Source organism: Gallinula chloropus (assembly GCF_964237585.1).
Source record: "Gallinula chloropus genome assembly, chromosome: 3".
NCBI classification, from domain to species: Eukaryota; Metazoa; Chordata; class Aves; order Gruiformes; family Rallidae; genus Gallinula; species Gallinula chloropus.
In genome coordinates, this window is record NC_140087.1 from 116938975 (window position 1) to 117083153 (window position 144179).

General features: G+C 41.5%; 1 protein-coding gene across 2 annotated transcripts; it reads left to right on the forward strand.

The window, feature by feature from the left end:
* Positions 1-5730: 5730 nt before the first annotated feature.
* On the forward strand, positions 5731-80776 carry CLIC5 (chloride intracellular channel 5; the record flags this gene model as incomplete). Of its 2 annotated transcripts, none has more annotated exons than XM_084262248.1 (6): positions 5731-6195; positions 54093-54202; positions 54531-54656; positions 55993-56099; positions 74901-75082; positions 77376-80776. In XM_084262248.1, 6 exons carry the CDS (start codon positions 5731-5733, stop codon positions 77541-77543), a joined length of 1158 nt encoding a protein of 385 aa, XP_084118374.1. In that variant the 3' UTR covers positions 77544-80776. The 2 variants fall into 2 exon arrangements, with proteins under 2 accessions (XP_084118374.1, XP_084118375.1); XM_084262249.1 differs by lacking the exon at positions 5731-6195 and adding an exon at positions 28291-28641.
* Positions 80777-144179: the final 63403 nt, after the last annotated feature.

Below are 144179 nucleotides of genomic sequence, written 5' to 3' on the forward strand. Positions count from 1 at the left end.
TCCACCTGCTCCTGCATGGGGTCCTCCATGGGCTGTAAGATGAATTTCTACTCCACCATCAGCCTCCATGAGTTGCAGGAGGACAGCCTGCCTCTCACCTGGTCTTCTCCAGGGGCTGCAGGGTAAGCTCTGTTCTGGTGCCTGGAGCACCTCCTTGCTTCCTTCTTCCTGACCTGGGTGTCTGCAGAGTTGTTCCTCTCACATTTAAGTCTCTCTCTGTGGCTCCAAATTGTACCTCTTGGTTTCTCTCCCACTCCCCTGAAATAGGTTATCCCAGAGTCACTACCACTGTTGCTGACTGGCTTGGCCTTGGCCAGCAGCGGGCCCGTGTTGGATCTGGCTGGTGCTGACTCCGTTGGACATGGGAAAAGCTTCTATCAGCTCCTTACAGAAGCCACCCTGTAGCCCCCCTGCTACCAAAACCTTACCACACAAGGCAAAAACAAGGTAGTCTTTTAAACCATCATTTCCTGTGGTTTTGGTGGATTTTTATATTGTTGAGGTAGACATTTCATAAACCCCTGAAAGGGCTGGTGTCTAACAGCTGCTGAACAGTGTGAGATATTAGGCTTTTGGTGCCCGTTTAACTGGAAGAATAGGTTGTATATGGAGACTATAAACAACTCTGGCCTCTTAACTGTGCTGTTTCTCAAGCTTTCTGTGGAATGGTAACCCCAAGGCTGTGTTGCAGGGTGACACCACAGGTGTGGTGTCTCCTCCTTCTCTGTTTCAGTGGTCAGAGCCTCCACTGGACACGAGTTTGAAGCTGGGATGCTGGGCTTTAAAGAAAGGGCTATGAAGGTGATGAGGGGACTAGAACATTTCTCCTACAAAGAGAGGCTGAGGGACTTGCGACTTTTTAGCCTGGAGAAGACTGAAGTGGGATCTTATCAGTGCTGATAAATACTTGAGGGGTGGGTGTCAGGGGGATGGATGCCCAGTGATAGGACAAGGGGCAATGGGCATAAACTTGAATATAGGAAGTTCCACCTAACCATAAGGAGGAACTTCTTCACTGTGAGGGTGACAGAGCACTGAGACAGGCTGCCCAGAGAGATTGCAGAGCCTCCATCTCTGTTGAGATTCAAAACCATCTGGATGTGCTCCTGTGCAGCCTGCTCTGGGTGATCCTGCTCTAGCAGGGGGTTGGACTGGATGATCCCCAGAGGTCTCTTCCAACGCTGACCGTTCTGGGATTCTGCTCTATAATGGTACTATGTTTCAGAGGTAAATGAGGATGTTGAAATGCCAGATTTTAAGGGCAAACAAAAAAGTTTTCCTTGGAGCAGTTGGGCAGCTAAAGAGTCAGTGGTTTTTAAGCTCTCTGGTATTCTAATGGAGTTTCCAACCATGCAGCTGGAGAGCAAACCGAATGAAGTTTTATAAAAGGAACCAGAAGACCACAAATAAAGGGCTTTGAAACATCCTTGCAGCCGGTAAAGCAGGTTTTCAAATGTCTGTTGATAGTGCCAAGTCCTGGTATTTTTAATAACTGAAAGCTGTTGATAATGTGAGAGTTGTGTGAAAGATAACTTTCTATTGCTTGTCTAGTTCCCAGTGGAGAAATGTCATCTAGTCCAAACCCCCTGCAGTGAGCAGGGACATCTTCACTAGATTGGGTCGCTCAGAGCCCCATCAAGCCTGACCTTGAAACAGCTGAAGCATATGTTCTATATGCAGGCATACAACATAGATAAAATTAGCATTCCTATGCAGCTTCTTGTCTTTCATTAGGTAGCACTTCATAGCAGCGTGTTTCCTGTTATCTGCTTGGGTGTCCAAAGGTGATGATCCAAAGGCTGGCGCAGAACAGGGCTGTACCGAACAGTCTTGTTCCTCCTTCTCACCAGATCATTCCCATTTTGAAAAACTGTGTGGAGCTGCAGGTGCTCAGACCTCTATAGAGCTCTGCTGGTTTTTACAGTCTGTTCCTGTATGCAGGTCTTTCCTTAACAGCTGTGGGAATAACCAGGTAGAGGTACACGAATCTCTCACTTTTGTAGAGATCATGGAGCTAAATAAAAAGTGACCTATATAGAGACTTCCTAAAAATCTGAATGTAGGATAAAGGTCTTTTTCTCATGTTGTTTAGTGGGGGATTGGTAGTGAATAAAGCATTGCTGTTTGTGAACAGGGAAGAGGTAAGGCTCTGCTAACCACATAAGTAAAAGCTGAGGCTGGAAATGATGCAAGAAATTTTGTTTGGTGTTGATTTCACCCAGGTATTTAGTGTAGTCAGGAGTGAAAACAAAGTGATGTGATTTTATTGCAACTCCTTGTAATGTGTCTACGAAACATAAACAGTCTTTTACCCAGGTCTCACAGCGTACTTTTGATAATCACAGAATCACAGAATGCTAGGAGTTGGAAGGGACCTTGAAAGATCATCTAGTCCACCCCGCTGCCAGAGCAGGATCACCCAGACTAAATCACACAGGAACACATCCAGGCAGGTTTGAATGTCTCCAGAGAAGAAGACTCCACCACCTCTCTGGGCAGCCTGTTCCAGGGCTCTGTCACCCTCACAGTGAAAAAGTTCCTCCTTTTATTCACATGGAACTTCCTCTGCTCCAGCTTGCACCCATAGCCCCTTGTCCTATATATAATTGGACATCATTGAGACAAGCCTGGCTCCATCCTCATGACTCTCACCCTTCACAGATTTATAAACATTAATGAGGTCACCCCTGTCTCCTCTTGTCCAAGCTAAAGAGGCCCAGCTCCCTCAGCCTGTCCTCATAAGGAAGATGTTCAACTCCATCATCCTGGTGGCCCTGTGCTGGACTCTTTCAAGGAGTTCTATGTCCTTCTTAAACTGAGGGACCCATAATGTACTTGAATGGCATGTTGCAAAACTCTGGCAATGTTTGAGCTTTAGAAAGAAAAAAAGGTGGATTTTTTTTTTTTTTTTTTGTAAAATCAGCATCCTGAATTGCCAGGAAAATTGTTTATTTTTTGCAGTGAGCGCTCTCAGGTGCAAAGGGCCTGACCCTGTGGGGTGCTCGGATCCCTTGCATCAAACCCCACTCTTTACCATAATTTGGTTTCAGGTTCAGTATTTTGTTTTAACTGTTCAGGTTTCTTGCTTCTCCATTTGTGTTTCTGCAAAGCAAGTAACCAGGGTTGTTAGGTGGCTCACAGGGGTAGGGATGATACAAGCAATGGTGAGTGACACAACTTGAATTACGGAACTAACAGGGGAAAGTGCAGCTACAACTAACTACCACAGTAATTCAATACCTCTGGATTTTGGAGCAGAGGAATTCAGGGGATGGATGAAATGGATTTTCTCCTGGCTTTTTTGTGATCTTCCATTCGTGTGGCTATGGGCTGGGACTGATACTCAAGGGGCTTCATTTTTCCAGTGGAAAATGGGGTACAGAGTAATGCCAAGACCTTTTCCTGCTCTCCTGCCTCATATAGCCTTTTTCTTCTCACTTCTCCACAGAACAAAAGTCCCATTTCTTGGGACACACGTGTGCAGAGCTTCTCTGCCCTGATCCTCTGCTGGAGCAGAGCATTTTTGGCTGGGGAAGAGGGAGGGAGCAGCACAGGATGCAGAACATCCCAGGACACTACTGCCCTGGTCACAGCATGGGCACCTCAGTTTTGATCTCGTTTGTTATCACAAAACTTTTTAATTATGGCACTAAATTTCTTTTTCTCTTCTCTGAAGGTGAAACACAAGGGTTGTAAACCAGCGGTGGGTTCGTATGATGTGATTTTAAATGCACCTGATTTCCACCTGGATAAATTCTTTAAGTGTGGTCAGGTTTACTCTGGGGCCCTATCACTGGGTTGCAAGAATGAAATCTGGATCTTGGGTCCGAATGGTCCTTTTCTTTGCTCTTGGAGGAGGAAGAGGAAAGGAGCACTTAGGTCATTCTCGTTTCTGACTGATGAAATCCACATCAATGGTATTTATTTATTTTGAAATAATACTCACACGTTATGCTCTCATTCCTTATTTTACCTGTGATATTTTATACCCTCCAGCAGGTGCTGCTGCATCCTGCTAATGTCTTCTTCGTGGATGAAAAAAAGATCAGTCATTTGATTTAATACTATGTGACCGGACTTTGCTCTTTGTTTTGTGTCATGAATATGTCCGTGTTCTCTTCCCTTCCTTGAGCTATTTGCCAGCAGAGTGACTACAGAGGGAATTTTTGTGATCCCAGAATATTTCATCCTGCTAGCACTCTTTGTATGGAGTTGAAGAGCATTGGGACTTGCTTGTCCAGACCATGCTCGGGGCAAGCTGAACAGACACAGGTAGAAGTACAAATGTATTTCTGCCAAATGTGAAGACATTCAAGTGTTTTCCTAAAAGAAAAAATATTCATTAAAAAAAGTTATGAATGTTTTTAGTTGGCTCATTGGCTTTCTCTTTAACCTCTCTTCTGTGTTTCCCGTAGAAATTCAACCTGGCTGTGGCAGTTACCTCTCAGGAAGTTACAAGGTTGAGGTCAGGAGAACACCTTTATTTTTCCTTTTTGGCTCTAACCCATAAGGTTAAATAGAAATAGATTCCAGTAATTCTTGTAATAATCTACTTATGCAGTAAAAGTACAGATAAAAAAGCCATTTAGTCAATAAAGTCTGAAGTTCTCATGACTTTAAGAAATTCAGGCTTGGACCTGTAATGGTTTTTAGCTTCATTGATTACAGATGCTCTGGAATGTGTGTTTGTCTTTTAGAGGGCTAAAGCTGGAACTATTCATCTGCTTTGGATTCTGTGAGTTCTGTGTCCCTCTGTTCTTTGGGAGAAAAAGAACTGTCCAGACAAGGTGGCTGTCGAGATTGGTAAAAGCAAGTGGCATTAACCCAGGTTTGGAAACTTGGGTCTGTGTCTTACGACCTGAAGTTATATAACCTAAATGTGGTTATAAGTAATTGATATATTAATTACTTGATATTTTAAGTATATGCAGTAATAGGTAACTCTTACTCAGTGCTTCCTATTCCTAGATTTCAAGGCAGTTCATGAGACTTTCTATGGTTTTGGCCCTTGTTTGTAGATGAGAGGATGCTGTTGCTAAATGTGAAATGAGTGGTTTGATGCCCTAAAGTGAACCTGTGGTGTAAGTAAAAAGAGTTTAATGTTGATGCCTTTTTCTTGTGGATATGCCACTTTATTTTTGTTATTCCTACTTTTTTTAAAAAAAATAAATAATCATTGTTTGTTTATTATGTTGTGGCCACTGGGGATTGCTTGTATTGTTGAGGCAGTTTTGCCTTGCTTTTCCTTGAGCTAGGCTTTGTGTGTGGAAAATATGAGTAAATGGATGAAGTCTGTATTTCTTCCTCTTTACACAAAATGTATGTAAGATTTCCAGGAAAATTATTTTTGGCTTCCTGTGAAAGAATACATGTTTTTTCACTGTAGCTTTCTAGTACTGATTGGTGCTTTAGCTGTTTCTTGCTGTATATGGCCAGGCTGTATTCAGAAGAACAAGAAGTGATTGCAGCTCCTAAGATACAGTTACCAGCATCAGGTCAACAAAGGGGTTAACAGTGAGACAGCCCTATCTTTTATTTCAGTGGAAGTGTAGTTGTTGATTTAAAGCTCTCAGTAAATGATTGTTGGAGATCTGCCATGGGTAGCAGAGCATTCAGAAAGCATACCACAGACTCTGCTTCCTCCTAAAGAGCACTTGCCTGTCAACATCTCGCTTTAATTGTAGTCTTTTAAGGTACCAGAAGGTGGACAGAACTCCCCAGCCAGCAGCCATGGAAGATCAGGTCTTTATCAATGTTTATCAAAATAATAACACCACCAATTTTGATGAGATGCCCGGCTCTGAGGAAGAAAAAGGGGATAATCTTTATGATCATGATCATGAAGATCCAGAATCTCCTTCCATCTCTGCTATCCCAGAGAGCTTGGATAGTATTCAAGAGAGCTCAGAAGACAGCTGTAGTAATTCTGTGGCCTCTCAGCATGAGGATGATGGGGACGATAGTTCTTCTTCATCTGATCATGATGCTGAAGAAGACCAAGAGATGGATCTGATGAGCCCAGCTCCGGAGGATAAACACATGGAGGGCACGATGTTTGAGAACATGCATTCCCAGTTGCGTCGGAGCCACAGCACTTCTTCCAACACTTCCACTTCCCTCAGGTTCCCCCTTAACAATAACTTAAGAGAAACCGACAACTTTCAGGAAGATTATACCATTTTCTTGTTTGTAAAGGTAAGAGCTTGGGTGTTCCCAAGAATATGCTAGATTAAACCTTAAATCAATCCGTGTGTCCTCCAAATCAGTAAAATACAGTGACCTGGTGTAATGCTTTGTTCCCAACTCTGCTGACTGGGTGCTGCAGCGGCCAAGCCATTCACTTGCCTCTCACATCTCTAGGCATGCAAAGGGAACATTTGTGTTGTGTGGAGACGCCCAGCGTTTCTTCACTTCAAGTAGAACTATGAGTATGGTGAAATTACTCTAATTGTTGCTGCAGTTAATTTATTCTGCGAAATCTCCGTGCTGTTACAGCCAGACTGTTACTACTTGAATTGGTTTAGTTAAGCTAGTTCAGTTATCCCTACGTTTCACTATCTAGTAGTTAGTGGCTCAAAAGTCATAGTTATTAATGCTACAAAGAAAACAAAATATGTATTTTAAATAATGGCAGTAAAATTTCCACAGATTCTCATCCCTGAAAGAGGTCTTTCTCTTCTTTCTTTCAATATTCAGATTACTGTATTTCTGTGGCAATTTTAACATGTAGTTTTCCAAAATTCCTGAGGGGACTTTCACATTTTCTCTAATCTTGTTTAATGTTACTTGACTTTTGGAACCATAAACACCTGTGTTCTTAAATAACTGCTGAACTTCCCTTCATAACACAATTCCCTGGTATTCAAGCATTCTCAGTATTTCTTCTCTGTAACACCGACCTGACAGTTGCTCCTTCTTTAAGTGTGTGAGAGAAATTCTCAAGTTCTTGTTTCCCTTTAATAGCACCATACACCATAAATGTAATACTACGTTATTTCATCAGAAGCCTTGTGAACTTTGTCACTTTTCAACATAAAAAAGATTATCAGAATCTGTTCCTAAGTTCCACAGGTGCTTTGTAAGCAGGATAACAGGTTTTGTTGCCACACGTTGTAAGAAGTGTTTTCAGTAATGCCCATATTTGGTTAATTTAGTTTGTTAAGCAAGAACACACTATAACCTTTGCATTGGTGTGAGATGCTGATGACCTTGTCTGAGCTAGGGGAGATCAAATGGCTTGATTATAAATCTTGGATTTCCTGGAAAATGGAGTTAGGTAAAAAGTTATTCTACATTTACTTGCAGGATAAAGGAGATTGCTTCCATAAAGTGTCAACACAATCTTGAGATTCTTTTGAATGCATTAAGAAAGTCATTATTTCAATATACTTCCTTTGTGTCATGAATTCCTGCAGAAGAAAAGTAAATGTTATTCCCCCTTCATTTCTACTTTCTCTATGTGACAGTCCTTTTTGATGTTGTTTTAATTTTTGCATAAACAATATAATTTTTGCATAGACAAACTGACCAGAAATGGCTGTCAGGTTGCTTAGTGGTATTCAGCCATTTCTCTTGAATTTCAGTATAACTGCAGCTACTGTTTGTAAAACAGCCTGTGTCCTTCAAGAGAGGGAGTACAGGGTTGGGTGATGAATCATTCTGGGTTCACAAGTACTGCCACAAGGGGGTTTTGCTACTGATTTCTGTAGAAGTGGTCTACAAGAGCCACTTGTGGGGACACTTGGCCTTTTCCTTGTCTTGATGGTACTTTCACAGTATGACTCTGAAGTGGCAGCTGCCCTGTTTCTGTGACTGGGTCATGGTTGGTGCTAATAATATGGTAAAATTATATGAACAAAGGAAGATCTATGGTGTTTTTTTCTGGTTTGTATCTCTCCTTGTTATGTTCATGCATGGTTTAAAAGTTGCAACAATTAAGTATATTTTGGCTTTTAGCAGCTTCATGGTGTTAGCAATGTTAAGTGTTGTAGTTTGGGTTTAAAATAATCTATATTCCTTATCCTTTTCCTTACATTTGTTGTGCAGAGTAGCTGAGTTTTCCCAAAAAGGGGCTTATCAGCTAGTCTAGAGAGAAACATAAAAAGGGATTCAATTTACTTGCCAAAACCTAAGTGCCTTTGAGATGTCCTGGAGCCCCAAGACATCCCTACCTGGCTGGAAGATGAGACATGAGGCTTTTGGGTGATCCATGCTGTGATACTCCTCTAGCAGGAGCTGGAGGTCTGATGGACAGGGCACTGGATGCTTCTGCATGGGTGGTTGAACTGAACTCCTATTGCAGTGTTTTAGTCCTTGAGAAAATTGATGACATTTCATTTTTGGACTTTTGCTTTTCGTTCTGTCTGATATCAAGGTAATAAAGCACTAACTCCACAGACTGCAAACCCGGCTTCCCTATCTTTAATTATCTAGGCAGCAAAAGTCACCCTGTAAAATGGAAAGTAATGGAGTAATATGTAACAAGAACTGTAAGATACCTGAGTCCTATCACTTCTTGCACACAGGAACCCTGTCTCTCAGTTGTGTCAAGGGCTGTTACTTGTAGACAGTGATCTCCAGTCCACCTGAGGCCAGTCTTGCTCAGAAATTGGGTTCATCTTCTTGGATTTGCTCTTTTCTGCAGAACTTAACAGTGACAGCAAGACTTTTTGCTATGGGACAGTAATGGTAATGACAATCCTGCCACTATTTATTCCTTCCTTTGAAGCATTAAAAAGGTCTCTGGGAGTGGCTGGGAACGTGTCAGGCAGAGGTCGCTGCTGACTGAAAATGAGAGAAAGTGGGAAGATGAAATGGTGTCTAACTTACAGTCCGGTTGGCTTAGTTTCAGTCCACTGTCTAGAACAGAAATTTAACTTCATTGGAACATTGTAAGTGCTGTTGCATTAGGACCACAGTTTCAGGCTGACTGGATAATGTGTTATGTAGTCTGTTCTGTCTTAGCAGCCATCATGAAGAATCTTTACACCACTTTAACTCATCTTTCACTGATTATCAGCACTTGGTGACTATGTAATTCAGTGGATTATTTCAGGATGTGCCATAAGGTTAAAAATAAATACAAAAATGGGTTTCATCAAGGAATTCCCCATACTTTTAATAGAAGAATCCAGCATGTACCGACATGGAGACGGTGAATCCAGCATGTCCAGGCTTGTCACAGCCACTTTAATGCCTTTTCAATAACATTGCCTTTTCTTCAAACAAAAGCCTTTGAAATTTGAAGACAAATATGACCGACACAGAGGCTGTGTTACTGGTTGCATAGGACAGCTTGACCCAACTCTAGCTGTTGCTCAGAGGTCCAACCTTTTCACTTGTCTGCTGCATTTCCCTGTTTAGCACTGTGTTTGTTCTGAAAGCTGAGTTTCTTTCAAAATCTTAACTTTTTGTTTTCCTGAAGCTTGAGGGGTTATTTAAAGAATAGTCCCTCTATTTTCTTTTTGGAAGAGAATTATTACCCATCTGGATTATCGATGACCTGAGACTGGCTACTCTCAGGCCCCCTGTTCACATTTGTGCCATAGGAGTGCAGTTCCTAAAGAGGGAGGGCAATTCTTTACCCTGAGCAATAAACACCTTGTGTTATGCACACAATAATACACATTTAATACAGTGGTTTAGCATTGTGAACATGCCTGTTGGTTCGCTGCGCTGAGTTACGGATGCTGGAAGGGGAGCTTCTTAGTCTTAAGAAAAGAAGGCTAGGGGGAGACCTTATCACTCGCTACAACTACCTGTAAGGAGGGTGTAGAGAGATGGGTGTCGGTCTCTTCTCTCTGGTGACAAGCGATAGGATGAGAAGAAATGGTTTCAAATTGCACCAGGGGACATTTTGGTTAGATACCAGGAAGAATTTCTTTACTGAAAGGGTTGTCAAGTATTGGAACAGGCTGCCCAGGGAGGTGGTGGAGTCACTAACCCTGGAGGTATTTAAAAGGCTTGTAGATGAAGTCCTTAAGGACATGGTCTAGAAGTGGGCTAGTCAGGGTTAGGCTGTGGTTGGACTTGACTTGATGATCTTAAAGGTCTCTTCCAACCAAAATGATTCTATGGTTCTATGATTCTAAGGCACCTCTGGAGATCATCTAGCCCAACCCCTTACTCAGGATCACCTAGAGCAGACATAGATGAACATTTTGTAGGTTTTGGTAGGAACATCATGCCTGGTCAGGTTTTGAATATTTCCATCAATGAAGAATTCATAACTTCTCTGTGCAACTCTGTCACTGGCCTAGCCTCATGGTAAAAATGTGTGTTCCTGTATCCAAATGGAATTTAATGTATACCAATTTGTGCTTGTTGCCTCCTGTCCTTTCCCTGGATACCAGTGCTCACAATTAAGAATGCTGCTTTTAATAAAGGTACTGCTTTTAACTTCTCAGAACATAAATTTTTAGTGGTTTCCATTTGGCTTATTGCATCCTTTAGTAACATTCCTTTAAGTCAGTAGCTGGCAAATAAAGGATATTTCTGTTCTTTCCTGAAGGATGCTTCCCACTCCCTTGTTTCCAAGTCAGGAAGGTCTGAGGGCTCTAACTTGATGGCACGACCCTGTGCTAGTTCCTTACTGACTCATGAAGTTGAACTGAACTCTTATGAATGACAGACCATGTTCTTGACATGGACAGTAAGATTAATTTGTCCGCTCCAGGACATGGTTTAGTCAACATGGTGGTATTGGACAGGCAGCTGGACTTAATGATCCTAGTGGTCTTTCCCAAAGTAAAAGATTCTGTGATTCTGATTCCAATCACTTGTATCACTGCAAAAATCATAGTCCTTGGAGTTGGCTTTTCTGTTGTTTTATGGAGCTTATTGGTATCTGTTGGGAAAGTTTTAACAGTGTTAAATGTGTTTTAATGCTTTAGAACACGAAGTTACAGGACATGGCAAATTTTCAGCATGTGTTATTTGAAAAGAGCAGAATGAAATTGTAATGTAACCATGTGGATGCCCAGTCAGTTAGTATTTAGTCTGGTGCTTTGCCAAGCAGAGTGTTTTGTAGAAGCAGATGAAAAATAAGAGTACCCACCAGAGATGAACAGTTGCAGCTTTCAGTAGGAAGTCCTGTGGGGCTTTCACATAAAGGAATGGATATCGACATTAATAGGAATATATTTTTCAGATTTTTAACTATGGAAATTTCTTAATACACTCATAGTCTACACAGTCCAACAACTGTACTTGCAATGCTGGGGTGGTAGATATTTGCAAGTCTAATTGGGTATGCAAATATCTTTAAGCAGTGGAGGCTGGTGGTCATTTCATGGACTCCAGTACAGCATATAAGGCTGGTGTTAAACCACATCTTCTCCAACAAAATTTGCAGGTAGTAGGAAGAGTCCTAACTGGAGTGAATTGGAAGGTGTAACTCTCTATATGTACACAAAATTATAGTAATTTGGCTTTTTATGACATTTTTTCTTTAAAAATATTTTATAATAAATGTAATGGAAGTAAATAAACATTACTTTGTCCTATGAATAAGCGTAGAAAAAGGTTAAGTTATTCATAATCCACCTTTTCAACAGTGTTAACTGAGGAACCTGAGCAAGGAAAAGATCCCAGATCTATTTTTAGAATTCTCTGGTTATGGCAGATTTACAGACCAAGATGCAACATGCCAAAGCTAACCAGTGCGCAGCAAGAAATGACAAATGGGGAGCCGATATCCTAAAGTGATACCTTTAAAAATCATTTGTGTGAAACAAATAGATGTTTTTCACTGCAAATAGCCTTACTTAAGATAGCTTACAAGTACAATTAAGAATAGAAATGCAAGTCTGCAATATCAAGCAATAAGACGTGACCTCATGCTCTCAGTCTTACCTAGACCATCCCTAACAGCTCATTTTTGAAAACCTTCAGTGATGCAGATTCAGCACACACACCGATGAGTCTCTGTCAGTGCTTCATTATTTTCCAGAGACAAGTATTTTCCTTTATTAAAATTATTTTGCTCTGGATTAGCTATTTTCTTATTAATAGATAGGGTTTTTTAATGTATGAGAGGACAGATACCAAATTTCCTTCAGTTTTTGCTTTCTAGAAGAGAGAAATTCAATTCCTTCAGCCTGCCTTCAATTGTGTTATCATTTCTAAACTTTTGAGTGGTTTGGTGTGTTGTGGAGGGTTTGTTTTTTTTTTTTTTTTAGGAGTGGGTTTTTTAACCTTTTCCTGATATTCTATAAATTTCTTAAGCCACAGGTTTCAGGCACAGGGAGTCTTTTTAACAGTGAGAATAAAAATTACTACAGCAAGTGCCTGTTTAATTGAGCATTGATCGAACTCTCTAGTTGGGGCACTTTATCTGCTGTATTTTAGCATATTTGTGTATCCTTTAACATTTTGTTTAATTCATCTTCTAGCCCTGGTGTTTTCCCAATAAATGCTTCTGTAATGCCCTGAGCATTTATTATTTATCCACTTGCAAGCAGCTGTGATGCAATGCTATTGCACAGTTTGTGCTTGCCATTTGACATCAACAGCATCACATTTCTTTAGTGATGTAATCAGTCTGCTCACCCATCACTGAAAACACTACGCTTTTGAAGGCAGAGAGTTGCTCTGATATAAATCCAGTGTGAAGGATACTATCACCAATGCTTTTGCACTACTAACTCAGAAAATAGGTACACCTGTCCACAACGTGACTTTGCAGAATCACAAAATCATCAAGGTTGGAAAGACTTCCAAGATCATTTAGTCTGACCGCCCGTCTACCACCTGTATCACATACAAGACCACGTCCCTAAGTACATCATCCAGCCTTTCCTTGAACACCCCTACGTGATGGTGACTGCACCACCTCCCTGAGCAACCCATTCCAATGCCTAACCATGCCTTCTGAGAAGAAATTTCTCTTAATGTCTAACCTGAGCCTTCCCTGGTGCAACTTGCAGCCATTCCCTCTTGTCCTATCACTACTTATCTGCAAGAAGAGGCTGACCCCCAGCTCACCACAACTTTCTTTCAGGTAGCTGTAGAGAGTGATAAGGTCTCCCCTGATCCTCTTCTTCTCCAGACTAAACAGCACCAGTTACCTTAGCTGCCTCTCATCAAATTTGTGCTCCAGATCCTTCACCAGCTTTGTTGCCCTTCTCTGGACACACTCCAGGTCCTTGATGTCTTTCTTGCAGTGAGGGACTCGAAAATGAACACAGTATTCAAGGTGCAGCCAAACCAGAGCTGAGTACGGCGGGATGATCACCTCCCTGGTCCTGCTGGGTAGGCTACCCCTTACACCCGATCATGGAGACTGTTAGTCTCTTCAGTCTTAGCATGTACACCTAAGAGCTGTGTAACCCTTATTTCTGGGTTTCCCTGTAGCTTGATATATGTTTATCTGAATTACTGCATGTGCCTGTGTGAAAGGATTAGTGAGTGGCAGTTCTGTTACAGGTAACATCCGACTCCCCGCCTATCAGTCACGAACAGAACACGTGCTTTAGCAGCAGGGCATAGCAATTTGCTTAATCCTTTGAATACAAAGGGTAAAAGGTCTTGCTTCTGACCTGTGCCGAGCCTGTGCCTTGCCCGTGTACCTTTCCTGCCTCCAGAAAGGTCCATAAATCAATTTTCAGCTGACACTCCTGTGCCACCTTCAGCCTCTGGCTCCAGCAGCGACAGTGGCTGGGTATAGCACAGTAACATAGCAACAGCTTCAAAATACGGACCTGTATTGTCCAGGAAATCATTACTGTGCCATGATTGCAGCAACAGCAAATACAATGTAAATATATAGGTCATACCGAGGGAAAATTAAGATGGGGTTTATTTACCCATTTCTTTTTCTTATCGTTTTCTTTCTGTGACTCCCTCTTCGATGTTCTGAAAATAAGACTTTTATCCCAGGCTGGTTTGTTGTTTTCTTTTGTAACATCTCTGTTCCTTTTGTTGCATTTTAGGAGAGGAAAAGGTTTGAATTTGTGAATCGATTACTTTTTTGCTGTCCCTGACAACTTCTCTATGCAGCAGGACTTAAATGGCTTCTGTCCAACAGAAGGGATTTGTATTATTTTTATTGTTTATTGGAGAAGTACCTAGAGAGCAGCTCTGCTGAGGTTGATGTTTTACAAACACAAATAGATAGTCCTTGCAGAGAAGCTGTATACATAGATTATTTTGGAATCTGGAAGAGGAAAGCTGCTTTTCTGTTCAGCTCTGTTTTCTTTGTGTATCAACGGTTGGATTTGTCTCACCTGATTTAAGGTGTGTCTGTCAGCTATTAACTGCATCTCTGCAGGATGGCTACGCTCCTTTTGCTGCAAAAAACAGCCATCTGAATTAGTGCAGTGGGATGTTAATTCGTGTGGCCAAGCATAGGCATCAGCTGTAGGGTGAGGTTAGTTGCTCTGCAGACTCCATACATTGACTCTATTAGGACCTGAATCAGATTTCCAACCACAGGCATCCAGTGCTGCTTTAGGTGCCCTGAGGCTTCCTTTCCTCCTGGCCTCCAGCCACCTCTGCAGATGGTCCTGGGTCTCCCATAGATCCTTTCTCATCCATGTTTACAGGCTTCCTCAGCTATCCAAGGGTGTCTCAAATGCTGCTGGATATCTAGGTTTAGGCAACTGAATCAAGCAATAAACTTTCACTGAATACAAATGTCAGCTGAAGTTAAATAAACTGAATGCTACCAGTGACAGTTTAAATAAAGTCTGGATTACTAGATTGCACTATAAGCTCATTCTGATAATGGGTATCTGGAAACAAACTCCAGACTGATTTTATTATTTTTTTTTTAGGCTATTTAATTTTCCTTTTTCTTTCAGCGTCCACACTCAGCAACAATGAACAACCATTGCAATGTTGGACAGTTCAGCTGTTCACTGGTAATTTTAGCATCTCTCAGAGAATAAGAACCACCTCGCTCTTTAACTTCAGTCAACCTTTGTCCTTTTCTTAACAGCAACCCCCCTATATTTTTCTTTCAACTACTGTTTTGTAGTTACTTTTTGTTTTAGACATCATAGTAGAAGAGCAAAGTGAACTGAATTCAGTCATAAAACCATACAACACCAGGTTGGAAGGGACCTTAAGGATCATTTGGTTCAGTTTTCCTTTAGCAAAAACATGGTCTAGACAAGATGGCCCAGCACCCCAAACAGTCAAACCTTAAGAGCATCCAGTGTTGGGGAATCCCCCACTTCCCTGGGGAGACTGTTCCAATGTCTGATTGTTCTGGTTGTGAAAAATATTCCTCATGTCCAATTGGAATCTCCCCAGGAGTAACTCATACCTGTTATGCCTTGTCTTCTCCCTGTGACTCCTGGTAAAAAGGGAGTCTCCATATTCTTTGTATCCAACCTTTCAGTACTGGAACGTGGTGATGAGGTCTCTCCAAAGCCTTCTTTTTCAAGGCTGAAGAAACCCAGTTCTCAGCCTTTCCTCATAGAGCAGGCTTCCTGATCCCTTCACCATCTTTCTGACCTTTCTCTGGACCTTCAGGGTGGGTCTCCCTTCCAAAGTGTCTACTTCACAGAATCACAAGGTTGGAAAAGATCTTTAAGATCATGAGGTCCAACCATTCCCGTCCTAAGGTAAACCATATCCCTAAGTATCTCATCTACCCTTTTTTTAAACACACCCAGGGAAGGTGACTCAACCACTCCTCTACTTCTCCACATAGTTTAGTATCATCAGCAAATGTCATCAAAATGCACCTGCTCCCATCATCCAGATTGCTTATGAAGATATTAAACAGCATTGAACCCAGTATCAATCCCTGGGAGACCCCAATTTGAAAAGCAGCCCATCTCCCTCTGCATGTGTCCTGTCAGCCAGTTGCCCACCCACTGCATGGACCACTTGTCTAGACCATAACACACCAGCTTCTCTAGGAAGAGGCTGTAGAGGGTTTTACTGAAAGCCTTGGAAAAATCCAGGTAGACGATGTCCAGGGTTCACCCCACATCACCAGAGCAGGTTATTGTGTGTAGAAGACTGTTCCTCTGTTCTGCAACTGTATTTACTTGTCCATTGGAAGTATTTTGGGTGTTCTGTCATACACTGGGATTGTGGCTGTAAAGGAACACAGTATCATATTACTGGGATTTTTTAAAAATACTTACAACCACTTAATGGTAAATGTTGCAAACTTGCATGAAATGACTTTCTGTGGGGAAAAATGCAGGAGGCAGCATGGGATTCTAAAATAAGTCATCAATTTGTTATCTGCAGGTGTGAACTTTATATTTAGACCTCTAGCTGATCCTTTTCACGTTAATTAGTGATAAAATTATGGTTGACTTTTTACTGTCAGTAAATTTCTGATTAGGTTGTAAGATGTCAGTGACCTTCATGAAGTTATAATGATACAATTAGGGACAGATGAGAAGTGGATTGGTTAGTGCACAGGTCTGGTTTCAGTACAGGCAGACGGTGTCTGAAACCAGGATTTTGACTTGTGATTGAACTGATTTTCTGTTGTGCCCCCCACACAGTCCCCTCAGAGTGGTCTACAACTGCTAATGAAGTAAAACTTGAGAACATATCTTCCCAGAGAAGAGCATTATTTTACATTTACATATTTATAAAATATGAGGCACAGAAAGGTACAAATTCTTGCACACTTGCCAAGGTGATTTTTTATTTTATTCCTGGTAGTCTGAAAAAAAACCCAACCCACAAGATTGGAGGTGACCTTTTGGCAAGTGAAATAGAGTCATTTTCTGTCACAGCCAGCCTCATCATATAATACATAATTCATAAACTGATCAAGGTTGACCTAAAAACTAAGTGGCCATTATTATTAATCTTGGAAATCTGTTTCAAAACGTCACTGCTCTGATGGTTTGACTCCTTCCTCTAATTTCCAAATGACATTTACCCGTGTGCAGCTAACGCATCCTTGTTCTTGTGCCATGGCTCATTAGCATTCCTCTTTTCACTCAGTGCTTTTTAAAAGCAGTTTAGGCTTAGACATCCTCAGATGTTTTTGGGCTACACCAGTGCATCCTTTCTTCCTCCATTTCTTCCAAGTCATCACCGTCTCCATCTCTGGAGATATTCAAGACCTGTCTGGATGTCTATCTGTGTGATATGTCCTAGGGACCCTGCTTTGGCAGGGGGGTTGGACCTGATGATCTCTCAAGGTCCCTTCCAGCCCCTAAAATTCTGTGATTCTGTGAATTCCCTTCTGCACATATCTTCTTTCCACAAAGATGCTTTTTTTTCCCCACAGCTGCATCCTGTCTCAGGTTGTTTCTACTTTTATAGCTAGACTAAACAAGCAGCAAAAACGATTCTTTTATATAACCTCCTGGTTTAAGATACCCATGGTTGTTTAAACAGACACATCTATTTGAGATTAAATGATTAAATGACCTGACATAAACACATCAGAAACAGTCAGAAAAAGCTTCATTAATTTTGTGGTGTCTTACACAGCTTTTCACTTGTCCTGATGCCTGTTTTCCTTTCAGCAACAACTATGTAAGGTTCCCTAGTCTGGTTGCAGATCACCAACAGGGCATAATTCCCTCTCTCCAGTTGGCATTCAGAGTGCTCACAGGTTCCTGAGTCTTAAATTCAGCATCTTCGAAGGGCTTCTCTCTGGATCCTTATCTGATATTTAGATGGGGTTGTTCACTTGTCTGAATTAATGCTCTCTGGGAGATCTCAGCATTTGGAGCTGAACACTTATCCCCATAGCTTGAGAAGTAAATGGAAGGAAACTTTGCACCTGAATCTATATGTATTTAATGTCTCTTCTGAGCTCTGCTCACATATATTCATGCCATTTTTTGATTAAAAATCTGGCCAGTGGATGTGTCTTATACTTGTCCCCATAAATATGTGCATTGTTATCTGTAAGGCTGATATAAAATACTAAGAGTCAGGTGTGGAAGATATCCTTTCTTATATATCTTATGGGTTTTTTACAGGCCATCAAGAAGGCCCATTAAGAATGAAGACTGTACTCATATCCCAGTTGTTTAAAAAAATATCTAAGAGCAAAAAAAGTTGTTTAAACAAAATTATCCTGCAGCAAGCTGACCTGATACTTATCCATTAAAGTATAAACCTCATACCAAATGTTCTAGCATACAATAACTTTAATTCACATTTTTCTGAGTAATTTTAAATCAGTAAAATTAGGTTTCTACTTAAATACTTCAGTGCTGTGGGAAAAGGAAGAATAGAAAGCAGGACTTTTATTTTAAAAGCTGATGAGCCTTTAGAGAAAAATTACGGTGTTTAAGTAAGAGGAAGAAGAGGAAGTTCAGCAGGCAACACAGAAATACTGTCCTTTCCTTTATGACTATAGAGAGCTTAACTAATTAAAAATGTTATCTATGTTATAGAGAAATCATGAATAAATTTAGAAGGTATGAAACTAAGGAATTAATTGTGATATTTTAATTTCACTGTCTAAAGTTTTGATCTCTCTATATCCTATTGGGGACTAAAGAAAATTAAACTTGTCCCTTCAGAGGAGTATTCTAAAGGGCTATAGGGCAAGTATTTTTAAAGAAGTGTTTCTCTGTGGATCACAGTTAATGTGCTGTCTGCTCAGAGGGTCTCTCTGAGATTTCAGGGACATTCTAAACAGCAGCGTGCTCAGGCTGTAAATGTAAGCTGTGCTGAGAATGTTTTGCACTGACCCAGTACAGTCTGGCTAACTGCCTGTCAAAGATACTTTGATGCATACTCTCTACCTGCAGTTTAAAGATTGTTTGGATTTGGGGATTCATCTGTATAAAATTTTTGGGTCTGTTTTAATGATTGTCTGCCAGACAGAAATTTTCTCTTTTGTTTCACATTGGAATAGATGTGGAGGAGGAGTAACTCTTACTTTGACTAGAAATGGCCATTCACAAACCTCAGAGACAATCTACTTGAATTAACCCCCCTGGATGCAACATAGGAATTCATCCAGTCTAAATTTCTAGGAGGTCAGACATTAACTAGCAGATCAACTAGCAGGGAACTCAGATAACCTGATAAATCTGACCAGGTGCCGTCTGAGAAAGAGCAGTTTTCCAAGCTGGGGAAGTGATTCAAATGCTTTTACATGTCCCTTTGAAAAGCAGCAGCTGGAGGCTGGGCAGGATACTCCAGGGCATCTAACACAGTCTTGAAGGTCACTGTCTGAGAAGGCTGACCCCATCATTGATTTCTCAAAGCCTAAAGTAATAACTTTAGGAATTACAGGGTTACTAAAGAAATACACTTGAAAAAGATCCTGGTTAAAAACATTGCTATGCACCATGTGACGTGTTCTGAGGAGGCTCCAGTCTTTCTTCCCTTTGGTGAGTACAGGGATTTGTAAATAATCAGCAATAAGTAGTTACTGGTTATGTAGTGCATAGTTACGAGGGGACATAAAAAGAGAACTCCTTTGTAACACGCAGATTGTTTATGTATATGTATGTCCAGCATCCTGCATAGTTCACTGGACTTGGAGGCACTGTGAATTCACTTACTTTCACCAAACATAGGCAGGGTGCTTATCTGCTCAACCAGTCATTTCATCCTGGGCCCAACTGTTGGTGTACTTTGGCGTGCTGACGCCTTGCTGCGTGTTAATGAGCCTGTACAAACCAAGAGCTGGAGTTTAGCGCAGCAAATTCACAGTCATTTGGCTCCTCCCTGTGAGATTGCAGAGAATGAAGTTTGGACGGGAGCAGAGTTTCTTACAGTCGTCGGGTGATGATTGGCCCTGCCCACCGCGGCTGATAACAGCTAAAAATAGCCCCGGTATAAAAGCCCAGAGACCAGTACAGCTGCCCTGGCATTCCCTCCTGCCTGCCAGCGAGGGAGGAGACGGCGTTCTCCAAGTCCCTGCAGCAAATATGCGACCAGAGAACATTCTGCTGCTGAACTCCACTTAACAATTAACTTGTCAAGTAAAAAGACACTCGCTGGACTGTGTGACTCATGGAGAAGTAACCATGTCCTAAGTTCTGTTTTATAAAAACACATGAACTGGAGGCCAGATTTTCCAAGCAGGTTTCCCAAGCGGAACGTGACCAGTGGGCTGGTGCAAGTGCCTGCAGAGTATCTGTATTTTTGTCTACATAATGCTGTACCTGTGTATAATGACCTGTATAGGGACCATAGCCTGTGACAGTGTAATTATGAACACTTGGAAAAACAAATCTGGTTTTATTGGACAATGGTTTGACTAAGCTGGCACTGAGGAGGGCAGGAGTCTATTTGGAAACGGCCACTCCCTTGTGTTTCTGTTCCCTCTCATGCTCTGCCTGCCTTCTGCTTTAAACTATAGACTCTAGGGGAACAGTGACTTTGGTGGTTGATGGATTGCTGTGGAAAATAAACCTTTGAATGTTTGAAGAGCTTTGGATGAATAAAGGTGGCAGACCCCATGTTGAAGATGCCCCCTTTTAAAGCCTGGAAAAAGTGATATTGAAATAAAAATAGGGTTTAATCAGGGAAAGCATTAGGAAGTCTTAAAAATAGGTGGCAGTATCAGCCCTATCAATAGTAAACTACTCTTGTCTATTAATTCCAGTTGCTCTAAGTCCTCCTCTTTGATTTTATGAAGCATTTCACTATGGAATTTGTGTGGATGGATTTCCTTTCAGTTTATTTATAGCATTTTTGTTTCATGGTTTATAATAATACACTGCGAGATTTATGACATCCTGACAGATTGACAGATGACCTGGCTAACTTGCCTCCAGTTTTGATTTGATATTCTTAATTTTCTCAAAAGGTCACTTATAACTGCTTAGCCATTTTCCCTTTCATCTGAACATTCAATTACCTTTTAATTTATTTTTCAACTGAGACATTTCTCATGGCAAATGAGATAGCTGCAGAGAATAGTTTTGGTTTGGGTAGTTCTGTAGACTAAAGTCATCTTTTCTTCTGGCCAGAAGACCCAGCATGAGCAATCATGGTAGAAACTCAAACACAATGGCTTCCACCTAGTCGAGGTACAGTGCTGAGAGGAGTCATTCTTACAGCAAACCTAACTCCACCCTTCAGAACTCTTTGCCTTTCCTCTCTGAAAGTCAATTTGCTGTGTTAATGTGTAGCTGACAGAGAACCTGAGACTCCCTCATTGGTGCCATCCTTCACAGGGGGATTAAGGTTTCTCTCAACATCATGAGATACCTTTATATATATTTATGAATTAGTCTGGTATCAACTCTTACTTGCTGCTTGGCTAGGAATGGGTAGAAATTGCTAATAATGTGTAAAGGGCTCCGCATCTCATTAACATTTTCTAACTGATGAAGATTTCCCAGGAGAACTTAGTCCATTTCCCAGAGCTGCATCATAGTTGTCACCAAGGTCAGAGCAGTGAGACTGCTAAGAGGACTCTGGGCTTCGACATTCTGGTGATCTATGAGGTTGCTTCCAGGTATTGCTGTGTATGACCAAGGGTCCACATGTTCCTCAGAGCTACAAGCTCTGTGAAAATGTTGTGATTTTGGGAAAGGATGAAATATTTTGGAAAATATTCCATTTAAGAGGAAAACAATCTTACATCTTTCTAGTTAGACTACCCAGTACTTCCAGTTCTAAGAGACTTATACAAGACCCCGTTGCTATTCAGACTCTGCTCAGACCTGAATCTCACACTAAGATTTACTCTCTGTCTTAAGGTAAACTCTTCTTTAAAAATTACCACTATCTTTTACATAAGGGTGTAGGATGTGGGCTCTGAAGTCCTAACACCCTGTGCATGGTGGTCACCAGTGAAAGTCTGCTAACTTGACAGTGTATTTGCAGCAGAGGGGTTCATATCTGTGCTTCACTAACCACTGAAGAAAGAAGAGAAGAAAAACCCAAACAACCCACCATTCATCTGACAGCTTGAGGTGATGCACTAAGGAAAGTGAGCTTGCTCACTGGCAAACTTTGTGGAAACTTTATCACAGATGTACCAAAAGGTGAAATGAAAAATGAATGAGGGCAATTTTCTAAGGAGAACGAAGAATTCTACAGTTCACTGTCAGGCCCAAGGTCAGGCAGCTGCATTAATCCAGGTGTACAGTGCCATTGATGAGGTGGACCGTGCACGCAGAGGTTAAACTTCACTGTCATAAAGAGAGGTGTAAAGATGTCGATCCCTGCTATTTCATACTGAAAAAGGAGGGGTTTCTCAGGGAGCCAAAAGCACTTTTCTTAAGCCAAATAGTACTTAACACCAGAGAGGGACCTGTAATCGGCTGTGCAGATACTTTATGGCTTCATCTGCACAGCTAAATGGCTCTGATGCCACCATATGAACCCCCAGGAACTAGTCTGAGTCACGAGTTGTTTCAAACGGAGCTGCTGAAGGCTTCATCTTCTCTAAATACTGTGCACCAGAACGTAGAAAGTAAGTTCTGCTTTCAGCCAAACTGTGTGCTAAACAGCAGAGTACAACACAAATCTATCCAACAAAAGCAGCAGCAGTTGTGCATTGTCTGGGCCTTATTAACTTGGGGGGGGGGGGGAACCTAGTCTGAGATCGCTGTGAGTTGTACATGCCATTTTAAACACCTTCTGTAAATAATCATAAATTGAGATTGGAATGATGTGTTGGTCTTTTGCTTGGGGGCATTTAATCCAATTTGCATGCACATGCTTCAAATCCTGTTTAATTTAGGCTTATTTCATGACAAGAAGCATACCAAGCAATGAACAGAAATAACCTAAACAGGGGCTTGTGCTAAGAACACTTCCAAATTCAGGCAGGGATAAGCACTGCTTCTCTGTTGCAGACTTGTAAGTAAAATCATGTCATTTCAGTTCTATGACAGTACTACATCAACAATAACAGGTACATCACTCTTACCTCGGGGTGCTTTTCCTCATCGTGTGTAACAGTATGGAGGATTTATTTTTAAAAGCAAGGGCTGAGGATGTCTGCATTCCTCCTTTCATCAGCTACATTATCCATAAAGCCCACAGTTCAGGACAGGCTGTAATACTCCCCATTGTATCCGCTACAATACCACTTTCCAGAGCGGTCTCAGCCCTGTTTGGAAGTGTCTTTTGTTTTTAATTGAAATGACAGTTTTGGAATGATAGTAAAATAAAGAAATAAAGGAATAAATCACTGCCCTCTAGAAGCCTCTCTACTGAACACAGCATCAGGATATGATTTGGTACCTTTTAAGCACCACTTCCCTGTGAATGGTTAGCTGTGACTGCCTCAACGCGACTGCTGAGATAATAACCCATAATGAAACCCCTCTTCTCACTGAACAGCAGTGGGTTTTTCTCTTGAATTCGGTAATGCTTATTAATGTTACAGCAAAGCTTGGTTCTGGATCCATGTGAAAACGTAATTATATATAAAAATAATGCCATGCTTTTGGGCTACAACTTACTTAGCAGAACTCCTGCCTGAGCTGGTTCCAGTGATCTACCATTCTGTTAAACAGATGAGTTTCATCCAGAAGCCTTTAAAGCTAAAAGTAAGGTAAAGGAATGCTGTATGGCTCTTGGCTATGGCACATTCATAACATCTGGGGGATGGGTCTAGAGCAAGCTATCAAAAATCTGCCAGTTAAAGGGAGTGCAGCATTTTCTGGCATAGCTTTTTGCCATCCCCTCCTGGGTTTTGGGACATTCAGGCTGTATGCCTGTTGTATCACTTGATGTCTTTTGTTCCATGCTCTTAAGTGTGGGACAAGAAGGAACAGAATCACAGTTCCTCCTCACAGGTTTTGAGGCACTGTACATCTGTGGAATTGAGAGAAAGCATCTACTCACCCAGTCTTGACACGAGGCTAATGGGAAGAGCTTTGTACATCTTGGGAGGGGAATATGCAGTCTGACCCCAAATATCTGAGACAAATCCCTTCTGTTTTTTCTGAAGGTCATTTAAGATCATAGGCTGCCCAGGGAGGTGGTGGAGTCTCCTTCTCTGGAGATATTCAAGACCCATCTGGATGCCGACCTGTGCAATATGTGCTAGGGAGCTGCTTTGGCAGGGGGATTGGACCCAATGATCTCTCCAGGTCCCTTCCAACCCCTACAATTCTGTGATTCTGTGATTCTGTAAGAACTTGATAGTGATGCATTGTAACTCAAAATTATGGGATTGATACCTTGCATTTGTTAACTTGCTGAATAAGTAGCATGCCAAAGGTATTAGGATGCAATCAATCCAGTTGCAAATTACCAGTCATTCAGGACCATCCCCAGAAGATATATTTTCATAACCTGTTCAAACATGCTGGTTTAGTACTTGGTTGCTGCTTAGATGTTGGGTTTTTTTTTTCCAGCCAACTAAGCAGTTAAGTAACTCCCAGGTAAAAACTATAGCCCTAAATACCATTCACTGCAGCTGTGCCAAGATTTCACTTCTTTTCTTCATCCATAAGGGAAATTAATTCACAATATGAAGAATGTTACCTGTGTCCTATAAAACCTGTAATACCCCTCTCTGAGAATGAGCTGGGTGGCAGCACCAAGCGAGCGCTGGGGGATTTGATGCGCTATGTGCCCTGATCCTTCTTGGTAACTTAGCGGTCTGCTGGAGAACTCCAGGATAAAATTACATTCTGGATGCTTGGCCTCTGATTCACCCCCTCGGGACAAATCTTTGCTGGAAGTGAAGCTTGGATCAGGCTTGTGAAAGCTGATAGTGCGTCAGAGTTCACCTACAATAGAGGTCTTGTGTGGAGGAGATGTGGCGGTTCCTTTTCTGAAGCTGTCCTCTTCTTTTATTAATGGGATGACGTGCTCGTGTTCATTTATATATCTCATAAAACTCAAACTATAATGGCTTGGCTTATGAAGAGTTCATAATTCAGTGTCTAATGTTCTTGTACGTAACTCAAAGCCTCTGATACTTCTGACTTGTAAGAAAATGATAGGCCAAACTAAGCAACTCATTCTTTGCAGTAAAATGAGAGTGTACTAATTATTTATCAGTATCTTACCCTTAATTTGGCTGAAGAAGGAGCTGATTTCATAACACAAAGCAGAACTGTGGAGGCAATAATAACCATTATAGTCAAAAAGGTTCCACCCAGATGTAAGTGATAAGTCAGTTTTATATGACAGCAAAGCAGTAAATGCATGAATAGATTCCTGAAATAGTGCATATATATATTTCCTCATATATATATATATATATATACTTCTTTTTTTACCCCCTCCTACTCACTGCCTCCTGCAATGTTTATCCTAAATCCAGCTTTCAGTATCGATTTTAAAAAAACACAGCATTTATATGAACAAGGACTCTGTTTTGCTTCATCTCTTCTAGGGGTACCACGGGGAGATTTTGAAAAATAAAAGGGTTGTTTTTTTTTTTTTTTATTTGGGGTGGGCTGGGCTGTTCTCTCTGTGGATACCTAAAAGCACATCTGGAATACCAGATGTGTGGTATTTGCACTACGGCTTCTGTAGCCTCTGAGCAACCCTTATCCAAGTCCTGGGGCAGGGGATCAGTGCAAGGTCGTAACTCAGGGGCGAAGGGACTTTCCAAGGGCATCACTGCCCAGAAGCATCTTGAACCAGATGGGCTCTGGTCCATTCCTGTGGTAGTTTCTATCTGGGTCAGGATGGAGATAGCTTCAGGATATCTTAGCTCCCTCCTTCTGTACCGCACAGCTTCCCTTCTGCTTTGCTGAGCCTCAGCACAACAATCTTTGTCTTGCAAACTGATTATAAAACACCAGTAAAGCCAGGAAGTAATTGGGACAGAAGGATTTAAATGTTTTGACATGATGAATCTCCACCAAAACTGCTACATCTAGAGTTTAACTTTTGGAAGCATGAGGCATGCACAACTTTGGAGATGGGAGATGCCTTGTGCGGAGAAATCGGGCACTAAAGCCACAGATTTCTTTTACTTAATAATTACAGCAGGATTTGTCTGACCATTGTAATGCTTTTATCTGAGCTTGTTTCCCTGGGCTGCTTTTATTACCAGTGGAAAAAAGTAGGCACTTCTGGGGCCCATCTTTTCATTCTAAAATAGACATCTAAATAGGTCGCATGCATCACGTCTTTTAAGTGCTGGTATCTTGGATGCTGATTTTATTGAAACAGTTTGGTTTAGACGTTAGTGGTATTACCTTCTCACTGTGCTCATAGCTGGAAGTATCTTCTCTTCCAGAGCTGTTATATACACTTTTGTGATATAAGTTGTTCAAAGCACTTGTCTATATCAAAACAGTATTTTCAATGAGGCTGAAGTGACAGGTAACCTCAGTCAAGATGACCCATTTCCCATTGTTTCCAGGAGCCCTCATTAAAGGGAAATTACGTTGTCACATGAGGTGCTCAAGCAAAACAGTTTTTCACCAGAACCAAAACCAGCTTATAATCATATAGCTGATAATGTGTTTTTTAGGGATGCATTTTAGTGATATGGTGACTATACTTAGGTTTTTGGCAGACTTTTATAACTGTAATGTGTAATTACAAAGCAATGATTCTTTCTGCTACATGTAAGTACACTTAGCCTATGTCCTTGGAAGTTTGCCTGTGGGCCTAAGAATAATTATACTGTAAATGTTTGGTAATTAATGTACCTAGTCCAAAAATTACATGTAAAAATTTGAAATCAAAGGAGTAATAACACTTAATTCTCTTATAGTTAACCTTCCAGTTACTTGAATGAGTACTAATTAGATCTAAAAACCATAAGCACACTTTTACACTAATTATAATGTTGATTATGTTGTAATTACAGCTGCAACAGCATAATGAGATTTACTTGTTAACCATTTCATCACTTTGTGGAGTGCACGTGAAACAGCTGTTGTGGGGAATTCCTGTAGAGCTTAACTCAGGGAGACAGGGAGGTGTTGGCTGCTACTGTTCTGGACCCCTGACAAATGCTTATAGGTCACGGGGCGGGAATTAAAGATGAAAGCATACAGCAGAGAGAACTGTTGGGAAAGGCAAGTGTTTGTTCATGTCAAAGCCAAAGTCATAGAATCCCAGACTGGTGTGAGTTGAAGGGACCTAAAAGCCCATCTAGTTCCAACCCCCTGCCACAGGCAGGGACATTCTTCACTAGCCCAGGGTGCCCAAAGCCCCATCCAACCTGGCCTTAAACCAGGCCAAAGATCCAGGGGAAGCCACAGTTTCTCTGGGCACCCTGTGCCAGGGCCTCACCACCCTCAGGGTGAACAATCTCTTCCTAATACCTCATCTAAATCTGCCTTCTTTCAGCCATTCCCCCTTGTCCTGTCACTGCACTCCCTGATCACCACCATTTTTCCCGTAGCCCCTTTAGGTGCTGGAAGGCCTGTCTGTGTCAGAAGGGGAAGGTAAAACTCCCACAGACTGGGATCCAGCACTGTGGCAGTCCTGAAGCAGGAGCTGAGGGCGGGGTGGGCAGAGGTGAAGGAAAGGACTTTTCAAGGGCAGGAGGGCATGATGGTATCTGGTTCCTCCAGACAGCTGTGGCAATGAGGAGGAGGCCCCACGCAATCCCTTTGCCTTTGCCTGCTCTCCCCTCCCATCTCATCATGCCCTTCCATCCCCTCCCATGCCTCCACGCCTTTTACCAGTATAAGGCCTTCCTGCCCTGTGCCACCTCTTGCTCAGGGCTGCTGTGTGGGGATGTCTGAGTCACGCAAGGAATGCAGGGCACAGGGAGCACAGGTGACGTATGTCAACAGCAGGCTGAGGCCCTCGAGTTCTCTTCCATGCTCCACCCCAGCAAATCATCACTCTCCTCTGTCCCCCCTCTACAACCAGCACCCTGGGGCCATACTGAGAAACACGGCACCCGTGTATTTTATTTTCCAGGGCCCTGAAGCAATTTGTTCTCCTGCATAAGCCCATTTCTGTTCCTCTGCTCCTGAGCTCCATTGGGAGTGGTGGCACCACGGGTGCTTTTCTCACTGAAGAACACTCAGTTTTGGCTCCTGTGCTGCACTGCAGCACGCAGGGCTTTTTGCCGAGGCAAAGCTCTGCCTTTCTGCACATCCCTTGCCCCAGCCAACACAGGGGGGAAGAATTCAGGCTCTTTTGTTTAACCTCATCATTGTTACCAAGACCAATATTAGAACAGGTAGAAGCAGGGCAAACACCCTCCAGGAAAGAAGGAAAACAACATCACTGTTGCTTAAAGCAACGAAACCAGCATGCTGCACACCTTCCCCCTTCCCTGCTACCGGTACTCCCAGCCCTAAGAGTACGTGAGGGACCGATAGAAACACAGGCAACAGGGAAGAGCAGAACTATTTGCTCAGAGCCCGATCCTGCCGTAGGTACCAGGAGCTTGTCTCCTCCCCTGTGAGTTAACCCCACCCTCTTTTTTTTATGCTCTGGGCTATTTTGGGCAGGCAGCGAGAACTGCGGCTCTGACAGATGAGGATACTGTACCAGAGCACAGCAGCACTTGTTGCTCTGAAGAACTACACAACGTAACAGAGACTGCTTGCTGCCTGCCTCATTTTTTTTTCTTTTCTTTCATTATTTTTTTTGTTTAAATATTATTTATTTATTAAGCTGCCAACTTCTCCACCGGTTTCCAGCGTTATCATTACAAATGATGTTTTGAGAGCTTTGTGAGAGCTGTTCGGAGAGGAAACCAACTCGCTGTGCAGTTGAAACCCCCCTTTTGCCACTTAATAGCAGGAGATCAGCTGGTAGCCTTGGGGTTGAAAAATGACAGACTCTGTTCCTGCTAACGGGGAAGGAAAGGACCCTGAAATCGAGCTCTTCGTGAAGGTAAGCTGCACTGTGAACTGGACACTGGTGCGGTGCTCGGATCAGCTCAGCTTCTATAATCAAACTTTAATTTTCTGGCTCTGAGCAGAAGAGGTGCTTTGACAGCCTGTTATCTCGTGCACACACGTTCACACTGCTTTCTTCTTTGTGACATTAGAATTAGGTAATGTTGCAGAGGGAGACTCAGAGTTCCTGTATGTTGTTGTTATTGCTCTCCTCGTGAGTTTGCCCTAGTATTCTTAGCCTGCTGCCTGCAGTGTGCTGTATCCTAACTTTAGACTGCCAGGTTTTTCACTAAGAATCCCAACTTCGTTCTCTATTTTTGGGAGGAGAGTATGAAGAGCATAGGAGTACCATATTCGCTACCTCAGCAGAGGCTGTCAGGTCTGAAACACTAACAGCTCATAAAACAAAAAGGATTGAGTTAAGCTGGTGGTCTTCTGATTATTTCCTGCAAGACTTTTTTTGTTTTAAAAAGAATAAAAAAAAAAAAAAAGAAAGAAAACTAAATCAGTTTTTGCCCTCTTGTTTCCTCAGCCCCAATCCTGTTCTGATTTTATACCAAGGGTAACTGAGAACAGAAAGTGATTTAATGAAAATATAGAAAAATAAATATACCTGTTATATGTAGGCTTTCAGGATGTTTCAAATAGACTGTGAAAATCTTGCCATTAAAATTCGTGGCACAGCTCAAACCCATTACACTGACAACCATATTCATAGCAAACTTCATGCAAACTCTGTCCCAGTGAAGACCTCAGATTTTTTTGATCTTCAGAGCATGTTTCAAAGCCTCTATGCTCGTTGAGGCCGAAATCCACTATGCCCACATAAAATACAGGTGTTGAGTCTCTCTGATCCTATACCATCACTGTAAATCAGCAAGATTGTTATTATTAATATGTGGGAGTTGTGTCAGGCCCTTTGCAAACAGAGTACTGAATGATTGGGAAAGCAAATTCCAGTCCCTCCCTTACGTCAAGTTGAGGGTATATAATTGCTTTGTACTCCCTGATGGATATTTTGGGCTGTAAGCTGAAATGTCAGCCACATCCATGATGTGTATACATGGCCTCTTCACGCCTCTTCTAAAACCAGTCAGTTCAGGGGCAGCCTTTCTGACTGAGCCAGTGCCAAGTTCTTTTTCTGATTTTACAAGAATTCCTGGTTCATAACTGCCCAACAGAGTTTAATGTATTAAAAGGGACCTGCATGGGTCCTTTCCCCTACAAGTTGTTTATAACAAAGTGAGTTTAATGAATAGAGGTATTTGTTGGCTAAAAAAATAGGTTAGTGGGATTTTTTGTGTGTGCTCTACTATCAGAAATTGCAAATACAGGACAGTAGGTTGGGAGCAGCCCTGCAGAGAAGGACTTGGGCGTGTTGGGGGATGAGAAACTCAGCATGAGCTGGCAGTGTGCGCTTGCAGCCTAGAAGGCCAATAGTGTCCTAGGCTGCATCAAAATCAGTGTGACCAGCAGGTCTGAGAGGGGATTCTGCCCCTCTGCTCTGTGAGACTGCACCTATAGTATGGTGTCCAGACCCGGGGTTCCCGATACAAGAAGGATACTGAGCTGTTGGAGCAATGAAGAAGTTCAGGGGGCTGGAGTGCCTCTCCTGTGAAGATAGGCTGACAGAGTAGGGCTTGTTCAGCCTGGAGAAGAGAAAGCTCCGGGGAGACCTTACAGCACCTGAAGGAGCTACAGGAAAGGTGGAGAAAGGCTGGTTACAAGGGCAGGGAGTGACAGGACAAGGGAGTATGGTCTTGAACTGGTGGTGTAGGTTTAGATGAGCTATTAGGAAGAAATTCTTCCCTGTGAGGGTGGGGAGACCCTGAGACAGGGTGCCCAGAGAAGCTGTGGCTGCCCCTGGAACCCTGGTAGTATTCAAGGCCAGGCTCGATGGGGCTTTGGGCACCCTGGGCTAGTGGAGGGTGTCCCTGCCCATGGCAGGGGTTGGAACTAGAGGGGCTTTGAGGTCCCTTCCAACCAAACCAGCCTGTGGTTCAATGAAATGTATATTGGAATGCAAACCCTTAAGTACTGACACATTTTAGTGCCCACACTATTTTATTGAGGCTGATACGGATGCTTGTGATATACAGTGCTTTGACTGTATCAACTGTTAAAGCGAAGGTCATTGCCCAGATTCAGTGTGTGAAGTTCAGATACATAAGTTACTGGAAAAAATGGCATTGCATTAATTTCAGCCATGACATCACCTGAAGATTTATAACTCCAGAAAGAACATTTTTAGTAATGTGACTTCCTGCATAATGCATATTACAGAATTGCATAGAGACTCTCACGTAAAACTCATAATTTGCTTAGCTGGAGTAAAAGAATTAATTGGTATCTTCCTAAAGACTTTCCATTTAGGTTGAAAAATTGCAATTCGTGATGTTTTGGAGAGATGCCATCAATTTAATTAAAAGCCTAAAAAGTTGTACAGTAAAGCATGTAACCAGAGTATTTAGTTATACAGCTGAGAAGTCAAAAATAAAAAAAGGGAAGAACATCCAAACACAACACAAGCTAAAAGATGAAAACCAGGAACCTATAAGGGAAATACAAACAGGTGAAAACTTGTATGGAAATGTAAAAGAATGGGATATTAGTAAGGGGAAATACACAGGAAGACTGATACAGGAGAGAATCCGTGAAGGAGAAGGCAGATTTTGTCTGGTTTAAGGCTAGAAAGAACAGAAGGGTGGCAACTCCCAGATGAGTCAGATGCTGGGACAAGTGGCGAATGTAAATATACTGGACTGCACTTGAGGAAAGTTCGAATAACTTGGGGGTCAATGAGCATTTCAGCATTTGACTGCTGTGGCACGAATGTTTCGCTTGAGGTAAAGCATTCGGCTCTGCATCCTTGAATGAACACACAGCCAGAAATTGCAGAGATCGGGGAGACAAATGTAGGGCAGTAGATGTGGCCTGGAGAAAACGGTGTCTTCCCTGAGCACAAATAAACCAGAAAGGGCTGTTTTTCACCAGACATAGAGTCTCTAATAAAAGCAGTTTCTGTCTCAGGTTAAAAAAAGAAAGGTGTTACACAATTGCTCTATTTCCCTTGTCTTTTTAACAAGCAGGGGAGCAGGAGCCTTAGAAAGGCAAGCAGAGAGATGATTGTAAACAAAAGAGCCGTGCTGTAACCTAATGCAGGTTAGCGATCTCCTGAGTTATGCAGATAGACTGGGCACCACCAGGACACAGCCAGCTAACCGCTACGGCACAGGTTAAGCGGTTATCGCGCCTATTTGTTATCATCCCCATTGATTGTACTCTTCCCTTAACGGTGCCCTAGCCTGGATCTGTGAGGTATTTTTCTTGTTCTCAAAAGATGCTTGAGATTAGCACCACGCTCCCCCTCCCACCGCAGACCAAATCTGGGGCAGGACACAAGCAGGCTGATGGTGAGAACGGGCAGAGCTGCGGTGATGTCTGCCAGGGAGATGGTGCCGCCTTCATCAGATCTGCAGTTTGTGTAAGCAGGTCCTTGGCAAACACTGAAACTCTCCAGCAGCAAATTCCCCCTCTAAACTTGTCTGACAAGGAATCAGAAGAGGCTGCCAGAGAAGAAGGCTTGATACGTGGTGGCGCGAGACGCTGGCAGCAGCATCAGGAGGCAGCGCTTGCTCTGTGCTTAACCCAGCTTGTTGTAACTCAGGTTAATTTTAATTCTTTGTGTGCTGGAGAAGCAAAGTGCTTCTGTATAAACGACACCCTGATGGAAGGTATATTTAGCTTGCACCTGTATGCTGGAACATAATGACTAAACTGAAACGGTGCTTTTTTATGTACAGACTATTAAAATCCATATGGGAGGATCACAGAACTTTTATGGCTTCTTTCTGCTTGCAACAGAGACAGGTGTTTGGATGTACATTCCTTGCATTTCAAAATTAGAGCAGTGCCTAGTATCTAGAAACTGCATTTGAAGGGAGATGCGTTGTATACATGGAGAAGGAAGCACGATGCCAACAGGACGTGAGCCTGCAACTGCCTGTTTGCGTTGCTCAGAACGAGCAAGCAATCAAACCACACAAGTGATCCAAAGTGCATTTAATTTAAAAAGAAATAAATAATTTCCTGCTCTAGAAATACTCTGTAGCAAGATGTGTAATAACCTATGTTTGTGACAACCAAAGGACAGTAGTATCATTGTGGTAGTAGGAGAACAAGTAGAGCTGGCAGTTTCTGCAGGGAGTCACTGTGGTATCTGGAGATGTTCATCAGATTTTGCTTAAAAGGTGTAATGCTCCGCTCCAGAAAGTGTTCACAGTCACACCGAGCATCCATCTGGAGAAGACACAAAGGTGCTTGCAACTGTACAAAGCAAGAGAGACCTCTCCAAGACCTCGATCTTTCATACTTGCTGACTCTTACACTGAACTTACTGTGTTGTGTGTGACCAGGCCCAGTGATGGTATATCTGACATGTCTCAGGGATGAGCTGAGGTAAGGTTCAGGGACTAACAACACTGTAGTATTTGTAGGGCCCCTTGCAGTCATTTCTTCCTATTATCCCAAAGAGAAGAGATTAGTCTTGCTGTGCTCCCAGTCTCCTGGAGCAGCGAACAGCCATGCAAGAAACCTGTGAGCCCTGTGTCATCTCCAGCAGTTTCATCTCAGAGAGTTTTGCGTGTCTGTTAGGAGTGTGTTTAAAATCAATGGGACGGTTTGGCACCAAAAGAACTATCCCTGAAGGAGTGGGAACATCAGGGAGCCTGGCTGTCCAGGACAAAGCAGTCATCCTGCCGATTTTGTGTGCACCCTCAGAAGCCCAGGAGTCCTTTTTCCTTTCCTTTGGCCAGAGTTACCCTGGAAATTATCCCAGGGAAGTACAAGATTTTTATGCACTCTGGGACTTATTTTTGTGCATTTCTTTTTTATATTTTTTTAATTTATCTCAGCTGCAGGGTGATTTCAAACTAATCCTGGTCTGCATTTTAGTGAACTGCTGCAACGTAACCTTAAAGGAAGATGTAAATAAAAGTATTACTCCTGGTACAAACAATCATTCCTTGCTTTTCAGGGTTTTGCATTTTTAATGTAAAAGAGTTAGTCTGGTAAGAAAACTGATTTCAGTTGCAGAATTTCTGGGCTATCAAAACCTATAGTGGCTTTATAAACTGGGAGAGAGAACTTGACAGGAACCTTGTAATCCATTAAAACAATACAGGTTTTGTAATTTATCTGATTCATAGACTGCCCTTGAGAAGTATTTTGATGATGAGTAGATAGCACAATCAGATCTGGAAGGTACAAAGTCCGTATCTGTTTCTAGAGAAGTGCAGCTTCTGGCTTCCATACAAAATCACTGCTATGGTCAATGAAACTTTCTAGGTAAAGAGGAAGTAATAGAGAAAAGCATGAGGAAGAATAATGATACTGAAACATCTGGTTTAACCTGTCTAGTGGTCCAAGACTCACATTAACATTTTCTTGGTTCCTTGTTCATGAGGTTGGTCAAGCCTTTCACATTTCAAGAGAGACTTAGCCACCCTACAAAGCAGACATATACAGTGCATGCAGTCTCTGACACTTCCCAGCTGTCACCCTGGATCTTGCCTTTTTCATCCATTCAGAGCTTCAGAGCAGATGGTGGGCATTATGCTTCATGTCCCTTGTAGGCTCATTTTGGTGAGACAGCATAAGTCTCCTCTTAGTGGTGTACGGCTCTTGTACATCAGTATCTGTCACCAAGCTTAGAAAGTTTACTGGTAGTCTGAATAGCAGCATATATACTGGGGAGAAAATAGTTTTAAAAGGTCTATTTAAACATCTATAAACATGTTTCATAAGCTCTATGCAGGGGAACTCAGGTGTTTCACTGTAATTCTGGCTCGGTTCCTATCTTGCTTTATTCTTTTAAAATCAGGAGCAACTCTGTTGGAGCCTGTAGAGTTTATATGTATTTAAATGGGCACAAGAACAGAGCCAGGCCTCTTAGTTGGAATCACACTGTTTAAACAAGAAACTTAATAGTAACCCACTGCAGACTCAGTTAAATCAGGGAAATGCAACCTGGACTGACAGTTATTTCTCTGGTCTTGTAAAGCATTTTCAGTGAACTATGAAAAAGAATAGTTGAGGGACAAGCATCCACCTTGTCAGCTTCCATTTTTTAGTTTAATCTTGTTAAATAAAAATAATTCAATAAATTAACAAACAGCTGTCCAGCAAGTGTTTTAAAATTACAAGTTGCTTGATTTTCCTTGTGATGAAGAAAACCAATGCTTTACAGAAGCTTTAGCCTGAGTTACAAAACCCAGAGTCTGTACGTCTGTGAATCTGTTTTCTCTCCAAGGATCTGCAGAGTTTGTTTTGCATCAGGACAAGTGCCTCATTGGTGGGAATATTAAAGATGGGCAGTGAATGGTGTAGGCAGGCCAAATTTATAAAAGGACTTGGCAGGGATATAATCACTGTCCCTGCCATCCTGAACCTAGCTTGGAATGTTTTTAGGATTGGTTGGGAAACTGGATCTCAGGTTAAGGAGGGATTCTCTCCTATGTCTCCTTCTGCTCAAGTTCGTGATCTAATCACTACTTCATGGCTAAAGGTGAATTACACCTTGTCTGCCATGGTTTGGATTTTTTTTCTCATATAGATGGCTATGACTACTTGCTTTTTATTGAACTTGTTAACTAGATGTTAACTGTGTCCAAAACAGAATCACAGAATCATTAAGGCTGGAAACACCTCCAAGATCATCCAGTCCAACAATCCGAAACAAATGGTTAAAATTAAACATATTCAAATGCTTTGTTGAATATGCCTAGACTTTATTTCTTAAAATGGCTTTATAAATCTGAGCCATAACTTGAATGGGTAAGACTTCGAAACATTCAGGATGTGCTCCTGTGACTGTAAAACCTGGGGAGGTTTGTGTTGCTGAGTTCAGTGGCAGCAGAATTGAGCCAACTTAAGTGAGTATGAGATCTTGTTTAAATCCCACCTATTAACTCCTTTTGTTGCTCCTGCTTTTCTGAGCCGCAGAGTCAAATCAGGGAAATAAGGTGTTTTAATTGAACCATGAAGAACTGGTGGTATTCATAATTATTATCGCTCGTACTTGGAAACAGCCACCACTGTGGTTTGGGTGCTCTATGTTTAGCTGCAGAGAACTCTTTTTCCATCTCTGGCAGCACACGACTCATCAGGCTCACAGGTTGTTGTGTCATGGTTCAGCGATGACAGTGAAGCTCCAGTAAGTGTCCCCAGGAAACTTTTATCGGCAATACATGGCTCCGCTGCGGCTATTCCAGAACAGCAAATGTCACAGAGATCATTTGACATAACATCCCAAAAATATACAGGGATCCTTTCCAAAAGAGACAGTAGTAGGAAGTACATTTGCCTCTCCCCTGGAGTTTAATGCTGGGATCAGTTCCTCTGTGACAAATACATTTTGGTGAAAGGCTGTGTAAGGGTTGTGTAGGATAACATATGGATCATTACAGCAACCGTATCACTTAGTTCTTGCATCCACAGATAACTCTCTGAAATCCAGCAGATCTCAGCAAAGTAAGCCCTGCAGTACTGCAAAGAGAGAAACATAAACACTAATGTTTCCATCTTACAGCTAAGAGCTCTGGTAGGAGATTGTTCAAATCACCCCTTTTTAACTGAGATGGATGTTAAAGGGCTATTAGTTTTATACACGAATAAAAGAAAGTTTCAATGATACTTTTTTTTCTTTCCCCCCCAGCAAAGGCTGAGTCAAAGTCATAGGGAGAATCAGTCAGCATAAGGAAAGGTTTGGCTTTGTGCTCGCTTCATACTGTATTCAAATCTACAAATCTTATTTGCACTAGGAAATCAGAGCAGGCACCCTAAGTAGGTACTTTGAAAATAGCTTCCTGTGACTCGCTTGACACAGTGAAGTTTAATACTGACAAAGTCCAAACCAGATCCTTATTCCCTATCCTTCCTTGTCCCTGGCTCTCCCTATTTGTTTGCACTGCTGTATTGCTGACGTGCAGTAAAACTCATCTAGTGATAACAGCGACAGATATGTACATCTGGAGCTACAAGTTGAAAAATCTTTGATTTTTATAGGTCTGGTGTGTTCAATCAGCGTCATGTATTCCTTGCATGATTTTTGTATGAAACTTAAGAATTGGAAATTACTACAGTGCAACAAAAAGAATTCAAAAGGTATTCAGTTGTGTTTTCAAAGTGCAAAGCCAGCAATTTTATTTAATAATAGCTAAGGGTGAAGCTTTCTCTTACTGATTGTATTTACGGCACGTCATTGCTGTTTGCTATGCAACTTGATTGCAAAGTTCACACATACACATAGAACTGGTCCGTAGGATGTTTCTTCTGACTCTGTTAAATTAAATGATCCCTTGTAAGTGAGTATTATTCTTTCCCTCTCAATTATCATTCCATAACTTATCTTTTGATTTTACCCTTCTGTACGTATCCTTTTTTAATGGTGGTGGTCAGTGAAGGAAGTAGATCACCCATGATATAACACAGGTTCCTGATTCAGCGACCTTGCTGCACTACAGACATTGTGTGGCTGGGTGTCATGAGAGAAGGTGTGCTGGAAAAGAGACTGGGACACGAAGCACCTGAGATACAGTTTGGAAACATGCCACAGTAAAGTTTTGACATGTTGCAGTAGCCCCAAGTGTCAATATCTGAGCGGACACATTTTTTTGCTTTCCATTCAGTGAACCATCAGGTAGAAGCTCTGATTGTTTTTCTGTCCATCTCTAATCAAAATATGACAAGGTCCCGCCCTGAAAATTCTGACACATGTTAAGCCCAGTAATATTCCTGAGTTACCACCCAAATGCTTGGGAGGCTTTATATACTTTTTTTTTTTTTTTGCTTTTCTGCCTCCTTCAGCAACCTTAGGCAAGTTATTCAGGCTCATGTTACCTTGATAAATTGCTGATACTGGTCATTCTTCACCAGATGTAGACTCATTGTGGAAGCAAGGAACATTCTCCACCCTTATCCCCAGCATGGTGTCCTTAACAGTGCTTAAAATAGAAGAGAAATATATGATGGGAGCGTGTCTCTCTCATATAGAACTGTCTCCTGACAAAGTACATTTAAAAATCTCAATTGCCTGGACATAAAAAAAACCCACAATCAAACCAGAGGAAATTGGACATTTGCCTGTTCTCAGGTACAGGCTGTTGGGTGCTTTATGACGTGCCTGGGCATGAGCCAGCCCTGGCGCAGTTTGTGCTGCTTGCAGCCATGTTAGCACTGTGCCCAGCTGGGTAGTGGTGTGGTTGTGGCTTTGAGTTGCTGTCTTCTTCAAATCCTCTGGGTTTCTTTTCCTGCCTGTTCTCACAGGCATCCAGACTTCTGAGTTTATACCAGTGTCCTAATCCCTGTGATTTCTATGTTGGTCCCCAGGGTACCCTGGTTCAACTTCTGCCTAAGAAGTATTGTGTATCAGGAGCTCAGGTGCTTCTCCAATTTTTTTTTCCTTGTACGTGATTGCCAAAAGAAGTCAAAGTTGAAATAGCTCTTTTATATGTATTTCTGGCAACTCTGCATAAACTCAGATAATGCACTGATGGAAATTTATTTCAAGAGTCCTGCTAACTCATTTATGTACCTGTAGAACAGTAGGAGTCGAACTATTCCTGATATAGCTACTTTGGCATAGGTGACATTATCTTAAGGATGACGTGGCCAAGATAGTGAAAGTTTGCTCTTCTAAATCTTCATTCTTGATAGCCATGACTGTGTACAGAGCAGATGACAGAAGCCTGTGGCATTTACATGTATGTTCTTGATGCAAAATATCATAACAATGTTCAAAGCGAAAGCTATTTCCATTTAATTTAAATTCTATAGAACTTGAATTTAATTTAATTAAAAAAATTTCAAATATTATATATAGGAATAATATTTTTCCCCTTTTTTATCTAAGGCAGACTGTAAAAAAAGCCATTTCTTTACTATTTTTGTTGCTTTTTTTACCTTTGTTGGTTTCCTCTGGACTAAGAAAAAAAATCCAGTTCTCTGTTCACTAATTATTCAGGTGTTAATAACTGTTCATGATACTGGAAATGAATTTTGCATACAAAAGAAGTTGGTTTGATTTAGGTATGACTTTAGTTTCCCATTCTGTTCACCTTGAAGATGCCAAAAAAGATATAAATCTTTCTAACTTCTGCTGCTAATAAAGAAGCATCATGCTCTACTCTTTGGAAAAGGACTGATCACCTCCAAAAAGTGTGTGCTGCTGCAGGCTAGCAGTAGAGTTCAAAGTATGATGTCCTAGTCCATAGAGATGTATGCCCCATCTCAAAAAGCATTGGACAGCTAAGCTTAACAACTCTGCAATTCAGAAAAGGTAGGTTAGAAGAGGTTTTAAATGCTCAGCAGTTTTGAAAAAAAAAAAAACCAACCTGAAACAACTCATTGCTAATAAAACATGGCATGATAATAGAAAATCTAGAACATTCCTGGGTGCTGATACCTATTAAGCATGTTTAGACCCCAGTTCTGCAAAGGAGGCTGGGGCAGACTGCCCCAAGCCTTGGCAGCCACCTATGAACATGATTCTCTTTGCAAAACCCAGTCTCTGAGATAAAAAGTCAGATAAAAAATCTTAGAGATAAAAAGTTTTAGAGCAATTGCAAAACACTTTACAGTTGTGTTCAGCATCTTGCAGGTGCAGAAGTTGGGAAGTAGTGGCCTTGTGCAAGGAGGTCCAGCAATAACATGGCTCTGCTCCTCTGTTCCATCCTTTGGGTGTAGCTCTTGTGGTTTTTTTGGGTTTTGTACAGCACTTGGCACCAGTGATTCCATGTTCATGTGCCACACCTGCTTAGTAGTTCACATTCCAATAATAAACACAAATGAATACTAGTCACAACTATGCTTTTTTATTTTTTTTCCCCTTTGCTATTACTAGGGAGGGGTCAAGGCTTACAATATCTTTTGGCTGGCTCTTTTAAATGCACATGGAGCTGATACATGTTAGGGTGTTGGAAAAGACGTAGAGAAAAATAACTTTAAGGCTTAAAAAATACTTGACTGCTATCCTCAAGGCACTCTTTCTCATTCAAGTAAAAGACCAAATGTCCCTTGACTGCAATATTAAATGTATCTGTAGGGGGCCTTTTAATATGCTGGTAACAAGTGTAACAAGAAATATCAGCAGTTAGTTAAGGTCAGATATAGTCAAGTTAGAAAGAAGCTTAATAGTAACTGTAAAGGTGATTAAGCATTGAAAGGAACCACCAAAGAAGTCATGGCCTTTCTTCTGGTTCAGATCAAGATTAGATATCATTTATATAATGAACCACCTATAGTTAAGAGTCAATAAAGGAATAAACAAGCCATAAAATGTACAGACCAGGAAGGCATTGCAATGGAGGATATCTTGGCAAACCAGGGCCTGGTTCAAGCACAGAGGAAATCTTTGATTTCTGTGTTTCTAAAAGATAGCACAAATTTGGTCAAAGTTGGTCTGATACACATGATGTTCAGGGATTTGCTTGCATGTCTTAAAATGTCTCTTGGTGCCCTGGGTGGGATTAGTTCAGTTAGGAAATGTAATTGCTTATCTCTAGATATGCAAGGTCCAGACTTTGGAATGTCTTCCAAAGGTGCTGGCTTGTTCAGGCTCTGAATGCTGTGTCAGTATGGTCAGACCTTGTGGCTGAGGTGTAGGAAGAGATAAACTGGGAGGTGAATTCCCTTTCTGTCTGTCATGGAGCCAAGTCATGCCACATCCCTGAGCTTTGACTTCATTTCCTATGAAGCATTTACACCAACATCATTTTCATCTCTGTGCAGCCAGTATCTTGCCCAGCTAAAATTGCATTCCTTCTTTCTTCTTCACATGGACGAATGAATGTAAAAGGTACTCAAACACTGTGGTTTAACTACTCACAACATAAGGAGATATTTCTCAGGTTGGGCAGGTACTTCTCTATACGAGTGACCAAGCTTATCCTCCCCAAAACATTTCAACACCCAAATAAACATCCTGAACATTGCCACCCACTGCATACAGCTATTGTTGTTTTGGGTGCTGGTGCCTGTCTGTACCTGTGTATTGTCTGAAATGAGTGGAAATCAGACAAACCAGCCCCGATGGAACATCACTATTGTTGCCAGTGTTTTTCTAGATTCTGATTCAATTTGTGTGGGTCAACAAGCGTGTTGTGTTACTGCTTCCCTTTTGCTTTTAGCTGCTGAATGGGCAGCTTCAAACAGATACAAATGCATATCATGAGAGGAAATGATTTTCTCTCACTGCCCTGCATTTTGTGATGAGCCATCGCTGCTGATTCAGTGGGCAACTGCAGACCTGTTTTGTTTGTTTACTTTATTTATGGTATTTATTAAAAAGCTGTTCCTGGATGAAGAAAGGTTGAATCATGGAATATTCTTGCAGGCTATATGATCCCTCAGAATGGCCGGTTCTTTTAAATGTTCAGGATATGCCAAAAGGATTGAGTACTCCAAACCCCTTTGATATTAAGTTTTGGAGGGGTTTTTTCCCCCACAGAATCCCAGTAGCATTTGAATACTTATAATTTTATTTTCTTCTCTGACTGTTGACTTGCACATGCAGTTTGGCATCGAGTGGTTGCCCTTTCTTGTACCAAAGTGCTCTGACTGTGGTTTTTTAAAATTTTCTTTCTAACATCAGTAAACCTGACTCCAGTTAAACTTCAGATCCTGTTTTAGAGCTGGGTCTTGTTTGAGGTTCAAAAATGATCTGTTGCTTCCACTGCATTAAGCAGAGTGTATGAATCTAATCTTTTGGGGCATAGTTCATCTCCATGTGCATATTTCTCTTACTTCAGTCTGTAATAAAGGCAGTTGAACATGCATGCAGGAGGACTCGTTTCAGATTGTTAAGTATCTACATGCCCATCCTGATATGGTGAAACCAGCAACCCTATGGTTCGTATCTGTGGGGATACCTGATCCTCTTACTGGGTTGAACAGGACCTCTGCCTGATGGCCTGATGGTCCAATGTTATCTCAAAAGAGATGATTCTGTAATAAAAATAATAATGATAATAACAACAATAATATTGGTGAAGCCAACGAACAGAGTATGTGGCTGAAAGGTGAAGGGTGTGAAATGGAAAAAAATCACGTAGGTGATTTTCTGTAGGGGTAAGAGAGTGAGCAAAAGAGGTTTGGGGAGAGGGAGGTTACCGATTGCTTCTGAGACATATATGATAGGAAAGGATGGGCTGGAGAAGGGTTTTGCTGCATGACCATGTTAGGGTCACTGCTGGTATTCTTGGATAGTAGTCCACTTGGAGCTTGAGGGGCTTGGGTGGGAGAGAGGCTCAGGAGTGATAAGAATAATAAAAACTAGATTATATTGGGAATAAATAGCATGTCCAGAGATCCCAGAAGCAAGAGGACAGTAAGAGGTGCTAGGGAAATCGCAATAGCATAGTTAAATAATATTTTATATAAAAAAAAAAAAAAAATAATATTTTATATAAAGGGAAGAAAAGTAAGAATGATTTTGATAAATAGCATTGAATGAATTACTTTTCTCAATGTGGGATAACAGGATAAAATTAAATTAGAGGAAATTCAGACTGAACATCAAGTCAAATATGTTTGAGAAAATCATTGAAACTGTTTCCTATGGGAAGTTTGTGAAGCACTGGAGCATATAAAACTGATCCAAACAATATAGATACAGAGATTGCATAGATACAGAGATTGTATAGATACAGAGATTTAGGAAATCGTCCTGCACTGAGATGGCAAGTAGACAAAATCTCAACTCCACTAACAGATCCAACGTTTTTTTTTTCTACTTACAACATTTATCATACATTAGTTTCAAAAATCTATGTTGTAAAATACTTGTAAATTGCACTTCTACTAGTATACAATCTTACTCAATATTTCTCAGTAGCTTTTGGAAAGCATCATTTTTTTTTTCTTTCTTTCAGTATTTGATATTGAAAACAAATTGTTTTGCTTTTAGATGAGTCACAAGGACTGTTTGCTTACTGTTCTTGTGTGGGTCTTAGACTCCTGCTTTCATTGCAGGTATTTACATTTACAAGCTCAGAACTTGCTCTCTGTTTCTTGTTTAATGAAATAGAGTTGCATTCCATTTTTTGTAGGTGGCTATCAGAAAAGACTACCTTTTAACACCCCCTTTAGTGGCTAAATTTAACTGTATGAGTGTGTAAATGATCAGATGAACAAAGGCAGCAGCTTCGGCAAGTAATGGTGAAAAAACATCCCCTGAACACTAAAGTTTGTAATGAGTTCTCTGTGAGTAACTGGGAACCAGAACATTGGTTGATGTTGCATTTGTGTTCTCATGGCAGTAAGGCTTGGTCTGAATGCTGGTAATGTATTGATAAATAGTTTACTGAAGGTTGCATTGGGAAGTCATACCAAGATGCAAACATCAAACCAAAGACTAGTTTGAGCCTGGAATGTGCTGCTCCTTTGCAATGCAACTAGATCTGCTTTCAGTGAGTCACATCTTGGGATGCAGTTTCTCATCTTCCCTCTGCAGTACCCTTGACTTGGGAGATGCAAAAGGAGGTAGAAAGACTGAGTCCTGCCCACTGCAGGGTACCTCCTGAGAGCTGCTGATTACTCCATCTCCTTAAATCAGTAGAAATCATCAATGGACAGTATTTCCATGATGTTAAATAAGATACAAAAAGAGGCCATGGAGGGCAGATTATGGCCTGCGCTGGGGTCAGATGATGCAGTAGAAAAGGCCCTTAGCAGTGATACCTCCCCCATGCAGACCTTTATTTGCAGTGCCTGCAAGTGACTCCCCCTTCTAATAGAGCAAATAAAGTCCTGGAATTTCAATAAATAATTCAGCCACAGATCTGATTTCAGGTTCAGCATTAACTTTCAGCACCTGGCTGCTGTTATTATTTGTTAGCCTGATATGCTGCTCAGAGGCATGGAAATTTGGCTGCAATTCATCAGCATTTGCAGAATATACTACACGACCAGATTACTGTCCCTGGCCCAGAGATTTTTACAGACATTCAAACTCCAGATGTGCACAGATTTAAGTCTTACAACAAAAGCTGCACGCGTGCGGGCTGCTGGTCCTGCAGTGGGAACTGGAGCTTGCTTTGGAGAAACGACTCCTTTATTTGCACCTGATCTCTGCTAGAAACAGGAATAATTTGACTGTAATTTGCATTGCCTGTGACACTTTTTGACAATGATCTGTCTCATTTTATTTTCTGCAGCTTTCCCGGGGGAATGAATTTTTTACATATCTAATCAGGTTTCAGGATATAGAATCATCAATATTTGAAATTACTGTAATTGGTACTTTGTGAATAGCTAAACCAGATTAATTCCCAGATTCTTTCTCCAGAGCCCATAAACCCACTTGTGGTTTTAACCACTTATTAGAAAAAAAACCTAGTGAATCCAAAATATGGTTGTGCTCTCACTGAAGGCTGTGGAATTAATATTTGTCATTAGTGGGAACCTTTACTATGAATATTGACTCGTATGGAAGAAGAACTAGTTTAAGTGTATTGGAGTATAATCCATTAATATCTGTGACACCAAAGGGCCAGAACCAGGATAAGACTCTATAGGCATAAGCTGGTGAGTACATACATTTTGTAAAAAATACATGGCATGTACAGAGCACAAACAGCCATCCAGTATGAATATGTTGCAGGACAAGTTTATTTGCCCTAAAAAAGGATTTGTGGATTTCTTGTTCAGAGTCATTACCTTTTCCCAAGAGATACAATGATGTATCTGAGGTGACCAACCGGCAGCGGATGCTTGAGCATCAACACTGACTTCAACTAAAGATGTGGTGATTTTCTGAGAACTGTTGTGGCCAGACTCCCCAGGTGCTGTGACTAATGTTGTCTCCAGCACTTAAAAGCATATACATGCAACTGATAGATCAGGAAAAAAAGCCAACAACCCAAAACATATATAAGTGATAGGGTAAAATCCTGTAAGTGGGATGTTTGTGGTCGACTTCCAAGAGAGCAAGAACTTCACCCTGCAATGCAAACCTATGCCACTAGAGGGGATTTTACTACCACTCTATGCCTAGCATACGTCTATCCTGAAAACATATGTTCTAGCTCAGCCACAAGATGTTGGCTACAAGCTGAATGAAATCTATGGTTTGCATTATGCAAAAGGTCAGGAAAGATTATTATAATTGTCCCTTCTGGCCATTAAACCTGTGAGTGAAATTCTGGTCCTGTCAAAGTCATGGATGAAATTTCCATTGACTTTACCAGGGCCAGACTTCATCCTGTGCAGGTCAGAGCAAAGCAAAACTCAGTGCCACCAAGCATCTAGCACTGAGAGCAAGAACATCTTTGTTGTCAGTCATTCATATATATATATATATATATGATTGGAATATATATATATATATGGTTGGAAAAGATTTATAAAAATTGTATGCACCCTCTGTGCTTCACAGCAGGCTGAAATAAATCAAGACCAGTTTTACCAACTTTTTTTTCCTTCTGATTTCTTCAAAGTCTCCACTAATGCAGATTGCAAAATCTCCTTAGAAAGCTGCCTTTGTGTTTCATTATTCCTATAAATACACTGGATTCCCGATCCCCACCCCCCCAAAGCTTATTGTTGCAAATTAAGCAAAATACTTAATCCTATCCTCTGTGGGCGGGGACAACAATGGATCATCATCCTCTTTGTAAAACAGTCTTCTACATGCTTGAGAACTGTTATTTAGTGGTAGAACATCGTGTGCACATCGCATGATCTTTTTGCTGTTGCTTGTAGACGCGTTTGCTGATGATTCATGCTGTTTGTGATTTACGTAAAACCTCCTTCACTTCATCCTCACAGCTTCCCCAGCTATTCCCCATCCTGCATTTGTACATTAGATTTTGTTCTTGCGTCTTACACCTCGAGGTTTACTTCTCTAAATTCCATTTAAGTGATTTCAGACACTTTGTTCCAACCTCTTAGCGTCACTTTGGAGTCTGTTCCTCTCCTGGGAAATACTGTGCTTGCAACAACGTCTCCATGCTCGTTGCCATCAAGAAATTTTGTAGGGTTCTGTCTATTACTTCTTCCATTTTGTTAACAGCAGCATTAAATATGACTCATCTTGTCGTAGATCTTTACGGTACCTCTATGTGTTATGTGTTTCTAGACTAACAGCAAACTTGATTATTTCTACTCCATAAGTATTTTTTCAACCACTCATAGGGGCACTTTGCAGAGGTTTCATACAGATCTTACTTCCCTACTTTGTTTATGAAAATACAATCTGGAGCTTATGCCAGAAACTTTACAGAAGTTGGACACCTGCTGCTTCCTTCCTCCCTGCTGTGCTGAGTGTTAGAGAACAAAATTTGCTTGGTTAATGGCATTTGTTCCTGATAAGTCTATATTGTCTTTCCTTATCAACTTTACATGTGCTTGTGAGCTTACTGTTTAAATGTTTGTATCTTTGTATACATTTGTATACATTATTTATCTGTAATTTGTTGAGTTATTTTTGTTCCCATGATGTCTCACTCACAACAAATTATTGATGGATTCCCCAAAAAGCAGTGTTTTGAAAAGCTGTTCTCTGTGATTACATACAGTAGCTAATGTGGGCACTTGGTGTCCTATGGCACATGTTACATAATGGGAGCACCTTGTCTTTATTAGGTTGGGAAAGGTTTAGGAGGAAGTGTGAGGGATGTCTATGAAGACAAGAAAGAAGCGTATATATGTCCAATCCACAATGTCCAGAAGCACTCAAACTTTGGGTGTAATCTGTAGGTGAGAGCTATAGATGAGAATGGCAGTTTTGGGTTTTGAAGAATTTAAAGATTTTGCTCTAAGTTGCTCCAAGTCCCAAACACACATTTTAAAACATTCACAGTGCTGTTGAACCCACAGAAACTGTGGGTTTTCTGTGAGGAGGGAAATTGAAACAGTCTCAGTAATTTTGAAAGGAAATTTTGGCTGGTGGTGGGCTGCCAGGCAGCACAGAGCCCTGGGAGTCCTGGCCATGCTGCACTTTGGGACCATGGGCTCTTACTTTGCATGGTCCCAGCACACTGCCCATCCTCTGGCTGGACTGAGGGGGGTAGCACTGACTCCAGGCATCTTTTTTTTTCAACATTCTCATATTAATTTTTTGCACAATAGCTCAAGAGGTCCACAGTCAGGAATACTCCCAGAGCAGATCTAGAAAAGTCTTACTGAGACTTTTAAAACCAGGTATTTCTTCTGGGTGGCTCATGGTTTGATTTTCCAGGTGCGGAGAGTTGATGTTTGTGGGAAATCAGCTGCCTTCAAATTGTCTCACAAGATCTGTGAGACCCACCTGGACGCCTCCCTGGGTGACCTTTCCTAGGGAACCTGCTCTGGCAGGGGGGGGTTGGACCTGATGATGTCTGGAGGTCCCTCCCAACCCCTACGATTCTGTGATTCTGAGATCTCAAACTGCTAGCCACTTTGAAAATGTCAGGCTGCATTTACCTCCCACCCTTTAGCTGGTACTTTGCTGACATTAAAAGAATCCTGATAGAAGAAAGATGTGGTTTGTCTCTGTGATACTGATGATGCTGCCTAATGACTCTCACTCCTCTGGGAGCTTTTTCCTTATACATCACCATGTGAAAGTCAGCTTTGGTAGACAGAAACTCCTCACAGCAAACCATGATGGAACATTGTCTGATTTAAAAAAAAAGAATTTAGTTCCATCCTTAATTCAGGAACTGCTGGTGTAGAAAGTTTCATTGTAGCTCTTACTTCCTTTGATTATTTACTGACATCTTCTCATTAAATTGAGCATGTATAATGATAATTAGGGGATCTTATGTATAAATATAAACAAAGTAGTTTCTTGGTCCAATGTGTCAAACCAGCCTGTGCTTTCCTGCTCTGTTGATGTTCATAGTCATGGGCCTTCAGCTCTTTAGCTCTCATCTTTATGATGACGGAATAGCACGAATCATTTTCACACACTGGGTCTATCTACCTATGACTAGTCTGTAATTGCCTAAATCCAAACTCTGCATGACTGATGGGAGTTCTCAGGCATCACAAAGTTTATTTCAGAAGAAAACTCCTTTCATGCAGAACATAGGCAGTGGACAGTGGCTCTAACAAAGCCCTTGAGGACATAGTCCCACAGGCTGGCCACTGTGCCAGGACCTCAGCTGATGTGTCAGATGTATCTACCAGGGGCATGGACCATCTTGAGTCAACTGATCTTTAACTGTAATCATCCCAAGCCATCATGAGAAGATCCCTAGGGAGAAGCAGACCTCTGTGACTGATCCCTTCCTGCCCATGCTGCCATTCATGTGGATATAAAAGTTGGAAACACTGATTTACCAAACCGAAAGAAAATATTTTGTCATGTATTAACTACTGATGCCCACAGGGTCTCCAACCTGCATTTCCACCTCCGGAAAATACTGAATGTTTCAAGAGCCCAAATGCACCCCTCTCAAAACTGAGAGGGTCTGAGAAGTGCCATGGCAGCTTCTTAGAGATCCTCAACTCTACGGACATGCTTCTCAGCTGGTTTGAACCGAGTGTATTGAGCCAGCTCCCTTCAAATTGGCCGGCAGTGCAGACCAAGTTTAGCCTATGTGCATCTGTAATATATACCTGTACGTACGCCAAGCTTGGACAACGTTTTGGCTAGCTTTTGGGGAGCTGGCTAAAGAATTTCACCACTTCCTTTTTGTTTTGTTACTAGCCTGACAGTCTTTCTAGCAAACGCTCTGTTTTTATTTGACGTATATGAGCATCCGTGTGTGTGTGTGTGTTAGGAATATATTCCTGCTCTATCTTGCCCTCCCTGGGAAGGCTGCTGCTCAGAGTTTCTCCTAGCAAAATGAAATCTCAGAAAAAAATCCAATGAAGTTAAAATGCTGTACAGCAAATTTATTATTGTTGTGATAGGCCCCCATTCGGAAAAGTACTTAAGTAAGTGCTTAAGTCCCACTGAAATCGTGAGGACTTAAGAACATGCTTAAAGTCAAGCATATACTTCCTCTGAATTGGGATGTATTTCAGCACATGCTTAAATGCTTTCCTGAACCAGAGCCACAGTCAACAAGAGTGTCCTGTGATGCACAGGACTTGTGCTACAAGATTTACTTCTTACTCGAGACCTACCAGCGCTGCTCTATGAATACACGCTTCTTAGCTTGCCTCTCCGTTGGTGGCACTCCAAATAGCTTACTGGCTTTTACATTTGGATGAGAAGTTGTGAAAGAAAAGAGAGGGGAGAAACTGGAAAAAAAAAAAAAAAGAAAGATCCTTACTAAAGCAATACCTTGGCATGCCTGATGGCGTGTTGCAGCCAATGATTTTTCCCTACAATGGAGATTTGTGCTATTGTGTGTGTGGTATAATTACTGAGACAGACTTTTTTTTTTTTTAATGGCACAATAAATAGGATATTTCCTGGCCTGCTCTGCATTTCCAATAGGATTTTCACTTCCCCTTTGGGTTCTGAGAGTAAGGAGAGTAAGTGTCAAAAGGCAGGCGCTTTCCCAATTTTAAAACAGAGAGGGTGTAACCATGTGTAATGCGACTCTAGGTTTTGATTGTGGGGATGATGAAATCAAATCCCCCCTTAATTGTTACTGGGAAACATTGAGGTGAATTAGCCTGCTTGCTTTTGCTAACTCTTTAAAATCCTTTTGAAAAAGAAACGTGTTTTAGTGTCATCAAAAATATCTCCCTACTTTACCCTGGAGCCGAAGAGAACACTGGGCTATTGTGCAGAGCGGCCTCAATGCAATAAAATAAGGAAGAAGGAGAACAGATAAAACCAAATATATGATTTTCCTGGAAAAAAACCCACAGCGTTTTTGGATAGGCAACTCTTTCCAGCACTGCCATTTTTAAGCTAGATGCTTAGTCATTATTCATGATGGTATATTTCTTTAAAGCTGCTGTATTTGGGGAATAACTGGAAATGAGACTTGCTTCTTCCCCCCCCCCCCCCCCCCCCCCCTTTAAGTTTGGTTAAAATAATATGCAGTTGTCTGTGTGCATTGCAGGCACTGTGGAGTTGGAGTATTTTTGGAACAAGTAAGGAAGTTTATTCTAGCTATTTCATTTATAGCAAAGTAGTAGCTTGAACTTGAGAAGAGCTCCCTGTTCACGTTGTTCAGCTGTGCTGTGCTGTATTGGAGGCTCTGGATGCTACCACTGCTTTACAAATATATTTAGCACAACCTCATAAAATCACTTTTCTCCCTCCCCCGAACCTCTTTAATTTTGTTCCTTGGTTATGTGTCAGTACTTCCTCCACTTCTACACACAAATATCTTTACGTTTTAATTAATTTGCTAAAAATAGTGGAAGTATTTAAGGAGGAGTGCCTTAGAAATAATGAAGGAGAACATCTTGTTCATTCTTGCTGTTGCTCAGATAAAGGCAAGCAGCTGTTACTACAGTAGGGTTTTCCTGATGTGATTGTACAAGTTCCAGGGCAGGACCTTGCATCAGTTGGTGTGAAATGTCTAAACAGCTGGAGATTAAGTAGAAAAGCATCATCATCTTTATTTTTTTTAAGTAGCTAAACTAGCAAGAGTATGTTTGTGTGAAGGATTGGGAGCAGAAAGCGGTATTTCCAAGATAAGGCAAAATAATTCTCTAGAAATTAGGCCTCCACAGATTCCAGGCTTTTCTATTGCTGGGGTCCAGATTCACACCACCTAAATTCAGACAGATGTCAAATTCAGTCAAAGTGAACAGTGGCCAGATTTATCTTTTGGATGTGTGTCCTGGCCTTGCCTACACAGGAACAAGCCCTTAGGCTTCGCAATTAAACCTCACTGGGACGAGCAGCAGCTGAAGAGTTTCACCCAGAAAGTCTTTGAATCCATTTTGCTCTTTCACGGTCACTCCATGTATTTGCCTTTTCAGGTGAGGTCCTTCTCCATAGGAAAGAAGGGGGACTGCTCATCTACAAGGAGAAGGTGGCTCTGAAACCCTTCCACAGCTTTGGGAGTTACAGTGCACTTTAAAAACTCTGTTTCCCTGATCCTAGTGCCCATTAAGCCTCGAGTCTAACCCCATTAAATCAGGAATATTTGGCACTGCTCCCAGGGAGAGCACATATAGCACCAACTTGCTCCTTTTTGTAAGTGGTTGATCAGTTTTGCCGTGCTTCAGGGAAGCTAAGAAAAGCTTTTGTGCTCATTTGTGAATAACAGCAGGAATAAATGGTGTTTCTCCAGCTTGTCAATTATTTGTTCTTTTCTTCCCATCCACTGTTTGAGTCTTGATCTTGAAGGTATTATTTAATTCCTGCATTTCTGAGCCCTTAACCTTGGACAGACACATAATAGGCTGGTATTTAGGCACAAATGGGGTGCTTTAAGCAAGCTGTTTTTCTTTGAAGCTAAGAGTGACTAAGCCTGGGAAGTTCTCTGTTCTTCCTCATCACTTCCTGGTAGTTATGAGACTTCACAAGGGATCTTGAGACAATCTGATAAGCCTTTGAAGTTATTACCTACGCAGGTTTTGCTCTTTCTGAATGCTGTACATCGAATTACTGACTGCTGTTAGAAGCAATGGGAAAGGATTCACAAAGCTGACAGAGCCTTGCCTATAATTTCTGCAGAAAAAAAAGCTGAATTTAATGGATAAATTATGTTGCTGGGGAGATTTTGATTCTGTTCCCTCCTCTGTCACCAGTTTGCCTTGTGATTTGTGGTAGCGTTTTCAGTTATGCCAGTCACATGAGATCAAAACCCATGAATCAGACTCCACCCAAATCATGAGCCTGGCTTCCAGATTCAGGAGCTTTGAACAGGGATCATACCGTACTTTTTCTTTAGTTTATCTTTCATTTCTGGAATTTCCTCTGTTTATTCCCAATATGTCTCTAGCAATTAATGTTTCCCACTCTTCTGGAAGTGTCAGGGAATTATTTGGGCCATTTGGGTCTGTTGGAGGCCCCGATTGACCTCCACAATTAATTTTATTATTGATGTCGAAGTAAATACTATTTCTTCCAGACTCTACATCTTTTTGCTGTCCCCATTGCCTTCTGCATCCCTTAACCTCACACGACCCATAATTTCTGTGTCTTCACTGGCATTCATCTGCTTTGTTCCACCAGTAGTCCTTTCTGATCTTGAAGATTGCCTTGTAGGATGGAGAATGTGTAAAGAGATGCAGATCTAACTAATGCTTAGCATTCACGTGTGAATATATAATTAGAGAGAGCAAGGAAATGGTCTCTCTGAGTCTCCTTCCTGAAAAAAGGTGAAATCATTACTTGCAGCACAAGAAGTGGGTGATGAGGACAGGCAGGAGATTGCCTCCATGCAGGATGGAGACCTGCAGGAGGGCTGGAACTTTACATGTTAGTGTAAGACAAAACCCCTTTGCTGCAAAGTATTTACAGGACTTGGCAAACCAAGGCTTTACACTCACTTTGGAAGGGAGTCAGGTGAAGAGTTGAATCAGACTCAATGAAGCTATAAGCCAAAGTAAATCCAGAGAAGGCAAGATGAGAATCAGCCCTTCTATCTGCACTTTTTTGCCCTTGTGTTTAGTCATTGGTCTGTTTTTCTTCAAATTTTACATTTGTGTATATTGTTTGTAGGCTCAGTTAGCCAACTCCATTATGAAGGACATGCTTATGATTGAGATGGTGAAAAAGCCAAAGGGAAACTGGGTGTCATATCGCTGTTTTCCCTTGCAGCATTTGCCTCTTTTCAGGAAGGGTAAGAAGTTAAAAGTTCTTGGCAATGTTTTAAGAAGCTCAAGCCAAAACAATAAATGTGATTTTGCAGTAATTATTGCATGCTATGTGGTGGTTCTTGGTATTCCCATAGTAACATTGTCATTGGTTTGCCATGCAACTTGCAGAACAGAGCTAAATATTTAGTTACAATAAGTTTATAAAACTAGGCTACTCACACAGCAGTCAGATGGGAAAGTGCATCTTCTCTTTCTCATCCTCATGCCACACAACCCTTTCACCCACTTTATTTGCTCGTTCTTGCATACGCCATGTGCCAGGCATATTGTAGATACATAATTTCAGGTAGAAGAACAGCCAAACTGTACCCCCATATCCAAATGTATCCAGAATCTCAGTGTTTGAGAATGAATCTTGGAAAAACTCTTTACATAGCACTAACTTTTATGACAGGTTATTTCTGAGCCTTGAATCCACACTTTCTCCATATTTCACTGGATGGGAAATCTGGAATTTGTTTTTAAACCCATAATCATCAAAAGCTTTGTTCAAGTCATGGGAAGGATTCGTGGTACCTACCAGAAAACATTTCACATGCAAGGCCTGAATGTATAGCAACTGGAAACATCTCAAAATGTTTCTATTTCTGCTGTGAGTTTCAGAGAGCTGCAATAATTAGATGAGATTCCTTCTTCAAGACAGAGAAACGCAACCTCACAGCTTGAATATTAAAAAGATAAATTTTATGAGAACAAACAGAGCAGTATAATATTTTCACCAAAGGAAAAGGGCATGTATTTGCTTAGCTCTTTCATCAGCTGTTTTTGGACACACACTGTGTGCATAAAATAGTTATGCAACCCATGTGGGTCAACAACGGAAGGTTGGTTGCTTCACCAGGATTATAAGAATCTTTTAAACACAATGGTACCACAAATTAAAATTGAAATCTATCAAAACCATTATCGTCCTGAAAGCTTTGGCCACAAGCATAATTATTGTAGAAGGATGTTGTCCTTGGATGCAGCTTTGGCTTAGTTCAGCTAGTGTTATTTGTATCCCTCCATGGCTCAAAGTCAGAATTTGCATGACCATAAATTTTTAGAGGGAAAAACAGGCTGTTTCCTTAATGCTAACACTAGCAGGTTTTTATCATTTTGTAGTGGTTTTTAGGCAACTCATTAGGTACTAGTGATAGGAACAGACTGAGAGTGGTGGCTGAAATCTGCCTTGAACATTGGAAGGATTCAGATGGAGGTTTCTGTCTGGATCTCATTCTTTATGTGTGAGGCTGTTGCTTGTGAACAAGAATGAGTGAATGTCTGGAGAGTTTGGGTTTAAATCTAGATCTGAAAATCCACATTTTTGATGCTAAACAATGCAGCAGATCTTGAGCTGATACAACCTGCAGTCTGTAGACTTAAAGAGAGCAGCAAACCTGTCCTGAGTGTTACAGCATATCTGTGAAGTAGACAGTTCTGTGGGGATGGAAGTAATCGATATATTATACAGTCTGGCAGATGTTGCTTACCATCAACAAGGGACAGAGCTTCTTTACCCAGAGATGCCTTCAGGAGAGGCACCAGGTTGCTTTCTCGAGCTCCTGATGCAGGTTGAATCCTGGAGTAGCTTTATTCTTGCATTGATGATAAACTATATTAAATAACTTGCACTGTTGCTTATTTTCAAAACGGTTAATTTTTATTTCAACCTCCACTTTTCCATCTTGAGGGCAATCAGTGACTATTGTGTCTAAACTCTTAATTTTTCCTCTCTTTCAGGCTGGTATAGATGGAGAAAGCATTGGGAACTGCCCATTCTCCCAGCGTCTCTTCATGATCCTGTGGCTCAAAGGAGTTGTGTTCAACGTCACCACTGTTGACCTGAAAAGGTAAGAGTTGTTCAGTGTAATTGAAAAGAGTTGTACGATCCACTGTTTGCATTATAGAAAGGCCCCACTAAGTTCAATCAGATTTGAATCTGGCCTAGAGAGTTTGTGGTGCACACCAAAATAGTTGGGATTCAGGATTGGGTTGGGGTTTTTTTTCCACTTGTGGAATGTTTTTATATTAAACAGAGTGCTTGGGGTAGTTTCAAAGTCTTCTAACCACAAACTGCAGGAAAAAAAAAGGTCAACTGATTTTGTAGGAACTATAAATATCTGTGCAACTACCTGACCATAACGATTAGTGATTTCATGACTTTTTCTCTCTCTGCAGAAAGCCAGCTGACCTACACAATCTGGCTCCTGGGACCCACCCACCTTTCTTGACTTTTAATGGAGAAGTCAAGACAGATGTTAACAAGATTGAGGAATTCTTGGAAGAGACTCTTGCACCTCCAAAGTAAGAATTTGGAATTTTTTTCAGTCAATAATCCATTTCCTAGGAATGAAAGATGTCCTGAGAGGAGTTCCTAAAAAGCACTCCCTCCTACAATCTTTACTTTCAGGAGTAATATTTATTTATGAAACTTGCTGGCTTCAGTGAGATGACTTCCATGTGTGAAGGTTACTTGCATGACTAATAACTGCAGAATGTTTTCTCTGTACACATTTCAGGATGCTCTTGTATGCAGAATTAAGGAGACCAATAGTAGAAAAATTTTGTAGGGGTCTGGTGTCCACAATTTGCAAAGCTAAAAATAACTTGGAATAGATGCTGAGAGTTGCCACACCAAATATCTGTGCCAGAAAAAGCATTTTACAGCGAATAACTGGAGGTTTCTGAACCGTATGGTGTATTAGAAAGGTTGGAAGGGGAACTGATTACAGAGTACAAGAGGCCCTGGAGGCAGAAAAGTGCTCATTATTCTAGTCAAGAAATGACAAAAGCCCATGACTGGAAGTTATAACCAAACTAATTCAGATTAGAAACAAGGCACAGATTTTTTTTTCAGTATGGGTGATTAACCATTGGAACAAGCTACCAAGGAAAGCTTCAGATTCACCAGATATCCTTTTGTTAGTCAAACATTTTGGACTAAATACAAGGATAATGTGGGGGGGACTGGGGAATCATTGGCTTGTGTTTTGGACCTTAAAATCTATGAATCAATGAAAATTGGCTTGCTTCCCTGTGAAGTGTTTTACCTCCAACTGAATCAGCAGCTCTGGGCCAGCCCTGAGGCAACAGATCAGATATTTAAATTTTCTATACTGTGGTCCAAGACAACTGAAATCAGTAGGAATCATTAGTTTCTGTTGGTCTTCCAAAACAATCCTTCGGACCAGATGTCTATAAAAAACAATTCAGACTGAAAACTTTATGTTCTTTCACCTGGGTAATACTAACATGCCTTGCTATTACATCCTGGAGTCCATTTTCAGCATAGGGAATAAGACACGACTGCCATTCATAATAGAGAGAGATGGCTGCCAAACTCCCCTGCACCCTTCTGGAAATTTATGCTTCCTTCTTATTTAAAGCCACTGTATCTTGGATCATGGTCACATAAAGCACTGGTGCAATTACCTTTGTCACGAAGCCATCCTTGTGTAACTCTCCAAATGCCTGCCCTGACAGACACAGATATTATTAAGAGGGACTTGCCAAGCTGTTGTTTTGAGATAAATGACATTGTTAATTGCAGTTCCTTGTACAGGGCTGGTTTTTGTGGTTTTTTTTCCTGTTGTAAAGTGTATTTGTAATAATCACTGTGCCACTGCTTCTCCCTTTTCAGGTACCCCAAGCTGGCTGCTAAGCACAGGGAATCAAACACTGCTGGAATCGATATCTTCTCCAAATTTTCCGCATACATCAAAAATACCAAGCAGCAGGATAACGCTGGTGAGTAAGACCATTAGCAAATGTCTCAGGGAGTTTGTGTGCTTAGAAAGGGAATAATTTTGCCATTCTCCTGTTATTTTATTCTGAACTCTGTTCATATGATATCAGGTGCCATCACTAATCCATTTGAGATGGTAAGTTCAGTGGACTCAGTTCACATGTCCAAGGCTGAATTAACTGCAGCTATATTATGTACAGAATATATTTTATATTATTATTATAAAACAGGTCACAGAATGCTCAGGACCCCTTTATCAACTGCTGTCACATAGTGCCCTATCCATACAGGCCAACTCCCTCACCAGAACAACATCCCATACTGCTTACTGGAAGTGGCTGGTGGCCCATGCTGTGTCTTCTTCTCTGCCCAGGCACTGCTTAGAGGAGCAGTGCATGTTTACTGGACATAAGACTGTGCTAATACTAAAAATTTAGCAGTGAATGGCTGTGTGAGAGCAGCCCATGCCATGACCCTTCATAATGTGCTAGGTGTGGCCATCAGACTCTTGACACACGATTATGTCACGCTGTATCAGCTAATTTACTCATATAAACTGAGTTTTATCAAGACATTAAACATAAAGTAAATAAATGAAAGGGGCTTTAAGAGAGAAAATTGTACACTGCAAGCTCCAGACTTTCCCTCACATGTTTGTGTGTCAAAAGAACTCCCCACCCCGAAGCTGGATGCCATACATATTTACATGTACCCTGCACTGTCTTTGTAATGAAATTGATTTTCTTCTCCACATTCCTTTCCCCTCAGAGAGGCAAGGCTTCAGCCAGTCTGAGCTCCTGTTGCTCAATGAAAGTTAGTGGATTTACACTGCTTGATCATCCCTTGAGATGATCAAGACAATCAAGGAGGTACTGACGCACCTCCTTATATAACCTACCTTATTCCACCAGTTTCACAGACAAGAGATCTAAGGCGTGTTAAACACCATGCTCTCATATTGTATCACTCAGAAAAGACTAGATTTTTTAGGTTCCAGCTCAGATTTCATCTGTGTGATTATATTTCATTGCCTGGGGCTGACCCACGAGATGAAAATGGGTAAATGATGATTTATGTCAGATAACAATCTGCTCCATAATATTTTTGTGTAGTTAACAGAAGGAAATAATTATAGAGCTTCACTTCTCAGAGATGCTAAGAAGTTATTTTTTTTTCGTTTCATGCTAAAGGGATGCTCAGCTAACCTCTGTAGGAAGTTGTAAATGGAAGATAAATTAAGAGTTAGACTAAATAGATGTTACAGTGAGAATAAAATATCTTGGCCATTTACAAGGGATTTTTATGGTCTGCTTCGCAACTGTAAATCGTAAATTCAGCTGTGCTCCCCCTTGCATCCTGAAACAGCCATGGGATCTGTCCTCATGCATAATCCCAACACAGTCCCTTCACAGTGACTCTGCAATATGCAAATCCCTGGACTCCTAAGGGCTGGCAGCTCTAGCCGGTAATAAATGGCTGTCCTAGATGTGTTTGCATCTGCCAGTAACCAGAGCTGGAATTCAAGGTCGGTTATCTGCTACTGTGAGATAACAAAGCTAACCCCACAACGTGCCCACGATTGTGCCTCCACATTTTTACTAGCCACAGTGTGATTAATGGGACCTTTCCTCAGTTCTGCCCAACAAACTCTCGCTTTAGCTACTCTTGAAAATAAAAGGAAAAATCCTTCTCAATGGCAACTGACCCCACCAAGGTTATAGAGAGAGGAGATGTTAAGCTGCAGCAGAGCAAAAAGCTTGTTCCATGCAAAAGTCCTCACTCTGTTTTGTTTGCCGGTTCGTGCTCTTGTGATACACAAACACGTTGGAATCTCTGAACATACTGATACTCGACTTTTCTCTTTGAAGCAGAGAAAAGCTTTTAGTTTGATTTCTTACAGCTGAAGTGCTGCAGTGCCAGGAGAACAAAGCAGAGATGTGCAGAGTGTAAGTCGTACCTCCATGTTCCTTCCATCAACAAAGTACCTGAGGACCTTGGAGTCCTTGGGACTGTCAATGCAGACTTACAGGCAACAGACCTCAATTTCTGCAGTGTAATTAACTTTCAGTTTTCAAGGGCTGAGCAAGAACAGCTTTTCCCTTATCCCAGGGATGTTTTACCCATTTTCCTATCCAGTTAATCTGAAACTACAGCAGTTATTCCAAAGGCTGATTTAGATGGTAGATAATGAGTTAATTAAAAGGTAGATGTGTTAGATCCCTTCAGCAGTGAAAAACCTATGTGCAAAGGGGAACGGACAGCACACCACTGTGTACATATTTCCTAATAAACTTATTGAATTTTGATCTTTATTTTTTTGAAAATCGCAACTCAAATCAGAAAGGGATCTGGTGCTCTAGCCTGACCTGATGTTTACCTGACACTTTGCAGCAGGTTTTGATGCCTTTGCCTCGCTATACACCAGCAGAAGCAGTTGCATATAGTTCTGTAGTAACAGAAAGCATTTCATAAATGAAAATATAATTACTTCAGTGAATACGCCTTTTCCTGTTCTATGTGAGTCAGAAAGATCCAGAAAGATCAGAGATTGCTGCTTGTGGTTATTTTAAGCCATTTCTATATGCCCCAGCTGTCAGATAAAGGTGTCTCAGTCATCATCTATGTTGGCTCTTAGTTCCAACTGATTCAAATGCTTGGGTTAATCTGGGAAGCCACACCAGTGACCAGCATATCAGATGCACATGATCAAAATACACAAATAGAAAAAAAAAAAAAAGACTTGTTAATAAATCCAAAACTAAACACAGAATCCAGAGCAGTGCATAAAAAATAATTTTTATTTCTTTTGATTGGGAATAGGAGATTTGCTGAGTACCAAATAAGCTAAAGCACCAGATATCAGGTTGTTTAAATCATGTTCTCCTGACTTGGGAGTCAGGGAGGTGCACTCATTAATGCGTGGGGTATCAGGCTGGGAATTTGTAGCATCAGCCTATCTGTATCTGGGAGAAGTGTGGGTTAGGTGTAATTATATATGATCATTCTTCTGTGCAGCATAGTGGTTTAGCAGAGATCATGCGGTCGACGTAACATGAGCTCTCACTACAGCCTGTGGCTATTACATTGTTGCGGAAAAGTGACGTGAAGTGGTTGGGATAATTAATGAGATTTATGTGGTATGAGGATACTGGATGTGAGAATTAATGAGTAACTAATGCACACCGAAGATAAGCCCAAACTGGAGTTTACAGCCAGCATCCTGCAACAATTTCAGACTTCAAGTGATGCCATCACTTGGCTGTATCTTTGCAGTATTTCCTACCCTGAGAGAGGTGGTGGGAAGGCACTGATAACTGAGTCTGAGCCTTTAGTAGATAAATGATTATTTTTTGTTCAGATAGTGAAAAATTTACTGAAGAAAAGACTTGTAATCTCCTGGTTTATGGTGTGCCTGAATTCTTGCGTGTAGATGAATAGACGGAGATACACGTCTGTTTCTAAGAGTGTGATACCCTCTGCTGGCAAATATGTGAATATATAAAGCAAGCAGCTTTACAATCAGGGCTGAAACATCCCCTTAACAAAACAGGTTTCCTTCTATCGAGGCAGTTTTCTCTTACAAATACAACATTGTCAAAAGAGAAGCCTTTCATAGGAACCTATCGATTTGGACAAAATTTTCATGGAAAAAATAATGTTTTTTCTGGATGAGTTAAAATTACTTTGAAGTAAAATGCTTTAACAGTGCAGAGAAAAATAGTGCTTTTTTTCTGGATTATTTCAGTACTTCATTAGCCACACACCGTTATGTTTTATGCCTGGCACAGAAGCAGGTGATAACCTTCTTCTCTAAGTCTGTATGGCAATATGTTATTGATCATGATTCGTTTACTTACCAAAGGCATTTGGCAGCAAGGCTGCCCTGATTTAATAGTTCCCTGAATTTCTGATTCTTTTTTTCCATCTTTGTTTTCCTAACTTTTCTGTCTTATAATATAAAAATGTTGAAAGCTTTGGAACGGGCTGGCAAGGGCTGTAAGCCCAGAAGCAAACATGCTTATGCCATATCAAAGTCCCACCACTTTTAAGCTTCTTGAAAGGGGAGGAATTGATTCCAGATCCTCAGGATGTGGCAAGCTGTGTTTAAAGAAAGTGTGTGCATTTATTATTTCAAGTCAGTTCAATTACAACGGGCTTGATTCCTTCCACCCCCCGTGTCACTCGATAATTTTATAACAGGCCTCTCTGAAGGAGTCGTGTCCTCATCGCGGCATCAGATCCGCGCCTCACTTTGATAGCACAACTGGGTTATTCAGTCCTCCAGCCATTGCCACTGGGCTCCACCGCTCGTACTTGCAACGACAAGCACCCATTCACACAAGAACAGGAGTCCTTGGGAGAGTTTAGTGGCAGTAGTCTTAAAAATTATTTCCTGGATGCTCTTGCTTAAGTTTTTATGGTCAGTTTGAGTGTTTTTGGATGCTTAGTGATTGTTTAATACCCAGTAGGGGGTCTTGTCTGAGCACAGCAAAGTAAACCAGGATCTTGTGAGTTTACTTTGGTTCCTTTGGTTGATGCTGAGCAAGTCACTCAAACTCTGTACGGTAACCAGGGTAGCAACAATTTACGTATTCATTGAAGGAGGGTGAAATTTAATTGATTGGAATGCTCTGTGCATACTTGGTACCCTGCTTATTATTTTTTCTTGTGAGACTGTATATTGCAAACCAAGGGAACAACCTATAGTAACCACCCATTAACCGTCCTGCCTAAAATTGTAAGTTCGTTGGCTCATAGAATGAGCCCTTTGATTTCATTTATGAGTTTAAAAAGTTGTTCTTGAATTGAGTTCTTAGGGGGCACAAGCTCCAGTGTGGGTGGGCGCATTCATTAGTGGTACGGAAGGATATTTCACTGTACGGCTCTTCAGAAGGCGCTGAGCCGGGAGACCACCAACATGATTTCATGCAGAGGAATTTCCAGCCGTCTGACCAGAGGACTCCACTTGTCTGGTTTGGATTTACATCAAGAGGCCAAAAATAAAAGCACATTTAAATTATTAACTTACATGTGACTAAATGCCATTCACCTCTTTCAGTAGCTACATCACACGTTGCGGTTAAGTGCGTGAGGTGGGAAACGTCTCTCTTCGTGTGCTGTGTACGTATGTGTACAGCAGGCATGCACACATGCATATCAGGGCTGGAATTAAAACTGGCCTACATCAGTTTTACACTGTGGAGTTACTCTTGCTGAGAAGAGAATCAGACCCACAGTGTAGGTACGTGCAGAGGCTGGACAGCGTGCTCTGATCTTTTCTAGAAGCCATCGAGTATCTCCTTAAATAAGCAGTAAATCAGTTCCCTTCAAACCCCTACATGGAATATGTACAGCAATAACAGCTCTGTGGTGTAAACCCTTCATGAGCTGATGCACGGGGCCAGGGTAGGAGCTTCCTGATGCTGTGGGGCAGCTCCTCTGGACTTTAATGGAGCAAGCTTAAAGAATGCCCTTGTATTGATGGGGAGAGTCCTGTGACAAGGATCTTGGGTCCAACATTAATGCTTTCTGCTTTCTGCACAGATTTCCAAGGTGCCATATAAATATGTAGGGTGTGTGTACTTATGTATGTGTGTGTGTGTGCTTATGTGTGTCTGCATATCAATTTGCCATTAATTTTTTCTGTTCTTTCTCTTTAGTTGCAGAATTTCCCTTTTCCATTCCAAACCCCCACACCTGTCCAAGGCCCAGCATGAGGAACAATTTGTGATGATACCAACTTTTCTCTGTCATGCAACGAGGCAGGACTAGAAATAGCTTTTACCCTTGCTTTAGAGAAAAGGACTTGCTTTGTGCCGGAACATACTAGAATGACAGTCCTTTAACTTTTACATTTTGAAGCACAAAAATGCTATTTGAGAACATTTTAAACAAGTTTTTATGGCTCCCTCTGAGCTGAGCACTGTTGGGCTCGTGGTAGCTGAAGGGCCTGGCAGCTTTACAAAACCAGCCCTAATATAAAAAATAACCAGTCTTTAAAACATATGTAAAATAGCTTTTCTGCAACATTTGTGGCACATAAAGTACCAAATACATGTTGGTGAGTGTGATATAAAGCTTTTATTGCCATTCATTTGGGATGACCCATATAACTCACTCATGATATGTTAATAAAACTGTTCCCCACTCTGTCTCTTTATAAAAACACACATATAAAGACCACTAAACCAGTGGCGATAGCTGTGTGCTAACTTGTTAAACAGTGCTGCAAGTTGCATTTATCATCTGTCTTAAATTTCGTTATCTGCTTTCTCCCCAGTAATCAAAGACTGGTTCAAAAACGCTCAGAAACAGCAGTTTGAAAAATAAGTTTGCCTGAGAAATAACTTTTTGAAAGTTCTCCTCAAAATCATGCTGGCTGGAGGCCCAGAGCCATCAATATTCTGTCTGGTACCAGTGACAGCTTTAAGGACCAATATCTTTAGACCTGCCAAAACTAAGAACTGGAATTTTATGCCATTGAAAGGAAGAAGTTTTCAGTTCCCTAAAATGATAACAAACCATTACCTTAAGCTGAGAAATATGTATCTCACTGGGGAATGCTTCTGAACTTTCCCATCTTTTTGGGTTTTTCCTTCTCCTAAGATCTTGCTAATTAAGATATGAATACTTCCTGATGGAAATGTGAAAAATACTCTTTGAAAACAATACGAGACTAAAACTCTGTATAAGTCCAGATGTGAGCAGACTGCAAGCCCTTCAAGGCAGGGATTTAGCATGCCTGATTAGCACACTTAGAAGCAGCCATTCTGGGAACAGTAAATATTTACAATTAATGTATGAGCAGACATGTTTTTCTGACACATCTGTGCTGAAATAGCCTTGAAACTATAGCATAACAAAGGGAGGGAGAGGAAAAATGAAAGGCTATATAAATTCAAGGCACAGAATATGCAGAACCCTAAAAAAGAGTTGACAATATGTACTGAAGTCAATGAGGTTAATGATATGCTTAAATCAAAGCATGTTCTCAAGCTTTGCTGAATCAGGGCCTATATGCATAGGCCAGGCCTAGACTAAAACACTTGCAAGGGGAACAGTAGTTGGCAGACACTCTACTTTAAGAGGGAATTATTTCCCCTGTGTGTTTGAATATTCCTCCAAGTGCTGCTGGCTTTACTGGGATGCTTTGTTCTGTTTCCCAGCCGGGCTCCCATGCTTGCACACAGGAGCAGTAGCACAGCTGGAAGTGGATGAGAGCAATCTGGCGGCAGCAGTCCTGGGAGGAATTAAGCGCCTCGCTGCTGGAATGGGAGGCCTAAATTACATTATTATTTAGAATTGAGTTTTAACTTCGTTGCTCTATGGTTTCTCACTGGTGGGTAACTCCCTTCATTGCAATGTACTTGGTGCATCTGAAGTATGTTCCCCGCAGCAAGGACTTAGATGAAGTTACGGCCTTGCTCAGTGAAGTGTCCAAATCTCATATGAGCAAATGTCCAGATTTAAGCACCCAGCTTTTCTTATTGTCCTGAGAAGATTGTTCACAGGCTTGTATTTAGCAACAGTAGAGCAAGCTATCACATGATAGAGAGCCCAGTGACTGGCTCCTGAAAGTCAGTTTGCAAAACTGCTGGTGACTTCAAAGGGAGAAGGATTGGCCCAGAATCTGTTTTTCCCAAAACAGATTTTTTGTTTTATGCATGCAAATGTTCTTCATAAAATAACAGGGAAGAGGAGAATGAGGCCTAACTGAAATTCAGTGTTGCTAATTTTCTCTATTAGATCAGATCTTAAATAGTTGACCTTTACGATCAAAACAGTGCTGGGAATAGGGTGATTAAATGGGAACTGGAGACATAAATCTTTTTAAAATATCCTGAATCTTTTGATTGTAGAAAGAAAAAGAGATTTTCATAAAGTCTGAGGCAAGAAGCAACTTTGGGCTATTTACTGTGATCTCCTGCAAATCACATCCCAGTCAGTTTTGGCTGTTGAGCAAACATCATAGTATTTCTTGTTTTGCAAGTTTAACTTGTTGGAGAAACTGAAGGATCTTTGATGCACAGTGCCCCTCTAAGCAGGAGTGGTGGTGGGGAGTGGGAAGACACCCACCTGATGGCAATAAGCTAGTCTGTATTTCGCACTGCAAAGGCGAATCCCTGATGATTCAGCCACTCAAAGCTGAAAAGAAACTGGCCCTTAACCTGGAATCAGGATGACTCAGAACATGTGAGGAAGGCATCTGCTCAGCAAGACTTTCTGCATCACTCCAAGGCATCGATCCAACCATTCCCATCTCTAGCAGAGAATGACCTTAGGGCCATGAGTAAGCCCCATAACACATGTGATTAACTACAAATTGGGAGAAAATATACCGTGATCTTTGCAGGTCTTGAAGCATGAGATTTAATTATAGCCATTGTCTTAATGTCAAGTAGCAAATTCTCCGTGACACAGAGGGTGGTACAGTGATCCTGCCTTGGTCCTTGTTGCGAGACCTAAAGGATGATATTTGGGGTTTTAAAATGCTGTGACCTGCCCATGTCACTCTCTCCCCCTCCAGCCTAGTTTCTCCTATTTCTGCCAGAACTGAATTAAATCCAACCTTTTCTTAGTCTCATTATAAACACCCCAAGAAATAAGTTCACTTCCCCTCTCTCCTTGTTGGTCCTTAAATATTACTTTGGGAATGTGGAAAGTGAATTCATCCAACTTCCAACTTCCAATGACTAGACCTTTTCACAACTTTGTCAGCTTTGTTCACAGCAAGGCTGAAGAGCTCTCTCACACTTCCCAGATGTTTTGTCCATGAGTGACCATCTGTGCACGTTAGCCTCTCGGTCTTCTCTCCAATAAGCTGAACAAATAGACTCTTCAAACCTGGCATACTGAGGCTTGTTTCCAGTCCTTGAGCACTGTATTACTTCTCTCCCTTGACCTCTTGCTCAAATTTCCAGTGCCTTTTTAAATGGGGGTACCAGAACTGTGAAAAATATTCCTAATACTTGTCACAGCACTACTGTTGCAACAGTACAACAGAATATGACCTCCCAACTATTGCTTGAAAAATTTTCATGCATTCAGACATAATTATAACTTCTTTTTTTGTTCTGCTCCTTTCAGAGAGGTTAAGTTGATGCAGAATCACGTTTTTTCATGGAGCTTGAAAGAAAACAAAAATAATCTCAAGAGCAGAGAAACAATGGAAAAGAATTAAGATATGAGTCATTGTTAAATCTCATTGTCTCATGTTTTATTGTATCTGGGTAACAATTTTTGAACACAAAGAACTGAAAATGCTAGAAACATTAAATAAAACTATTTGACACTGAGATTTGCTAAGTGAACTGAGGGATTTGGGAACTCAGTAAACTTTAAAACATCATCCTCAGGTGCTGCTTGCTAGGCATTGCTGCCTTTCCCTCTCCCATTTCACTTCATTCCACCACTGCTGAAGTGAAATAAGTTAGTTGAAATCAGTGCAGTGTAATTGGGATTATCCTGATGTAAACAAAAGCAGACTTTATTCCCCTATGTGCCTGGGATTGGAATAAATTGATGTTAAGCACCAACAGCCTATGGAGGAACTAACCTCTTTACTTAAATATGAGAACACAAGGGGTCCCCACAGCACTGTCACTAAAGCCCGGTTGCACTCCCTGCCAGGAGCTAACTTTACTCTTATTTTAATACAGAAACATACAGTTAGTTTCTCTTTGTTAGTCTCAGAAACCTCTCATTTGCTTTTTGGTAGTAAAACAAAACTTTACACTCTGAGTAAACATAAAGCATCTTAACAATCAAGATACCAGAGTGATAATCACATACTATAAATATATGGTTTTATAATCTGCAGAGGCTGATTTTTTAAATTAATTATTATTTTTTTTTTTAGGTTTCTGATGCAAATCAGCTGCTGCTTGTCTGCAGTTGGTTTAGGGACACCTGCACAAGACTATCATCACAGAGGTCAGGATTAAGCCCTCAGAGACACACTCTAGAAATGATGCTTGTCCCTTACGAGCTGCTACAGATTTAGGATGATTTGTGAAATGCAAGTTAGGTACTGTTCTTCCCAGGGCACTTGTAGGCCAGTAGTTTTACATTCACTTGCTTCCTGCCCTCAGGGGTCATTTGTCCAAGTGAGAGAGTCCTAAGAGACTTGGAAATGAACCCTTTTTTGGTGTCATTTTAACACCTGTATTTTCTTCTTAAAAATAACAGCATCTGAAGGTGCTCAAATTGCATTCCTGACGATAACAAATGTTACTTTTATTTCTTGCTTCCATTGCAAAACTGAATAAGGAAAGGGAAGGAAGAAACCTGAGTTTTGAGTCCAAAACTAGAAACAAGTCAACGCAAACTTTCTCGATGCGTTTATTTTTATTTTTAAAGACATTTTAGATTCACCTGTTTCACTAGGTCTAATTTGGGAGTAGGACAGATGGTATCACAAAAATAGGAAGATGCCTCTTCTTTTTGTTACATTTACAGTTTATCCCCCTCTAAACTGAAATAGAAGTCCATGGCTGGTGCATTACTGCTTTTACCAATGTAAAGTTTGTGGCTGAAGAGCGATATTGTCCTTCTTTTGTATATAGGAGACTGGAAGGCAGAGAATTTAAATCATTTGTATAATGTCATGTAGAAAAAATGGAGAGGGGAATCAGGTCTCCTGAATCCAGGTAACCTCTTAACCCCTGGGTCATTGTGCTCTAACTTAGGAAAGGGTACCTGGGGAATCAAGCTCTCTCTGAGACTGAGACAGACCTTTGTAGAGTTTTTGAGTCAGGCCTGTCGAAACATCCTGGGCTTCAGCGATGAAGACCTAATCAATCTGTCAACATCACCAAGGGCTTGTAGATTGGGTGGGGAGGGAAGAGGGATAAGGGAAGGACCATCTCACTTATGTCTGTCTAAAGGTTATACATTAGTCATTCAATAATCTTTTGATCAATAGAGAGAAACATAAATCTATTCCTAAAGGGCAGTTTGAATTGTCATAAAATATGGATCTAAAGCTGGGAGAGCTTCCTTTTGAGGTGCCTGTCTTTCATCGCCATCTATAAAGGAGACTTGGACAACTGGGTTGAACCAACTACCGAGCACTTAGATGGATGAAGTTAAGCAAGGTGAACCTTATCCATAAGTAAATCAATGGATTTTTGATGTGTCGGGGTTCCTAAGGTTGCTTTGGATATCTCCCAGCTGTATTTCAGCTCCACGTTCCTCTGAGTCATGGATGAAGGGCTCAGAGGGGTTTAGCACCTCTATTTCTCCCACTGGACATAGACAGAACATATGTGTGAACACATATGGAAAATATGTACCTATTTATGCCTGGTTTAGACCATGTCTGAGAAGCAGTTTATGACCTGACCAAAGTTGTACCTGTGTTTGTGTGACTCCTGGTGTAAACTCAGAATAACATCCAGGATTAAAAATCCCTTTTGAAGTCCCAGCTCTGACTGATCTAGAGGATGAATATGAAAGGCTAAGAGAAACCTCTAACCAGGAAATAGAGATGAGGAATAAGAGACACTAACCTATTTCTCTTCTCTGTGCACAGCTAGGTATTTGTTGATTCATTGAGTAGAAATGGACGGATCACAACTTTTCAACGTGGTTGTACCGGCATTTACCTTTATTGTGGGAACATGCTCAAGTCTCTGTTCCAGTGAATATTGAATTATTTATCTAGAACTGGACATATTTAATGGGAGAAGTGACTCACCCCAGAAACTCCCTTTGGCACCAAGTTAAGCATCGAAATTCCTTGGATGCATGGGAGCATACAACCTCCATACTTCTCTGCATTTCCAGTGGCTCTTTGTGACTGCCCACTCATTCTGCCTCTCAATACAGACGCTGCTCAGAGCTGGGGATTTTACAAGGCAGAAACACGCCCGGAAAGAATGTTACAGTGCTCAAATTGGCAATGTAGTTGCCCTTTGGGGCATAAGCCCTAATATTTAAGTATCTTAGAAAAAAAAAGGAGGTATTATCCTACATCACTTAGGTGAACCGTGAAATTATATTCAAAGGGTAGGATTCGTCTCGTCTAGCTTCACCTCCCTGTTAGGTGTCTAGTCTGAGCTAGTCCTTTAGTCTTTGTAATTCACACAGTGAGAAGGGCATGGATGGTGTGAGTCACACCAAGTTTGAATCAGGTGTCTCGGGCAGTTAGAAGGAATTGCTCTTTGGAGACACTCAGGACCTGTGAGCAGAGAGGGAACCTACATAACCAGCTTAGACAAGACACCTGACTTTTAAATGGCTAAACAGGAAAAAAATCAAGGCAGCACTCAAATCTCCAGGGTTATATTGAACTCATGGGGGGGGAAGATAAACTGTTCAATATGTAATACAGTGGCACGCATATTGCCGTCACAGCTCCTCCATGTGAGAAGGATTAATCTACACAGATTAAAGTTACAGTACTCCGATGATCTTGCCTGAACAAAATGGGCAGGGTGGAGGAAAAAGAGAGTGAAAACGTGAATCCTCAGTCTTTAATCAGACTGTCAGACTAGGAGGAACATATTATTTTCTTACCTTAATTTGCTGTTTCTTTGCTGGTTTCCCTCTCCTACCAGAAAACAGTATTGGGTCTCATATAATACCAAACTCTGTGAATCTGGAAGTGATCAGGAAAGGTGGTTTGTTTTTTTAAAGGAAAAATAAATCTCAGATTGTTTGTGCGAGACTGTGAATATTTATGTACTGTTCCCCCTTTTCCCTCGTTGCATATTTCACCAAGTTCATTTGCGTGTGTTGCAGGATAAATCTTACTGCAGGGCAGTGGAAGAAAGCAGTAAAAAGGAAAAGCATCAATCAGTGATCCAGGGTAGCAGTAGGATTCATTGATCGTGTTTTGTACATCGATCATTGCTTGTTGAATTTACCTGGGCTTGACAATTAAGAAACTTGCAGTTCTGCTGAGGTCAGTCTCAGGTGGTTTCAGTCAATGGCTACAAAAGCCATAACATCCCTGGGATCTGATGACTTTGAAACCTTGATGTCACTGTGCTTTCAGTGGTGAAACCTTGATGTCACGGTGCTTTCCGTGGTATTCATTTCTGAAAAGGGCCGTGTATATTTTACTCCAGCTTGGAGAAAATGTTTTGTGACTAAATGTTTATTTGACAAAAAAATGCCACAGGTGGTGGGAGTAACCTGAGTTATTGGCATATGTGGGTTTAATTGGGTGAATAATGACTTGTTTTGAAAGGTAAAGGTATTTTCTCTTTAAACAAAAGTTTACTCTCTTTTTTATTTGAAAATTGCATGTTAATTTTGAAGATTGCCAACATTTAAAAAGTGATGTAAAAGTGACTGAATGTCAAGGTACAACTTACCTAACCAACCGTTCCAAAACACGGCTTTTTGTTTTCAAGTTTGTTCAGAAATCTCATGTTATTTTGCTTGGAGTTTGTCCTTTTAAAAATGAACTTTTTTTTCTCTCTTTTAATGTAAATCAGATAATTTTTATGTTCAATTTGACCAAAGAATCAATTATTATTACTGCTTTTATTGTGCCCCCTACACTTTATATCTCTTCTCATATCAAGTAAAAGCTTCATTCTGAAGATTATTACACTCAGACACATAAAATAGGAATCAGCTCACCTCATTTTAGCTATTTTAAATTTAAGGTAGCCAGTCTGCCTATTCTCAAGAAAAAGAGAGAAAGAGAGAGGTTCCTCTGGCGGTAATTCAGCTTTTCCTAGGCTACTATTTTAGGATGGAATGATTTGCCTTCCAGTGGCTCCTTCAGGCCACAGAGATTGGCATTTATGTGCTTTGTCTGCTTTGCTATTTCTCCTCATCCCAGTGTTAAACAAGGAAGGAAATATTTGGAGTTCAAGGAAGGGGAAGAAGAGTCCTTGTCTGACCTCTGCAAATGCTGTGGGTGTGGGCAGTCTGAATCAGTTACTTTTTCCAAACGTTTTTCTTTTACTACTTTCTAGTTACTTTCCATTTTGCTTCAGCCTTATTTGACCCACAGAAAATAGAGAATGGAAACGACCAAGACACTGGAAGTTTTATGGCTGCTATTATTTAGGAGGTCAGATTAACTGATTGTAAGTCTCCTTTGGCTTTAAAAGCTGCTGGAGAAATCTTAACACTACCGAAGTCAACAGCAAAACTTCCACAGGCTTTGATATGCCCAAAATTTCACCCAGGGTACCTAGTAATGAATCTTTGTCATCTGGCCTTCCCCTTGACTTGCAGGATTGCTCCGTGCATTACATGTTCCAATGTTTTGCTCAGTTGGGGTATAAGTACTTCAAGACACAAGGTTTTCTCTTTGTCCCCTGAAAATAGTTTCACAGACAAAAGTTTAAGGAAGTTTTTGCTTGAAGAGTTGAGTAACAGAGCCAAAGTCTGTTCTTGGTTGAACTGGAGTAAATATGGAAAAGCTTGTTGACAATGCGGAGTTACTCCTCTGTTATGTCTGTGTAACCAAGAGCACAATTTTGCCAATTATTAACTTTTGTTACATTATTTGTATTTCTGTGCATGTCAGGATTTGTTAATCTCATTGTTCAACATCAAGTAACCTTTTGCTGAAAACAGAGCGTCATTGTGAATTAGGTATCATCAGCTAAATTGAACCTCACCCTGTGCATTTGACAGATGGTAATATATTCATTAAGCATTCTGTGGTTGCTTTGAGGTTGGAAAGTGCTATTTTTCTGGCTTCTAACTCAGGATTCTTAAGTAAAGTTGTATGAAAGCATAGTTTTGAAGGGACGAGGAAAATCACAAAGAGCTTATGATGTTTTCTTGTTAATATTGTTGTTTGCTATTGAGGGGATGACACGGCAGGACTGCAATTGCTGCAAGTTGCCTTTGGCTGCAGGAGTAGCCCAGAGCAGAGTAGTGAAGGGTATGAGAGAGAGTTCCAACATGGATTTTGTATATATGTAGGTTGGACTTCTTGGAATTTGAAGCTATATTAAATACATCACTTTGGAGGCAATACTATGCTGGTGCCTTTGTATTTGGTGATTTTGCTGTCCAGAAAGATGATTTCCAGGAGTTCAGACATTGTAGCTGTTGAAAAGGTAATTGATGACAGGGCTCCTCTTGCAGAGCTGGTCCCATTTGGAATCTCTAAGTTCCCGCTGAAAGTCTGCAGGGTGGGGAAGCAATTTGAGGTAGAAATTTCAAAAGCAGAACACAGACGCATTCTCGGGCATAGTTCCTCTTGGCCTTGTAACATTGAATCCTCCGCCCTGACATTCCCAAGACAATGTAAGGCTGAGATTAGATCATAGAATCACAGAATATCTTGAGTTGGAAGGAACCCATAAGGATCATCAAGCCCAACTCTGGCTCCACACAGGGCCAGCCAAGTCAGAGCATGGGACTGAACACATCGTCCAGACGCTTCTCGAACTCAGCCAAGCTCAGTGCTGTGACCAGTTCCCTGGGGAGCCTGTTCCAGTGCCCGACCACCCTCTCAGTGAAGAACCTCTTCCTAATATCCAATGCTTCAGGAATTCTCCACACAGCTGATTTATGAGTGACCTAAACCAAATATAGAGAAGAAGACTCCACTGGCTACAGGGGAATCTCAGGCTGTTTAATTTAAACCTATTAATTTTATTTACTCATTTCAGGGAAGATTAATTCCACTGATTGACTTGCAGTGGAGCAATATATATACCACTGGTAAAATCCCTGCATTTTCCCCCAAATTTTTGGAAAGAAATTAAAAATTGACCTGACCTGCTTTAGATACCTCTCTCTTAAGTGGGATCAGTGGTAAACTCAAACATAAGGTGGGTGCTCTCACTCAAGCCAGAGTTAGACAGTTGTCTCTCTCTGACATGTGGGGCTTACAAACCTCTTGCTTTGAATCTTTGAGATTCTTCTATGCATGCTCTTACTTTGAATGGTAATGTATTTGAGCACATTCTCAAAGGAACCCAAGATTTCCTATCATATAGATAAATCTGAATGTTATAGGGCACCTAGAGATTAGGATTTGCAACATGGATATTTGCATATAGATTAAAAAAGTACCTCAAAACCCATTAATAGGCTTTAAAAATCTGCCCCCATGAACCTAAACTCTGTTTGAAATTCTGTCACTGTTCATCTGGAAGAAAGACAATTCTCCCTTTTTCGTGAGTCTTTTATTTACATGGCTGAGAGATTTACTACGATTAGAAGAGTTTTGATTAATTAAACAGGGTCATTGCAGTTATAAGTAGTGGTCCAGTTCTTGACTATCTGGCTATGAGATGGTCCTGACCATGTGGTGACTTCACCAGGAGATCTTAGGATCCTGTGGGTTCCAGCAGAGCCTGTGAATTAGGTCACAGATGCGTTGAACCCTGAACATACGCTTATTTCTGGCCTAAAGCTGTTGCATGCAAGCGCCAAGTATGAATTCAGATAGATGTTTTTCCCACTGTCACAAATAGGCTTCACTCCAGGCATTGTTTTTGAGACAGCCATGACGCACTTTGACATATCAATAAGAGCTAAAAAACCCACCCCAACCCTAATAAGTTCCAGAAAAGTTACATAAACACATATCACCTGATGCTCCTGTCTTTGTCCACACACTTAACACACCCCACAGGCTAGCACGAAGCATTTAATGTCGTACTGGCACTGGAAACATTGCAAACATAGCTCAGAGAACCAACAGACCTACTGGGTGAAGGGCGTTAAGCCAGTCGTCTAAAATCTGAATGTGCAAAATTCAGTTAAATCACAGTAATTTGATTCCTTTGTCTCTTAAATGAATTCGTTGTAAGAGCACATGGTCTGAGGTTGACCAAGAGATGAACAACTATCTGTTCAGCAGGTGTTATGGGTCAAACCAAACAGAGATTGCTAAATCTTTTGCGTGCTGCCACGTGGGGTATTTTACTCGCTACGCGGCTGTTACCCGTCAGTGGAAGTTGTGTGGTGAAGCACAGCTGCAGACGATTAAAGTCATCACTGCCAGCATCTGACAGCAGCATGTCAGTGTCAAAATTCAATTTGAATTGATTAAATAAGGGATGGCAACACTTTTGTTTTATGGATGGCAGCACTTCAGTCGCTTTAGATGCTCCGCTCTCAGAAACAAAATTATTTCTCTCCCTGCTATGTTTGTTGGGGTGTTTTCAGTTGGATCACAGTCATTTCTCCAGTCAATCAATTAAGCTGGGATTTGCCACTGTGCCTAGGAGTCAGCCACAAAAGAACTGGTATGGTTCCCTGGTACTTCGCCAAGAGGCTTCAGCGGGAGCAAGACATCAGGCAGCTTAATCTAACTTCCACCACTGGCACAAGGTTTAATGGATGTTAGGGCAGCAGAGAAATCATGTTCTGTGGTGTTCAGCTCCTGCTCTCTCAATGGCCCTGTATGCACTGCCTTTCTCTCCGTGCCAAAAACATGGGGCGGCTGACAGCAGAGCCAGCGGAGCTACCTGTGCCAGCAAGCTGCTCCACGCAGGGCGATCGCTGCAGCCTTTTGAAGCTTGCCTTTTGCTTCATAAATAGACTTATCTCTGCAGGCCTTGTAGAGCTACACCAACTGAACAACTTGACACGTTGAGTAGTCTCCCCTAAGTTAAATGGCCGTAAGTTATTCAGAGATATAAGATTTTACAGGATTAGGCCTTAAATGCTGACTCCGGGCCAGATCTGCAGCAGGTATAAATCACTGCAGGTAATTTTCACCAGCTGAAATTCTGGCCTTAAGCCCATGAGTCATGTTGTTATTTTTTCACATTGTAAATTCTTGCTGTTTCTTATTTATATTGCTTTAGCACTTTGGGGCACTTGTCAGGGGCCAGGATCTCATCGTGCTTGTCACCCTTCAGAGATGCAAAAGACCCTTCTTGCCCCAGAGTGTGTGCAGTTTAAATGACATGCAAACCTGTCTACGGTCATTCAGCTTTCTCTCAGTGCATTATTACAATCAAGTTTCTCAATCATCCTGCTGGTGAAGCATATGAAGACAAATTCTGTGCCTGGGTTGATATTTTTAATTAAAACATTACACTCTGCCTTATGTCGAAGTGGCATTTTAAGCCTGGAATTTGTCGGAGCCAGCAGCGGTGTGGGACATGGTCTTTAGTAATTGAAGTGAGAGGTCCAAAGTCTCCATTATGATACCTGTTTTGAGACATATCAAAAAAGAGAATTTACACCTAAATTGAACCTGATGTAAGAGGAATCTTAACTGTGGCTGAATAACTCATCTCTTTTGTATGGCGTTCTATATAATTATTGTTATATTACTTTGATTTCAGTTGTAGTCTATCTTCCAGCTCCACAGAGCTCTGGTTAACATCTCTGGAATTATTGCTATTGCCTTTAATTACTCTGGAGGGGGTTTAAAAGTAGTAAAACTACAACTTTTTAGAGCTGGAGTAATGCTAGAAAATTCCTCTTCTTTACAGTCCTACCTAGCTCCTAGGAAAAATAATGTAGCGGTGTTGAAGTCTCCAATTTACTGTGTGATGGCCTCAACAGAGCAGAAAAAATATCATAGGGTGAATGTGTTTTATTGGTATATAGTACTGACAAGCTACTCTTTCCTTCCATGATTTCTTTCACTTATTTTTTTGCTAGTCAGGAGAAGACATGGCACAACAGCTTCCTGTGACCCTGTTGCTCTATTGCAGGATAAGCTTTACCCTCAGGTAGACCTTTCTAGGCTACTTCATCACTGGATTTTGTAGGCATGGGAGCACCATTTAACAACAAAGAAATGGTTCTTGGCTGTGTTTTTTTTCTGGATACTACCGTACCAATTGACAATGAGTGTTTCTAAATAATTCTTACTCTGCCCTAATAACTTACTCATTGTTTTATTGGAAAAGCCCTTGAAAAAGGCTTGGTGAAGGCTCTGAAGAAGCTGGATGACTACCTGAGAACCCCTCTGCCAGAGGAGATCGATGCAGACAGCACCGAAGAGGAGAAAGTATCAAAACGCAAGTTTCTGGATGGAGATGACCTGACTCTTGCTGACTGCAACCTTCTGCCCAAACTCCACGTTGTCAAGGTAAAAGATGTCACGTGAATGCCTAAGAGGCCTTATCTGACAGTCAAGTGCCCTGTTCTGACAACCATGAGCTATATCCAACATGTATTTCAGCAAAGGCATCTTAAGTCCTAGAAAAGCAGAGTCTGAAACATACTTTTCCTCCTTGGTACTTCCCGTAGATTAACTTCAGCAATTTTGTATTTACTACATGTGGGATCAGTCTCATCACTGATTAGTAGCAAAGACAATATTAACATCTAGGTTGTCCAATCTCTACTATTACCTTGCTGTGGGTAACGGCATTATTTCATATTAATTATTTCCCATTATTCTTAAGAGACATGTCAAGAATTTAGTCAGTTCCCACCCACTTGTAACTTAAGAGCAGCAGTCCATCTTTTTGGGGAATATTTGTTCCAGCTGGTATTTCACACAGAGAGGTTAACAAATCAAAGTCACCACTGAGGACCAGGATTTAAGATGTACAATGGTTGCTGGTGTAGTGCAAGTGGTGTACATCATCTTGCTTCTAAATGTTGCATTTATTTAATTTATCAGGTTACATGATTCTTTAGAATAAAGCAAGTACCTGGCAGACCTTGGCAAGCAAGGAAGCTAGGAATTAAGGCCAAGTCATGCATCTAATTTGGCTACATGAGCCAGAACATAAACTGAACCTTGAAGCTGACTGCACACATGCAAAAAATAGAAAAATATAGGGAAAAAAAAAAAGAAGTGTGTAAGTGACTAGGTAAGAAATGTGATAATATCCTCACAGGCCTAGATCTTTTTTTGGCTTGTCTTCATTGGTGACGTTGGAGACAGACAATGCAAAGTGAATGTGTGGCCCCTTACTGGTTCCTGTCTTCTTTGGATGAAATGAAAGGTGTCTAAAGAGAATCAAAATCTTTCTCAGACAAGCATAGCCATAGTATATTGCCTGAAAAGCATTTTACAGATGGAAGAAAAGGGTAAATTATTAAGACTTTTTCATTTGATGGAAGACGTGTGCTGGAAATTGTGAAAATCTTGACTTAAGTTACCCAGCAGGTTTTATCTTCCCCATGTGTGTGTGAAGCATCATTGAAGGCAAGAATGTTTAATTAAATGCAGTTTAGCACAGGATTTGGACTTGCATATACCAAGTGGATCCTGGTAATAAAACCAAATCACAGTCATTCCTGAGAACACAAGTGTCCTAAGAAATCTGAGATGGAAAACAGCTCTACCATGTGCTTTAAAAATAAAGGGGAACTCTGTGGCCCATATGTATATAATTTTGCCCAGGAACAATTTTATACAGTCAGAAAAATTAGAGATTGGAAGCACTCATTAAATCAGCTAATCCATCTCTTCCTATCAGCTAGTTCATTCTGTCACCACAGGATTATTCTATATGGTATGTTCTTACAGGAGAACTGAAATATCCCAATCCAGCAAGCTGCTTAGCAATGAACTAGCTTTAAGCAGATTATTCCCATTGACATCAACGGGACTATACAGGTGCTTAAAATTAAGTATGTACTTAACTGTTTTCCTGAATAAGGGCCTGAATGTTTTTAGAAATCAAAAATTTCCCTTGATAGACAATTTCCTTGTCCAAAAAGTCTTGAAATAGCCATTTTGTCCCTAGTTTATCCTAATATTCCTGTTTCTAATATCTGCTAAATCATCTTGGTTTCTCAACCATGCCCTGAATTTTTCCTTTGTGTGAACACAGGTAAAGCCTTTCAGCAGCTGTAGGTGGTTATATCCTCTGACACTGCTGGCCAGGCAATATATATGTGTGTGTATATATATATATATATATATATATATATAAAAAGCATATATTAAGAATAGGAATACAGTATATAAAAAGCGTAATATAATCTTAAATACAAATACAATTATTAATATGAAATATTATGCATAATTTTTACTAATGTCTTTCTCTAAAACCTATGTTGGTTTTTGATTAAGCTAATCAGCTCTTTCCTATATCTTAGTTTTAAGGGATATGGTTAAAGGTTGGCAAAAAAACACTAAAAAAAAATTGGTAAAATTAATGAACTTTAGGTAGTATAAAAGTAACAATCTGGTGATAGTAGCCAGGCCATTGAATTAGAGTGTCCAAGTAGCATCTTTGCAAGATAGGGGACAACCAATAGTAATTTTCAGATTTTCCTATAAATCCTGGGGAGTCTCCAAATATTTTGCTTCTTTGCTATTTATTACATGACATGAAAGAGTAAGAAGCTCTCTAAAAAGCTACCTGGAGATGCACCACTAGCAAGATTCTTTTTTTTCCCCTCTTTTATCTCTGGTTTAGATTGTTGCAAAGAAATACCGCAACTTTGAGTTCCCGACGGAGATGACGGGTTTGTGGCGGTACCTGAAGAACGCGTACGCCAGGGATGAATTCACCAACACCTGTGCAGCAGACAAAGAAATCGAACAAGCCTACGCAGACGTGGCCAAGCGGCTCAGCAAGTCCTAACTGACCTCAGTGGTGGCTCAGTATCCCCTTTCACAGACTCTTCTCCTTGTTGCCTTAAGATATATTTTATCGTTATGTTGTCTGGTTGGCATCTCTATGACTTCACCTGTTCAAGTGTGTTGGTCAGGGACAAATCTGCTTCTCCCTGGAGAGAAGAGAAGGCAGCTCTACAGTGGGAGGTAGAGACCCTTCGAAATCTGAACCTAAGATCTAGCTCAACTAGGATTATTCACAATGAGTATTGGAAATAAGTCCACTTTACTAGTTTCTTGTTTCGGGGAGGGGAGGGGCTATATCACCACTTGTATTCTCTGGAGTTTCAATCATTAGATATTAACTGAAATTTCAAGTAAGAGAGTTAGGAACACATAGAACTGGTTCTTCTGTAGGTTATTTCAAGGACACTTTTTCTCCCACTGCTGTATATATCCTTGAGGCAGAAGCAAAATAGGAGAGACAGACAGGGGAAAAAAAAAAGAAGTTTGACCCTAAAGGAGAGATGTTCTTAGAGATCCTGAAAACTCTGCATATTCTGTCTTAGCAGGCCCATGAGATTATAGAGTATTTATTTTTAACTTGGTGCAAGAGGGGGAAGCCTGAGTGAATATGTCAGACTTGCAGATGCTACTTTGCATAAGATGATGCTGTTGGATCCAAATGTTTAAAATGAAAGAGAGTGAATGAGCAAATGAGCAGGCTGCCCTTGGAAGAGTGGGGCGAGTGCCAAAATGCCCAGTGGATCTGCTAGATGGTAGAGACATGCAGACATAGCAATAATGGTGGCAGCATATTGACTCCAGCTAGTAGAGGGACTTGGCACAGCTAACCAAACCACGTAGGATATTGTTATCTTGACTGTGTGGTTGCCAGTTCTTTTATAATTGCTATCTTGGGAAACTTGGATAGGCAGGAGAAAGCTGTTGTTGCACATGAATTCCAGGCAGAGGAAGCGCTTTCTTCACGTCAGGCTCCAGATGGGTCACTTTCAAGCACTCATCATCTCACCCCAGGAGAAGTTTGCTCTAAAAGCCTCAAAAAAGAGCAGGATAAAGCAGAGAGAGGCACATTTCCAGGCAGAAATTCAGCAAGAATGCTAGCAGAAATCCCTGTGTGATGCCCCATTCCTCCAGGGTTTACTGATCCAGGTTACACGATTCTGAATTAGGATTGTTTTCTAAAGCTGATTATTTTGTTCTATCAGTAGCGTCTGCCTGACACAAACTGCTTTATGCTAGTGATTATTTGCACATTACTTTAGCAAATTCAAAATGACAGCTCTTTTGCATGAAACTCACTGTACAACAGCGCACATGGCTCTTGATTTTCAGTTCGGGGGGGGGGATTTATCGTTGTTTTCAAAGACAAAATAAAGCTGAACTGTAACCCAAAGTGGCTCCCCTTCTGATCAGAGCTGCAGAAAGCTGCGCTGATTTGAGGGGAACCCCAGGTTGGTGAGCTGTGACCAAGGGGAACTTCGCAGCAAGCTTGTTTGCAGCCAGAGAGACGGAAGACTGGAGACGGCATCGAAAGCCAGCCACTGCCCGTGTGATGCTGATGACAATCTGAAGCCATCCTGTTGCTTTGGTGTGATTATTCTACTTTTCAAACAAACCCAGCTGGGAGCAGAATGTTACTCGTTGACTGTGAAGATAGTTTGTGGTTGACTATTGTTTCGCATGCAATGGTCAATTTGTTCTGAACTTTCCAAAACCTTAGAAGAAAATCCATGAACTCCCAAGTCCTCCCCTAGAATGGGCTATTTTAACAACGGCTAGACTGGAGGGCAAAGGCTTGCTCTCTTTAAAATATTGCTGAGAAATCAGCTGGCTCAGAGAACACAAGTAGCAGCCAGAAAAATCAAATGAGATTAGAAGTGTCTGCAGAAGCACATGTGGCTTGTTAAAAACATTTCTTCACGAGATTGGAATTATTTGTGATATTTTATTTTTTTTTTTCTTAAATTAAGGCATTTATTTATTTATTTATTTTAATTGACTCAGTCCTTTCCATCTGTCTTTCTGGGTTTGTTTTCACTCAGCACGCTGGTCAAGAGGGCTCTGTCTGTTTTGTGAAGTGTTAGCGATGCTCCGCGAATTAATTTCTAGTGAAAAGTCTTTGCTTTGATTAATGGTCACTGGGATTTTTGGGTTTTATTTTCAGTATCATTTGGTTAGAAGAATGCCAATCAAGAGAGTCTACATTTTTCTTAGTTGTCTTTTTCCAGGTTTGTACTCCAATTAGTGGATTTGCTTAATCACAGTTGCAGTGGATCTTTGAATGAAGACACACAGGCAGATACAACTTCTTCCTCTGTGCTTATTATATTTAGTGCCTAAAAGAAGATTGTCAAAACATCAGCAGGTCTCAGGCAGAGTAGGTGAACCAATTTAAGGTTTGTCCTGATTTCTTCCATCTCTGTGAATCTTCACCACTTTCCTGAAGTGTTCTAATGTGTCTTACTGTAGTTTTGCTGGAAAAGGGCCAAAACAGGACTTCAAATTACATGTGTTTTTAAAAATTATGGCTAAAAGTGGTTGGGCTTACAAAAAAAAATGAGCTTTTGGTAAGATGATTTGCACGTTCTTAAAATCTTTTTAAGATTTCATTATAAAACCCGAAAATCCCCAAGGTACCTACCTTTTAATTAACAATAAAAATCCTAAATATCTTCATTTTTCTAATAACACACTCTCCCCCAATCTAAATGTAATATATTGATGGATATGAGAAAGCCTTAGAGGAAAATGAACAGTTTTCAACTACCATGCCCTCTCAGTGTGAATTCAAGTCTCATTCTGCATCCTAACTTTGCATCTTACTCATGACTCTGTTATAGGCTGATCCAAGATTATGGACAGGTTCAGGCATTCCTTGACCTTTGTTTGGGTTTGAAATCCAAGCTCATGTTTGCAGATCAGTTGTTTTCAGTCAACCTTTGTGCTTTTTGGCTTTAGCCATAGTCAGAAGAAGGAAATACTGGAAATCCTACGTAGAAAAGTGTTTTGCTAAGACTTTTGAGCTCAGTTCTCAAGACTCGGGATCCATCACCAGTGAGATTTTAAAGGGCTCCAGACTCCTTCAGGCAGGGTATTTTTGGTGACCTTCCATTGTATTTAGAATTATAAGTAATAAATATTAATCATACAGGATTGTATATCTACATTGGCAAGGCAGCATTTCTGAAAAGAATCTAAGTGACAAGACAGACATTGCAGATTTACAATAACTTTGTTCATAAATTTTTTGCAAGATGTAAAGAAAGACATAGTGCAGAGGGGGGAAAAGCCAACAATGTGGATTTAATCATCTACATTTCAGAAATGCAGACCAAATGTCTGTAAAGATGTCCATTTCATCCAAACATTTCTTAGATATTTGTTTCAAAGCTCCCTGTTCAGTCAATCCAACAGTCCATTCATATTGGAACTAATATTGATTTTTCTATTAGCAGTGGTATGAAAGTGCTAGAGGATCCGGTATGTTAGTTACCCTTATTTTCTGTTAGACTAGCATGGAATACAAAGCTACATGCTACCAGCTCTTCTATATTTGCATCAGCCGAAAAGTCTATATCACAGATAAATTAAGACATCTTTGATCCTACAAGCAAGTTCAGCTGAACTGCATTTAGCAATTAATTTTGTATATGTGCTTGTTTTATTTTAACCCCCAGCCACCTTTCTCATCCCTGCTCAAAGTCAACTCCAAGTTAGCCATAACCATTCTGTCATTTCCTTGGTGCTAAGCTAGCCAGCTTGCTTGTGGATGGGCACATGGGGAAGGGTGCTTTAGCATGACACACCTGTCAGGTCCAAAGGGCACACTGCTTGCTCCCACCACTGTGCCGGCAGTGAAGGTGAGAAGCAAAGAGAACCCCCTTTCTGCACTGACTGAATTTGGCTGGTTTTAAAGTATTGCAAAATTTTTGGCAGTGGAAGTCCCGCTGATGTAAAGCCCAAGCAGCATGTGGAAACATGTACTTTTCAAAATGAATTGGTGGTCTAAAGGAAAAGAAAGACCAAAGTCTTGTGCCTTCATTCATGTGTATTCTTTTAAGCATCAGGGAGTTTGAGATTGTTTATTATTGCTCTAGATATATTAATTTTTCTTGAATTGGTTTTGATATTAAGAAATATTTTTCCAGTAAGAATTTGCTTTTCTGCTGAATCTTTCAGCAGACTGATACTTGCAATGACCTAGTAATTCCAGAGAAGGCAGGAAGGCTGTGAGACTTATACTTGAGAAGTTGAAGGAGGTAATGATTTTATTTTTTTTTTTAAGAAGAGTATTAAAAGCATTAAAAAAAAAAAAAAGTGTCTTTTCATCTGGGATACTTAAAGCAAGTATGATAGACTGTTTAGTCTATCAGCACAGACTTGGGCAAGCCACCATGTTTAAGACAGCTTTGCGCAGAGATCTCCCAAGGTTACATAGAGATGTTTCTTCTGAGTCACAAAATTCCCCATTTCCTTGGTCAGGAGGGATCTGCTGTTTCGTGTTGGCAGTGACCTGTGACAGCTCACCAACTCGGTGCTAGGCAGTGAAAAAGGGGTCCTGTTTGTTCCCTTCTCTCCCCCTGTAGTATTATCCTGTTTTATTCCTTCGCCCCCAGTCCCAAGCAACACTCCAGCCCTTGGAGAGCACAGAAACCCTGTCCAATGCTGGTTTTCAAAGCTTGATCAGTCCATGTTTCAACATGTGACATAAAGATCTAAGTCCTCAGACAGTCACCACACAGTGTTACCGGACCCTTTTCACCGTTTATTGGAGAGATGCTAAAGCTGAAAATACTCCAGTGGGTGTGCTCGAATGTGGTGTGTGTTGAGCTGTGTTCATCAACTAACCAGCTCTGAACGATGACATTGTGGCAGCCCAACATGTCATGCCCTCTGCTGCCAAACCCACAACCCATCACCCGCTGGATTAGAGATGCTCAGGTGGGAAACCCCGAAGGTGTTCAGCCGGTGACGGGGCAACCACGAAGGAAGGTTTCAGTGCCACCTTTTCTCCAGTCCTGCTCTCTAGCTGAAGTGTGTTAGCAGCTTAGCTGGGGCCGTGATCCAGCGCTAATGAGCATTTCTAGCTTGCAGCATGTGAGTGGAGGCTACTCATGTGTTTAATGTTAAACATGTGCTTGCCTGCTTGCCTGGATAGGGGCCTAAAAGTCATGGCAGAAAAGCCTATATTAATGAAGAGCATTATTAGTCTCTTTCCTTTGAAATCCCGTGGCAGAATTCCCAGTGGGGGAATTCCCAATAGGAATTCCCAGCAGAGCCCAAGGCTACATAAGCACAAAGATGTTTCAAGCATGAAGATGTCCTTAGAGAACAGAAAACACTCAAGGAGAGAAGGCAGCAGTAGTGATATACGGAATCTTACTACAGAGGCAGGACAGGGTACCCAGCTCCCCCCCGGTGGTCACTAGAGGGGCACCACCGGTGCTGTCAGACTCCATTCTGGTTTATCACTGGGGAGGTTCAGAGCAAAGTTGGGACCCCACCACGCTGCCAAGGCATGTTCTGCCCTATCTCTAACCACACTCCCTATGGTGGTATCCCACAGTATAACGATGCTCCATTGTGTCTGCCTCACTCTTATTATGAAGTGGCTTGTCCAAAGAAAGCTAAGAAGGGCGGGGGAATTTTCTTTTTATATATATACATGGAGGAAAAACAATCCAAATATGCTTTAATGGTTCTCAACACGATACTGTCAATTCTCACCACAGGGTGGAATTTGTTGGTGGAAATTAAATTAAATTAAATTAAAACAGAAAAGCTTGGCTATTGCTAATGGGTACTACTGGGAGCCCTAAAAGCAGTTTGCAGTGTAGAGCCATAACAGGAGTGAACATCCTTTAATTCCCAGAATCACTTGGGTTTCACAGGATCATTTCAGCCGGTTCCGCTGCACTGCTGAGAAGTTGCTCTTTCCCTGTCTCCCAAGGTCTATAAACTCTGAAGAATTTGGGAAATGGCTATGGGCACCACATTAATCTTTTTCTTTTTCACTTCACCCCCTTCATTAAATTAACTACTTTAGTTTGGAACGAAGTGATAAATACATAGAATTTGCAAACAGAAAAATGTCTCTACTTTTTCATTAAGGAAGTTTTTAAGAGCTTTCAGGAAATGAGAGGTTATCCCCAGGTTTGGAAATAAAGTGTGATATAAAATATATATAGGAGTGTGATTATGATTAAACAGTTTAAGCAAGAAGATTACGGTTTGTTTTCAGGAGCATGCTTAGGATGATGCTGCAATAGGGGCTTAAGATTCAGTTTTAATCTCATTTTTTGTGGTTTTTTTCAATTATTGTACAACATAGAAACTATATATGTTCACTTTATTTAATGGCGTTATTTAGTTCAATAATGCTGTAAAGTTTGTGTGGATGAAAGGTGGCATAAAAAGGAAAACTTACACTCTTGAAACAAACAGCACAATTACTGCTGCCTGTTTGAGTTTGCTCCCCCTGGAATTAAACAAGAGTGGCACCGTTCATGTGTAGAAGCAGGATTTCAGCATCACAGGTCTGGGCAGTTTGGCTGCCTTGGTGGAGGACAGGGCAATTCGCTGTTCAGCAGCCTGAGTCTTGCAGTGAGCACAGTGCATTTCAGAAGGTGTCTGGGACCGTCCTTGGGCGAACAGATAGTGCTGCTTGTGAAGGACCACAGTGAAACCCCTGCTGTTACAAAATGAGATTAAGCCATCATGAGACGTGGACTGGCCAACCCTGAACCAGACACATTTGCCTGCAGCGCAGCCGCTAAATTGGTCTGACATCAGGAACCGCAGCGTAAGAGCTTGGCCTCAGCCGTGAGCCAAAGCAGCATCTTTGTCACCAAGTCATTTTCTATTTATAACGACACTGATCTATTTTATAATCACGGGGAGGCACAACAGGAGTGGGCTTTGTTCTGCCTAAATCGCATTTCTCGTGCGGGTGCGTTTAAACACAGCCCTTGGCCCCGTGCCGCACACCACACACACCCAAGGCGGGCAGTTCTGGCACAACAATGCACACCCTGTCGTGCTTGAATGCTCAAAGACTCCTGCGCTGAAGCAATAAACTCCTGCTGAATGGCTTAGAAATGTTCCCTCAAGTGTGCTGAGCTACCACCCTGCCTCACTTCTCCTTTCCACTGCCATTTCAGGTCTAAGCCCTATGTTTCAAATAAACTAGGAGAACATTGGGTTGTTTAGGGCTGGAAATTGGGGTGAAAAATGCCTGAATCCCAACCCAACCCTCCTTCCTAGCGCAAAAGCTGACTGCTTGTGCACATGACTCTATATTCAGCCCGTGAATCAGTTCCCAGTTGCTGCTTGGCTTGTTTTCTGGAGAACAGGTCCTCACCTATGTAAATCCTTGTAGCCACGATGGTAACAACACCACACCCCACCCCTTTATTATTATTTTTTTTCTTAAAGGGTCTTGCTTTGTTTTGCCTAGAAATACATGATCCAGCAAACAGTTGATGTGTTTTTTGTAGGGTCACTCTTTTCGGTTCTAAAGCCTGAAGATCAAAACCAAGCTGCATAGTGAGATTTGGGGGTGAATGGAAATGCTTTTTTTTCCCCCTCAAAACCCACACGTTTTCAAACCCTGACTCATTTGAGCATAATCCTGGTTACTTTGAGGGGGATCTGAGGTTGAAAGAAAGGAAGGGGAGCCCACTGAACATCCTACTGAATGTCCACTCAGAGACTATTGCAGGAACCATTCAGGAAGTCCTAAGAGGTATATGGACATATCCTCCATCTTCAGTGAGAAAGCAATCCATACAGAGACCTGAATTGCCCTAAACTGCCCAACAGTTGCTTAAAAATTACAGTGACCTTAAAAAGCAAAATTTGGGATGTGAATAATGGCATGACCATCAGGAATGGTGCTTCTTTGGGGTATTTTACAGGCAAATTAAAAAAAAAAAAAAAAGAAAAGACAAGACACTAATTTTTAGGTATTGGCCCAGATCCAAGTTCAGAACTGGATTTTCTCTTAATACTTAATCTCAGAAAGACCTAATGGCTGTTGGGTTTGTTACCACTTCATTTGCTGAGGTAGAGCATCTAGGGTTCCCTTCAGATGAGAAAGGTGGACAGGATAAATCCCTTCACACACTTGTGATTTTCAGTTGAGGCACATCCTCTGTTCATGAGTAATTTTAGATTGGACTGTAACCTTTTGGGGTAAGAACTATGTATTTCTTCTCTGTATGTGCAGCTCCTAACACAGCAGGAGCGTGATTAGAGCCTTTGTGTGCTGCTTTAACATTCATAATATAGAATAATAGGAATAATATAATTAAAATGTCATTGCAGTTCACTTTTACTGCTATGATTGTGTGACTATATTCTGTCAAACGTGGATAAAATCAATGTCCTTTTTGTATGATATGCAGTATATATTTTAATATTGAAGAAATGGTTAAATTTAATTTTGGAAAGCTAAAAAAAGTATCTGCTCAGTGTTTCATTTTAAGCTTTTTGTATAAATAAGCAAACACTTCTTTTGTATCCTTGCAATGAGTATGTGTTAAGTGAAGAAACGCATCTTCCTGAGTTGGAGCTGTTTATAATCTTATATTTCAAGAGTGATTAACACCTGATAATTTGAATAAAAGTAGTTTATTTTCTCATTGGGTTATTCCTGAACTTTTGTTTCATTTGTTAATTGGTTTTTTTTTTTTGTTTTTTATAAACAGGCAGCCTTCCCTTGGCTGCAAGGAAAAAAGCGTGCTCATAGCCTGAATGTAGCCCTACTCATCACTGTATGTAAAAAGGGGAAAGACAGCAAGAAGAAGAAACTTCTAGAAGAATAAGAAACATGGCCAGGGTATAACTCATGCACTGCCCCCCAGATGTTGGTACCAGATGGTTAGTGGAGCTGATGGCACTGTGTTGGACCAGAGAGCACGCTCTAAGGCAGTGTCTGAGAGCAGCAGGCAGATACAAGAACTGGTGGGGTTATAATACAGGTCTGCAAAATAGTGAATAGGGAGAAACAAGGAATAATTATTCAGGATTTCACATATCAAAGGTTACGTGTTCCTACTGAAATAACCAAGCAGAAAGGTGTGTCTCTTTACACAGCATATAACAAACTTTAGAGCACTTCACTGGTAGATGATACCCAGATCAAAGTGAATACAGGGTTCAAGTACAGATATGATAACTTCATGAAGAACAGATTCATTAATACTGTTAAACATGAAAGTTTGGATGCAATTCCCAGGTCAAGAAGTCCCTAAATACCAGGGCTGAGAGAGGGTCAAGGGAGAAGTAGGTTTCTACTCACCTTGTATTGCTTCTGCTGACAGACTAGACACAGTTGAGGTAGGATTAGGTGGCTTGGCTCCAGAATGGCCTTTCCAATACCATGATGCACGACTGTGAAACGTTGTAAATTTTGTTGCAGTGAAAAACTTTGTATTTAGCTTCCCCAAGGCAAACTAATTCCAGAGAGATGTTAGAGACAAAGGCTCAGAGTCCCTCTCACAGCAAAGGAGAGAGAATCACCATCAACAGAATCATAGAATCATAGAATGGTCTGGGTTGGAAGGGACCCCAAGGATCATAGAGCTCCAACCCCCCTGCCACAGACAGGGCCACCAACCTCCAGGCCTGGAGCTATACAAGGTTGCCCAGGGCCCCATCCAACCTGGCTTTGAACACTTCCAGGGATGGGGCATCCATCTGAAATAACAAGAGGTCGTCATCCAACAGCTGCAACTGGTAAGGAACAAACAGGATTCCTCTTAGTTTAAATTTCAACTTTTCTTCTAGTCACCAAAGACTGTACCCTTTGGGCCACATCTCTATAGTACTGCATGTCTCTTGATGTGATGTGTGTCTTCAGCCTGGAGAAGAGAAGGCTCCAGGGAGACCGTACAGCAGCCTTCCAGTACCTAAAGGGACTACAGCAAAGCTGCAGAGGGACTGGTTACAAGGGCAGGGAGTGACAGGACAAGGGGAAATGGTCGTAAACTGAAAGAAGGCTGGGTTAGGTTAGCTGTTAGGAAAAAATCCTTCCCTGTGAGGGTGGTGATACCCTGGCTCATGGTGCCTAGAGAAGCTGTGGCTGCCCCTGGATCCCTGGCAGGCTTCAAGGCCATGTTGGATGGGACTTTGGGCATCCTGGGCTAGTGAAGGATGTCCCTGCCCATGGCAGGGGGTGGAACTAGATAGGCAGTGCCATCCAGATGAGCATCTCCGAGAATGACCAGTGCCGAATGCTTCACAGGGTGGTGGCAGGAGCTCCTGCACTGGAGGTTTAACATATTGACCAGACACAAAACTTGTTCCACACTGGTGGTGGTTTTTTAGTACTTAATTGAAAAAAAACCTGGCACAGGTCTCGGACTTCACTGGCCTAGGTGATGTTCTGCAGTAGTGAGTGCACCAAGACATTAAGCACTGTGTAGAATAAGAGATTTCTGTGCATAAGTGATTGTGATTGCAGACCCGAATGATGAAAAATGGGGTGAGTAACAACCTGGATCTCTCATTATTTTTCCTGTCTTTCTTTTATCATTCCTTATGCATCTGCTCCCAACAAGCCAAAGCTTTCCCCTTTCCTCAGCCGCGTCTCTATGCTGCTGGTCATTTTTCTTTGGACATTTGGTGTCTGAAGGATCGCTTCTACCCAGATAATCGCTCTATCTGATGGGGATTTGTACTGCTGTCTCTCCCTGCTTGCCATGTGAAAAAAAAAAAGTCCTTACTGGGCTCCACAGAGCTTCTGGCACCTCTTCCTTCAGTGATGGGGTAGGGGGGAGCTTTGTTTCATTTGTCGGGGTTTTTTTCTTCTTTTTTTATCTCAATACCTGCTGTAACACTCTACACATCCTGCTAGACACGCTGCAATCCGTCCAGTCTGCGCCAGGCAAGAGTTTAGACATTTCAGGTGTCATCCATCCTTCATATATCGTGCATGCCTTCCCTTTCATGAGCCCAGCAGATGCCTTTAATTGCCAGCCACTGCTCTTGGCTTTTCAAGAAGTAGCAGAGGAACTATGGAGTCCCTCTGGCGAAGGATGAAACAAAGGGGCCCAGCAGTGTTATGACATTTTCTTGCACTGAACTGGCTTTGGGAAGAATGGGCTCTTTCCTCCCATTAGATAAGCACAGAAATCTTAAGCAGATGCTTGCAAAACATCAAACAAATGTATACTTTAAAAAAATAAATACGGGCTATACCCACATGCCCCATAATCTGGCCAATATTCAGCCGCTAACAGTATCTAGCCTTTCTCTGGTGAAGCCTGGAGGGAAAGGAAAAACCCACAGTCTAGTTACTCTGCAGTAAGACTGCAATTGGTTCCTCCAGCACTGTCACCCCAGGGTTGAACGTGGCAATGCCAGTGGCTGGTGGCCAGTCTCCAGTCCACCCAGTTGCCTGCAACTAGAGGAAAACACAGCCCTTCTCTCCATTGTGTTGTGTGTGCACTCCAGAGGCTTGAATCCATTGAAGTTTCACTTTAAATCAGCCTTGAGGTATGCAAAGGGGAATTTTGTGCCACAGGGAAGAAGGTGCAGCAGCCTGGAAAGCCTTAATTGCTAAAACCAAAAAGAAAGGATGTTTTCTCTAGTGCTTTGGTAACCCTCATGCTTCTGATTTCTAGGGCAGAGATAGTGGGGATTTCTTCTAGTTCCCTTGCATTGAAAGCCACAGGTTTGGAGTAAAGTTGGATGGAGGTATGTTCATTGAGAGGCATGGGAAAGGATTTATTGCACATTCCCCCTTCCCTCAACCTTTGGTAGAACAATATTAAAGAACATTACTGGTGCCAATAGCTTGACTTTTAAAAGCCCGTTGGAGTGCAGGTCATCCCTGTAATCCTCTTTCATGTGGATGGGTTGTGGTACCAGCTGTCATCAGCTCGTGTTCCCCATCCTGTGCAGGTCCTGCCTCTATCAGCATCCTTAATGGGCGATGCAATTTGTGTTCTCTATGATGCCCGGTGTCAAGCCATGCCCATTGAGACAGGAAAATTCACTACCCCCTTATTCCTTACTACTCAGCCTTTAAGGAAACTCTTTAAAATAGTCATGGTATCATGTGCTTTATACAGCAGCATTGTTTGTAACTGCCTCACAAACATTGGGTAGATCATTTCATATATCTCTAAGGGGAAAGGATGATGTTTCACAGCATAGCAACCAAGGCTGAGAACTCTGGATATGAGCTTCTGCTTCAGATGTTGGGTTTCACCTATTTAAGACATGATTTTTTGCAGTATGTTGCACTGCACAGCAAGTTCAGGGTACTGATGTACCAATAAAGTTAATGTGCTGGGAAACCTCCCAATATCCAGGACAAACTGGCACAAAACAGGCCTCCAGGATTCACCAGGGAAAGGCTAGGTACTGTTAGTGGCTGAAGGAAGTGTAACACCTTCCTTATGAGGAGAGGCTGAGGGAGCTGGGCCTCGTTAGCCTAGAGAAGAGGAGACTGAGGGGTGGCCTCATTAATGTTTATAAATATGTAAAGGGCAGGAGTCAGGAGGATGGACCCAGGCTTTTCTCAGGGATGGCAGCAATAGGACAAGGGGCAACAGGTGAAAGCTGGAGCAGAGGAAGTTCCATGTGAATGCAAGGAAGAACTTTTTCACTGTGAGGGTGACAGAGCCCTGGAACATGCTGCGCAGAGAGGTTGTGGAATCTCCTTCTCTGGAGGCATTCAAATGCTGCCTGAATGCATTCCTGTGTGATTTAGTCTGAGTGATCTGCTGTGGCAGGGGGCTTGGGCTAGATGGTCTTTTGAGGTCCCTTCCAACTCCTAATGTTCTGTGATTCTGCGAATATTGGGTGTGTAAGTAGATGTGCATATGTATACATATATACACACACAATGTTATACAAAGAACAACTTCATTAAATATTATTATACTTGCAAAATCAAATACTCTAAACTTAAGAAAAAACAAATACTGCTCATCTGAGCCAAATTTGTTAATTTTTATGGTAGCACTGGGACTCAAGGTGGTGATGGTTGAAGTGCAGGAGCAATGAGCGCCCCCAGCTGCAGTGGGAAATACACCTGTCAAATACCTGCATTTGCTACTTAGTGCATATATGTGTATATATACCATATATATATGTATTTAGGTATGTATCCCTAGCCTATGAGAGCCCTCTTGGCCGACGCCACCTAGCACCCTCCCAAGCTATCTGTCCCCAGCATCGTTTGGAAAGTCATTTGTCCGGGGCCTGCTTCTGATAAGCAGTTTGCAGGCAGCCATCCAGTTTGGGAGGGTAAAACCAGTGCATGTTTCTGCTGGAGCCTGAGTCCTAGGGAGGTTATTTATCACATCACAGTGGGAGTAGTGACACCATGCCTGTTTGGATGGGGAAACTCACTGCCCCTTGCCACAGGGCGCGATTCTCCAGGGAGAGTTCCATGGCCATTAGAGCCAGTTGCACGCCTTGCTCTGCATCCAGCCAGTGTAGCACTCATGTTTATGGTGTATGGGCTTCAATCTTTATTCATAAAGCAGCAGCTTTAGCTTTTCGTTGTCAACGTGGATGCTGAACTAATCAGAAAGCAGAGCAGAGGAAGGGTGGGGACCGGAAAAGAGGAGTTTGTGGGAACATAACAATGTTAAAAGAAAAAACTCTGCTTGCTGTCAGTTAAGTCTCTCCATTAGTTACCTCTACCATTATGGATTCATTTTAAGATCCAGACTTCAATATACATAACTTTAAATCACTAACATCCTTCATGGCTCTGTGATTTGCTGGTTCCATATGTAGCCTCTTGGCCCATTGTGTTGGCACAGGTTCAATTCTTGTTCTTCCTTTGGGTTACGGTTTCCTTGCTTTGATGGGGGGTGGAGGGGTGGATTGGGAGTGGAAGGAGCGGGAAAGAGCAAGAAAGGGGTGGTGAGATGGCAGGCAAGTGATGGGGGAGAGGGAAAGACTGGGAGGGAAAGTGGAGAGAGAAAGAAAAAGTGAAAATAACACAGCTTAAAATAAATAAGCAAAAGTAAAGAATCGGTGCAAAAAAAGCAGAGAGAGCAAAACAATGAGAAATGTCACCTTTAGCAGCCATCCCCATCCCTCTGAGGAGATACTGAGGAGCGGGAGGAGAGGGCTGAAGCAGCCTTTCCCAAGTGCCTGAAGTGCCATGCTGCTGTCCGGCCCCTCACAAACAGTCTCAGTCCCAGCCTGAACTTGATAATTAAGCTTAGATTTTACTTGGGGTCTGGGCTGACAGCTGTATTGAATTTTGGTTTATTGTGTGATTTATCAGGGCTGTCGATGGGCGTTTGGGTGATTTAGTGCTGCAAAAATACCTTGGAATGCAATGCACAGCAATATCTGCATTATTAATAACAATAATAATAAAGATAAATGTCCCTCCCCAGAGCTTTCGATGGCCATGCCACTCAATTTAACATGTTAACAGTGGCATGTGGCCTCTTGGTGGCACCTGATGGATTCAGGCAGGCAAAGAAAAGGTTATTTGTCAAGCATGCAGCCTCAACTGTACGGTATTTTGAAAGCTCCAGGTCAGAGCAGCCTGAGCCACATTCCTGTCCCTGACATCCAGCGAGACTGAACTTTGTCATGTTATTAAGCTGTCAGCAGCACTGGGGCGTTATTTAGATTTCTGGTGGGAACTCCTTGCACATGCTTGGGGTGTTCTAGTGGGATTATATCAACACCATTGTAAAACACACACAAATGAACTGTGCTGTAATTACCACATGAAGACCCCGCTTGGCTGGGTTAATCAGCAGAGAATGGAAATACCAGATAAACACAAATGGGCCACCAGGATGTTTATTCCAGTGGCACACAATGCCATTGTTTCCTACCAAGACCAGCCTGATTCTGGGGCTCCTCCAGCAGCCAAACCACCAGCTGCCAAGCCTCTGTGTTGTGCACAGAGGAGCAACATGGGGCTTTGTTCCTCCCCTGCACCAGGGTCCTACAGGCATGACCAACAGGACTGGGACTGGGAGGTTCTGTAAGTTGCAGAGAGACCAAGGGATTTAGATGCTGTTAAAAAAATGAAAAAGGAAAATGTTTTCTCTACATCCCTTCACTGGTTCCACTCAAAGGTCTGCTTTGCATGAGACTATTGTGCCTACCAGGTAGGACAGAGGCCGCTTTTTGTGCAGCCCTCCCCAGGATGCTCTCTGAAGTGGAAGGGGCAATTACGGTTTATGGGTTCCAGCTGCCTGTCAGTGAGGGTGCACTGGGGGAAAGCAGCTGTCCGGGGAGTTTTGTTCTGTTGGTTGCCATCCAACAAACCACAGTTCAACGTGCTTTTACCATTTGCTTTCTGGGGAGAGACACAACCTGATTTACACTGACTGCACTGCCCAGTAGCCACAAGCCACAGCAGCCCAGTGGTGGCACCCAGCACATCAGACCCATTTTATCTACATAGCACCTGGGTGCTGTAACTAATGCCATGGGCGGAGGTTTGCTGAGTGAACCGCTGAGCCCCTGGTAGATGTGCTTGCCTCAGGTGTTTGCTACAACCTCCATAACGCTGCCAGCAGGCAAGGGGTTGCCTGAGCACTCCTTAAGTCAATGGCAGTGGTTGGAGTAGAATCATAGACTCATAGAATCATAGAATGGTCTGGGTTGGAAGGGACCCCAAGGATCATAGAGCTCCAACCCCCCTGCCACAGGCAGGGACACCAACCTCCAAGCCTGGATCTACACAAGGCTGCCCAGGGCCCCATCCAACCTGGCCTTGAACACCTCCAGGGACGGGGAATCTACTACTTCTCTGGGCAGCCTGTTCCAGCACCTCACCACTCTTTCTGTAAAAAACTTCCCCCTAATATCTAATCTAAACCTTCCCTCCTTAAAGTAGTTTGAATGAGCGGTGAGGGTGCCTGTGCACAGGCCTGCCTGGCTCTGTCAGGAGCTGATGGTGGAGCACTTGGGTAATCCCTTCCTCTGGAAAAACTACAGGGGAGCATAAGGGATGGTGACTAATAGTGTGTGGGTAAAACCAGCATCCTTTGGCATAGGAAGCTTTGGAAGAGGTATTCCATACATCCTGATATCCAATTATACTAACATAGCAATATAATAATGAAGCATATATCACTGTATCGTTAATCTAGTAAATTCTTGAGATGCCTGTGCTGTTCCCATGAGTTTGCAATCCAAATGGGATAAAGATGTCTTATTGGAGCCTCCCTTTGCAGAGAGGGCATTGTCTAGAGATGTTCACTCATCACTCAGATGGCCATGTTAGTCCTCATCTCCTGGACAGTAGTGTATGAAGTGATCAGAGCCTTCCCATTCCTGGCATAAATAGAAGGGATTGCAGCACGGTTTTATCCTCTGTGGAAAGGAAAGTGTGGTTGTGAGTTACAAGTGAAACCTAGAGATGGTGGGTTGAGGAAAGAAAGCCAAAGCCAAGAAGTAATGATGTTACAGAGACTGACTAACCATGACCATCTCGTTGTTATCTCTTCCTTCCTGCTCTGTTTGCCACTTCTACCTGTGCCATACCCCATGTTAACTCCTGACTTCCCATGTCATGTAGCAGATTGATGTCTGCAATGCTCAGAACTTAGGGAACCTGCTTTGGGGGTTGGACTCATGATCTCTGGAGGTCCCTTCCAACCCCTAAAATTCTGTGAAAGTGTGAACTGAAGATAAAAATGCAACCTATAAATAACAGTGATCAAGATTCACTTATCTCCTCAGCGCCACCACTACAGCAGACAAAGGAATGAACTGCTCCTCTCTTACCTTTATGCACTGTGAGACTGGTGAAATCCCAGTGTCTCCCAAGACCCCCTTGAGAGCCATGAGGGTGGCTTTTCACCCACAGAGACCCAACCAGGTACCTCTTGCTGCACTGGTGACGTGGGGTTCTAAGGGCACTGCTCATTTTTATTAGCAGTTTTGGAAAATCTGAATGCACAGCTCATCTTTGGCACATGTCTCCTCAGTTAGGGGTTCTTCTGAGGAATGTCTGTCCCAGATGAAAAATGTTTTTTCAGCCAAAAGGAAATTCTTATTAAAAAATGTAAGCTAGTAAAAATTTGCTATATAAAATTCTGGTTTGGACACACATTCAAATCCCCACCAAAACAATTAATCTTCATTTACTAACCAGGATACCAAATTTAAATATCTCATCTAAAGCTGGTGTTTGGAAGCGAAATTACATTTTTAGGTCAGATGGCAGCTCAGAAGGAATTGTTGTTTCAAGTGCACTGCAACGGGAAATGTTTTACTTGCATTGCCACTTCATGCTTCCCTGCCTTGCTTTACTCATTTGCTGTCCTCTGAAACATGGGGCTGGGTGAACATCTTCATTTGTGGGTACTGTGGCACAGAACACAGGGGACCTACAATTTACTACTGATTCGGTAGGAATGAAGAGGGTGAAGAAATGATTTCCACTTCAGTCTCAGAGGGGTGGGCACAGGCAGCCCCTGACTTCTTTTCATTGGCACTCAAAGCTGGCCAGATGCAATCTGCGTGGGACCTTTTATTTCTTTGACTCCCACTTGAAAAAAATACATGGTCACATACTTATCCTTAAATCCAGGGCTGAAGTCGAGGGGATTATATGGTCTGTTGATCTGATAGAGTTTAATGTGTACTTGAAGACATGCTCATTTGGTTTAATGAATGGGAGCACTTCCACCTGGTCTAAAGAGAGTGATTGATTAAAAACAAAAAAGCCAAGATAAGGGAGAAGGTCAATGTCACTGTATGGGAGTGAGATACTAAAAGAAGCACCTTCAGATAGCTCCAGCCTATGAACAGCATTGATATCACCTTTAAAATCAGTGTCTACAACCAGGCACTAAAAATCTAGTGAAACATTATGTAGACAACAGAATTTGGAGGAGTTATGTAGTGAAAAATCACTCACTATGTAGCCCATGTTTTCCTTCTGGAACCCCACCCCCCCGGCATGGGGGTTGGAACTAAATGATCTTTGAGGTCCCTCCCAACCCAAACCATTCCATGATTCTATTCTATGGAAAGCTTTAAGCAGGAAAAGAAGAAATAAACACCTTTGCTCACAGTATGCTGAAGCATTAGCTTGCTTCATAATCTGCAGAACCAAGTCTTCTTGCCTTGGTACTTGTTTTCTGGTTGTCATCAGGCAAGATCTTCTGCAGCTCCAGAAGAAAAGGTATCATATATCCTTTTCCTCATACCTGAAAACCCAAAGTATTTAAGAGAAAAAAATTGAGCTCACCTGAGTAAGAGGGTTAAAAGCATTCCCCTGCAAAAGGGAAAGTACTGTGGCATTTGAAAGGTTATTATTCCTGGGACTCAAGGTTTTTACCAGTGATCTGCATCTGCAGTCTTTCACAAAACACTCTATCATCAAATGATTCAATGTCATCATCAAAGAATTTTTGGCTACTGACTTTCCTTTAATAATAGTTGAGAAGTTTAATGAAAGGAGAGATCTGCATAGATTTCTTCCTAAATTGGATGAGATGCCGCCTTCTTTCTTTTTCTCTCTCCCTCTTTTTTTTTTTTGGTAATACTTCTGCTCAGAGAAAATTATAGTTTCTGGTGCCAGTGATGTGCTCTGTATGTTTTGTTTATTACAGCGGTTTTAACTGGAACCATGGGTGAGGGAGTATCATTATAAAATTCTTGATACCCAAGATACATTTGCACAAACATAGTTGTGGGCACTGAAGGCAGTGGAGGAGATGACATTTTGGAAGTGTTTTCTTCTTATTTTAAGCATCTGCTCAGCCACTCAAATGTGGTACATGGCCACATGCTCTCTAGGCAGTGAGAGACCAAGGTCCTAGTTCAGATCAGACATTTGACCTTATGTGTCCATCCCCACCTAAGTGGAAACCAGACTTCCACAACTGCCTCTCCAGCCAAACCATGGTGGTGGTACCCCAGGTCGTCAGCCCCTTCCTGGTGTTTGCCACCAGTGGCAAAAGCACTGTGAGGACTTGTGTGACTTCTCAGAGGAGGCCAGTCTGAAGTCAAACAAATCAGGAGTGATTGCAGTTCATACCAAAAGCCTTCTGGGCGTGTAGGTTACCCACATGAAGTGGTTGGGGTTATCAGGTCATTGCCCCACCTTTGTGAATAGCAAGTGTTGGGTCCCAGAGAATTGCAAGTTCATTCCATGTCTGCAGCACTTATGCAGATGACCTCTGGAAATCAGGCCTGTTGGCTCTCTCTTTGAAAGTCTCTGTGTTTCTTTGGTTGCTTTTTTAGTGAAAATTAGCTGATGGCAATATGGAGGGAGGTCAGTTTTCTGTTTATCTTCAGCAACCACCGAAGGGCAATGTATTGCCTCTGTGAAGCTTAGTGCTCCTAGGTATGAACTGGAAGTCTCAGGGCTTACACCAACCCCTTCAGCTGGGATTGTCCTCACCTAATGTTGTCCGCTTGAGACCAGGGCGTCTGCCACAAGTGACGTGAGATGAGCACCTCCACAAAGCTGTTTACCTTGCTGGTTGTAGACATCTGTTAGTATGGGAGGAACCACCTTCTTTTCCAGTGGACCACCTCAGACTAGGCAATTAGGATGGCTGAAGACAGGTGAGAATAATCTCTCATGATGAATGGGACTGTAGGTGACCTTAACTGAAACCCTGGGCTTGCACGGTTTGCTGGATCAGGGCCTGGGCAGTCAGTAGCTGCTGTAACCAACTCCAAAGATTGCCTGTGGTAACATTCACTGGACCACCCCTCTGAAAGGGACAAATTCTGCTCCAGCCCCAGCAGCATTCCTCTCATTTGCAGTGCCATAGGTCAGCAATTAGGAGATAAATAACTGAGAACAGGTAGCTGCTGGCAAAATGTGATTAGTAAGAAGCAAATCAGGCAAGAGTTGTAGACATCCACACCTGGAGCCAGGGGAAAAGCTGCTACTGATGTCTCTGCAAAACAAATCTGTGGGGAGAGTCCTGCATGCTGTAAGGTTGTGTTGGTCTACAACCAAGGAGGGGAATATTCTGTAGCTGACAAGATCCCTGTTGGGAAGCACAAAGACAAATTTCTCTTTCGTCAGCACAACTGGAATTAATCTCCATTTGTTCTAGTGCAAAAAAAGATCTAAATTCACTCTGTAAACTTTCCCTATTCTCTCCTTTCCTGCCCCCTCAATGTGCATAAAAACGAGTCCTGAGCCCTGCTCTGAAGAAGTGACAACTTGAGGTCCACATGCTGGGAGTGTTTGGGAAATGTTTATATGACATCATCATCCGAAGCAGATGAGGAGGTGAGGAAGAAGGAACAACATTCTCAAGAAAGGAAGGAAATCAGTAAAAAGCTGGCCTGTGGTAAATTTAGGATAAACAAGTAAGTAAATAACTTGTTGACCCAAGGCGTCTTGTTAGGAGGGGTTGTGAAAGCGAAATGTGAATGTGGAATGCGTTGACCTGGGAGACCAGTAATGGGTTTGACTACTTTGGCTGAACCGTGTCCTTATGTTGCTGCTGCTGCTGTTGGCTTTTGGGGTATTTTTGACCAGAGACACCATGTCTTCACCTATGCTGATAGACCAAACAGTGCCAAGGATCATTCTCAGGTACAGCCCCTTGGTTGTCTCTGCTGTTAAACTGCCTGAATTTTCCCCAGCACACTCTGGCCTTATCCCAGCAGGGCCCAGTTGTGAGCTGGGAGCTAGCAGAGAACAGGGACCATTTCTAGTAGCAGTTTAGATGCATGGAAGAGTAGTTAGCAGAAGAAAATAGTTCAATTCACTTTTGAGCAATCTCCCAGTCAATGATTTCGCAGAACTTTAATATTTTGGGGCATTCTTGAAAACTAAAATTAGACTTACGTGCATATTTACTAGTATTGTATATCACTTCTGCTTTGGAATTTCCTAAATAAACAGGACTGATTAGTTTTACTACAGTACCTCATATCGATAATACATCAGGATACATTAATAACCTTTTAAGGGTAAGGAAACTGAGGCACAGAAAGGCATTAATAAGACAAGTCCTATAATACAGAATATCCAGAGTGTATTTTCCAGCTTCTTCACTAATGAATTATCCATAGGACAATAACCCCTATCTAAATTTATACTGCATTTAGAGATACTTCGTGGAAATGGAAGTGGATCCAAAGTCACTGGTACTCAGCTGCACACTGGTATTAAGGATTTTATTACTGGCAGTAGCTGAACAAGTTCAAGTAAGCTAGCACAACTGCACAGTGGTAACAGCAAAGCAATGCATTCATTTCCATAATCCATGCTTAGTTGTTGCTTATGGACGCAGTCACTAAAGAGATATTTTTCTTTGTCCAAGATTTAATGGAAAATTAATATTATTCTAGATTATTTTAAAAAAATAAATTGAAATTTTAAAGGTGCCAGCCAGTCAAATGTGGAGAAAGAGCTTAGGGGACTTGGTGGCTTAGGAAACCCAGAATGTCACTTAGTCTCTCACTGTCCCTTGGTACATCTTACTCTACCCCAGGTTGATAGTTTCTACCACACCAGGCATGTTTACCCAATTTTTATGAAATAAATGTTTTTTCATAAAGTTAGTGCCTTCCAAAAGAAGGTTGTGCATTGCGATTTTTCTTTGAGGGCATCAAGAACCATGAACTGATGGTCATGTTGGGAGCAAATGCCTGGCCCTATACACTACTTCATATCCCTGTTTCCACTCCTGCTGTTCTTCCTGAGCATGGTCACTTTAGCAGGTATGGTAATGCTCCTTGGACTTGGGGAAAAAAAGACCTCATTGTGAATTGCTCTAAAGCAATCCCTTCTGATATACAGTTTTAAGGGCTTTCCAATTTTCTCTGTGTGTCATATCCATAAGAGTTTCTCTTCAGGGTAAATCTTTGCTGGGAGCAGTTCTTTCAAGGACTGCTTTTTTCTTGTAGAAAGGAAACATTTCATTCATAGAATCGTAGGGGTTGGAAGGGACCTCGAGAGATCATTGGGTCCAAGCGCCCTTCCAAAGCAGGCTCAGGTCTGACTTAAAAGGGACATTAGCAAGGTCTGACTTAAAAGGGACATTTTTTTCACCCTGCTGGTATTGGGAAGTTGATTGGAATAAACATGTTCTGCCTTGAGAGCCAAACCTCATGAAAAAGGGAGGCAAGACTGTGCTGGGAATTGGCAGTGATGGGTCCAGGTGAAATCATTCCCAGCGGCCCACCCTGCCTCTCTGTTGGGGGTCACCACTCTGCTCCCTTACTCACAGTCTGGTGTCTTCTCACATACCCACCTCCACCAGCAGCATCAGTTAATATATGAGGTTGCAATAGGGATAAGGATGTAGAAAATTTATTGCGTGCTAGCTGTTAGGTGGAGTCTAAGGTGGAGGTGATATAGACCATGTGAGGTGGCATTGCCAGTGGCATTTCTCTTGGAGAACTCTTGAGTTTTTCAGATCTTTCTATGTGCCTTGCCACTTGCACCGGTCAAAAGAGCCAAAACATGCCCAAATCATTCATTCATCTCTGGAGGACATAGCCACACTACATGAAAGCATGCTGATTGCCTCTTGGCCATTAAATGTGTTGCTGTTAAAGCTTTCTATGAATATGCCATAACAATTTGGCTTAGGTCCTTGATGGATCAGGAGCAGCAAGGAAACATACAGTCCAATCCCCACCCACTGTCCTCTTAGCAGCTCCATATTCACACCTATTCACACACATTCACATTTGAGTTCCCCTCAAAATAGTGGGGAACAAAAAAAGTTAGGGAGGTGCCTTGTCTCCAGAGAGGACGCGTGATGATCTAGCAGTGCCTAACGCCTGTGGTTCTGGCACTGGTGGAGCTGACTGCCACACTTTCACCAGCGGATCACTCAGGGAAATGGAGAAATCCAATTCAGGGAGAATTCAGGGAAATTGCATTTTTAATAACAGGGCAGGAGTTTTGACCCACCTCTTTCACCCTAGCTTGAATGCTACCGAGAGCAGTTATCTGTATGAATTGGCTTCCTCAGCCCGTCTGAGTCATTTTTCTGAGTCTTAAGTTTTAAGGGATTTTTTGTGGCTTCACATCAACTTTGGTTTTGTCCCTGGCATCCCTACAGGAAATTCTGCTCCACAGTTTTGGTGTCAGACTCAGCAAAACAGCCTTAGACCGAGTGGGAAGAGTTAGACCCTCTGGGCGAACAGAGACAGTGTGAAGAGGCAGGGTGAGGAGAGGTTGCCCTGCTGCCCTTGTTATTCTAGTTTTGTGGATAACCAGAAGGTTACAGCCTTCAGCACTTCTGCCAGTCAGAGCTATTTTTAATTAAAAATAAAACCAGGAAGTTTTTAATACGGACAAACCATTGGGTTGCATCACTGGCAAGATCTAAAACTTATACTGCTGAGTCTTTATTAAAAGACAAACACATTTTTTCCCTGACTCGGTTATTTTTGTAAGAGATTTTTGTAAAAAAAAAAAAAATTAGGTTCAACCATAGTCCCAAGTATTAAAAAGTACTTTTCTTGCTAAAGACAGTGTCTATAAACTCATGCAGAAGCTGACAACCGCATCTGGGACACTAGTACAATAGACACTTTCATGTATAAACTGAGAAGGGTATGGTCAGCATTGCGTTCTGCTTTAAGTGACATTGCCCTGTTATTATAGCATATTTATATCTTGCTCTGCCCTCTGAAAGGCCAGCAAGAAATCAGAATACATGTGATAGTTCCTCAGCGATCAAATATGAATTAACTGGAAGATGTGTAAGGAATTAGCTCAAGAGAGAGCAAAAATGCATGTGATGAAAAAAAAATTATGTATTTATCTGAAAGGAGTTTACTAGATTAGTTTTGTTGAGAATTATGCTTGTCATTAACCATTTCTTAAGAATGAGCATATTTAATATGGTCATTAGTCACTTTAGCACAAAAGGCTGTTGAGAGTTGCTGATGACACAAAGGGAAGGACTTGGGTATCATGCAGGCAGAACTGATGTCCTGAGGGTAAGAAAAGCAGGAATAGGATGATATTCAATAGAGCAAAATACAAAGATTTCACTTGAGAATTAATAATTGAAACTTTTGCTGGAATATCTGAGCCATCAACTGGAAGCAGATGAGATGGGAAAGGCATTGTTTTGTGACCTGCTAACACATTTTTTTTGGAGCCATCAATGTAATGGAACCAGAATAACAAAAAAGTCTTTCTGGGTTGGAAAATATTCTCAGTGAGGAAGACCATGAAATCATAGAATGGTTTGGGTTGGAAGGAATCTCAAAGCCCATCTAGTTCCAACCCCCTGCCATAGGCAGGGACACCTTCCACTAGCCCAGGGTGCCCAAAGCCCCATCCAACCTAGCCTTGAACCCTGCCAGAGATCCAGGGGCAGCCACAGCTTCTCTGGTCACCCTGTGCCAGGGTCTCCCCACCCTCACAGGGAAGGATTTCTTCCCAATACCTAGTCTAAATCTGCCCTCTTTTAGCTTGGAGCCATTACCTCTTGTCCTATCACTTCTTGCCCTTGTAACCAGTCCCTCTCCAGCTTTGCTGTAGCCCCTTTAGGTACTGGAAGGTGCTGTAAGGTCTTCCTGGGGTCTTCTCTTCTCCAAGTTCCCTTAGCCTGTCTTCAGAGGTGCTCCAGCCCTTGGATCACTTTCATGGCCTACTCTGAATTTGCTCCATGTCTGTCTTGTACTGGGGACCCCAAAGCTGGACACAGTACTGCAGGTGGTGTCTCACTAGGGCTGAGTAGAGGGGAAGAATAACCTCCCTCAATCTGCTGATGATGCTGGTTTTGATGCAGCCCAAGATACAGTTGGCTTTCTGGGCTGCAAGTGCATACTGGTGGCTCACATTGATTTTTTTAATCAATCAGCACTCTCAAGTCCTTTTCCTCACTGCTGTTTTCAATGTACTCTCTTGCCCAGTTGTTTTAACACTTGCAAACGACCTTCAGTATTGCCTACTTTCTGGGTACCTGTTGTCATGCCTGAGAAAATCAATCCTGTGGGAGATGACTTTAGGGGTACGACTAAATGGGCTAGGTTGGGGTACAGAAATATCTTCACCACATTTGCAGAAACCTTTATTCAAACCAAATTAGCAGGTGACCAGGTCTGAAGTACCTCCTGTAGAGCTGCAATCCCATATCTCCTGGTAGGCTCCTCTCCATTAACACCTTTTCATGGAAATGCAGCAGCACCTTTCCTGTGTTGCCCCCTGCCCTCCCCTTCCCCCCAGTTGTCCACTTCAATGTGCCAACAGCCTTTTCTGAAGCATCTGATACCAGTCATGCTGAGAGACGTGATCATGGTAAGATGAGCAGCTATTTCCAGTTTGGCAGCCTGGCAATCTTTGTTTCCCTGGGAACTGGCAACTGCCCACATGCACTCAGCCACTGTGTAGGAATCCATAATTAATGTCACATTTGCTCTACCATCAGTCTAGACACATTTGTCTAAACTATTGTTTTTAAAAAAGAAATAAAAATATAAAAAATGTCAATCCGCAACAGACAGGGAGTAGAGAGTAAATAAAGCCTGTCAGGCTCTTTTGCCTTTGATCACTTTTGCTACATTCTTAGTTGTCTTTTGAAAGGGTCTGGCAAAGAATTGCAAAAACTGATTTCCTTTGGCCTCCTTGGCTTTAGAGTTGCCCTGCATTAGTTGGCGTCGCACAGCAGAACTGCTATTAAGAGTCAGACGAAGTGGCCACCATACTTAGGGTTTGGCAGAGCTATGTTGTGTGTTCCTTGGGCACCTTTTGCTGTTGTGGTATTCCGGTGTCATTTTCCCCAGACTGCAAGTGTCCAGAAGGTTCAGCTACAGATTCACTTACCTTTGATGTTTAGTCATTTGTGAAGTGCAATACTGAAGGAGTGATATTGCAGAGGCTTTTTGATCAGAAGAATATCATTAAACATCCAGATGAAAGCACAGGAAGATTTAATCTGTTGGATCCTGATTTGATCTCTTGCTTTAAAGCAAGTCAGAATTTGTTCTTTAAGAATGCCAGTAAAGACTAGGTAAGTTCTCAATAAATTATGCTATTCTTTACAAAAAAAAGAGTGTCCTGGTTCAGGCCAGGCCAGAGTTAACCTCTCCAAGCAGCCAGCACAGGAGAACTGAGTTAGGCCCAGCTATTTTCCACACCACCTGACATCACTCCCCCATAAAAGGGGCTGGTTGGAGGGATGTGGCTCAGCCCAGTTCTGGCCAGCAACAGTCTTCTTTTCTGTGCCTAACTTGGAGCTCAGAGGGCTGGTGGCTCTAGGGGCTCGTGCTTCTTGCTTTTTCTTTCTTTCATCTCATTGAATTTTGGTCCTCTAAATCCTCATTGAAATTTGGTCCTCTTGAGTTTAGTGGGTGACTAAACTCATCTATGGTTCCTTAGAAGCTATCTGTTAGGATGGAATACGGAACATTGTGAGGGTTCCAACTCCTCACCAACATTCATGGAATGTAGGCAGCTAGCTTAGATGTCACCTTAAGGTTCATCACATCAGGTGTTTATAGATATCTTCCTGTAGACTAGCTGTCTTGATTCTCATTATAGTTTAAATCTTATTGTGACCATTAGTAGAACATGGGGCACAGATCATCTGACCGTATGTAGGTGTCTACAGTAAGATGAACCTCAGCTGTTGGGATTAAAACTCCACTGACAATAACAAAGGTCTACATGTCTAGCACATATGTAGACATGTCCTGAAAGCACCTTGGCCATGATTCATCTCACCCTTCATGCCTAGTATAAATGAACCATTTAGATCAGGACACTAGTCCTGATCTGCAGAGTACCAAGTCACTGTGGAACAATGAACCATTCTCGCTGTTATAACTGTCTACCAAACAGTATGTAATCTGCAAATATTGCCTGCAGTGAATTTTTTCTTGAGATGGATGTTAAAAGGAATTCAAACCCATGCTTTAGAGATCGTATCTACCTATTCATATAATTTGGAAGTTATTACCAATATGATATTGACACAAAAGTCTTTTAAGTAGAGAAAGAAAAGACTTGGCTTTTGGTTTTAGTACATCTAAGCATTAATGCCACCCTTGTTTACATAGTTTCTGAATATTTATCCAAGGATGTGAACTGAGTTATTATAATCTGTGTATTTACTTTCTCCAATTGTTACTTTCTCTGATAAGAAATAGCTCTCTACAAAACTCTTCTAACTGTACTATCGTAAATAAAAGGTAAAATTATTATTTGATTTCAGAAGAAATATACATCAAGATCAAGCATCTCACAAAAACCTGTATTGAAATGACCATAATGCAGATAATGTAAAATTGGGGGTAAATCTATCATAAGCAAGGCTTGTGCACATTTTACGTAAACAATCTTTTTTTTTTAAAAAAAAACAAAATGAAATTTTTGTACAATTTTTTTTTAATAATTTTTTTAAAAAAACATGCTGGGTGATGATAGCCTTAATAATTTTCTGAGTGCATGGGATTTTAGCAAGTAAGTGAGTGTAAGAGAAATTTTAAGGTATGGAGAAGTGAAGGAAGAAAGTCAGAGTGAGTGAGTGAATGGCAAGAAGCACAGTGTGCAGAAATAACATTTTCCATTGCAGGTAGCCTAGACCACATCTAAAAATGGGTTAGAATAAATTAAGTTTTTCCCTATTAATGTAGACAATTTCATAAAAGTAGTGATTCAGTCCTGTTCAAAATTTATGTTTTGACTAAAGAGCTCAGAATATTTCTTTAAGGACTGTTTGTAGACTTAGGCCAAGTTGTATCTTCTGAAGCTCAGTACAACACATGCCTACAAGTGTCCACAGCTTTCATCCAGGCATTTAAACATTTCCCCAGTCTTCTACCTTGTGCACACACGTGTGCACTGTACTCCCATTCCCTTTCCCTGGGTGAACATAGGAGAGGAAACAATGACCTGCAAGTCAGTTGAGGAATGAGACATACAATTAGCAATGAAATAAAAAACAGCTGGGGCAACTGAATAGCTGTTATTCTGAGCACATGAACCTGAAAAGATACTGTTTATTTTATAAGACAAACAAAATTTCCCTTCTGTTTGATCTAGAAGAGCATCTACCATTGCGAGACGTCCATTTTCATTTAGCCTTCCTGGTGTCAGGGCCAACTGTGCAGAGCTATAAACAAAGAGCAGAAAGTATCACTTTCCTTGTTAATTTGACAGTAAACAGTACTAATTTGACTGTGCAGCTGTTTATTGATACCACCTCCCCAACAATTTAATATACAAAACAGTAGCCAGTGCACTGGGACCACACTGTTTACAAAATTCAAGGAGCCGGGGTTGCCACAATCTCTTGTTGTAAAGCTGACATCAGGAGGTTCTGTGATTTGTGCCCTTTGCCTGGCACCAGGACAAGCTATGGAAATGCATTATGGAGATGAAGAAGAATGATGTTTTTTTCTTTATGGTCTTTTTTTTTGAAGATGGGGTTTCCAGAACCATTTCTTATTAGTCCTCTGATTTCTGTGAAGTCAGAGAGCTTTGCCCTCTGCTTCCATAGCATCTGCACAACTAGCTTGCAATATCTTGACACTGAAAGTAGGTCTTATGTGTTTAATTATGACACAGTCTGTACTGAAATAGATGAAATGCTGTATTGCATAAACCAGCAAATGACAACATTTGTACTGGAAAAAATGAAGCTGACTTTGAAGTTGCTCCATTGTTGTGAGATAAAAATGGAAGAAAGGAATCATGCAGGGGCACATTGATTTGCTTCTATAAACATGTACATCTGGGTTGATAGGAGCCAGACTACAGTCTTCACCATCAGCTCCTAGGAAGAATAGCCTTAGACCATCTATCATTAAGGGACGATGAAGGCAATCCTGTAATCATCATGTTTCCTTGCTAAATACTTTCTGTTTAACAACCTCCCTTTGGTAGGATTTGAATTTTGTGCTGAGATGCTGAATCTTCTGCTCCATACAATGTTCTCAGGTTTCTCATCTGAAATCTGATAAAAAGGTGACATTAGGCTTGCAATCAGAAAATACTTTCTTTTAGTTTTTCAGTATTTCTCCAGAGATTTGTTACTTGACACCTCACCCCTTCCAGGTCCAAAGTCTTAGCTGAAAGGTGCTGAAAGATGGATTTGGGAGCCAACACTATGCTAGCTACTACCACTCTATGATACTTCATCTGCATTACATTACCACTTGCCTGAGCCAACCAATTTATAAACAACTTTAAATGGTCTTTTTTACTGGTAAAAGCTGAGGGCTCTTTGCAGCCTCTCTTCTGTAAAGGTAAAAATAAAAATAAAACCACAGAAAGATCTGTAGTTCCACAGATTTGTAGAGAATAGTGGTGCTGTCTCCCCTTTGTCCAGACTGGTGAGGGACACTGGTCATTCCCAATTGTTCTTGTAATCTGTGGACTAGATTAGAAGATACAGATCCTGTAGGAGAACCAGTAGTTACTCCCATGAAATATCAAGTGGACAAGCTGTGCAGCTTTAATTCAGATGGCAGAGATAGTGAATAGGGCAGAGAACTGCTTTAACAGCAGTTGGCCTCTAATTCTGCCTCACTTTCTGTTTTTTAAGATATATGTGGATCAATCTGAACTCAGAGGGCAGTCTTGGATGTACCGCTTTGGATCTTGTTGTCAATGACCATGGTTTTGTGGCACACAATTCACTCCAGACACGTCTCTTTCCTAGTAAAGTAAACAGGATGTTGTGATGAAAAGACATTCAACTGCAGGGTTCAAATAAATAATTTATTTGGACACTATGTGCAGATTCAGCATATCAAATATTCACTTGCCCCTCCAGGTAAGGGCTCGCAGTATGTTACCTCAGCCAGCATCCTGGCCAAGGGGGAAGGGTCTCCTTGCCTGCCAGATGTGCAGTTGGAGAAGTGACTCCCAGTTCTCAGCCTGAATCTGAGGGTTTTTAATCCTTGATCTACAGCAGGCAGGACTGTGCCTGAGTGGACAATACCACCTGGGGTGTTTGTCATTAGGCTCACTTCTGTATGCTCTGTCTTTTGCTTATCTTTTCATTGTCTGGGTCCAGTTGAAACCAAATGGAACCCCTCTGGCTTGCCTTTATCTTACTGCCAGGCAGCTGAATAGTGGCTTGATTGGGACTCAGGGCAGACTGTTGAAGGAATTCAAGGATCAACACAGGTTTCAGTTCTTTGAATTATGCAGCACTGCCCTGTTTAGTCTCTGCTTCCAGGTTTGAGCTGTGTACACAACTCTCCATGGGTTGCCTCTGCGGGGATGGGGCCTCAAGGCAATCCAAGGCTGAGTTGCTTTTTACAACTCCCCATGAGTCACCTGGTGCACTGGACATCACCGAAAACTCTGCAAATGCTGAGCCAGTTGATCCTTACAAATGTTTACCATAGATGATCCTTACACAGTTTATCACAGAATCTCTTGTGTTGGAATGGTCCCATAAGGATCATTGGTGTGGGCTGCAGACCTCTCCCCAGACAAGGATAACTTCTACGTTTTTATTGTGCTTGTGGTTTTTGCCGAAGGTTACTAGATGCTGTCAGAGATCTTCAGCCTCACTGGGGCAGTAAGGGAGAAATTACACAGAGATGCCATCTTGCTGGTTTTATTTTCTCAAGAATAATGCATGGCGCTTATTTTATGTGTGGCCATAGCCCTGTGACACATTATTAGCATGTAAAAGTGTTCTGCAGAAAAGTTGATCTTCCCATACTGAGATTACTCAACCTATACAAAGGATGTGAAAAATAAACAACTAGGCTTTCATATTTGAGAAGCATCTGTAATAAAAACAAATTTAAGACATTCCTTGCCTGACTTGCAGGATTTTTAATAAAACCTTTTTGCTTTTGCCTTTTCTTTCCTTACCTATTTTGTTAATGGTTCCTTGGAGTGATGAGTGATGCTGTATCAGCCTTTTGGATGAAGGATTATTTTAAAGTTTGTAATGAATGCTTGGAAGAATTCATACCACTTGATTATGCCAAGTTTTGATTGGATCACTCTCACTTGGCAGAGATGGTAATATCAGCTTTGATTTTTATTTTTTTTTAAATCACTGCTGTCCAATTTTCAAAGTCAACAGTTTGATAATTAAAAGTATATGTATGGCTTCCATTGGGCTGAAAGAGAATTTAAGCGTATGTATTATACCTTTATGTGCATTGGTGATTTAAGGTGTAGCAGACAGAGCGAGCTGAAAGCTGCTTGCCACCAAATACACAGAATCCCAAAGAACAGCATGGGTATACCAGCAGAGATATTATTATTCTGCTTGATTTGAGATTTTTCAAAGAAATTGAAAGAAAAAGGTATTTAATGTCCATATTCCCCCCCCAAATATTAGTAAAGAATCAAGTATTTGAAATAATATCCTGAAACTCTTCTTGATTCTCACTGTGTGCAAAATCAAAAACTGCACAAACCTGACCTGTGACGCTCGTGATTGCCTCATGAGAGGTATCTGCTGAGTTCTGTCTCATCAGGATATTAAAATCCCACCCCCTGACATACCGCTGAGGAGCTCTGCCAGTTCTCAGGATGGTGGTATGTTTGCAAATATGTGAGGATGTTACCTTGAATTATACACACCCCAAATATGTTTGCAATAGTAGTGTAAAATCTACAAGTGCTGCTGAGAATTCTTGCTTCAAGTAGGCCTGAAAGATGTCTTCTCAGTGGGCTTGGTCAAGCTTATCTTAGCTGGAAAATGTACTTGCCCTCCTATTCCGGTGTTTGTATTTGGATGGCACCAATAGTAGCTGTGTCCCATGATGATACGCTGTCCAACTGGAGCTTGAATGGCATCACAGAGTTAATTTTGTGGTTTTGTGTTTTCCCTAAATCACATCACAACTTCAACAAGGGAGCTTATGTCTGAAACGTGGAAATTTGCCTACAGTCAAAAGCTTAGTCTGTAGTCCTTACTTATTCTTTCCTACTACTTTGCATCTAGTTTCATATCTGCTGGACTGTGATAAGGAGCAGTGACAGGAAAGCCAACAAGTGGTTGTTGCAGTGGTCTAGCAGTGCATCTAGCTAAGCATATGTGGAGCCCAGTTAATAACAGCAGGCTTGAAAGAGCAGTCCAGCACTTCTCTTCAGCAGTTGCAGAGCAGTTCTTGCACATCCTTTTCCAGTTGCTTTTCTTCTGTGTATGTTGGCCTGTTTGTTGGCTCCAGATACAAAGACCAGTGCTTGGACTTGGTGAACATGGCTTGGGTTTGGGTCTCTCTCCAAGCTTTCATAGGAGCCAAGGCCTGTTGAACATTTACAAGATTGGGGTCTTAAAGATCTTTGCAAATGATAAATTACATATTTTTCAATACTTTTGTTGTCTTGGCCTCAGAAAACAGTTTGCAGGTTTCTTGATTTCCTGTAGATGGCAACTGCAGGAGAGTTGTCCCTGACTCTAAATTAATGTCTAAACTGAGATTTAAGCTTCAGGGAGCCAGGAACAGGAAGGGTCCTCCCAGTTGAAACTAATTGGATCCATGCTCTGATATCCGTGCCTGTTTCCAAAAGGGTATAATGATTCCAGCCAGACTGTTTGCTCAGTGTCAGTCTGAATTTAACTTCATGCTACTTTGCTTTATTTTAATTTGACATTATTTTCATGTTTATTTTACCTAATAAGTGAATCATTTAACTATAAAAGACTCATTTTGGAGGGTTAAGGGTGGAATCTGGAACGGGTGAAGCTTGGAATAACCACTGACCTGCTCGATTATGCTGGAGTAGGGCATGAGCAATGATGTCACATAGGGAGGTGAGCCAGACACGTAGGGGTGAACAGACCTGCCATTCTCCCTTACCCATCATTGGAAATGTCAGTAGACCTTCTTGAAGGACAGATCCAGTTGAGTTTGTGATCATGACTCTTTGAAGGCTTCAGAAACCAGAATGCTTTGATGTTATTGTAGAATTTCATTTTGAAGAATGGATTTTAAGAGAAAACTAGTGGCCTTAATATCATGAAAGCACCATTTCACTCAATCTGCAGTATCATGATATAAATGAAATATAAGGCTTTGAAGGAGGCTACTGATTGAGCAAACCTCACCTGAGCAGGACACAGTCTGTGATTCAAAAAGTGCACTGTGAAACTGGGACAAACTGCTTCTGAACACCGGGCACTTTCATAATGGCTTAGACTATCTTCCAAAATAAGTTATCAGTTGAATTTGAGATTCTTAACAATGAATAGAGGTATTCCTGATTTATGCTGTTCTGAGGGTATAATTTAGTAAGTTATGCTAACATCTTCTCCCTTCAAGGGAATTTTTTTTCCTTTGTCGAGGTGGCATTCACCTTGTATAACTTCAGAAAGCGATGGTGAGGATATCTATGTCTAGGATAGTCACCCCAGGCACTGATACATCTACCTTATTTTTATTGTCCATATTTGGGAGAGAGATATCTTGACTTTAAAATGTATGGCTCCTTATTGACTATTGAGAGAGTTGGGGATGTTCAGCCTGGAGAAAAGAAGGTTCCAGGCAGACCTTATTGAGGCCTTTCAATCTTTAAAGAGAGCTTATAAGAAAGGTGGAGAAGGACTTTTTCCCTGTGGCTGCAGTGACAGGACAGGGGTGAATGATTTCAAGCCAGAAGAGGGTAGGATTAGATAAGACATATATTTTTTATGATGAGGGTGGGGACATGCTGGAACAGGTTTTCCAGAGAAGCTGTGGGTGCCCCATGCCTGGAAGTGTTCAAGTTCAGTCTGGAGCTTTGAGCAATGTAGAGGAAGATGTCACAGCCAATGGCAGGGGGTGTGGTCTGGATGATCTTTGAAGGTCCCTTCCAGCCCAAACCATACTATGAATCTATGAATCAATGACTATAAAAAGAGTCCAGACTGGCTGATTTCTACATGGTCTATAATTTAAGTGTATACCTGTGGTCAGGTGAACTTGGTCCTTGTCATCTAAACTAGAAAACTTTGAAATAGTGTGATCTGACCCCACTGCATATAACAGACTTACAGTTCACTCCATTACCTGTCCTAGGTCACATCTTGCCTAGTCAAAGCATAACCTTGATGTGCTTATCCACCTTTTCCAGAAAAGCATCTGCTGCTGTTCTGAAGATCTTGTACAGTCTGTCCTACTTATTTCTAGAGCTGTATTTGTATATCTATCTGCTAAAACATCTTTTGTTTGACTGGAATTAATGAGGTTAATCAATAATCCAAACCACTCTATATTAAGGCTCTGTCTCAATTTTTGTTTATTTAGCCACCTGGAGATCTTTGAGCAACCTGAAAATTTTACAAGCAGTAATTTTTATACTTGTTTTCAGAACAATGATCAAAGAACTGAATGACATGACACATTATACCAATCCCTGCAGGAGCCCAGTGGATGCATCCTATTCAAAATTAATTTCCTGTTGGCATTTCTATTTCTGAGATCTGATAGCTAATAATTTCTTGATCCATTTAACATATGTGCTGTTGAGACGGTACAGTGCTCATGGTTGAAGGAGAATGGCAGTACAGTTAATTGACCTTATAAAAGCCTATATGCCTCATATGTCTCAGAAGATATTACAGATCAAGTATGTTGTTTCAAAATAAAATCAGGTTAGTTTGAACTTAGTGAGTGGCCACAGTTATACCTTATTTCTAAATTCTTTACTTACTGAATCACTTTTCTGCATTCCTTTAATTTTGCTATTGAAATCATGTCAATCTTAGCTATCTGGTTAACTATCTATCTGCATCATCTCACTTTTCTGCCTTGAAAACATGCACACCAGTTTTGATCTTACTTCTGGAATTCTTCTGAGTTTCTACAGTTATTAAATATTGATATTGATTCACCAAAATCTCTTTCAGGTAGATTTTAAGTGCAAATTACCAGGATTTGTTGAATTAAAAATTATTGAATTAAAACTCATAGATTTCCACAGCATGTTTCCTGAAGGCAGTTAGACTAGAAGCCAAACTCCTGCAGATCACTGTGACCTGAGTTCAAGGAGAACCTCTTTATATGGACTTCATGCAAGCCTTGGCTGAAACATATGGGTACACATGAATTGCTGTCAACAGTATGCAGCACTCCCTATCCTGAAAAAAAATTGATGCAAGATCAATATACTTGAGGAATGACTGACAAGGAGTTTTATCACCTGAAAAAAAAAGAATAAAAACCACAAGTAGCTGACTTGCACAAATTGATACCTTGACCATCCTTCTCCATTTCCCCACTCCTCAGGCGTTGAATATTGAAATTCTTTTATAGGCCAAGTAATAGAAGGGCAAATTCTGCCCTTATTAATAACAATTCAAACCCACAGAAGCCATCAGGAGTGGAATTGTCCAGCTAACTGCTACTTTTAGCCCAGTGCTGGATCTTTGCTGCTTATGCAGAGCCTTGTCAATGAGATTTTGGATAATCAAAATCAAATGTGACTGGTTTAAGAGAAGGATGGTGTTGTGGTGAAGGCACTGCAGTTGGGCACAAGATACATAGACTCAATTTCTGGTCATCTCATAGTCTCCTCATCTGTCCTTGTGTAAGTAGCACCATAAGTAAGAGTAATACAGTAATAGATGGTACACAGGTGTTTTGGCTAGCTCTGGATCATAATTTTAGTTGAGACAATGAGGATCTAATTTTTGTTCCACAAATATAACAGACCTGAAAGAGTCTTTCTTTCTATTGTAAGGGAGTCCCTTCAAGAAATAAAAGATAAGAATCATTAGAGCACAAGCTGTGATGTCTTTTCAGTACATCTGAGTTATACAAAGTTCAGGAATACTTAGCCATTGATAGACCATCATTCATATAAAGATTTTTTTTACATCGTACCTTAATTTTCATAGATAACTGCTATCTTAAAGGAAGAAAATTATTTTATTACAAGGCCCATTCTGTTGAGCCAGAATACAGCCATAGGATTGTCTTTCCATTAAGCAGCAATACTTTCTTATTGAGAAGGAAATAAGTCTTTGTACAATAAGAAAACCTGCAACAAACTGAGTTAGACAGATTTGTCTGAAGTTGTCTTTGACTCTCACCCTCTCTCTACCACAGTAATCTGATCTTCCAAACTTTCACAATGAGTTTTTGGCAGTTGTTCCCCTAAGGTCCATGACTCTTCCGATAAAATCCTAGACACTGATCGGAAAAAAAAATCTTCAAAGCTAGAGAGAGCACACATTATTATAGTGGTGAGCATAATGACATCTGGAGGAAGACATTACCACTCAAAAATTGACCATGATGGTGTGGTGAGCATTGTGGCTTCTCCTAACTTCAAAGCTCAACATGGTAGTTAACAGATGACAATATCCACTTCCTTGGGTCTTACTGAATTCACTTACTATGCTTCTTGAAAATTATCTTCTCCACCACAAGAGTGACCAAAAAGAAAACCCCTACAAAAAAAAAAAAAGTCATTAGCATCTGCACTATAGAATCAAATGTGCCCATGTTTATTTGGGGCTTTGATGTGTTTGAACAAGTGCTGACTCCAGATTTCTTAAATTTGGTATAACATGTCCCTAAATATTTTTTATGCAGCTTTTGAACACAAGGAGAATGTGAAATTTGTTAGCAGCTATTTATCAGGCCAAAGAAAAACATACCTCTACTTGTGCTAATCCACTTATTTAGGAGCTTCTATCTATTTGTCTGTCTGTCTTGCTGTTTCTCAGTCTGTGCATCCATTAAATGTCCACAAGCATCATTTGACACCTGATATTTTTCTGCTGTGTCAAGTTGAGCAGCTGTATTTGGGAGACTCTAGAGGAGAAGTATGGGATTAGGTACAGTGTCAGAAGTAGGAAAGAGACTGGGAGAAATGAGAGGAAGGGGAAGAAGGAATGAACGCTGGTTTTGTGCCCATTGCAATCTGGATGACTCCCAGCATTTCTGTTGCTCATTATTCCTTTGAAGTCAGTAAATGTCTGTGAAAATTGCTGGTGAAGTTTTCTCACCTCTACCTAGCTCTGGTAGAAGATGACAGTTTACTCCCACTGCTTCTTTCTCTTTTAGATTTAATAGTGGTTGGTCAACAGTCTGCCCAGTCCTTTCCCTGACCCAGCATGATGACACCTGATGAACCACGGTGGGAGAAGGGTGAGTGGGGTTTTATTGAGACTAAGGGTATTACATTTAAAAACAAATAAATAATTAATAAAAAACCAACCTGAAAGAACATTTTGTAGTTGTAGAATGAAGCACTTAAAAGCTGATAAATGCCAGAATTAAGGATGTCAATCAACTTCAAAATGTTACCTTCTGGCATTGTAAATGATGATACAGTCTTTAGTTATCTCATCCCATACAGTTTTTTCCTCAAGGCTTTTGTCTTTATTAATGCACATGTAATGATGAGGAGCAGAAAAAAATTGGAAGAGTTGCTTATTAAGTTTGCACCAAATGGAGCAGAGCTGACTGTACAAACAGAGCTGCAGAAAAGGAGCTAATCGCTGCAAAAGGGGAGTTAAACCACTAATTTCGAGATCATAAATTTTTGGCACTTATTGTAGTGTCTTCTTCATCGCTGTATCTGGGGAAATGTTGACTCAGATTATAACCAATCATCTAAGCAGTCATCACTTTGACAAAGTTCTTCCTCTGAGGCATTGCAGATTCTAGCTGGTTGTGAAACTGTAGATAGAATCTTCACACCAGTACAAATATAGAAGATTTGTAGAGACGTGCCAGAATGCCTATTGCACCTTTACTGTTTTGACTGAAACAATACTGATACATGATTAACTTTTTCAAAGATTTTGCCCAGCAAACTGGGAAGTCCTTCCATTTTCTGTGATCTCATTCATTCCTCCTTTGTTGGTAGAAAAGGCAATTAGAAGTTCTTCTACTTAAAAAAGGCATTTTTGTTACAGATGATCAAACAAATCTATGTGCTTACACATAAGAGTCACAGACATGTGCGTTCTTCTGGACCTGTCACAAGGCAAGTACACTCATGGTAGGTCTGTTTGTCACCTCAGCGGAAGGTCTACAGCATCTCTTCAGTCTTTTTATATCATTCAGACATCTTTATTTTCCCCATTAGCAGCAAGGAGGTACAAAATAATTATAGATTCATAGAGTCATAGAATAGCTTTGCTTGGAAAAGACCTTCAAGATCATTGAGTCCAACTATCCATCCAGCCCTCCCAGGTCCAGCACTAGACCCTGTCACCAAGTACAACATCTACTCTTCTTTTAAACACCTCTAGGGATGATGACTCAACCACCTTCCTGGGCAGCCTGTTCCAATATCTGACAACCCTTTCAGTAAAGAAATTTTTTCTAATATCCAACCTAAACTTCCCATGATGCAACTTCAGACCATTTCCCCTTGTCCTGTCACTAGCTAGCAGGGAGTAAAGACCAACCTCCACCTCACTACAACACCTTTTAGGTAGCTGGAGAGAGCAATGAGGTCTCCCCTCAGTCTCCTCTTCTCTAGATTAAATAATACCAGTTCCCTCAGCTGCTCTTCTTAAGATTTGTCTTCCAAACCCTTCATCAGCCTTATAGCCCTTCTCTGGACATGGTGAAGTATCACGATGTCCTTATTGTAGTGAGGGGCACAAAACTGAACACAATACTCCAGGTGTGGCCTCATCAGCACTGAGTACAGGGGAAGGATTACTTCCCTGCTCCTGCTGACCATACTGTTCCTGATGCAGGCCAGAATACCATTGGCCTTCTTGGCCACCTGGGCACACTGCTGGCTCATATTCAGATGGGTGTTGATCAACAACAACCTAGGTCTCTACTCCAGACATCTCTTGAGCCATTCCTCTCTTAGTCTGTAGCTTTGCATGGGGCTGTTATGACAAAGGTGCAGGACACTGCACTTGTCCTTGTTGAATCTCATGCAGTTGGCCTTAGCCCATTGATCTAGCCTGTTCAGGTCCCTCTGTAGAGCCTGTCTACGCTCTGGCAGATCAACATTCCCACCAATCTTGGTATCATCTGCAAATTTACTGAGGACGCACTCAACTCCCTCATCCGTCATTGATAAAGTCATTAAACAGAACAGGTCCCAGTACTGAGCCCTGGGGAACACCCCTGCTGCCTGGCCTCCAGCTGGATTTAACTCTGTTTACCACAACCTTTTGTGCCTGACCGTGCAGCCAGTGTTTCACCCAGTGAAGCATATGCCCATCCAGGCTGTGAGCCACCAGCTTCTCTAGGAGAATGCCATGTGAAACAGTGTCAAAGGTCTTACTGAGATCCAAGGTCTACAACCTTTCCCTCATCCACTAGGTGGGTCAGCTGATCATAGAAGGAGATCAGATTATTTAAGCAGGACCTGCCCTTCCTGAACCCATGCTGACTGGGCCTGATCACCTGGTAGTTCTGCACGTACTGTGTGGTGACATTCAAGATGATTTGCTCCATAACCTTCCCTGGCACCAAGGTCAGACTGACAGGTCTGTAGTTTCCTGGGTCCTCCTTCCATTCCTTCTTGCAGATGGGCCTCATGTTCATGAGCTTCCAGTCAAGTGGGACCTCCCCAATTAGCCAGGACTGCTGATAGATGATGGAAAGTGGCCTGATGAGCACTTTGGCCAGATCCCCAGCATCCTTGAGTGGATCCCATAGACTTGTGTATATCTGTGTTATGTAGGAGATCACTAACCAACTCCTTATGGATTATAAGGACTTCATTGTGCTTCCTTTCCCTGTCTTCCCACTCAGGGGTCTGTGTACCCAGAGTACTACTGGTTTTCTTACTAAAGACTGAGGCAAAGAAGGCCTTCAGTACCTCAGCTTTATCCTCATTCCCAGTCACTATGTTTTCCCTTGCATCCAATAAAGGATGGAGATTCCCCTTAATCCTCCTTTTGCTGATAATGTACTTACAGAAACATTTTTTATTATCTTTACAGCACTAGCCAGATGAAGTTCTAGCTGGCCTTTGTCCCTTCTAGTTTTTCCCTGCACAGCCTCACAGTCTTGTGGTCCTCCTGAGTTACCTGCCCCTTCTTCCAAAGACCATAAACTCTTCTCTTTTTTTGAGCTCCAACTCTTCTGTGCTAAAGGTAGAGAAATTATGCAGAGAAGCATGAAGTTTCTATGAACATTTTGAAGCCTGCTTCTCAATCTTACTGATAACTTTCTGCTGAAGTTTTACACGTGTACATATGACAACTCAGAATGCGAAAGCCAGCTTTGCACATTTGCAGCCCAGAAAGCCAACCCTGTCTTGGGCTGCATCAAAAGCAGCATGAACAGCTGGCCAAAGCAGAGTATTCTCCCTCTCTCCTCCGCTCTGGTGAGACCCCACATGCAATGCTGTGTCCAGCTTTGGGGTCCCCAGAAAAAGAATGACATGATGCTGTTGGAACAAATCCACAGGAGATCATAAAGATGATCAGGGGCTGGAACACATCTGCTAGGAAGACTGGCTGAGAAAGTTGGTGTTGTTCAGCCTGGAGAAGGCTACAGAGAGATCTTACAGCAGCCTTCCAGTACCTAAAGGGGCTACAGCAAAGCTGGAGAGGGACTGGTTACAAGGGCAGGGAGTGATAAGGCAAAGGGGGAATGAATTCAAGCTGAAGGAAGAGAGATTTAGAGGAGATATTGGGAAGAAATTCTTCCCTGTGAGGCCGTGGCACAGGGTGCCCAGAGAAGCTGTGGCTGCCCCTGGATCCCTGGCAGGGTTCAAGGCCAGGTTGGATGGGGCTTTGGGCACCCTGGGCTGGTGGAAGGTGTCCCTGCCCATGACAGTGTTGGAACTAGATGGGCATTGAGGTCCCTTCCAACTCAAACCTTACTGCGATTCTATGATTCTGTGACTATAATTATGGAAGTTTGTGAAAGAAGACACTGAAGGCAAGACAGAACATTGACCATGTTTTTCTTGACATGTTTGGCTATTCTAAAAAATACACACACAATGAAAAATTCAAATTCCCAAGTGTTATGTTGTCTTAGCTTTAAAAAGGTTTTCCTTTTATGAAACCTAAATTATTCTTGTTGAATCTTAATGTCATTCCTTTATCTTTGCTTTTCTTTGTGTACACCTTTTGTGTATAAGTCCATAAAATTCTGAACTGGTGTCCAAAGCAGAGTTTTGAATCCTTCTGTCTCTCAAAGCAATTTTTAACTTCAGTTATGTATTACCATCTAGGAAGACATAGCTAAAGCAATCAGATTTTCATTCTGATCTTTCACTATTTTTTTAACATGTTTTCTTGGTTTGAGTCAGCTCTAGAGCAAGGTCTGTTATTCTCAGGTCTGGAGGAGGTTGTCCTTCCCAGCATCTCATAGAGCAGCCACCTCCAGTGCAGTGAAGAGTAACTCTTGTGGTGAGGGAATGGTGTTTTAGTCCTCTGCCACTCACTGGAAGAAATTTTGGAACATCAAGGATCTCAACAGGCAAGTATTTCTCACATAGTGTCCAGAAAAAAAGAGCTTTTTTTCTTTACAATTAGAAAGGATCTCAGACGTTGAGTGCTTGTGGTGAGAGACACCTACCTAGAAAACCACTGTATTGAAATTCAAAGTGAATATCCAGTCACCTATCACCCTCTGTCACAACTATATATAATAATTGTATTCCCTCCCATATTCACTGAGAACTTTTAAATATGTCTATATCAAATTTGATGCCATCTTGCAGAAAGCTATTTTCAGTTCTGTCTGCCATCTCAATTTCTAAAAACACTTTGCCTTTGCTTTTTTTTTTTTTCTCTTCATTTTCCATCTAATAACATTACTGAAAAGTGATGTGAAATAGACAAAGCCCTCAGTTTCCTCTTTCATTCTCAGACAGGCACACACACAAACTAGAGGGTGCGCGTGAAGCGCAGAAGACAGGAAAAAAGTTTAAAAGTCAGGCACATGCCTTTTTTACTTCTGCAGTGAACCCAAACTGAAGGTCCTGAAGTACCAGAGTCCTACAAGACTTGCAAAGCTGTCATGCTGCTGCCAAGGACGTGGTGTCATTTGTGGCTCCTCACACTTCCTTGACCACAAGAGAGCCTGGAGACAGGAATCCACCACTGAGGCTTTAAAAAAGCTATTGAGCAATTGGATCTGTGAAACTCTCCTTGTTATCCTGTTTGTGGTGTCTCTCAGCTTTGCAACCCAGAGCAAAATGGCAGTTTCTGACTGCATTTTTACCTAGTATATTGTGTATTTTCACTCTAGACAGTCTGATGTCTGTGTTAACCCAGACACAAATTAGCTGGGAAAAAAAGTGAGTTCCATACATATGCATGCACACACCCTTCTGTGCTTCAAGAGCTTTCGGTCACAAAGTCAAGCAAGAAATTAAGAAAAACGACAGGTTTTCTTTGCAACCTTAATTTTCTTTCCAAGTGCAGAAGGTTCTTAACATCTTAAATGCAATGATCTCGTCCTCTCTCTTCCACACTTCTGCCTCGTCCAGTGCTCAGGATCATAAGTCTCAGGGGTGAATAAGAAGCATAGAGACCCAGGATCTGCCATATGGCAATGCCATTCCTCATGTGAGGATATAGGGAAGTGGAATAGGGGACTGCAGCAGGAGAAAAGTGGTGCAATGGGCCCTGTTTTCTTTCTTGCTGTGATTGCTGCACTTGTGCTTATCTCTCACCCTGTAAATTCACATGACTTCTTTTCTTCCACCTGACAGCATGCAGAGCTTGCACAGGAACTTCATTTTTCATTTAAAAACTGTATAAACTTCCCATTCTAGTAATTTTAGGAAAAGCTTTAACCGACAACCCCAGCAGCAAGGACTGGGTCAAAACCCACGTTTGTGTGTCTGCCTTTTCCCTTGCTCTGCTTACAGCCATCTCCCACACGACTTCTGGGTTGCCCATGTCCCTCCTCAGCAACCTCATGCTGCTCGACTCCAGCAGGAGGAGCAATGGGAGCACACCAGACACCGTCCCCCATCACTCCCCCACCATTACCAGCACCCCTTCCACAGCCAAGAGCAGCAAATTATCTGGAAACTCATATTTGGCTCAGGGCTGAAGGAAACTCCAAAGCTGTTAAACTTGAAAAAAAAAGTCTCTGTGGAGTGTGTGTGACCTCAGAGTTCCCAAAGGCTCATTTCATAGGATAATTTCACCAGGTAATTTCACGGGAGAAGGTTTTCGCAGGAAAAGGCATGTCTCTGACAGTAGGGTAAGCCCCTTGCTGAATCCCAAATCTCTGCTCCAGAGAAGAGGGATAGCAGAATTTTTTAATGAAACACCTATTTGGGTTTTGTTGTGTTTTATATTGTATAACAATGGATTTTTTTTTCTTTTTTTTCTTCCTTTTTTTTTTCCTTTTATTTTTTCCTGGTCTCTGTCCTGGAAACAGGTGAACCACATTTATAAAATTTCAAATGGTTAAATCTACAAAGCTATGAAAAGCTATAAAAAGAGTGTCACAGTGGGAGGAAATGCAGGCTTCCGTTACTATAGGCCAGGGTATGAAAGCCACATATGTGCTGTAGGACAATGTCCTATAAATAATGGTATAGAGCTTGTGCCTTTCTCCTGCAGGTGAGGGTCTGTGCTCCTGCCAGCTTCTTGCCAGTTCTGTCACAGGGGGCATGGGCCATGCTGAGCAGTGCTAAAGGAGGGCTAGATGTTCCTTAATTTCCTTTCCTCCCCACGTCTAAGCGCATTCATGGGATGATACAGGCATACACTTAAAAGAGGACTGGAAGGATACCGGATTTCAGTGTGGGTTAAGCTCTTTGCTCTTTAGCAGTGTTGGAAGGATTTGTGGCAAACAGAGAATACAGCTGATGGTGCTTTGGAGGCATCTCTAAGGTTATGTGGGAGTAAGGCACAGATATAGATTTCACAGGAGCTTAGGAGGATAGTGAGGACAACTTAGAACCCAAGATCTTTTGTGGCTCTTGCCCTTCCTGCCTGCTTTCACTAATCCCCCAACAGCTGTGCAATGAGGGATATTGTTAAAAATGGGACACTTTAACTGGAAATCACTTTTAACAAAGCCAAGAGAAAGGCCTTAACAAACTCTAGAGAAAGCTGAGGTGTTAGAATTGAGGAAAAAACATAGTGTAGTCCTCCTGGATTTCTAGTGCATTTCCAAGATGGAGCAGTGCCATGCAGATGATGTGTCCACATGCAAACTCAGCAGCAAGCGCTCCAAGAGTTCCATTCATCCATGATGGGAGGTGACCCAAAGTGAATGGTTCTCACCTTTTATGAAGTCCCCTGCAGTACACTGCTAACTACCTAGATGGCCACAGAGGCAGATGGCAGCTGGTTATAAATTACCCTGAAATTTCTGAGGCTGGAGAGGCCTGGTGGGGCTGAGGTTGAAGTGCTGCGGCTCCTCTCCTCTGTTCCACTGGGAAAGCAGTGAGACTGGCTTGGTGCAAGCCACCATGAAATGGCAGAACATTCTTGTGGTTGGCTCGATTATAATTTGCTTTGGAAATATTTTGGACGTTTCTCTTCTTTGTTGGGCAGGGAAGGAAGAAGTGTTTGAACCTTTAAACCCAGTACCTCTGGCTCTATTCCTACTTACTGCCATGTGAGAAGGTGAAGGCAACATTTGAGCTTAGAGGAAGAGTTGGTTGAGTGTTTCATGCTTGCTAATTGCTTTTGTTAATTTATCTGTTGAAGGGGTTTATGCCAATGTGTTGTGTTTTTCTATTCCACTATATCTAAAGAAGAGTAGTTCTTGGGACAGTTAGTTTGGAAAAGACAAATGGACCTCAATAGTGATACTGCTGCATGGTTTTGGAAGTTAAACAATATTCCAATACAAACAAACTGCATTCTTTAGCAACCAACATAATTCCTTCATAGAAAATTGCCATACATACAACACTGAAAGGGCATTAGGTTCATAAAAGATAGGAATTCAGAATCTGCTGACCCAAAATGTGGATTTGACATCACCAAGAAAGCAATCTGGTGTGCAGGGCATGCAAAACCTGGACTCTGAGTCTTAGCATCAGAAATTTAACTTCTCTATGCCTCAGATTATTATCCTATAAACTAAAGTTAATTATACTTGTCAGCTTTATAAAATACTTTGAGGATTATTGGCAAAAATGACCATCTAGGAAAAAAAGTGTTATTAATATTATTAGGACTGATGACACAACATTAAGTTGTTCCAATTTTATCCAACAGCTAAACACCCACTCCAGTTTTACAAATTACAGTGTGGGCTATCCAATTTCATGAGCACGCTTGCCACTTGGTGCCACAGCTTTATACCTCTGGCTCCCCAGTCAAGGTGAAGGGAGTATAATCACCATAGAATTTATATCAATTTTGTGCAAATGTTATGATTATTCACAGCTGAGACTTCAAAGACATCTTAAAGTACTTGATAGGCAGAGAGTTTCTCATCATGAGTCTCACAAGATCTACCTGCTGCACTTGCCACCGAGCCTGGAAATCTGTCCATGGGGCTGAAAACTGGGCCCACACAGTGAGCCCACCTCCTGTGTTTACAGGAGTGAGCCTGGGACAGCAATGTTTGCCTTTGTTCCCATTAATTGGCTCAAAAGCAAAATCTTCTGGGCCTGTACAACGAGAAGGATTGGGGATGGTCCACAGCCAAAGTATAAAAATCGACACTCTGTATAAATCACTTTCTCTAGGATTATACTTAATTCAATAATAAAAAGAAACTTAAATCCCCAAAAGCTGGAGTATTAACCTCTACTGAATATCTGCACTCAAATTCAGCGTATGACAGGTACATTTTACTGTAAATATTAGATCAGATTTGCCATTAAAAAAGAAATAAATATAAGGACAGCTCAGTGGAACTATGATGGAGCAATTCTTGCTTAAAGTCCTGTCCACAAAAAATATTCAGGTGAGAAAAAAATGTTCATTAATCACAGGGCTGATTCAAAACCCACCACATCCAGTCATAGGAATGTATGATCAGAAGAGCTCTCTGCACACTTTTGATGGATGCCAGTAAGCACTCACCTGGTCTGTACTGCCTGGACACTGTGGGGTGTTCCCCATAAGCAGTACAAGCAAGGACACCTGGGGCCTTTGGGGACAAGGGAGAAGACACAGACATAAGCAACACTGTGCCATTTGCCCTTGGGACCAGAGAAAGAAGCCTGACATCATTTCATTTTTTTAATAAATGCAGTTTTTCTAGGCAGGATCCTTTGGCTTATCTGGTGACTTGCAGCTTTAAACAGCCATTTCCAGGATGAGAAAATTAGCACATACTTTAAAATAAACTAAGTAACTGGAAACAATAAAGAAAAGTGCCTCTCATGGATGTAAACCATGCTTTCAGACGCAGAAGTATCACAGTTAAAATCTAGTCACCTTCTCTGCAATAACCAAAATTTCTGCACGCACACTCTTGAGGTTGACTGTCAGATGCTTTTGTCAATTTGTCTGCAGAAGGGTAATTTTTCATAATTATTTCTATTAAAAGAAAAAAACCCAACAACAAATAAACACCTTTTTTTTTAATTGCAATCAATATCCAGAGTGTTAGTAAATTGGGCTGACATCTACAAGGACATATGACAAACAGTTTCAAGGCAGATGCAGTGCACTGAAACAATGAACCATGTAACATATAATTTAGGTAAAACAATTTGTGTCTGAGCAGGAGCTAACTGTTTTTGATACCATTTCATACTACCTATATGAGAAAAAAAAACCCAACCTGTGAAATTCTGTAGCGTGGGAACTTTAATAAAGTCTCAAAATAACTTGTTTTTTTTCCTTTTTTTCTTTTCTATGGTGAGGAAATGAGAGGTCTGAGTCAAAAATCAAGGTCTTCTTATACAGAAGGAGAGGAAGAAACAGGCTCTGGTGCTAAAAGATAACTGTCTGGAGAGATGAGATTACGGGCAATAAAATGCAAGTACTGTTTTCCTTACGTTATAAAAGAGGAACTAGTGACTGCATGCATCAAACACAAGACTGAATATCAATTTTATCTGAGATGAGAAACTTGGAGCTTGGAAAAAAGTATGTTCCAAAGAGCATCAGTATCCAGCAGGGTTTTATCTTGCATCGCAAGGTAGAGGGACCTAGATGGCCTTGTGTTTGTATCAGGTTATTGTTGCTTGGACACTTGGGTTGAAAAATGGACAGAGAAGTCATCTGGTGGCTTTGAGGGTGACATCAAGCTCTTATCCAGAACTCTGTGTGCATCTTTCTGTGACACAGAGGGAAGCAAGCAAGGTGCTGGGCTCAATTTCCTTTTTCTTCCAAGGGGTTTACTCAGTGCTCTCTGCTTTCAGCAGCTGCCCTTGCAAAAGGGAGTGTGCTGCTCCATTAAACAAAATGGAACTACCACCTTCTGGCCTGAAATTTTTCTGAAAACCCAAGCTCCAGGTTACTGAGAACCTGTATTCCTTCTCTGCTCAGGGAAGGCTTGTCTGCAGCACTGAGGTCTGACAGCCTTGCAAGTGGTAGACCAATCCTGCTTAGTTGACACGTCATGGTGCAACTCAGGAACCTCCAGACCGGAAAGCCAAGCTAGAAGTTGTAATAACTCATATCTGCTGTGGGCTGGTAGAAAGAGGACATGAAACTCAGGCGCTCCAGTGGCTTGCACAAGCCACACACCATTCTCAGGACCAAATTTTGGTCCCCAGACATCACTAGGAGTTTTGCATTAGAATTAATGTTTGGTGTTAAGCAAATAAAATGCTTACCTTGTGTCAAGTCTTCAGCTGCATTTTTTTTCCCTTTGGTCTCTTATGCATTTGCAGCTAAATATGTCTATGCCATTAGGTAAGCATGACAATAAAGGGTTATGGAAATGCACCGACCACAAGTCAAAGTGCAAGTCACAGTGTATGAGAATACACATGTTTGGGGGGTAGGTTTATGAGAAATAAAGATCTGAATGATGCTGTGCTTACGAGTCATGGGTCTTGTGTTTTCTTAATGCCAGGAGTGATTTATTTCTTGTAAACAGTTTTGCTCAATTGAGGCAATCCAGTCACTACAGACCTTGTTTGGTATAAAAACTAATGGCATAGAAAAATATTGCTCTAGGAAGGTTTAACTGGTTGTCAGTGCAAACATGTGGCTGAACATGAATACCACTGATTGAAATATCCTCTAGTCGCTCAGCAACATCTTAATGTCAAGAGCAGATTATAGTCAGCGGTCCCAGTGAGCCGTGACTCAGAGGTACTGTATGGAAAGAGGACATTTCCAGCAAAAGCATGATATGGAAACTAAACACAGAAGTGCTGGAACTCTTCCCTTGTGCAGAAAAAAAGAAATGTGAAAGGCTAGCTCTTCTGAAGTGGAAGTTCGGCTGCTGCTGGGAATGTTATGAAAATACACATTACATGCATGGTTCCTCAAATATAACTATGTTTCACAGCACGTTTCATCACCCACCTTTGCCCTCCCTTTTTTAATTCAGAAAAGATGCAGGAAGAGACTTTACTTCTCAACAAAAATAAGTGCAAAACCTTGGGAAGGTGACATTCTTGCAAAGCAGGAACTCTGATAACTTGAAGCGGTGTAGTTTTGCTTGCGTTGCATAAAAGCTCCCTATTAACATACCTTAGATACTTTGAGAGGTATGGAAATGTTTAAAAAAAAAACATGGACTGAAGAGATTGGCCTCAGTGAAATTTACATTAAAAAAACCCAAGGAGACACTTAAATATTCATAGTTTCCATTTCTAATCTTTCTCCCTGTAAGTTTCCTGACATACATAATTCTCAGCTACGTTTGTGAGATGCCCGGCATTCTGAGGTCAGATGCATATTTCTTGTATTTCTTGCTTGGATCTGAATAGGTTATTTTAAAAGTTCTGATCCTGTACAGACTCACACACAAAACTCACTCTAAAATGATCAGAACTATATGCAATTTTAAAGATAGCCACATGTTCACATATATACAAATATTTAGTTTTAAAATATATGTTTATATCCATATATAAATATGTATGTTTGCAGGATCGTGTGATATAGAATCTAGGTGAGAATAAATGTCAGGATTAAAGGGTTGTGATCAGTGGCATGAAATACAGTTTGCACCAGGGGTTTTTACTGGGGCCAACAGCGTTTAACATCTTCATTAGTGACCTGGTTGATGGAACTTAGTGGACTCTCAGCAAGTCTGCAGAAGATACAAAACCAGGGTGGGGGCTGATAGACCAGGTGGATGTGCTCTTCAAAGGAACCTCAACAGGCTGGAGAAATGGGTCAACAGGGACCTCGTGAAGTTCAGCAAAGGGAAATGCCGAGCCCTGCCCCTGGGGAGGAACTTCCCCAGGTACGAGACCAGGTTGGGGCTCACCTGGGCAGAAAGCAGCTTTGCTTGTCGAACCAGAGTCAGAAATGTGCCTTTGGATTCAACAGATTTCCTGGGCTGTGTGAGGAAAAGCATTGCCAGCAAGGACTAGGGAGGTGATCCTCCCCCCCTGCACTGGTGAGACCACACTTGGACTGCTGTGTCCCAGTAATGGACATGGACATGCTGCAGCATCAGTTACTAAAGAAGAGGCTGAGGACCTAGGATTGTTCAGCCTAGGAAAACAAGACTCAGGGGATCTTACCACTGTGTTTAAATACTTGATTGGTGGGGCATGGGGAAAGAAGATGGAGAAAAACTTATTTCAGTGGAGCCCAGTAAAAGAAGAAAAGGCAGTTCCACCAGCTGAAATACAGCAAATTCCACTTAAATGTAAGAAAAAGCTTTTTTTACAGAGTGAGTGGTTGGACGCTGGAACAGGCTGCCCAGGGAAGTTGGGGAGTCTCCATCCTTGAACATATTTGGAAACCAAAAAGATACAGACCTGGGAAACCTGCTGTGGACAACCCTGCTCTGGGCAGGGACTTGGATTAGGTGACCTTCCAGACTCAGTAGCTCTGTGATTTTGCAATTCTGTTGAAGGGAACACAATTAGTTGGATTTATCTGATGAATGATTTCCTCATTTGCTTAACTTTGTAAAACCCCATAAAAGCTTACAGAGGAATGTAATGATGGTCTTTGTTCCAAAAATTAAAAAGCTGCTCTGTTCATAGGTTGTTTTCAGATCTATTATTTGGTTTAGTTTCTTGGGTGTATATATTTGGCAATCTTATCTGAAAGTAATTAATTTCATGGGGTCACTAACCAGTGTGTTAAAAAGGTCTTTCCTCTCATGTATATGAAAAAGCTCTGTTTCCACTTTCTTTATTCTTTTAGCTCTTATATGATGAGTGGGAGGAAATAGGAAAACTTGGTTTTGCCTTTTCTCTCAGCTATCTTATCATGAAATTGTACCTACACAAAACCAGAATGTGATAAATTTCACTAACTTTGGAATAGAAGTGTGAAAAATAGAGTGAAGCATCCTTAAGTACTATGAATGGAGTACCCAGGAAATAGCCTTTTGCTGAAAGGGTTGGCTATTCACATTTTTTTTTCATTACTTTTCTGTTAAGAATTTTCCAGTTTTCTATGTGCAGTGATTCAATTCCAAGCAGAGAATGGCCTGGGTCCAGTTATGACACTGACCTGAGAAATCTTTTGTAATGAGAGTCTGAGCTGAATTTCATAACCAGGAACAAAACTTATGGGTATTTGAATCCTGAATTGGATATGAATTTTGTGGTTGGCGTTGTCTGAAATATTCATTGTTTTTCTTGCAGGAGGCCTGGACCTCACTGTGCAGTCTGCACTAACTCCATTAAAAGTGACTTCTTCCATTAAAAAGCCAACAGTCTAGAAAAAAAAAAAAATTGAAATTTTCTGCATTTAAAACCCAACTATTCATAGAATCATGGGATGTGTTAGGTTGGAAGGGAACTTTCAAGGTCACCTCGTCCAACCCCCCTGCAGTAAGAGGGGGCACCTTTAACAAGATCGGGTTGCTCAGAGTTTCATCAAGCCTGACCTTGAATGTTTCCAGGGATGGGGCCTCCACCACCTCTCTGGGCAACCTGTGCCAGTGATCCACCACCCTCATAGTGCAAAACTTCTTCTTAACGTCTAATCTAAACCTACCTTGCTCTAGTTCAAAGCCACTGTCCCTTACCCTTTTGCTACATTTCCTTACAGTACCTACCCAGCTTTGCTGTAGTTCCCTTTCAGGTATTGGAAGGCCGCTATAAGGCCTCCCTTGAATGTCTTGAGGGATGGGGCCTCCTCAACCTCTCTGTGCAACATGTGCTGGTGTCTTAACAACCCTTGTAGTGAAGAACTTCTTCCTAACATCTGATCTAAACCTATCCTGCTCTAGTTTAAAACCATTCCATTCCTCTGAGTAGTCTGAAACTGTCCACCTCTTAGGTGTACCTATGCAGTGGGAAGTGTCCGGTGCCTGGGGCTGGAATAAATCATCCAGTGGGATAGAGCTGACCATGAGTCAACAGCTGGATGAGAATAAGACAAGGGATTGCACTGAAGTCACCAGCTCATTGCTGGTCAGTATGATATGGACTGGGATAGGATTTCTTTTCAAGTTAGACAGTATGGTAAAGGAGATATTTAAGAAGGAAACCAAAGTAATGAAAATAGGATAGGTTTACAGATATTTATGGGAAACTTCTTCCGAACTCACAGGCCAGCCTGGAAAAAAGACATGAAGGTGTGTATCAGAAAAAATCCAACAGCAAATAGACAGCAAAGATTGACTTAACCGGCAGTTCAGAGCCTCTAGTTCCTACTAGGCAAAGAGATACATCGAAATGGTGCTGACTCTTGGAGAGCTGTAATTGGATTTCTTCAGCTGCAGTTTGAAAGAGAATCCCAGCTCTGGTCACTGTAGCACTAAAGATAATATTACTGCTGGCGTAAACAGGAACCACTTCCAAATAGAGATAAGCAGCAAAGGATGTAATACTGAGTTACTCTGCCAATCTAGAGGTGACCCTTCTGAAGCAGGCTTGAGGCCCACATGTGCATGGCTACGTGGTGAGGTGTACCCCACCAGTTTCAGTCTATCTTTTCTGCGGCTTGGAGAGGGCTTCAGTCCTCAGGGCTGTCAGCTGGGCATCTTTCCTGAGCACTAAATTTATTTTAACAAGTAAATATTGCTGGGCTGATGTATGCACTTAGCCTTGATGAAGTCATTAATGTGGTTTCCAGCAAACTGTTCGTAAAATTCATGGCTGCACTTAATTGCTACCATGTTCTTCCTCCTCTCATATTCTTATATTAGTAAGAAAATATGCTGAAAGCCCTAATAAACTCCACGCAGAAGAGGAATGCTTGAACTGCAGTTAGCTGGTCACATCACCACAGATATGCAAGACAGTTGTCGAACAGGGGATTATGTGTCACTTGAGACACTGAATAATGGCTCAGTGAATGAGGTAGCTCAAGCCCAGTTCTCCTGACCCAAATACCACAACCAGAGTTGTGTCATCTTTTTGGTTGTTACTCTGCTTCTGCAGTGCTGAGCTGTGGGCTCACTGAAGAGGACAACTCGCCAACATTCTCCTAGGAGAAGGTAGGGTTATCCTTCCAGGGACAGTGAGAATTCCTATGTGGTGTTTCTGAACTTAGATCTCTATAAAGGGACAATGTCTGAGGACCACTCAACCTGCTTAATTTGTGGCTTTCTCTTGGAAAAAGGGGCGCAGAAGGCTAATTATCTGACAGCTGTATCAACCAGTTTTGGGTACCTGAACTTATGTTTTGCCTCTAGCTTGGTACATATTCAAACTTGTATTTATCTCACTTAACTATAGTTCTTCAGAAACTAAACAAACTGTTATCAACTTCAGAGGGCTGTAATCCCCCTTATTTAGGGACATTTTTGCCCTTGGTAATCTCTCCCTACACCTGATCCTAATCACTTGGGTGATCTTTCCCTCCTGAGTGCAGAGGGAATCTCAGTGACTTGCCTAGGATAGGTCACTAAGTTTTTGAGAGCCAGAAGTAGGGCACATAAGTCCCACTATCTGTGATCAAATCTCAGCCCCTCAGCTGCTAACAGGCTCCAACTAGCACATGCCAAGAGGAACTGTGCTGCATGGGGTGGCAGTGCCTTGCACTTGCATTATTGTTTCTCTAACTTGAGTCTCTAGGGAAAGTTTGGGCAGGGACTCTGTACTGAGATCAGCATTTCCAGGGCATTGATACGTATATCCTTCGAGAACAAGATCATTCACTTTGTAGGCATATCACAATGCAGTGGGATCAGTGGATTTATGCCAAGCAGGCATCCAACCTCTCGTATCTAATTTATGCCCACATGCAGATTTCTGGAGGACATTGTCAAAGAGCCAGGATCCTCCTCCAGCCAGGTTAAGCAGCTTGTGCCGCAGAGTGGACTGATGTGTGCACAATTCAAACTACTGCAGTGACTTTTCGTCAGTCTTTTGTGTTGACCTGGAGTTTTGGCTTTGTGGAGAGTCTTGCAGCTAGTGACTGGGGTATTGCCACTCTCTTGCTGTGAAAATCATTTGGCCCACAACTTAAATTCAGCTTGGGAAGCATCTAGCTGTGCATAATGCTGCATAGCATTTCTATACAAGACTGAAAATGCTTTCACACTAGCTGTTGTGGGTGAAACAAACTGAAAGCAGAGCACAGCTCTTCTGGGCAGGATTTAGCCAGAAGATGGGGAATGAGACCTTCAATATGAAGTCACCTGGCTATAGCAGAATCAGGAAAAATCCCCTTTGTTCCCATCTCCCTCCAGAAGCTGACATTCTAAGCTTAAAAAGAGGCATCCACAAAATGTTTGAAGGATAAATGTACCACCATCTGGAATGGGATTGCCAGAAAGAGAGCAAGAGAAAGACTCCTTTTTCACAAGTAACTTGTTTAATAAAAATAAAATTCCTCTTGCATTTCTGACATGGGACTGTAACCACTCCACCCTAACTCGCTTTGTCATGCTCAGATCTATGAAGTAAGAGGAAATTATAGAAATCTATCATGTCTGGGTTCTCAGGATTGATTATGACTCGCTGCTTTTATCTTCCAAACAGTCACTAAATCTAATTGCCTTGTTGTAATGGATTAACCCCTGTGGTCCACAGTAGCATTTATATTGTGTTCAAAGAGACTGTTACAGAGTTTGGATACTTTTTTGCAGCAATATACTTTTCATAGCATGTAGGCGTTCTTTGGGCATAACTCACCCTTTGTGGGTCTTGGGGGTCTAATTGGCTCATTGCACTGCCTTTCTGCAGGGGATGAATTTCACATCACTTTGGGAGCGAGTACAGATGGGTCAAAGGGCCTTCCACAGTGTAATCATTTCTTTTAAATTACAATGCAAGCAGATTTTGAAACCCTGTGTTCAAACATCAGCATCTGTTTTGTAATCAAAACCATTCCCTTACTGATATTTGTGGGATTAGTATTATTATTAGCCATAGCATCTTAGCCCCTGGGAGACCTGAACTCCAGGGTCAGGTCCCCAACAAGGAGCTGTATAAATACAGACCCTGTATTAATGAAGTTACCACCTGAGCTGTCTTACATTGTGTTTGCTGAGGGATGATGGCTTACACCTCCTGGTGACTCAGTGGGTCCCAGTGACTCTCCAAGCATTGGTAATGAGAGCTTGAACTGCAGCGGTCGGTGTGAGGCAAGAAACAACAGATGGTTGTGGACCACAATGCAAGGGAAAGAGACAACTGATACTCCCTGTGACAATCAGTAGTCAAAGTATGCTGGCACCCCAAATCCTGACTGATATCTTTGGAGGTACAATGGGAGAACAAAGTTTTAAGGAGTTTTATGAAAGAGGAAAATGCTTTAAGAATGAGAAGAAAGTGAAAAATTCAGAGGAATGAGGGATGGAATTTGTGAGGATGTTGTGTGAAGTAGGGCCACCAGTGTTAAAGAGGAACATAAATGTTTGTGTCAGGAGGAAGGAAAGAAAGTGCTGTGAGATAGAAAGCAAGCAAAAGAAATGGAACCAAAGAAATGAGGAAGGTTCTGTTGCACCTTTGAAAACACTGGTGGGATCTGACTTGGAGAAAGTTCAAGAAGAAAGGGAGATGAAAGGGATGATGATGTGTCAGATGTGAAGAGGGGGAAAACTGCACTGAAGGGTTGGTTAATTTTAGGGCATCAAGATGCCTGGTAATAGCTAAAAAGATATTTAACTAGGTCAGCAAAATCACAGGAAGATATACTAGGCAAGAGGGAAATCAGCCAAGTTTTGGACTTGCCACAAGAGTCTCTCCAGGCCACAGGTGTTAGTGAGAGGGAACTGAAGGTGAGCCCCATGTGTGGGAGGTTAGAGCAGAGCTGACAAGGGGAATGAGACACAGAAGGACAGAGTAGGAGGAAGGAAGTAGGGACAGAACCCTCCACCAAAGCAGTAACAGAGATGCTAGAGAGAGTACGGGCCATGCTTGATGAAACCAAATCTGATTGGCAGCCAGGTGGTGGAGTGGGAGAGGTGGTAAACCATGTATCTGAGAAGGAGTGTCAGGACAGAAGGTAGATATGGAGATATGCCTTTGTAAAAAGCCCTAGAAATGAGACTTGAATCAGGTTGGAGGTTCATAAAAGGATTTTTAATTGAATTATTTCAGATTCCTTCTAGAGTGAATTGGAAGCAGCTACAATCCAGGCTCCACAGCCGGAGTAAATCTAATCTAACGTATTTCCTTCTTTCATCACGGAAGATGCAATCGCAATCTCAGATCAGTGTAACTGAATGTTTAATAGCTTCAAGCAAAAGAATAGAGCAGGTGAACACATTTCTTTAAGATTCTTACTTTAAAGAAGGGCAAATTGTCTCATACATTTTTGTGGGTGCACAATTGCCAATACTATTTGTTTTATTTCACTTTTTACAATGTACTTTTAATTAAAATTATTAGGGAAATTCTTGTCTTATCCATTAGCAAAATAATTGCTTTTACAGATCTCATTCACTCCCAAGCTGGTTTTATATGCTAATTGTCATACTGATAAGTGTTTAAATGAGGTGCTTCAGAAAAATTAATTGTCACTGGGAAATGGAATCTATTTAAAGCCCGTTAAGTGAAAATACCTTTTAATTACAGAAATTTCTATGAAATGCTTTCCAGCTGCCTGTACAGCATGTACAGCAGAGTTTGGGTTGTACTGAAATGACTCGAGCTGAACTTTTGTTTCACCTCTGAGTTCAGCACAATGGTTTTCAGGGGTTAGTTCAGGGGACTGCGGTCCTGATCACTAATTCGACGTCTTCTGACCCGTCTTTAACTCGGATATTTTCCCACTGTAGCAAGTCACAAGGATTCACATGAGCACGCTGAGATTCCTACGTCTAGGGGATACATTATTACTGTGGGTATAACCATGACATCTTTGCAAACAACAAACCTTTCTTATCTGAGACGAGCTTAACTGTACTGCTCAGAATCTGCATTGCAGAATAATTTATAGCAGTTCATTGGGACACAAGCTGATACAGAGAAAGAAAACAACTTTTTCACATTTTTATGCACAGTTTCTGTGGGGAGCGGTAGCCCAGGTTAACTGTTTCACTGCCTCTTAAGGAAATTTTTTAATGAGAGTAACCACAGAAATTTGCCTGGTAAGAATGTAAATTCAGTGCTGCTTTCCCTATGCACATTTTTAATGCAAGCTAAGGTACTTCTCCATGTCTCTGTGGGTGTGCTTCACCTGCCATATTTTGAATATCAGTATAATGTTGGTTTCAATTCTATCTAGTGGTGATGAGTTCCCCAAGCTAATTGTGCTTAAAGATTTGTTTGGAGAAGGTATTAGCAATGCTTGAGAAATCTGCTTTTGTTTCGAAGCCCAGGTGATGCTGGGGTTGTGGCTTCTCTGTGGCAGCCCTGGTGAGAGCCCAGAGCCCTGTGTTAGCACTTTTGGGTGTGATCCTGTGATGAACAGGCTCACGTTGCAGACAAGTGCACTTAACACTAAAACCCACCAACTCATGTCCTGAGGACCTGACCTCAGGTCCTTGGAAAGTGGTGTTGTTTCGGGAGCATCTCTGTGAGTTTGTGTGTGTGTGTGTGTGTGTGTGTGAGAGAGCTTCTGCACGTCTGATGTAGAAAGCCTCCAGTGAAAAGAATAAGAAATAAAAAAATTAAAAAGCAACAGCAAAGCAAAACAAAAAAAAGCACAAAGCAAAATAAATGGCTAGTTTCAAAACAAATTTGACACCAGAAAGCTTCTCCCATGTTCAGACATCCGCAGAAGGCCCAGGCACTGGCAAGAGGAGGATTTAAACAACTAACTAAACAGTAGAGTACTGTATTTATACAGGACCGACATGACAAACTCTATTTAGGTTTTATACCAAAAGCTTAACCTTTTGCAGTCTGTGGCTTTGAGCTGCAGTAACAAGAAGCAATTACTGTGGTGGATATTTTTTTTTATTTTAATTTTTTTTTGCTTACGGTGTAAGGCCCCAGGCTTCTCGGTGTGGCTTCTCTCATAGCTGGCACACAATAACAGGAGTATATGCCAAAGCTGCTCTTACTTCTCCAAGGCAATGAATCAGAAAGAGCTGCGGTGTACTAATCTGAACGCTTTCTTTTGCTAGGCTGGAAGTCCATTGCTTTCTTAGAAACCAGACAGACATCACAATCCCTCCTGCTCTCGTGTATTCCACCATACATAGGTCACTAGAGGCATATACACGCACATTTTGACTAAGCAGTGTGATGGATGAGGAAGCTGGTGACGCACAAAGTGTAATTTGCTTTATTTAGATGTCTGCACCTCGGCTGTAGAAAGGGAATTACAATGATGGGCAGAGCAATCCTTCCTTTCATACTGGTAGTTGGCTCCCAAGGTGTCTCAACTTGGAAAACAGCTCTGATCACAGATTCTGAGAAAGAATAAAGGCCAGAGACAACAAAAGTTCAGATCCAACAATTTATTAAGAGCTCCTAAGTGTGTCTGGGCTCTTCACTTTCCCTTGCAGTCTCAGGGCTGACTCGGTGCCCTGAGATTTCATGATCTTCTGTCAACAATTAGCCAGAAAATTAAAACTCATAACAGCATAACAACATGTCTTTACACGGCAGAAAAATCTGCATGCGTGCCAAGAAACAGAACTGGAGATTCTGTGGGAACACTGCCATTTGGAGACACCTGCCATAAACCTATTTATATGCACGTAGATGCATGCACACTTGTGTCTGTGTATGAGTGTGTGTGTGTGTGTACACGCACACACCGACCCATAAACTGGATTGATGAACATGCTTGATACGCTTGAGACAAGACAATGTATTTCCTTCTCCAGGTCTCACCTTTATTCAGTTTTGCAATGCCCTCTGTTGCCCTCAGTGCCCTGTTGAACAATGAGTTGTTCAACATAGTTTTAAAAATGATTCCTTTGGGTTTGGCTTCGTTGCATGGATTGATCATGATCACAGCAAACTCAAGGTCTAACCTAATAATATTTGTTTCCCTCAAAGGGAAGTTTTCCATTAGAGATATTGCCTAAAGGGACTGGGATGGCAATAATCTGATCATATACATGACACCTGGAGTCACAGCTCTTCAATTCAGTAGCAACTTAGTAGAGCTTAAAAAATAAATAAGCAGATGCTTGAATTATTTTCATGGACATATAATCAGTTTAACCAGCTGGAAGATTCACTGTAGTTCAAATCTACCCTAAGACTTTTTTTCTAGAAAAATTAGTTTATTTTATAAGATGTATTTCCTGTGTTCAGAGTGCAGCCTAATAACTCACCAGAAAATGTAACCAATAAGTCCTATTTCATTTTTTGCATTCCATGATTCCCTTGAATTTATTCTGTATTCCATGTTCCTGATTACTTATTATATAATTTTTGTAAATGATTTTGAAGTCAGTGGCCAGTCCTGGCCAGGTTTTTAAATGGGAATGTCCACAATTTACCCAGTTCAGAGTGTCTGTTCACCTGATATGTTTGCACACTCCGTGTTTTAAACAAAGTTATTTGCACAATGGATGCAGCTAACTAATACTCATAGCTGATGACGCACATGATTTTCTTTGAAAACTCTTAGAAGACGTCCTTGTAATTCATGGCACCATAGAAAATCCTGAGCTATAGGGTTTTTTTGGTCTGTTTTTGCTAAAATGTTTCGGATTAATAAAAGAGAAACAGAACGCGAGGGAAAAAATTAATCTGTCAATATGTACATGCATTAACATAGTCAGAATATACATTCTGTTTGATTAAGTCTTATTCACATGAATTGTGCATTCCTCTGTGTGTTTCAAATACTTTTACAGCCTGTGACGTTCCTGCTTTGTCAGACATCTGACTGAGGCTTCAGAGGTGAACTTTTTGCTGCTTTAAATGTTCTGCTCTGAACATGCCCACCCCTTTTTATTTTATATTTTTAATAGCTTCTATCATTAGTGCCTTAGCTTATGGAAGTGGGCATGGTCCTGTGATCTCCACTTGTTTTATCCTGCATTGTGCAGAGGGAATTCTGTAACTCCTGGATACTAATCCCAGCAGTGAGCATCCATGGCTGATCTAGTTCAAATGATAGACCTGCGCAGAGATTGGATCCCAGTGCCCATGCTTTGGTGTATGCACACAGATTCCTTTTTTTTTTAGGAAAGTATATGTTTTCTTATAGTTAATTTGATGGTCCTAAAGATGAGCAGTTGCCATTTCTTGGAGCTAAATAGGCAATGGACCTGCATTTAGAGTAGCTGACTACTTTCCTGCTTAGTTAAAGGCAAATAAGAACTCTTGCAATTTAGCTGGGAAGATACTGCTCCACAGAGGGAAGAAACAATCTACATGTTGATGCCTAAACCCAGATTATTTTGTATACAGCAGCCAGGGACCAGCCAGTTTCTCATCCAGAAGCTGTAAGGCAGCTGGCTGTGGGGAGCCCAACCTGCTGGCTGACAGGTTTGGAGTTGTCTAAAGCTCTGACATAAGGAGGTTGATCCCAAATTTTGAGCAGTCCAGGCGAGGAGACCCAGGACTCTTCATAGATGCCTGGGAGTCATCCCTGACAGGGGCAGAAGGAAATATCTTGATGTGTGTTTGCTAAAGAAGTGAACATAAGTGACAGACACTGCATGCAAACAGGAATATAAAGAAGACACCTTCATGAGCTGTTGCAGGATTATTGTTTTCTTAAATATTGTTCTTTCAGCTTCTCCTCCCGGGCAAGGTTCCCTAGCCATTCTCCCATCTGAGTGTGAGTTTCACTGCTGTCCTCTGACTTCGCCCTGGTCAGTGTCTGGTCTTCCTTTAAGAGACGTGTCAGAGCTGGGTGCTGTATCTCAGCTGGGGACATACTGATACTGAAGAGAGCAAGAGGGGTGCTTCATGGCCCTGTGGACTACCTTGCTCTTTGTCATATTAGACATTTTTTCCCAACAGCAGGACAGTGTTGACATACATTCACTTAATTTCTGATCTACTCTAATGCCTTGACCTTTTTCAACAAAACTGTCATCATCATCTTGTATTTGTGCAGTTGGTTATTCTTACTCTAGAATGGACTTTACATGTGAAACTATTAGACTATGGCCTGTTCTTTCCGACCTTTTCTCCACTTTCTTCAGCTCATCTCAATCACAATCCATCCATCAATCATGCAAGCAGCCTCTCCCATGCTGTTGATACTTTGCCATTTATGCTGCCAATCATACAAGTCATTTGCGAAAACACTGGAAGTGCCAGGCCAGGACAGACCCCTCCATGTAGGTTTTATTTACTGCAATCTGAGTTTGATTTTTCAGGGAGGAAGTAGAAGATCTTCTGAGCTCAGCAGCACTGAACAACTATCATGATCTCCTTAAAATGCAGGTTTAGCCAAGTGTTGGAGTGGGTGTTCAGGGCACAGAAAAACTTACAAGCAACTGTACATGTTGATAGGCTGGCAATTACTTGAAAAGAAAACCACGAGCAAGGTGGCTCTGGACTACTCCTGTGTCTCCCTCTTCCTATGCACACTGCCATTAAGTGACCAGATGGATCCAAAGCCTCACCTTGTGCAAATCTCTACTAGATTACAGCAGCTGAGCCTCCAGCTTTCTGTCTCCAGAGCTGCAAATCCAGACTTTCACACATACAAAGTTAATCTGGAAAGCGAGTTTCTTCACTAAAACCTACAGAGGTGTCAATGTACCCTAGCACCCCAGAGGATTTTGTGACTTTTGTGTTACAAAGGTTTAGCTGGATCAAAAAGGATTCTTTGCATAATAAAATGGAAAGTTTCCATCTGTGATATTCTTCATTGGCTGATACTAATGTATGTTGTATAGTCCAATAAATAAAATAGTTAAAAATCAGGCTCCTGAAAATGAATATGAGACTATTTGGAGAGAAAGAAAAAAAGCCCCATTTTGCAAGAGAAATGAAAGCTTTGAGTAAATGCTGAAGAGTATGTTACATGCAGCCCTGAAAAACTGTCTATGAAATCTCAGGAATTTTTAGAAATCTATTGATTCCTTATGGCAAATGACTTATGTAAAGTTCTGAACATTAGTGTAATTAGGGTCTTTTACTGGTAAAACAACCCCAGCTACAAGAAGACTTAGTATAATATATTTATATACATATTTGTGTATTTCATAAACGGTTCACTGTAACATGCAAATTCCTTGGCTCTCAACACAGCTCTACACAGATGGTGAACTTTAGTCGGCTAAATAAGTGGAACATTCCACTTCAGACTTTTCCTTTTATCTTTCACCTTTCTCTGCTGTTTCCCTCCCATCTTTTCTGCCAGCTACTCCACAAAGAAGCCTGGGAACAACTATAAGGCAGTCTCCTCAGATTGTTAATATTACTTCTGTGAAGACAGAACTCTCACTCTTGGTGTGAGAGACTGAGAAGGTCTTCATTTTTCTCTTGGCAGTGCTTTTATGCTGATAAATAACAGGTTGCTCTGTATGTTTCAGTTAGGAGAGAAGATCTGTGTGGGCTGACAACATTAAAAGCCTCCTCCTAGAGTAGTCCAAACCCTCAGCTCATTTAGGGCATCATATATGCAAGCTATATGTAACCTGCATTGACATTTAAACTAGATCCATGCAATTTGTTTCCAATATTAACACCATCATCCCTTGACCTAAGCCAAAGCACCACAACCATGTACTGATTGCGCAGTGATGCGGTCGGTAGCTTCACTGATGCTCAAGGCTGGGAATGGGGACACTGTAGTCAATTTAATACTACAGTGTACGGTAGATCTAATTCAAGTGAATTCAAGGTGAGAAAGGCAACAAAAAGATGTTTAATATTGTGTTGAACCTATCAAATTATCCACAGTAACCCAGTTGTAGTATCTGATAGTTTTTGTTTTGATAAAGTAATAATTTTGTGTTGGCTAAAACCTACATTTGACATTTTTGCAGTCCCTTCAAAAGATCCACAGGTGACTATTTCATTGCTTTCCTTGTAGTCTGTGGTAATGTTTAATCCCCTCCACTGACATATTTCTATCTGTAACTTTTAGAGCTTCTGCTTCCACTATCCCTTGGTCTTATTGATTACAGAACCATTGTACACTGGGTCTTTCTTCCTTGAGAACATTGTCACAGAGTCCAATTGCTTCACTGTTCGATTATTTTCCTGATATGCTCCATGGACTGAATAATTTTGGCTCAGACTGAGTTTCTCACTGAAACCTATTACCAGTAATTTGGGATTTGGCTTCCAATTTTCCAAAATTACTTTAAATATGGAGTCGCTGGGTGTGTATATATAAAATATTCCATCACTGGTCTCACTGATATTTACATTAAATTGCCTTCCTGCTTACCACCTTTCTATTCACATTTCAAGTTTGTCCTTCTCCAATAGTGTCTTCTTGCTAGTTGATGTGAAGTAGCTGCTTTTCTGAGTCATTGCTTTCAAGAAGAGAGTGCACAGCTCTGATCCTAGGTGAGACCTTTGATCCTAGGGGGAAATTTTTGCCTTTACATATATTAAATATGAAGTGTGAAGTTAATCTTTACATGAAAGATATGTAGAAAAATGGTGACTGACTTAATTTGAGTTTTGTTGACTTAATCCCACACAGAAGCCATTCATTTCCCCCGTCAGACAAAACTGGAGACTTATCTGGTTTCTAATAACAACAACAACAAAATAATCTGTTCTGCTCTGACCTGCAAAAGAAAGTTTTAAATAGACATAGGCTATAAACTGGTATTTAGATTTACATGTAAGCCTTTGTATGGCCTGAACTGATAGATGAAGTTGTTACTTGGAGACATCTGATGACCAGTCCACTTGCTTTAAGACTTCTTAAACTGCCTTTTAGCTGAAGGTGGAAGTCTATGTGCTAAATATGTCTGCAAAAGTGCGATTAGCCTGAGTGAGACAGCTAGCTATTTCCTCTGGCCTGAAGAGAGCTTGACATAAGTAAGCAATTTCTGTTTAGCAAAATAAATTTTTTCTCATTGGATTTTTTTCTTCTTCTTTTTACAGTGGCCTTGGGGACATTTTCCTATTGCTTTGGCAAACGGGTCAGACTCCTTTTACTCCCCTGATTTCAATAGTCTGATTACTAACAGTTCTTTCATAGCGTAGCATGTATAATGTTTTATTCTGCATACTTTATTGAGCATGGATGTTGGACTCTGGCTTTTGGCTGGGACTGACCAGCAGAAGGAAGAGAAGGAAGATCTGTCTGGTCCATGACTAAAAGACGGAATTTCCAGATGTTGGGGGTTTTCTTTAAAAATATGCTCCCTCCTACGTGTGAAATACTCTGATTTTAAACTAAAGTTTAAAAAAAAATATAAAAAACAGTCTAGTTTCTTTTATAATCTCCTTTTTGATATTGCAACTTTAAATATTTCTGCTCTTCTTTCTCTAGCTCATGTTAATCCCATGGATATTCAGGCTTATGGGACATTCATAGCAAGGTCTATTGATCTTTTTTTTTGGTATGTTACAAAGGATTGCAGTGAGCTAGGTGGTAACACTGATTCCTGACTTCTACTTTCTGATGTCCTCAGGAACAACCCTTCATTTAATATTTCCCAATCAGATGTGATATTTCCCTGCTTTTGGATCACCCTGTCAGTGTAAAAGGCAGGGATTCACTGGAATGCATAAATGTTCCCTGATTGAAAAGATGTCTGTCCCTGCTTCATTATCACAAAAATTCACTATCACCACATGCTAAAATTAGACATAGAGTGATGAAGGTCACAGAAGGAAACATGTGGCCTGGTTCATGCAGCTACATAATGCCCAGGAATGTGACTTTCCACCAATGTCTCTTCTATCTCCTTGCTTTCAGGCTCCATCGGGATACAATCATCTGAGCCATTTAACGCCAGACCTCCTATTTTATTTAACCCTGTTATTCTTTTTCACCAGACATCCAGCTCCTTCTCTGACCTTAACTCCCTCATCTTAGTCTCTTCAAGTCTTGTATGAGAGAAGTATTTATTTTCTGGGGTCTACACTTACAAAGGGCTGAAGCATTTTAATGACACTTCAAGAGAAATTAATCTTCAAGGGAGTGCATAGCATGGAAAAAAATGAGACAAAATGCAGAGAGACAAATGAACACAGGGTTCTACAATGCAAACTATCATGTCACATTAAGGCAGGCAGAAAAATTCTAAAAAACTGAAGCTAAAATCAGCCTTATGGATCCTACAGAAGAGAAGGTACATCTGAGCTTCAGGCCAGTCACATCCTGGGTTGCATCAAAAGAAGTGTGACCAGCAGATCGAGAGAGGTGATTCTGCCCCACTGCTCTGGTGAGACCACACCTGATGTGCTGTGTCCAACTCTGGAACCCTAAGCACAAGAAAGACCTCTTGTGAGTCCAGAGGAGGCCTCGAGGATGTTCAGGGCGCTGGAGCACTTCCCCTATGAAGACAGGCTGAGAGAGTTTGAGTTGTTCAGTCTGGAGAAGAGAAGGCTCAAGGAAGGTCTTATAGTGGCCTTCCAGTACCTGAAAGGGAACTACAACAATGCTGGGCAGGGACTGTAACGGAATGTAGTGATAGGATGATAGAGCAGTGATTTTGGACTAGAGCAGGGAAGGTTTAGATTAGACACTAGGAAGAAAGTCTTCACTGTGAGGGTGGTGGATCACTGGAACAGGTTGCCCAGAGAGGTGGTGAAGGCCCCATCCCTGGAAACATTCAAGGTAGGTCTGAGCAACCTGATCTAGTTAAAGGTGTCCCTGCTTACTGTAGTGTGGTTGGACGAGATGACCTTTAAAGGTCCCTTCCAACCTAACACATTCTGCGATTTCATAATTCTATGAAATGATGAACCCCTTCTTCTATACCATCTCTTCTGCTATTGCAAGCAGAATGTTCAAAAGCCCCCAGGCAGTCCCTCTCTACCTGCCTTTTTGGCCAGCCTAAAGTCAAATTCAGTTGCAGAAAGCTAAGGGAAACTGAAAAGTTGTAAATAAACCAAGACACTCTCCTGTCCAAGATGGATTTTCAATTACTGGATGTCACCAAGACCATGAATACTGCTGTGACACCAGTCTGGAACTAATCCACTTTAGGTGCTTTGAGAGACACTCTGGTGATGGGCACCAGTATAACACACTAATATTAATAGCCTGGATACTTATAAATGATGAGAGCTGCACACTGCCCTAAGGTTAGCAGAAGTGCAGCGTTCTTAGTTTTGTTGATGTTGTGTTTCCTTTCTTTTCCAACAGTGAATACTCTTTAAATTACAGCAGAAACTTCCACCAGCCCTGATAATAGGGGCAGGGGATAAACCTGACCTGTAGCTCTGAGTAATATATACCACTCACCCCAACACTGAAAAATACTAGCTCAAGGCTTGTCAGCCTCTTGGGTTTTAATTAATGAAGTTCCTGTTAAGGACATTTTTTTCATCACTTGCTCTATTCCAACACATTTCTTTCATTTGAAACCTGAGCATTCTGCCAAGCAGGCCCACAATGTCAGAAGGGGAGGGAGAGCCTGTCTAAACTACAGTCGTCTCTCTGTTCAACTTGATTCAATTTAGTAGAATTTCACTTTGTTGAATGACAAGATGCTGTATTTTGACAGTTGCCTATTTATGCTAAAGTGGAGGCATAATAAAATCAGTTTGGCGTCTGGCTCGCTCTATCTGTAACTTTTACTTAAGAATCTGATGATTTTTTTGGGGGTATTTTTGTTTGACTGACATGACCATTTAGTTTCTGATTTGTTGTATTGGACTGTTTTCCTGTGTTGTTGGGGTGGGTTTTTTGTTGGGGTTTTTTTTTGTTGTTGTTAAATAAAAGCTTTCTGAAGAAGCTGGCATTCTCTTCCTCGAACACACCCTTCTTCAGCTGCAAATCTAAAAAAGGAGACAGCATTGTTAAAAGGAAGGAATTTTTTTGGGTTTTTTTTTCCCTTTAAAACTTACTGGAAAAAGTTAAATGCAACAACTGAACTACAAACTGCTACAGCTTGAAAACAATGAATGCTGAGGCTGTGAGTAAGAGGCATTATGTTACTGAGGCAAAATCCCCCCTTGGCTTTGGTATGAAGTTTGTCTCATGACAGGCTGACAGATCATATGTTGGTGTGCGTGTGTTTGTATGTTTGTACACATGGCTCTGCACCTTAGCATGTGACAGCCTTCCAGTAGCCCATTCAGAGACGTAACTGGCATTTGTCATCTGCTGCCTGCTCTTTCTCCTGCTTTTCCCAGGAGACAAATGTGTGCAACAGGGGATTTTTTTTGCTTGCTTTGTTTCCCCAAGGGATATTTTTAAGTGCTTGCTGGGTGTCCTGCATTAGAGGTGGCAGCTCAGAGGTGGACATCTTGCATTTCAGCAGAATATGGTGTTTTTCGTGATGTTTATTAATTTCTGGTGAATTTAATTCTGCAGCTCAGCCTGGGCATTGAGAAATCTTTGTCCATAGCCTTATTGCAGAAATTTCACTTGAGCCAGAAAAGTTTTTTTGTTTAGTTATGATCTTCATCCTGGAGTTTGTTTTGGATAGGAATAGGGAGCCCTAAGAACAC